This window comes from Sander lucioperca, chromosome 19 (assembly GCF_008315115.2).
Source record: "Sander lucioperca isolate FBNREF2018 chromosome 19, SLUC_FBN_1.2, whole genome shotgun sequence".
Lineage (NCBI taxonomy): Eukaryota > Metazoa > Chordata > Actinopteri > Perciformes > Percidae > Sander > Sander lucioperca.
The window spans coordinates 24,367,588-24,508,696 of record NC_050191.1 but is presented as its reverse complement, the minus strand read 5'-3'; the positions used below and the strand labels follow the sequence as shown (position 1 = coordinate 24,508,696).

The 141,109-nt window shown below is 41.3% G+C and overlaps 10 protein-coding genes across 20 annotated transcripts; 6 read left to right on the top strand and 4 right to left on the bottom strand.

Moving 5' to 3' along the window:
- Positions 1–13,614: 13,614 nt before the first annotated feature.
- On the bottom strand, positions 13,615–18,921 carry LOC116057954 (homeobox protein OTX2-like). 2 transcript variants are annotated; one of them, XM_031310553.2, is made up of 4 exons: positions 18,798–18,921; positions 15,971–16,175; positions 15,540–15,691; positions 13,615–14,970 (listed from the first exon to the last, which is right to left on the bottom strand). In XM_031310553.2, the coding sequence occupies exons 2-4, from the start codon at positions 16,062–16,064 to the stop codon at positions 14,332–14,334; spliced, it is 885 nt and encodes a 294-aa protein (XP_031166413.1). In that variant the 5' UTR covers positions 16,065–16,175; positions 18,798–18,921; the 3' UTR covers positions 13,615–14,331. The 2 variants fall into 2 exon arrangements, with proteins under 2 accessions (XP_031166413.1, XP_035851624.1); XM_035995731.1 differs by lacking the exon at positions 18,798–18,921 and adding an exon at positions 17,683–17,917.
- A 14,330-nt stretch (positions 18,922–33,251) lies between these two features.
- On the top strand, positions 33,252–46,549 carry naa30 (N-alpha-acetyltransferase 30, NatC catalytic subunit). Of its 2 annotated transcripts, none has more exons than XM_031310507.2 (4): positions 33,252–34,330; positions 35,171–35,294; positions 35,640–35,695; positions 46,420–46,549. In XM_031310507.2, exons 1-4 carry the CDS (start codon positions 33,485–33,487, stop codon positions 46,489–46,491), a joined length of 1,098 nt encoding a protein of 365 aa, XP_031166367.1. In that variant the 5' UTR covers positions 33,252–33,484; the 3' UTR covers positions 46,492–46,549. The 2 variants fall into 2 exon arrangements, with proteins under 2 accessions (XP_031166367.1, XP_031166366.1); XM_031310506.2 differs by lacking the exon at positions 46,420–46,549 and adding an exon at positions 39,897–43,727 and having other exon boundaries at positions 33,257–34,330.
- Positions 43,821–51,263, bottom strand: LOC116057920 (armadillo-like helical domain-containing protein 4). 4 transcript variants are annotated; one of them, XM_035995723.1, is made up of 8 exons: positions 50,869–51,263; positions 48,857–49,776; positions 47,299–47,697; positions 46,442–46,591; positions 46,161–46,319; positions 45,970–46,001; positions 45,452–45,586; positions 43,821–45,339 (listed from the first exon to the last, which is right to left on the bottom strand). In XM_035995723.1, exons 2-8 carry the CDS (start codon positions 49,752–49,754, stop codon positions 45,265–45,267), a joined length of 1,848 nt encoding a protein of 615 aa, XP_035851616.1. In that variant the 5' UTR covers positions 49,755–49,776; positions 50,869–51,263; the 3' UTR covers positions 43,821–45,264. The 4 variants fall into 4 exon arrangements, with proteins under 4 accessions (XP_035851616.1, XP_035851615.1, XP_035851614.1 ...); XM_035995722.1 differs by having other exon boundaries at positions 45,437–45,586; positions 48,857–49,773; XM_035995721.1 differs by having other exon boundaries at positions 45,437–45,586; positions 50,869–51,261.
- Positions 51,264–52,625: 1,362 nt separating this feature from the next.
- On the top strand, positions 52,626–60,609 carry actr10 (actin related protein 10). The gene is made up of 13 exons (XM_031310504.2): positions 52,626–52,839; positions 54,045–54,117; positions 54,209–54,291; positions 54,428–54,536; positions 54,874–54,981; positions 55,314–55,381; positions 55,592–55,671; positions 56,296–56,331; positions 57,051–57,130; positions 57,245–57,318; positions 57,662–57,743; positions 59,322–59,523; positions 59,753–60,609. The coding sequence occupies exons 1-13, from the start codon at positions 52,763–52,765 to the stop codon at positions 59,932–59,934; spliced, it is 1,254 nt and encodes a 417-aa protein (XP_031166364.1). The 5' UTR covers positions 52,626–52,762; the 3' UTR covers positions 59,935–60,609.
- Positions 60,610–65,366: 4,757 nt separating this feature from the next.
- On the top strand, positions 65,367–72,392 carry LOC116057929 (vascular endothelial growth factor A-like). Of its 2 annotated transcripts, none has more exons than XM_031310510.2 (7): positions 65,367–65,600; positions 68,051–68,084; positions 68,163–68,359; positions 68,470–68,546; positions 68,645–68,674; positions 68,753–68,818; positions 71,785–72,392. In XM_031310510.2, the coding sequence occupies exons 1-7, from the start codon at positions 65,535–65,537 to the stop codon at positions 71,819–71,821; spliced, it is 507 nt and encodes a 168-aa protein (XP_031166370.1). In that variant the 5' UTR covers positions 65,367–65,534; the 3' UTR covers positions 71,822–72,392. The 2 variants fall into 2 exon arrangements, with proteins under 2 accessions (XP_031166370.1, XP_031166369.1); XM_031310509.2 differs by having other exon boundaries at positions 65,368–65,600; positions 68,750–68,818.
- Positions 72,393–73,280: 888 nt separating this feature from the next.
- cipcb (CLOCK-interacting pacemaker b) lies at positions 73,281–80,554 on the top strand. Of its 2 annotated transcripts, none has more exons than XM_035995726.1 (5): positions 73,281–73,698; positions 76,851–77,012; positions 77,103–77,287; positions 79,122–80,110; positions 80,164–80,554. In XM_035995726.1, exons 2-4 carry the CDS (start codon positions 76,904–76,906, stop codon positions 80,052–80,054), a joined length of 1,227 nt encoding a protein of 408 aa, XP_035851619.1. In that variant the 5' UTR covers positions 73,281–73,698; positions 76,851–76,903; the 3' UTR covers positions 80,055–80,110; positions 80,164–80,554. The 2 variants fall into 2 exon arrangements, with proteins under 2 accessions (XP_035851619.1, XP_031166365.2); XM_031310505.2 differs by having other exon boundaries at positions 73,283–73,690.
- A 3,379-nt stretch (positions 80,555–83,933) lies between these two features.
- On the top strand, positions 83,934–96,503 carry znf410 (zinc finger protein 410). Of its 2 annotated transcripts, XM_031310500.2 has the most exons (13): positions 83,934–84,064; positions 84,433–84,519; positions 84,600–84,651; positions 84,759–84,915; positions 87,304–87,489; positions 88,226–88,447; positions 90,127–90,286; positions 91,057–91,238; positions 91,711–91,800; positions 91,931–92,050; positions 92,777–92,933; positions 93,103–93,222; positions 95,415–96,503. In XM_031310500.2, the coding sequence occupies exons 3-12, from the start codon at positions 84,619–84,621 to the stop codon at positions 93,182–93,184; spliced, it is 1,389 nt and encodes a 462-aa protein (XP_031166360.1). In that variant the 5' UTR covers positions 83,934–84,064; positions 84,433–84,519; positions 84,600–84,618; the 3' UTR covers positions 93,185–93,222; positions 95,415–96,503. The 2 variants fall into 2 exon arrangements, with proteins under 2 accessions (XP_031166360.1, XP_031166361.1); XM_031310501.2 differs by lacking the exon at positions 92,777–92,933 and having other exon boundaries at positions 83,938–84,064.
- Positions 95,906–107,213, bottom strand: LOC116057924 (ectonucleoside triphosphate diphosphohydrolase 5-like). The gene is made up of 14 exons (XM_031310503.2): positions 107,094–107,213; positions 101,301–101,533; positions 100,852–100,928; positions 100,442–100,585; positions 99,882–99,957; positions 99,358–99,393; positions 98,987–99,075; positions 98,822–98,904; positions 98,431–98,492; positions 98,002–98,103; positions 97,537–97,680; positions 97,194–97,250; positions 96,891–97,006; positions 95,906–96,424 (listed from the first exon to the last, which is right to left on the bottom strand). The coding sequence occupies exons 2-14, from the start codon at positions 101,530–101,532 to the stop codon at positions 96,341–96,343; spliced, it is 1,302 nt and encodes a 433-aa protein (XP_031166363.1). The 5' UTR covers position 101,533; positions 107,094–107,213; the 3' UTR covers positions 95,906–96,340.
- Positions 107,214–113,506: 6,293 nt separating this feature from the next.
- Positions 113,507–123,751, bottom strand: LOC116057921 (methylmalonate-semialdehyde dehydrogenase [acylating], mitochondrial-like). The gene is made up of 12 exons (XM_031310499.2): positions 123,485–123,751; positions 122,955–122,996; positions 120,378–120,452; positions 119,802–119,963; positions 119,562–119,640; positions 117,248–117,550; positions 116,843–116,964; positions 116,328–116,517; positions 115,993–116,174; positions 115,502–115,681; positions 114,454–114,552; positions 113,507–114,337 (listed from the first exon to the last, which is right to left on the bottom strand). The coding sequence occupies exons 1-12, from the start codon at positions 123,521–123,523 to the stop codon at positions 114,233–114,235; spliced, it is 1,578 nt and encodes a 525-aa protein (XP_031166359.1). The 5' UTR covers positions 123,524–123,751; the 3' UTR covers positions 113,507–114,232.
- Positions 123,752–123,823: 72 nt separating this feature from the next.
- Positions 123,824–140,182, top strand: lrfn5b (leucine rich repeat and fibronectin type III domain containing 5b). Of its 3 annotated transcripts, none has more exons than XM_035995719.1 (8): positions 123,824–124,120; positions 124,255–124,353; positions 125,292–127,187; positions 132,454–133,370; positions 134,192–134,366; positions 136,461–136,794; positions 138,043–138,343; positions 138,471–140,182. In XM_035995719.1, the coding sequence occupies exons 4-8, from the start codon at positions 132,480–132,482 to the stop codon at positions 139,164–139,166; spliced, it is 2,397 nt and encodes a 798-aa protein (XP_035851612.1). In that variant the 5' UTR covers positions 123,824–124,120; positions 124,255–124,353; positions 125,292–127,187; positions 132,454–132,479; the 3' UTR covers positions 139,167–140,182. The 3 variants fall into 3 exon arrangements, with proteins under 3 accessions (XP_035851612.1, XP_035851613.1, XP_031166355.1); XM_035995720.1 differs by having other exon boundaries at positions 124,255–124,507; XM_031310495.2 differs by lacking the exon at positions 124,255–124,353.
- The last annotated feature ends 927 nt before the right edge of the window (positions 140,183–141,109 follow it).

Here is a 141,109-nt window from a genome sequence, read left to right as displayed (position 1 = left end):
AGGAAAAAAAGGCAAATCATTATCTTCCAGAGAGAGAGAGGAAGAATCAGAGGTTGAAGGCGGCAGGCTGTGATACTGAGGAAGAAAGGCGTCACGTTGAGAGGAAGACAGACTGATAAAAGAAGGAAGCCATCGGCGGAGGAGGAGAGAAAGGGCCCCACAAATTGGCAAAGGGAAGTCAGGGTCTCTGTGCTTTGCATTTCATTTACATGGCTGGCCGTATCGACCAATCGGATTGGGAGCGGAGCCCGTGGCTTAGGAAGGCGAATAAAGGCTCCAAATGCCTTCACTGCTCTCATCCTTCTCTCTCATAATACCCTGTCTGCCCTTCTTTTCTCTCGCTCCCTCTCTTTTCTCTCCTCACTGTCATAATACCCTTTCTCTCCCCATTCTCTGCTCTCTGGCGCGGTACTATAAGTAGACCCTGTCCGATGTGATAGTGGGATGAGGAGAGGGGAGAGAGGGAGAGGAGAGGTGAGGAAGAGGAGGAGGAGGGGAGCTTGCAGGGATGACTTTTGCTGCCACCCAAAAAAAGCAAAATTGTGCATTTGTGGGTGCATGTGCACTTTTTTTATTTATTTTTTTGTAGGTATAAACCCGACGCAAGCAAAAGCACTTTCATCCCATGTTTTTTGTTGTTTTGTTGTTGTTGCTTGGAGGCATCCTGTGGTGCTTTCCTGCATGACACTCGCAATGTAACAGCAGAACGTTTTGTTAAATCCATTGCCGCAGAGCACATGCAAACACACACACACACATAGCAGGCATAATACATGCTAATTCGTTTATAAATGCTCTATAATTAATGGTAATAATGTCTCTGTAATTACACATTACACAAAGTAGAAGATAATTAACACCGATAGCTATCATGCGACTTTTTTGATGTACAATCGATTGGTGAATTTCCTCAGTGGAATGTATTAGTACACACACACACACACACAATGATACGAAGACCCTTGAATTAATTTGAATAATGGCATGTAGTAAGACACATTAGAAAAACCCATGAATGACCCCGGGCATTTCTCACAGAAGACATGCAACCACTTAACGCTTAAGCACACACACACACACACACACACACACACACACACACACACACTCACACTCACACTCACACTCACACTCACACCTCACACACACACACAGCTTGAGGATATAATGTTGTGCCGTATTACAAGTCTAATAGTTTACCTTCCCTCCATGCAAGAGAGGCCTCCATCTGCGAGTCAAATAATAGTTTTGGAAAAAGAGGTTGAGACAGGAACTTATTCACGTCTGTCATAGATAATAACTATATCCACCACATTAGTGCAGCAGATTTAGATGTTCTCTTTTATTTGTGCAGCGTTAGTATTGTGTTATTTTACTTTATTTTAAATAGCACTATCTCAAATGTAGAAATCCTGTATTCCTAGTTTCAAGTACAGAAGTATTTTCATCAAAATGTACTAAGTGTTATATCCCTATATATATTTTGGAGCTAAAATATGCTTATGGTCTATGCATGTTCAGAAGATCTGTAGTGCATCCTTGATGCATTTGTTTAAGCATGTAAGCTCCTGGGACTGGCCCTGAACCGAAGGAAGACAAATGTTTTCCACCAGAAATTACTGCTCTTCCACCTGCAATACCAATCTCAAAAGTGCGGACCGCTTTCCCTACCTCAACCAAGAAATACATCATCATATCAGCTGTGCCAGTGGGGTCTTTTGTAAAACTCAGGAGTTTGTGGACCAAACTGCTTGGTTACAAGACAGTTGTTCTCCCCACTCTACTGTATGGAACAGCATTTTTTTGCATTAGCTGGAGAGGCAAACACAGAAACATCAGTGTAAACACCAACTACTCACCTTTTAACTCCAACTCAGATGGACTGGCCGTGTAAGAAGACCGCCTGACTCACATTTACATACCTATACTGTATCCTCAGATCCAGCGTGGACCTGGAGGTCAGAAAAAGAGGGATAACGTCAAGATCAACCTCAAAAAGTTTGATCAATCGCACCAAATGGGAGGATTTTGCTTAAAACAGACAAACGTGAAGAAATAAAGTCCTTGCAGGAGCTGCAGATTATGAAGAGGATCTCGATGAGGCTACAAAAGACAAATGGCAGCAAGAAAAGGAGAGACTCCCCACCAAGAAGGGCCATTCACCTTCAACCACCAGCAGCACCATGCATCCAAGCCCACACCGCAGGTTTGTGGTGTATATATATGTGACATATGTGTCTGCGAAGTAACACTAACTACAGATGACAAAATATGGAGTAAAAAAAGTAAAATATTTCCCTCTGAAATGTAGTGAAGTAGAAATATAAAGGAGTAGAAAATAGAAATACTCAAGTGAAGTACAAGTACCTCAAAACCACTGACTTTCTAATAATAATATAAACCAGGGGTCTTCAATGTTTTTTAAACCAAGGAACCCTAAACTGAAAAAGAGATAGAGCAGGGACCCCCTACTACATACTGTATGTTGTATAAAATTAAGTTGCATATTAAATTGGGCCTACAATAAAGTGTAGGGCAGCCTAAAGCCTTTATACATACATTTTTAGTGCATAGAATACTAAGCTATTAAAATAATTATTGTGGGCATGATTTTATAAATCATCTTTAAATGTTGCACATACTGTACATGTGGCACATTGAATCCTTAGGATTAACTGTATCTGTGGATGGCTACCTTAGTGACTACCTTACCTATAGGTCAGTAAACCTATCATCAGTGATTAATATTTGCTAATAATATATTGGATTCATGTTAAGACATTTTAATTTGGAAAACCCCTGAAAAAATTTACTATAATTTGGTGGCCCTCCTGCAGTGACTCTGAGGACCCCCTAGGGGTCCCGGACCCCCTGTTGAAGATCTCTGATATAAACCAAAAATAATCTCCTCAAACATACTGTATATATCTTGTTCTACAATCCATCCACATTCCATCAATCCACATTATGCAATGTTTAAAAACAAAAAAGATGTTGGTACAAAACAGATTTCCTCAAAAATGAGACTCATTCAAACAAGGAACCTGTGCAGTAAGAAACACTGATCCCTAGTCCTACACTGCTCAGGACTCTGTGCCTTGCTCAATGGCATTTTAGCAACTGAAGGTGTGAAGAGTATCGTCATCATTAACGGAGCACAAAATGTAGCTACTGTCATCATTAGTTATCTTCATTACTGCCACTTCCCTCCATGCTGAGGTTAATCTGTGCTAACACCTCACTTGTCATCATCATTCATCACCTACATCATCCTCATTATCCTTTTCCCTGCCCACACACACATACACACACACACACACACACACACACACACACACACACACACACACACACAGAGAGTACCCATCATTGTTGTTAATCATCAATAACAATACCTTATTTGTCAGGGAGGAATGTTTACAATGGGATCCACCCAATCCCCAAGCGTGTGAGCCCCTCCCCCGACACCGCGGTGTGTCAGTGTGCCACCAATTACTGAGCGCAAACTGAATGAGGTCATAACGGGATGGGGTCATTAGCAAAACAAACCCGCCAACCCCGTGGGGCAAAAGGAGGTGAGGAAGATCTTCACCCCCCTCAACATCCCACCATGACTGTATTTAAACACCCAAGCACACCCAAAGGCCTCTTACTCAACAAGTGTAGGAGTTTCAAAATGTCCCTGAACACACAGGGCCCTGGTAGTTTATTTTTGGGCTGTATATCAGGACCTTGGCATTCTTTTACTATTCACCTTACTGTAGTTTCTGCTCAAACATGTCATTAAAATATATTTTGGTGACACTGAAGCACTGCATAACATCACGCATACAAAAGCAAATATTACATTTACTTGCAAGAAACTGATGGCTATTCTCAAGCCAGTGCTTGTGATATTGCTCATGCCATTTTTCATTAATGTCCTGGTTTTACATGGGAGAGTTTTCCTTGCTATTGACTTCATACCAAAAACACAAAGGTTTTATTTTTTTTTTTATGAAGCTAAAATTGCCCATATACATGTTCCATTTTATGCATTTAAATCTACTAACTGACTTCTGTACTTTACCTTTATTAATATGTTCATTTATTTTCTTTTTATTTCCATTGCGTTCCTTGAGTTGGATTTTTAAGAGGGCACTTTATTGATTTAATTAATTGCATTGTCTGCGTGGCTTGTAAGACACAGATGTGAAACGAGTGGTTAAAGCTGATGCTGCAGAGTCTTTTGGTCCCTAAAAGCAAAAGAAGACATCAAAGAAGTGCTTTTACAGTCTGCAGTGCTCCTCATGACTAGCAAATCAATGTAAAATGGACAGAATGCTCCTTTAAATTATTGTGGGGAACTGAGTCAAAGCTTTCAACAGGTTTCCCTGTACACAAGAATGACAGAGTTATGTAGTTAGCATGCAAGTGTTATACTATTAATATTAATGATCTCTAAGTTTCTGCTTTCTAATCATGCTTCACCGAATCCCACTGCTCAATATTCTTCACAGGACAATGTGCAGAGAAAGGCCTATTGAGTCATCTTTGAGTGGACCCTTTTTGTTGTAACTCGGAGCATGTGGCCTTAAAATAACACACAAGAATTGCCAATAGTTGTTGTGAACGACTTATTGTTTGTGTTTATATTGTCCATGCTATTGCTGTTAATGGTGATGTTCTGTTTTGATGACCTTGAGGATGAGGATCGCCTGTTGGTTTCTCCGTGTTGACGTCACAGTGTTTTTATGGTTAAAAAGTAGGACAGCAGATCTGTTGTGGGTCACACGCACGCACACACGCACGCACGCAGTGTGTTAAGACCTATTGAAACAACAAGTCCAGTGAATGATGTAACAAGCAATAATAATCCTCAATGAAAACATACAATAATGAATCCACAGAAAATATCCACAGTTTCAATCTCTCCTCCTGTACCTAAAAGCATCAGTCAACACAAACGTAAATATAATCTGCTGTGTCGTGCACTGCATCCAGAGTCGTTGTTTCCCAAACTACGGAAATATTGAAGATGCTATAAGCGATTAGCGACGAGGCTGTCCGGTGTGTGTCTGTATCCTTTTGTTGGCCGAGGGCATATTTGTGTTTGTGTATCTCCATTGTGACGCGTGTAATCCGCATGCTCTCTAATCCCAGAGCAGGTGGCCAGGCGTGTGGCGGCTGTGGGGGTGCAGAGTGGGCACACTCCTCCTGCTCCCCTAAACACACACACTCTAATACGCTAGCACACATATGATTGATCAACAAACCCGTAAGCACATCAATGCTTGCACCACACTCTGTGTTTTATATTACCGCAAGAGAGAGGAAACACGGACACCTGTGTTTATTCACACACCTAATGCAGCACGCACGCACGCACACGCGCACACACACACACACACACACACACACACACACACACACACACACACACACACACACACCCACACACACACACACACACACACCCACACCCACCCACACCCTGTTACAAGATTTGTAACTGGAGAAAGATCTCTGCAGGGGAGCACGTGCCAGCATTTCCAGTCCACCCCTCCCCGGCCACCTCCTCCCGCCGTGTGTCCACAACAGACACGCTCGCCTCCAGGCGCTCACTGCTGCCCTTAACAGGTGGGCCGAGATGGGGCGTGGCAGCGAGAGAGGCATCTGTCAACAAACTCTGCATCCATCCATCCTACTGTACTACCTCTCCATCTGTCCAGAGTGAGGAGGAAGGTCAATGATGCAATGGAAATGTGGGAACTGCAATCACCAGGCCTGGCCTCAAGCTCACACACGTGTTTTTGAGTTATCTTTGAGAATCATATCTTACTTTTCTCGTCTGTAATTGCATTAAGAAGGAGTTGCATGTTGTTTCGTGAGATTTTCTACACTGTACGTGTTTCTGACAAGCAAAGGGAGGCCCCTTGACCTTTGACCTCTGTATTGTAACTGCAGTAGAAGAAAGGTTTGGCAGTTGATGTGTCTGATAAGTTGTCCACTTAGTGAGCTGTTGGCCCTGAGGGGACCTTATTTTAAGGTATTCTCGCTGTTATATATATTTGTGTGTGTGTGTGTGTGTGTGTGTGTGTGTGTGTGTGTGTTTTACTGGGTTTTGGCCAGTTTGGGGTTAAAGTAAATGGAAATTATTTCACATTATTTAAGTGTGAACGTCTGTAATTGTAGCTTGACAACTGAGCAAACTCCATAGATGCAGAAAGCTCCTTAGTGAACCTTAAATTAAGATATTTTCTGTCAAATGTCATCTTTTTTGTATCAAACACTCATGTGTGTTCATAAAGTACAGCAACCTATCAGCTTGAATTCATTGAAGTTACAAAAACAAAATGTCCAGCGAAACATCCCAAACCAATCCTGAAGCATAATCATATTCTCTGCAGTCTATTTTTATGCTGATAGATAGTATTGATAAATGTATTGCTTCCATTAGTAGTTCACATGTTTAGCTAATGTGACCAACATAAGCTATCCAGTCCAGCTCAAGTCCTGTTTGTACATATCATATAAATGATGGCCTTCCTTTTTGGATTAATATGTACAATGTTTTCATGTAAACAGGCTCAAATGTGAGGTTTGAGATTGATCCTCTTGCCGTGTTGCATCAGGAACAGTGTGTTGGATATTTCGAGTGTAATGATTTCAGCAACAAGCTCCAGTCACGCTGTAGCCCAGTGTTTGAATGGACAATGAAACACAGTAACATTCTTAGTGCTTGTGTTATAGTATCACTCCTGAGCCAACCAACACAGTTTGAGATTGCCAGTTCCGATCAAACTTTGTGGAATAAACTGGCAACAATCACCGGCAGGTGCGTTTTTGAATTCATTATTCGTTTAGCTGCCCACGCTGCCTCCTCCTCGTGGTCCTATAGCTTCCTCGACGAAGTCATTTGTTTTCATCAAATGCTTTTAGCTTCAGCTTATGGCTGTAAATTTGGCCAGTAAATGCATGTAATCGGTTATTACAACATTTCTCTTTTGCTCTTATAAGGAGATTTATGATCCCCCCCGCTAATGGTCTGTTCTCATGAGGGCAGGAGTGCTTTGTTGGCTGTGTGTCCACTGTCCACATAATCCAGCGTTGTAAGGTCCTGATGCTAAATGGATGCTTCGGAAAAAAAGAGAGAAAGAAACATTAACTAGGCATTAACTTTATGTGAAGCACTAATTCTCTGATGGCAATTCATTTTTTCACATATGCTGGATTTTCGTTAAACCTGTAATCAGCTTTCTGCTTCATTTCTGCCTCTGTGTGTGTGTGTGTGTGTGTGTGTGTGTGTGTGTGTGTGTGTGTGTGCGCACACACGCGCGCAACATGTGTGTTTTAACAGTGCTGTATTTCCTCAAATGACAATATCTCAGCATTATTATTTTTCTGGCTCACATCAGCTCACATCCTAGCACCATTCAGAAGTCCTTTAAACATTTCACTAATGTTGTCTTTATAAGAGGTTTGCATACGTTCATAACAGGCTCAAGTCTTGAAAATCTGTTAATTCTGCATAAATTGAGTTATTATTGGGTGAGATTAATGTACAGATTATGATACAAATCAGATACAGTTATATGATTTCAGAGGACCGTGCTCATCCTGGAATCTTTGAAGGGTTTCCCTAGCCTGCATGGTTGTTCTACTCAAAAAAGATGACTAAGAGAAAACAAACAGCATTTAATTGATTTAAAATGGACATTTCATCCTTTATCAGTGCACAGTGCACTGATCATCAGACGCTCTTACAGAAAAGCTATAAATCTATGTTCCTGATCATTTTTTATTGTAACTGCTTTTATGTTTTGCGGAGTCCTTCTCCTCACAAGAAAATGAACAGCATGCATGCAGTGCACCTTGATTGTAATACGAAAATAGCAGCAACGGAAGGCGAAGGCAGCTATTATTATGGGGGAGAAGCACTCAGGAGGTCCAGTTAGTGGGCATTTTCTGCAGCTATTTCCATCGTAAATTGGAAAAGAGCCGAACCAACCTTGTAATAAACATGCTCCACGGCGCTGTGATCCTAATTTAGTGGACGGTAACAGCAAACTCTCCATGGGCACCTGACAAAATCTGGCACAGTCAGTGTTGTCCAACAGTGTTTTATATGCAATATACCTGAGATTAACATCAATGTTATGTTCATTGTGTTAAACAAAGAACATCGTGGCTTCATACAGTATCACATATAGTATAACACTGATTATCAAAATGACACATTAATTATTTGGTATTGACTGAGCTTCAGCGGTGGAATGTAACGAAATACATTGACTCAAGAACCATTTGAAGTTATTGTACTTGCAGTATTTGCATTGTATGCTGCTTATAGTCTACTACTCCACTCCATGTCAGGGAGAAATATTGTACTTTTTACTCCACTGTCTATTTACTGGTTAATTTTTAAGGTTTTAATTTTACATTAAAAACCTATGATAAGTTATACAATGCACTGTTAAGATTAAACCAGTGGTTCCCAATGTCTCTGGTTTGTGGCCGCTTATTAAAAAGCAGTGTCTTGCTGGGGCCCCTTGTCACATTTCAGATTAGCAGAGACAATACAGAGGTGAAAAGTATCCAATATTTTACAAAATAAAGCAAAGATTACAGAAAAATTCCAAATGTGGCCGGGTTGGCCCAGTGGTAGAGCAGGCGCACATGTACTGAGAGGCTTATGCCTCAACGCAGAGGTCCAGCGTTCGAATCTGACCTGTGACAATTTCCTGCATGTCTTACCCCTCTCTCTCCCCTTTCTCACCTAACTGTCCTGTCAAAAAATTAAAAAGGCGGAAAAGCCCAAAAAATAATCTTTAGAAAAATTCCAAACAATGAATACAAATGTGTGCAGCAGAACTTCTTCTCACATCATCTCACAACCCTTCAGATTTATCTGAGCCTTTGGAGGGGACCAGCTCCTTATGTTGGGTATCACTGGAATAAACAAACTCTTCAAGTTTAAATTAGCTTCACGTTGAGACCGTAAAATGCTACTTAAGTATTGATGCAACAGTATTGGCAATCTCATAATGTAATACGTATAATATATCAATTACAGGGGCTATTTCTCTGCACAAGTGCTTTCACTTATGATACTTGGAGTACATTTATACTGATAACACTTTAGTAGAATGTTCAATGCAGGGATTTTGTCTATCAATACAGTACTTTTGCATTGTTGTATACTTTTACTTAAGTGCAGGATCTAAATACTTCTTCCACCACTGCTGAGCTGTTAAAGCAACAGTGACTTTTACAGTTTAAACAGCTCCAGAAACACTTTCCCCTAGAGCTCTGCTTCCCTTTCTGTGCCTCTTTTTCAAGAAACAATTTCCAAATGTGCAACACAATGTTTTACATTAGAGCCAAATGAGTTCTCTTTGAGCAAATGCCGCCTTCATCAACAGCCCCGTGGCATTCCTAGATTCCAATTAAAAGAACATTTTGCGCTGCTTTAAGTACCATTAAAACATCACATGGCAACATGTACTGTGTGCATCTGATAGAATTGAGTTTAATCTCATCAAATTGTGTAATCCATCAGATGAAATCACTCTTAACATGACATGGCTTAACACAGATAGAGAAGGTCATAAAGAGTTAAGGCTGTGCACTTTTAACCATTTACCATATTCTTCAACCGCCAGTCTGACAGGAGTACAGAAACACTATTGTTTCATTCATTTAAATGAGATGTTGTTGTTGCGGATGAATTATGTATGTGTTGGTATGTGATAGACATCGTCTCTCTGGGAATGTAGGACACATGCTTATGCATAACAATAGTCTTCAGTTCATTTCTCACCAACAAAATTATCCCTTCATTTCTTTTATAAAAGAACCTACATTTGTTCATCTTGTGCTTATTTAATGCAACTGCTGTCCATATCCCACTTTACCAAATAGCGGTTACTGTATTCAAATATGCAGGATTGTTGCCCTGCTGCCCCGGTAATTTCACTAATTCTTTATTTAAAAACAAAAACAAAGTTGTATGCCTGTCAGGCCTGCTGTCAGTGACATTGTACAGCTGATAATAGCATAGCCTATTTAAAATTACCTCTGATAGGCTTGTTTAAATCATGAATTGTTCATCATAAACGTTTCTTGATGTTTTATGTCATGCCTTCCCTCTCTCCAGACAATAACTGACATATTGGTTTGTTCCCAATAGGCCCATTTATATTGGTCTGATGAAAAAACAATCAGTCCGTGTACTAAAAGAGCAGCAAAAACAGGATGTGTGATGTGGTTTTTCAAAGCTGATACAAAGCCAATCTGAAATATTGTTACATCTAAATCAGCCATTACTAATGTGGATTTAGTTGGATTCAGATGCAAAACAGATAGAACTTTTGAGACATGCCTGTGGTTTTAAAAAAGGCTTTCGCAATTCTATTCAATTGGTAATTTGACATATAAGTGATGTAATAGTGATAGGGCCTAAAAAGATCACAAAAATCCCAATTCTATATTGGCAGAAAAAATAATGTGGGGTAATGCTAATGCAATACTTTATTGGCTGCACCTGTACTGATCGATACTACTGATTTGTAGTATTTGATACTGTACGATCAAATCATGCATCTTTCCAAGCAAAAATGATCATATAATAATAATAATAATAATAATAATAATAATAATAATAATAATATAGCCTATAGTACATAAATAGCCTGCAATAGTATATTAAATATTGCCAAATGCAAATATTAAATGATAGCCTCTTTATGCCTCCTTACAATGCAAATCTTGATATATCTTTAAGAATCATGTTCTTTGATCTTTATTACCACCTGTGTGAAAATGCAGTGTTGAAACTGTCAAATAAATTATGAAGCAAATGAGGAAAAGAAAGCAAAATGCAATAAAAAAGTCATAAATAAGAAATATTTAATAACTCAAAAGCTGACTATAGAGACTAAACTAAAACTAAGACCTTATCTCTAGCCTTATTGTGTAGAAAAGTACACTGGTGTGACCAGTAGCCCATTATATAGTAGGCCAACAATATACTGTACAGTAGCCTATATTATTGGGCCATTAAAAAATAAAACCTATACGGCTGTCAATGTCTCACAGAAACTCCCAAGGCCATTTGAGAATGCTATTTGAATATTTTGCCATGAGAGATAAGTTGGTTAAACACATGGCACTATGGCTAGATATAGGCTCCATCACTGCATGCTTCATGCAGCTAAATTGTTGGGTCGGAGAGAAACGTATTTTCAGTTGCTCTGTATGTCTGGCACATATTGCAGAATTGACAATAACGTTGACTTGACTTGTTTTGGCATCCCACAGTAAAGAAAGAAACAAGTGTCACTAATAGTAGGATGCTATTTCAAATTATAAGTATCTTCATCTCTATTTATCTGCTTGTGTTACATGTTTTGTCACCAGTAAAACCGGAGTAGCCTAAAGAGTGTATGTAGTTTTGAGGCCCATCGCTGCTGTGGAGCCAGATCGAGACGCCCCTCCAGCGTCGGTCGGACCCCCTCTCCCCCAGCGGGGAAACCTGGAAATCCCCGGCCGAGGTGAAGTGGTGCCGCTTTGGGAAAGCCCTGCCTCAGGGCGACGATCGACAAAATGTGCGGTCGCTTCAGCCAAGAAGAGGCTTCTGAGGCTCTTTTTTTATTGTTTAACATCCTCAAATGCGATGAGAGGATTAATGCAGCGCGTCTGCCGGACCCATATGTCCCCTTCAGTGCCGCTTGTGCTTAATTAAAACCGAATGGATACTCGGGGGCCCTGGGGCCCCTGGTCCTCCTGCTGCTGGAAGACTGACTGACTTACTGCTCTCCGCTGACATTTAATGAACCTGTTGAAACTTTGAATAGGACATATAAAAAAAAATCATATTTCTACCACTGTAGCAAGCAAAAAAAATGTGACAAAAAATACGTAGTTCAGTTTGTTTACTGCAAGTTGTATTTGACTGTAATGTTTTATCACAGCACGAATAAAATGCAAGAGCTCTAATCTTTATGGACATGGATTAGATGGTTTTATTAATCTGGAACCACTAGATGGGACTGGAAGGCTTCCCCACTTTAAATTAGCCTATAGCCATATGGCTCAGATTATATATATATATATATATATATATATATATATATATATATATATATATATTTCATATGGATTATTGTTTTCTTCCTCAACTATACACATGACATTTGCAGCTGTTTTGTTGTTGTTGTTTTGTTTTTTTTTTGTTTTTTTATAGATGTATTTGTCATAATTAATCTTGTCTTTTTTTAGGTCAAGATTTTAGGTTTTTAACGTTATCTAACATGTTAATGCTTGTGCCAACTTCAAATTATTTGTGATTACAAATGTAACCGATAAAAAACATATTATCCAGTGTCTTCCATTAAAAAAAAACCTCAAAAATAATGTAATAGGCACGCTGTCGCTCTGTAATTGTGTGTGTCATTCGGTAATTGGGGGTCAAATAGACAACAAAGCACTTCAACGGCAGCAAAAAGTCACGCCAGAGTTATTAGAAGCCTCTCCTGTCACATCCTAATTAGACCGATAGCACGAGCCTTCTTCGTCTTCTTTAATCCATGCACGAGCCCCTGGACCTGCTCGCTCACATGCTCTCTCTCCCTAAAACCCCAAACAGGCTGCCTGCTTTATGCCCACACTAATCCATATGATGCAGGACCATCCCTGCAGCAGATACATTGATTTTGACCAAAGGCTAAAAAGCAGAAACTTAAACATTTGAAGTTGATGATTTTGATATTAGCCAAGTATATACAAGATAATATCCGAGAACTCAAGTTTTAGCTCAATCACCCATCTGCAAATTAAATCTGTGATGTCTTTTTTCTGAAAATGTACTGCAGGTTTAATTAGCCTACATTTTACCCAGTTTACTGTTATTAGCGTCACATATTGAGTTATTGTTTGGAGCCGTAACCTCCACGTTTTCTGCTGTTTTCTTTGATGTATAACTTGTCTTTAAACGCATGTTTGCCCCTGGACTGAGCAGCAGAACTCATTTTCACATTTTCTCCGTGTGAACTGGCCAGCGGTGCGCCCTGAACCAAAGAGCAGCCGTCAATAAAAATGTTGGATTATCCTCTTTATGAGACGGGATTAACATAGCTCTCACATAATTCACATTCCTCCCAGCCTGGACAGAAATCACAGACTCTAGTGATGTAGTAGAAATATCAAAAGTGGAGGATGAAATTGGGCACTACTAACATATATATTATACTTTATATACTCTAATATATGTAGGCTATGCCATACCAAAAAGTGTAATAGCCTGATTAAACATGTGGGTAAAATGAGATGTTCCCTCCTCAGGCTTGTTGGCATGTTGTGATGTGTGTTGTGTGCAGAAACAGGTGATACAAACAGGAAGAAACACAGAAGATGGATTTACACATGCAGCCACAGTGTTGGGTCAGGTCAAGTGGTCTTTATTGGTGTTTAGTGTGTTTGTGGCCTTCTCGCATCACTTTACAGCTCAAGTGGACCTTGCTGGCTGCTGGCTTGATTGACTCTGCAGTCCCTATTTAATTCACCTAATATGTCCTAATAATAATTTATCATTTAACACTCGAGACATGGAAATAAATCTATCAAATTCACAGCTGGGTTTGTGGCGCATTTATGGCGCAAAGCAAAACTGCATACAGGTAGTACAAAGAATCACATTTAAAAAAAAAAAAAAGAAATCTAACACATGGGGGGAAATAATAATTCAAAAACACATAAGGGACATTTATGAGCACACGCAAACGGATTGATTGTCTCTTAAAACTAGTTTTAAACATTTCTTATAAATTAATAGTGCATCCAGGTTCATGTCAGAGCCTCTCTCTCTCTCACACACACACACACTCACTCTCTACAACACACACACACACACACACACACACACACACACACACACACACATGCACAACGCTTTGATCAAAGGGGCCCTTCAGCGTGCCAACAAAATAAAAAGAAAAGACAAGAGAGGGGAGTCTTTAAGGAGCTTAGAAAAAAAAACCGGTAGCCTACTATTCCTCAAACTCAACCAACTTAGGCTTGGATCTTTCGCTCTTTTGATCCTTTTTTTTCCTTTTGGTCAACACATTTGTTCCATGTCCTTGATCAAAGTTGAGGAGAAATCAGTCTGAATGTTCAATAAATTAACCCAACATGTGAGACAACCGGCTGGCACTCCTGTTCTGCTCTGCCCGAGGTAGAAGTTGGGGCCTGTGGTGGTGGAAACACGCCGCACTTTCTGCTCCCAAGCTTGGGTTTATAATTTGCCTGTATAGTCTGCAGTTTGTGAAAAGTGTCCCTTTTAATTCTCTCCTCTCACAATACTTGAAATTTCCACGCTGCTTGGTCTTTGTAATCCAAACAGTCCGCGTTGAAATTGAGCTTCCATGAGGAGGCCGTTTGGTCCTTATAGTCCAGGCAGTCTGCGGCGCCGCTGAAGCCCAGCCCCGCCGCGCCGTACGCCGACGAGGACAGGGAAGACGCGTTGCTCAGGTGGCTGGATACCCCGTTGCTGCCCATGGGACTCATGGTGGAGCCCGCGACGGGTAGCTGATGGTGCATAGGCGAAAGGTAGGAGCCGCAGTCCATCCCGGTGAAGTAGGACGAGGAGCCCGTGTAGCCCTGGTTGTAGCCCGTGGCCTGGGTGTAGGCCATGGGATAGGAGCGCTGCATGCAGGAGGAGGAGGAGGTAGACAGCGGGTCGGACAGCGGGGAGATGGAGGCCGGGCTCCAGATAGATACCGGTGGTGCCGCGCTGCTGCTGCTGCTGCTCACAGCCGGGAGGGAGGTGGTCGAGGGCGGCGTGAATTGCCCGCTGGCTCCGCTCTCTGAGCTGGCCTCTCTGACCGGAGAGCTTTTCTTTTTCACCGGCTTGCTGACTGCCTTGTTCTGCACTCCACCTTGGGTTTGCTGGGCCTGTTGGCGATGTTTGGCTCGTCGATTCTTGAACCATACCTGGAAGATAAATGCGTTTAAATTAATTTAATGTAGCTATAACAACACCTATGTTCTTTTTAGGATACTGTTTCCAGGATTTAAGATTCCTCAAACCCTGGCAATGGCAGTGTAGACTAATGTGAAATTGGAATTGAAATTTTAAGTTCCATTTAAAGTGATCGCAAAGCCACATAAAACAATAATTGTAGTATAGGCTAGCCTACATCTCAGAAAACGATGTGTTATTTTTCCAAACTTTTCATTTATATTTTTCAGTACGTTTTCAATACTTAGTTTTACAGGCTTCACATTGTGTCAATCTATATCAACTTTATTCTACAAATAAGGGTTTAACTACTTATAAAGGGATTTTATATATTAGAAATTCACAATATGAGTCAAATAGGCCTACAGAAAACGACAAAATATCGCATCAAGAAGTGACTGTTATCAAACACTTCAACAATGAAGAGCACACTTGGATGAAGTGGCGCGTCTCGCCTCTCACTCAGACCATGTCCAGTTATCGAGCTGCCATGAATAGACGAATATGTGTTTGGTTTGAGGTGTTTGTGTTGGAGACTCACCTGCACTCGGGACTCTGGCAGGTTGATCTTTAGGGCCATCTCCTCTCTCATGAAGATGTCCGGGTACCGAGTCTTGTTAAACAGACTCTCCAGCAGGTCGAGCTGGGCCCGGGTGAAGGTCGTCCTCTCTCTCCTCTGTTTGCGAGGGGTTCCTGGGAAGAAGAGGGGGAAACACAGTGGAAATAAGAAACGAAATAACACAGCCTGACTTCAGAGACGGTGTAATTTCAAATATACAAACTTCTGTAGCTTGATTATTTGATTTATTTCATTCATCACTCAGTTGTTAATATAAATAAAAAGGCCTATAATATAGGCTAATCTATGTTGATCATTACATTTGGACATGTAATAGGCCTACATAACGCGGAATGGAAGGCTATCGTATTTTCTTTATTTCTAAGCGGTTGCACCCTGTCTGAGTATATTACCTTGGTATCCCACTGAAGGATGCAGCAGGTCCACTCCTGAGGATAAACTCAGTCCGTTCACCGTGTACGGCGGCTGCTTCAAATAGGACATCATGCTGGCGGCCGGACGAGGGGCACCAATGAGAAGAAATAAGAAAAAAATAGGGTGCAAAAGAGTGTTCTAATCCTCTCGCGTCTCCGTTTGGTCTTTCACGTCTTCCAGAACCTGAAGCAGGACACAAAACGGGAAGGTTTTAAGGTTGTTGAGATTGGTCTGTGTCCGCGGAGTTTTACGCGCAGCCTTTACGCACCGCTGTGGGTTTAAAGAAGTGGGCGTCCTCGGACTCGCAGGGCTCTTAAAAGGCGAGTGGAGACCCCCAGCTGTCCCTGCTGGACTGAGGATGCTCTGTCTGGCTGACATGCGTTTACGCAATCACCCCCACCACACACACACACACACACACACACACACACACACACACTAACTGCTACTATAACCCCGCCTCTTACCACCCCCCTCCAAACACACTCCTCTCCTCCTCTTCTAGTACCACCAAAACAAAACATTGTCGTTAAAATGCGCACACTCGTTGGGCCCCAACCGGGCTCTCAATTAGCATATACCCACAGGTTAGGCGAAGCTAAATAGACAGCTGATTGGGGGGCCATTTGCAGAAACAAAGCCCACTGTTGACCGATAAGTAATGCTGATAACAAAAGACTTTAAGGAACAAACAAAGAAGGCAATACTGCAAACTGAGCGCTCATTCAAATACAACCGAGCATCTTCATTTCTATATCTCGGGCCCATTGTTTGTTTCCACTAAAACCCTTGTACATTTAAATGTGACGAAATTAAAATACGAAGGACAACTTTAGCAAATAATTGGAAACATGGAGGCATTCCCCAAAGTGAATTCTGACATATAGCCTATTATTGACACTCCTCGCGGCGATTCCCCCTCCTTTCCTAATGAATTGCTCCCGGTAATTAGATTTGGAAGGTGAGACTATCGAGAAGTGTTGATTAGAGAGGAGCACTTAATCTTAATCTAAACAAACAAGGAGATGTCCCTAAATGGGTCTCAGGTACTGTGGAAATACAGTTTTACAGTGAAAACGTTAATTTCAGTCTCATATTTTAATAAAAAAAAATACTATACCCTATTGGTGAAAGGACCACTTTATTCAAATGAGGTATATTGACATCTTATTCAAATAATCGAGCAACAATTCTTTAAAAATGATTAAATCTTTTACAATGGCAAAAAAGAGAAACAATGTAGCCTAGGTTAATATTTACAAGGATACTCCGCAATATTCTGACTTTATAGGAATGTTAGCCAAATAAATTAATAAATCAAGTATAATAGGGTTACTACAAGCATGAAACATTTATGTTTATTTTTTATAGAAATATTATAGCCTACGTCTAGCAAAGGAGATTATGTGTAATTAATTTGACTATTAGAGATACAACCTAGTACCTATGAATTATAATGCAATATTAAATCTATTATATATCATACAATAGATGTATATATATTATATACATTTCCCATGCATGGGTACTAAGGCCGTTATTTGGCCTAAAGGAGAAAACCCCCAAAATCGTGTTTAAAAAAAATGTTTAATAGGCCTTCATATTTTCTTTTTTTTTAGTAAAAGCTAATTAGTCTATATTCGACCCGCTGCTGTCTGAGGCCTCTCGTAACGCTTCCAGTGACACCTACCTGTAGAATAAAGTTCCCAGGACCCCAGGGTGCTGCTCTCTAACCGGACCCCTCGTTTTTATAGAGCCAATAACGGCCACTCCTATACCCAATCTGTCACTTCTTTCACCCCCGGCTACCGGTTGCTCCACATCCGTTCAATAATAAATACACTGCCCAGCCATTAATTATTATTGGCTACAAGACTTTTTTTTTTTTTTCCTTCATCTTCTTCTTTCTGTAAGAAATTAACGAGATAATCCGGACGGCACGCGCTGGCCTGATTACAGGACGCCAGCCACGACTCCGCATTCAGGCCTCCTTAATTTTCTGCGTCACGAAAATAAAACAAAGACTGGCATTGTATTTATCAAACCAGCTGACTGCCAGACAACCGACCCCCCCCCCCAACCCCAGCACAACCAACCCTACAACTCACTTTCCCAAACTGACACATGGACGTTCATATGGACCTTTTAAACTGGTATGATTATTATTATTATTATTATTATTATTATTATTATTATTATTATTATTATTATTATTGCTTCGGTCCATGGACCTCCTGTATTTTTTCATTGCATTATGTAAACATTTGTCATATTGTTCAGCAACATTCAGCAAAAAAAAAAGTAATTGTGCAAATGTGCACATTCAACATTGACCTTTATTGTCTAAATGAACGCATTTTCCGTTTAAAGACTGTTTATAGTTGATGTTATAGACAACAGTTTGGTTATAAAGTGAAACATTTGTATGAATTGAATACTGTATGTTATTTATGATTAATCACATTCTGTCCGCCTACAACTTGACTGTAAGGTGTTCACCCTCCTGAATAGCCTATACATCCACAGTCTATAGTCAAACATCCAGCAGTTGGAGTGTATTATCTGAAGTCGCGGCCTGCATTAATCGGTTGAATGCCCCTTTGCTCCGAGCATGCAGCCCACAGAGGCGAGAGGGAGAAAAGTTTCCTTAAAAAACACGCCTACCCAATTATCTCCCTGTAGGCTATCTGCATTTCCATCGCACTCACCGGAGACTAACAGAAAAAAAATCTTCTCACTTAAATACATTGGAACTAAAATATTACTTAGCCTGCTTTAACAGCGAAAGTGAAATAAGTCACTTACTTCAGTTGTTTTTTAAGAGATCTTTTTCTAAACGCCTCTCCCGGCAGAGTGGTTATATCAAGCGGCTTGGATTAGTTTCCTCCCGGGTAAGCTTGTTGGATGCGGATGATACTACGAGATGCTCAGTATTTATTGAGGGAGAGAGAGACTGCGAGGATTTTTGCAGCCAATGGAAATGATAGAAAATATGATGTGCAGAGGTGTGAAAGGATGCAGCAGCTGGAGTAAAGTGGCCAGCTGATGGTGGCAACGTCAACTCCAAAGCACTATTTTGTGCTGCCATTTCTTTCTCATTTGAAAACAAATTAAAACATTACAGATTAATAATCAAGCTCTACGTCTACATTTTATTTCCAGCAGGAGACCCAGTATGTAGCCTACAGCTCTAGAGGTGCCAATAGCCTATAGGTGTGGTGCATTGACCGAGAGCAACCAATCAGAGCCGACCACCTGCAATGGAGCTGAAATGCCGATCACATAAATAAATAAAAAATAATAGGCTATATAACCTAGCCCCGCGCTCATAGTTAGAATTGGACGTTTTAAGCTGCAGCTTGCAGACTTAATTGTCAAAATAAGCTGAGTAAGAAAAACGGAAGCACTGTTTTGTAGCGAGAGGTGAAAATAACTTCCCGGGGATCTGTCACGGTTAGATTCTGTGTAACGAGATTTAAAGGGGAAAAAATGGTGGCCCGTAAAGCTGTAGCTACACCACCACCACCACCACCACCAATTCTATGTTCTTCTTCTTTTTCTCTTTTACAAAAAACAGCAGCCTAAATGATGTGTTGCTTATCACATTTTCTGGGTTAAACCATGAACCAAAAATAATGTGAGGCTTACTGTGTATACCACTCTCTGTCACCCCCACCTTAAACACCCCTTCAGTTTGGGTCCATGTGAGCTCCAGGTGGATGTGCGTGATTTTTTAAAAATGTTTTTGGTATATATGTCACTGGTTTCCTTCCGTTTTGACAAAACTTTGTCCCCAGCAGCCCTGGCTGAAGGTTTTGATTGATGCTCCCAAACAAGTAAGCAGGTTAGAGAACTAATTAGGAGTGTACATGCCAGATGAACAGACTGTGAGGCTATACTGGCTTGTTAGACAAGACTAAAATCAATACTTTTTAAACTAAAGACTAGCTGGACTCAATTGTACAGAGAGCTTCTGACAGAATGACTCATTGTTTGTGATTTAGTGCAATTACATAAAGTCAGTGTCGATAAAGATTATTAAGATAACATTGGTATTTTGTTAATATCGTGACTTGATTTTGGTCATTTGTGGTCTAAAAGTGTTTTACTGTAAGTGGAGTTTTCCCATTTTCCCTAAGCGATCATACTAAAACAAACAGCCTAACCGGGCCTAAGTAGCCTATCTGGTCCGCTTGTTGTCCCGCAGCTATGTTCTTGGCTCACACAGAGTCCTTTCATCTTCAGCTCTGATATATAATTCATCGGAAAATATCTAATAGCCCTGGGGAGCGTTTCAGCTAAACGGTGCCGTGGTTGTAAAAAGGTGAAGTCGCTTGTTAATGTCTGTGGCAATATGCCCTCCCCCTGTCTCCGGGCAAATTGACGAAGTCACGGTTTCTCCTGCTGTTAGGGAGACGAATTGAAGGCTAAGAATCGTGGGACTGAGATAGGCCTACTCTCTCTCACACAGTGTGCTGGATAATATGGCTGGCATGAGGAGAAGTCTCCTCTCTCCAGCCTTTTGTTTGCTTATAGTTACATACCATAAATGACAACATAACTCATAGAATCATTTGTAGCTCTGTGATTTTATCTCTTAAATAGTCTTATATAGTCTAAATTGATATTTGGAATACAATACTTATGCCGTATTTAGGCCTATTGATTACGTTTACCTTCATTATTATATAGCCTAGGTCTTTGATTTGTCCATAACCCGTTTCCATAACCCTTTTATATTCAACATTTTAAAGGGGCATTTCGGTCGTTTAGTTTCGTACTTTGCATAAAGTTGGGGTCTTGCAAGACGCAAACGTTTTAATTGTATCTATTCATCCATCTTTTAATATTAGTGCTCAATATTATTGTTATTTAATAATTCATTTTTTTTTTTTTTTTCACCAACCATTTCAGTTCACTTCAGCTGTCCATCTAAAGGTCAAATCAATGACTTGGCCCACTCAACCAACCCCATCTGTTACACACACACGCACACACGCAGGCACACACTCACACACACACACACACACACACACACACACACACACACACACACACATATACACACACACACACACACGCACACACACAGTGAACTATATTGGACATTATGACTGCTTGCTTTTTGCCATCTGCACTGTAGAACTCACAGTGATAGATTTATTGATATGCATAGCAAGGGAAGCGATATGTAGCCTATTGATGATTCTACAACAAACCAAAGCGAGCGTCCTTGGATATTGAACTACTGACGAGTCTACAGACAGCAGGTGTTTCTGACGAAAACAACACAGACATAGCTGGCTGGCATTTTTTCAAAATGTCAGTTTGAAGGCCTGCTCACACCAGAAAGTGGCACTGCGAAATAAGATGATGCTAGAGACTTGTTGGCGTGGAGACTAGTTGCAGGGCACACGCTAGCATGGCGGGAACATGCTAGTCGAGATTGTCCTCCCCCCGAAAAACGCTCCTATAGGTTATTTGTTTAAGCAGCAATTATGACTCATATCAACGTTTATTGTTGCAGCGCCCTCTAGTGGCCTTATTCATTGTTACGGGAGTGACAAAGTATAAGAGTTTTAAATTTCTGAAACAAGCAGAGCTTCGTCACGCTTAGCGTTACATGTGTAACCAGAAGTGAAGTAACGCTGATTTCAACCACAATGTTTTTCTGAACTTAACTAAGTATTTTAGGTGCCTAAATATAACTTTGCTACATAATTGTGCGACTCACAATAGCTCTCCAAGCGCTTGCCTATTTTCACTGTACTGGGCTGTTTACTTCCCCTAGCTATTGTGTTCTCAGAGCTGTACATCTTTCTGCAGCAGAAATGCTAGCTAACATGCTAACACTAGTCAGTCACAAAAGCTCTTCAAACCTTTTTCTTTATTTGTCAGTACTGTGCCTTTTACTCCCTCCTGGCATTTGGTTCGCAGAAATCATTTCATTCGGGCGCCTGGATAGCTCAGTTGGTAGAGCGGGCGCCCATATATAGAGGTTTGCTCCTCGACGCAGCGGGCCCGGGTTTGACTCCGATCTGCGGCCCTTTGCTGCATGTCATTCCCCCTCTCTCTCTCCCCACTTTCATGTCTTCAGCTGTCCTGTCAAAATAAAGGCCAAAAATGAATTAAAAAAGAAATCATTTCATTCAAAAACAGGCAAAAGAAAGCTCATGGAGCCATCTAGGACATTCATGAAACAAGAAGTTACTGTAACACTCTTTATTTACTGAGAGCTGTATTTCTTTCTTCAATTTCTGTCTCACAACTGTCTAAAAGCCATGGTTTTTTCGTGTCCGGCAGAGGAAAATTAAATAAAACTTTTGCTGCAAAATGTTCTCATTTTAAATGCTGGTGTGACTGTGCCTAAAGAATTTCATCTGGTCAGCTGAGAGACACTTTGCTAAAAATATTGCACCTGCAGTATCTTTACTATTTAACCCCCTTTGCACCCTCAACCACATGGCCTACATCATATCATATTCATGCCCTTCATTGAGATACATCCACCACTTGTGGTTTGCCCATGGGAGGGTTGAATGTCTTGTCCCTGCTGGTACCTCGTTAACCTCCCGCGGCCTGCGGCTAGTGTTAGCCAAACTGAGAGGCCTCATACCTGGGTATTGGTCAGCAGGGACTGGCCCCGGGAGCCCTGGACCCCCCACCGTGCTAGGGGAGGGAGGCAGGCGGGACAGAGGAGGGCCAAACAAAAACACAACCTGGCATCCCCACGGCAAACAGCCCACCTACTGTCAGCCAGCATCTGGGGCACAGCACACAGCCCCTCTATTCACATTCTGATGACGGCAAATACTTAGGAGCACACACACACACACACACACACACACACACACACACACACACACACACACCGACATACACACACTGGTGCAAGTAGCTGAATTCATCCAGCAAAATGTCACCTACATACAATTTCACTTTTCACAAATCTGCAACAGATTGAAAACTTGTCTGGTTTGAGCTTCTGGCTTTCGCTGAGAAGAACTGAAAAGTATTTTTGAAAGAACTTAGATGTCTGTAGATGCGACCATTCAAGGTTTTGTAAAGAGATTACCCCCAAAACATATATGTAGCTTTTTTTTTTTTATTTTAGCTCCATCTAAATGCTTTGAATGCATTGTTTAACTGTACTTTCAAGAGAATAACGAGCATGTGGAGATTAAAGTTTGGAAATTGCCAGATAGAAATAATGACAGACAGAGATTGGGGGAGAGAGTGACAGAGAGAAATAGGGAGGAGGAGTGTTAAGTTAATCCAGTCTGAATCGATGGGCCCGGCTGCAGGAGTGACACTGAAAACAGTTATTCTTTTCTTTCTTTCTCTGCAAATTTGCTCTCCCCTCTCCCTCTCTCTTTGCTTCCTCCCGTGCCTCTCGCTATTTTTCTGCCTTCTTATCCCTTTTAATTAGAGGGGCTATTCTACTTCACAGAGGACCTTAATCCCCAACTGACCAACAATGCAAAAAGCCAGCCTTTGAACAGCCGACCTGCACCCCTCTTGGCCCCCAAACCTCCCCACCAACCAACCACTGCGCTGCCCAAACACTCCACAGCTCTCATCGTTGGGAAAACCAGGCTCTTTCCCTTCTCCATCTTTTCCAACATCTTGGACAAAGCACTCGGGGGAAGAGAACGTTTCTTAAAAGGGCATTTCAATATCCGCCAAGGTTTTCAAAAAGCTTTGGTTTGGTACTGGGACAAGGCTGAGGTCAAATGGCAGGTGACTCTGAATGAAGAAAAGTTACTAAACTAGCCTGCTAACATCTGAAGTGTAGGAAAAAGAGCTCAAGGTTACAAAGGAGGCATTATAATAGAAAAGAATCAGCAGAGGGGAAAAGATTGCATCTGCTAAGTGTCAGAGATCCCAAATCAGCAAACACATTGTTTTTGTGTGGCTTTCTCTTGACTTTATATGTTGTCTTCTGTCTCTTCTATTGCCCTATTTCCCATCTTTTCTTTCTGTGAAACACTTTGTAACTATATAGAAATGTTCTATAGAAATGAAGTTGCTTGCTATGGTTTGTTTCATTGGTAACAATTTGAAAGTACAGTAAATGCACACTTTTTTGAGAGTTTTTACTTCTTCTCCTGATAAAAGAAGAGAATAAAATCACAGATGGGTTAAGTTAGACATGTCGCCATTAAAACTGAAAAAATATCTTTTGTAAGAGTAGTAATTCTTCAGAAAGCAAGCAGGTTAGAGGGCAGAAGCTAAAGCACATTCCCCCACTGTGTCTCATTTCCATATGTATATGCATCTCAAGATGGAGTCCATTAAGACTAACCCTTGTTGTCTTGTTAGATGATTATGTATTGAGATAATAAGTCAGGGTCAGGGAGGAGAACATAATGAGGCTTTTGGATAAATTAGCCGTCATAGTTAAAAACCCAATACCTGGATAATAAATTCATCAAGCAGTCATGTGCACCAACCTGTTTTGTGCATTTGATCACACTGTTTGTTTTTTCTTTGTTAACTTCGGTTGACAGTTAGTAGTCCAGACTGGTGGTCCACATATTTAAACTATAAGGGGGTAAAATAATTAGTCTGTCAGTGCTAATGATAACAATACACCAACTCTGCCTAAAAGAAACTGAACTAATTTTCCTGTCATTTTGTTCAAGCGGATTTTCTATCAACATTTTGCCAACATAGCAGTCTGACAAATTGCTACTGGAGCACAATGACACTTTCAACCCTGCTCCGCATGTGAATGACAGAAAAATGAATTTCCTTTCACCGCCGACAACCGCAGTTTCCGATTTTTACGCCCGGCGTGCTGGCTCGACACTCCCTCATACAGACAGGAAAAAACACAGGCCAGCCAAACCCTCTGCCTGGCTAATCACAGGCCCAATATTTCCATAGCAGGCAATTAGCATCTTGCTTTTATGTGTGAAATGGCTAAGGCGAGAGAAGGAGCGAGTCGGGGAGAGAGGCACGGCGAAAACAGAGAGAGAATAAAAGAGCAATTAAGATGTTGGGTGAGCGGAGGACAGAGACAGGCAGTCTGCTGCCGTGTGATTTGAGGCTTGCAGACCCAGTAATTAGCCCTTCATTGTGAGATAATGGACTTGGCCGGTCTTCCTGGTTCCCCATGCTGCCCAGGCCGACTCGACCCATGGAAGGTCAAAGGGCACAATGTGCAGTTTGGCTCCTATATTTGTTTGTGTGTGCATCTGTGTATGTATGTGTGTGTGTGTGTGTGTGTGTGTGTGTGTGTGTGTGTGTGTGTGTGTGTATGTGTGTGTGTGTGTGTGTGTGTGTGTGTGTGTTTGTGTGTGCATCTGTGTATGTGTGTATGTGTGTGTGTGTGTGTGTGTGTGTGTGTGTGCGTGTGTGTGTGTGTGTGTGTGTGTGTGTTTGTGTGTGCATCTGTGTATGTGTGTGTGTGTGTGTGTGTGTGTGTGTGTGCGTGTGTGCGCGCGTGTGCGTGCACGTGCGTGCATGTGTGCGTGCATGTGTGTGTGTGTGTGTGTGTGTGTGTGTGTGTGTGAGGGACTGTAAATGTGTAAGCCATCCTTCAAGCATCACCTAATATTAAAGTCAGAAAAGCAAAGGACAATAAAAGAACAGAAGTCTTTGCATTCAGGTGAATTAATAATCTCTCTAAATCTGCAAAGGTTTGTGGGTAAATCTTTGGTTTGCATTAGTCTTTTGGGGGAAGAGTGGGCCAGTGAAAGCAGCGCCCGGCTATAAAGCTTTGGAGTCATCACTCTCCTGGCCTATCACTCCTTTCTCCCGCCATCTTTAGAAGAGCAGTAATCTGTGAACCCTGAATCATAAGCTTTGGGTAAATCTATGTAATACGGGTAATTCGATGAAGCAGTATTTTCCTGGTGAGAGGCAAAATCCTGTTGACTATTCAAGGATTGAATCATCCAACAGTAATGCCATTAGACCAGTGCCACGGATTCATCGGAAAATGCTGTTTAATTGCCAGTAACCAGCCATTGTTTGGTGACGGGTAAACACTAGCTGAGAGGGAGTGGGGGGGAGGGGGGGGGCAAGTGAGGAAGCGTGTGAAAAAGATGGCCCCTTCGCCTTCAGCCAATCGCCATTGAGAGACGGATTTACTCAGGCTGGATGAAGCCCGCGCTGCAGAGTGGCAGAGGCACTGGCTTAACTAAAGTCTTCAGGAGTATAAATGCAGAGTAACTCTTTCCTTTTAATACAGGATTTGCTCAACAATGCGATTTAGGGGGGTGTCTATTCAAGATAGACATTTTTTTTTTTTTGAGTGGCGAGGTTTTTAAGGATCAAGCCTTGTTGCTCACGTTTATTAGCGCGGGACTTCACAGCTCAGGGATTGTTGGTCGTTGTAATCGTCGAGCAGTTTATCCATGTTTGTGTTTGGCTTTACATACATGCACCCTGACACTAAGTCCCATTCTTTCCACCTGCGTTGGAAATCTTTAAGAACAATAACCCATACCTACACCCAGTCGTTGATCCTGAGCCACACTTCTTCACAATAAAAACTGATATTAACTGTCCAAATCAACATGAACTAAGAAAAAAGCTACTTGAGGAGTGTTTTACTTTTACTTGTTAATCCAATTCTCAGCACACAGTGATTTTGTTATGAGAATTTGAACATTTGAGGTGCATTGTTGTCCCTCGCCACAGCCCCCTTCTCTCAGGCCTGCCCTGGAGGATGCAGATTGGAAGTGAGAGGTGTGGCGGCTGAGGCTCGCCTCCATTGTGAGCCGGTGCCTGGGAGACGAGCAGCGCTGCCAGACCAGACACTGATTGGGTTTGACACTGCGTCCGGGAGGCGAGAAGAAGCTTTTCTTCTGCTCTTTTTTTCCCTTCTATAAGTAAAAGAGAGGCTTTTTTGTATGAAAGGCCCCTCCTCTGCTCTCCTCTCTCCTCTAACTCCCCCTGGTTCTGTTGTGCTCGTTGCCCTCCTCTTTGGTTCTCTCTTTCTCTCCTCTCTTTACGTTTTTATATTGACTCGCTCGTTTTTTTCTCTCGCTCAGATTAAAACCAGTGGACTTCTGTTTCTTTTGTCTTCCTCTTTTATTGTCCCTCTCACTTGGATGTTGACCAGTAATTTTGATCCTCAGCATCACGACATCAAAAATGTACTTTTTGTCCTCTTTCCCTATAAGCAACAGTATTTGTTACAGTAATTGTAATTGCAAACATTGAGGGAAACCAAATCCGTCTCCTTCCCTAAGCCTGAAACTCTGCCAAATACTGAGCCCACTAGCATGTTAGGGTGGACACTTCGCCACATAGGGGTCTTTAATCATCATGCCTCAGGCTATGATCTCACACTGCTCAACACTGAGCTTTTACACAGGATTTATCTTTCAATTCACTAAGCTCGGGGCCCAAGTGATACATTGTTGCCGCTAAAATGCAATTTTGAAGGAATAGTTTGGGAAATAGCCTAGGTGATGCTTAGCATAAAGACAAACAGCTAACCTGGCTCTGTCTGATGGTAACAAAGGTAAATATGAAGTTCTGAAGCTACAGCCATCAGCCAGTTAGCTAAACTTAGCATATATGCTGGAAACAGGGGAAATAGCTAGCCGGGCTCTGTCCAAAATCTGCCTACCAGCACCTCAAACTCAAAGCTCACCAAAAGTGAAGTGTAAAAGCGACACAATGTGGTAGTCCAGCTCAAACTCTTCTGTAACACCCAAACATCTCACTTTTACACCTCAAACAAGGTACAAGTCGCCTTTAGACAGAGCCCGCCTAGCTGTTTTGTTTCCAGTCTTTATGCTAAGCTAAGCTACTGACTCCTGGCTGGAGCTTCACATTTACTACAAACATGAGTGAAGTATCAATCTTCTTATCTAAGTCTTGGCAAGAAAGTAAAGAGACATGTTTCCCAAATGTCAAACTATTCCTTTAATGTAAACTACGAATAGAAACCGAGTCATAGTTTCAACCTTGAGGATTATGGGTGAGTGAACTTAAATATTAAAATATGTTAACTACTGTACAAGCACTGGCAAATGGGAGAATGTGGGAAGCTGGCGTTTTATTGGTATTGATTAATCTTCCGTGCAGATCACCAGAGAGCACAACCCTCTAGATCCGCTTAATAGAGGCACTAATGACGAGCTCCATTAGTTTAATATATGCTTTTATCGCTGCGCCCTTAGATGACTGTAGCGTTTCATTAGACATGTCTGCCTCATATCTCACTTTGCACCCAGAGGAAACTGTGAAAGGATTAATTTTATGATGGACCCCCTGCCTCCTCCTGCCTCCCTCCTCCTCCTCTCTACTCCTTCCCTCCTTGCCTCCCTCCTCGGCTCAGCTCAGCTCAGCTCCCAGCCACAGCCAGGGGACCCAGGAGGAATAGTGTCTTTGTCGTCCTGCCGTTTTTCGGAGTTGAGGAACAAGAGGAGTTTAATCCTCATTGTCCAAGAGACTGCAGAGGGTGAGGAGGGGGTCCTCTGGCTGTAAAATGATCCAACCGGCCTCAGCTAATCCCCTCCTAACCCCCACTCCCGGGCCTGACCCCCCTCCCGGCCTTAATTCATGCCCCCGTACTACCACCGTATCACACTATAAACACAAACACACATGATCCAAAAATGTAGAGATGAGATTGGATGTGCTGGATTGAATGTATTGGATCTTAAAAATACAAAATTGGGATGACACAAATCACCCAATATCGAATGTTAAACTTTCTCTCTCTTTCTCTCACACATACAGGATAATAATGTCATTCATAGTTATGCAGTAAGTGGTGAAGAGGGGGATTTAACTTAATCACCTGCACATATAGGCTTAATCAACTAGGAAACCATCTTCCACTCTGGGGATCCTCAACAACAGTACAGGTGTCTAATCAACTGAGACAACCCCCCACACACACTGGTTTTGCCAGTGTGTGTGTGTGTGTGTGTGTGTGTGTGTGTGTGTGTCTTGTGAATTATAGAGTTATTTGAGGAAAATGAAAACAGTAAACGGCCTGATTTTGTACTTATAACCGGTGACGTGCATGAATATGTGTGAGACAGAAAATGAACAACAAACAGACTCATGTCATCAGCAGCATGATTAGGAGTGATGATCTGAGTGGATGTGTGTGTTCGTGCAAGAGTGTGTGTGTATACGTGCGTGTGTGTGTGTGTGTGTGGGGGGGTTGACAGAAATAAAAACCAATAAACAGCCTCATTTTATTGTTCTTCTCATTAGCTGAAGGATTATTTTAAGATTAGGCAGGACAGGGCTGGACGTTGATTTGACGCTAAGTCTTTATTTAACAAGACGGATGCTCTCCAGTCTGCACAAATCTTCTCCTTTGAATTTTCCTACCTTGCGCAGACCCCTCCCTTCATCCCTGCCTCTCGATCGCTCTTCCGTTCCGTCTTTATTTCTCTTCTGTTTCTCTCTCCCCTCCTCTCTTTCTTTTTTTGCGCTCCTCCCTGAGTGACAGCTCAATACCCAGCTCTCCCAGGCTTATCTAGCCTCAGCAGATGGTTGACTTGGATCACTGTTCATACGCCACGATCTGGGCTGGTGATAAAGACTGTTACAGAGGGAATATATGCTATCTCTCTCTAGCTTTCTCCTTCTTCCTTTTACTCCGTCTCCTCTCACCTCTTCTTGATCTACGCTGTGGTTTTCTCCCTCTCTCTCTCTCTCTCTCTCTCTCTCTCTCTCTCTCTCTCTCTCCATCCAATCTCTTTTCAACTCATCTCTTTTATTCGCCAGCTCTTTCCATCTCCACCTGGACATGTCTGCTCTTCTCCTTGTCGTGTCCTCCACCTTTGTCAACTGTGCACTTTGTCCCAGCATCCACCCCCCTCAATCCTCCCATCCACGTCTCCTCATCTCCCTCCATCCATCCATCTCTGTGCATTGAATCTGGTGCTGCGTGATTGTCTCTGCCTCCCTGCTGGGCTGGCGCCTGTCTAAAGGGCCCCAGGACCCTCACACACTGAGGGGCTCCAGCCATGCCAGAGATGCCCTCTCTCTCCTCTCCTCTCCTCTCCCTCCTCCCTCCTCTCCTCTCATATCAGTTCATCTGGTCCCTCTTCATCTCCACAGGACAGAAGAAAAGGTCAAATTGTGTCTCTTTCGGCTCTTCTCTACAAGCAAAGTTACGCATAAGCCTGTCATGTACATCTATTAATAAAACGCTCCAGTTGGCCACTTTAATATCTTTCATAATTGTAAATATATGCCAAAAGTACAACATGTAAACAGGTAACCTTCAATGTGTTGCAGCCTGAAGCTTTTCTACACTCATATCTACTGTTTTCATTCGTTTCATTTACATGATCACTGCATTGAAGCAACTGATGTACACTTCACAGGCTTGAATTACCCATTTTATGTGCACTTCACTTGCCTTGATTGTTCATTTGATGTCCTCCTCACATGTTTCTCATTCTACACAGCCAACCAACAATGCAAAAAGGAAAGTGCCACTCGTAGATGAAAAAAAGGCACTGAGTGCTAGGGGCGATATGAGAGCGAACATACAACACAGCACCTTGTAACAGACTGGCAAAGACATCACTTGCACACACCATACATTAGATCAGCTCTGTGTGATGTGTGCCAGTATAATATGAGAGGGAAACGGACATGAAAGTACGCTGAAATCATATGAATATAAAGCGGTGTCTTGCGAGAAAATCCAAAAGATAGATTTTGAAATGTATCAAATAATATGCACAATGATGCCAGCATGATGCCGTATAAGGAGCTGCCACCCCATATGTGGTGAAAAAACCTCCTCCACTGCGATTCACCAGTGTCTCTCTCTCTCTCTCTCTCTCTCTCCCCAATACTCCAGACAATGTACAGCCATCTTAATCTGAACGGTGGAATCTGGCAACCACACTGGAGCACCTGCATCCGTCCAGCCTGACCCGCTTTTGTTCTGGTTCGACCCCCTAACTTTAGCCCCTAATTAACCCAACAGAAACTAATTAAATACAGCTCTAGTGGACCAGACGCCAGACAGAAAAACCAGAAGGAGGAGGAGGAGGACACAGAGAATTGAGCAGAGTAAGGGGAGCGAGCCAACGTGACAGGCAGGAGTAGGAGAAAGGGGAGAAAAAGCTTGGCCTCCAGCCCCTGAGACCGGTTCAGATGCACAGAAAGACGGAGAGTGTTGTAGGAGAAGGGTGTTTGGGTGTCATTGTCAGCCTGGGTTGCCCTGAGCTGTATACTGACCGTATACTACTTTACATGCTGTTGTTTTATGAGATATTTTGGATTCTTCCTCATAGATGAGTATGGTTGCCAACTGCTGTAATCACAAACACACCAGTCACATGACGCAACTGATGCCCTGGAGATATTTGGAAAAGGGTACAGAGAGGATGGGGAGAACCACGGAGAGACAAGAGCAGCGTAGAATGAAACCAGGAGGAGGAGGGAGAAGAAAAGGAAGGTACGGGACAGGATTGTAAGAAAGAAGATATATAAATATGGGTTCAAACCAGCCAAGTGTCTTTGGCAAGACGCTGCTGCTCCTAGTCCCAGGCACAGCTCGCTAAGTGATAGAGAAAGTAATTAAGAGAAGCCTGTTCAAGTAGATAGGCCTGTAAAGGAGATTTGAAGAGGGGAACTGATTGTGCATGTCTGATTCCAGCTCTTCAGAGAGTTCTCAGCCCCAAGGCTTAGCTTTCAAAGGGCCGTCTCTCTCCCTGTCTGTTTCTCCGTCTCTTTCCTTGTAACATACAAACAAAATATGACTCTCTTTCCACACATCAAGCACACACGTGTTCATAATAGCTGCATGTAGGACATATCTATCTATCTATCTATCTATGGCTCAATAGAAGCATATTATTATCTTACTTTGTATAGGAAATACTGCAGTACTATTGGACTTTTGAAGTTCACACAATGTTATTTTCCACAATGTATTTTCCGAATCCACCTCCACTAGGACACAATAGAGCAACACTGCCACCTAGAAGACGAAGGAAGGTATACTTTGTTAATCCTGCAACGGGAAATTCAAATTTTTCACTCTGTTGTTATATATATATATATACTAGTAGCGTATTGTCTTTGGCTACCATGCTACGAACATTTTTAGTCTGAAATAAATACATTCAGATTGTAATGGACGGTTTAATTTATATCTCGTTCCTAAAATGGATCTTTTGAAGAACAGATATGTTATGATGATTATAGCATTCTAAAATATGATCTTTCAGTAGAAAATCCATTCTTGCTTCAGAGATTATAAACATTTTTAAAACACTAAGCATGTAAATTTGTATTTGTCGTTTTAACTTAATTCAAAATAAAATACGTGCTGTGCCCATAATGTGGGAAAAGAAACTTGGGTTGCTGCAGTGATTTAGTCAGAAACCTTATTAACAGTTGCAGTTATTTCAGTCTCCATTCACTCACTGTCTAGTTGTGCTGAAATTAACAGGAAAATGCAAAGCATGGTTTTAAATGACATGACTATTGTGGTTTGTGTTATATACATAATGTAATTGTCTACATTGAGATACAGAAAGTGGTCAAGTGAAAAGTACAATATTATATTTCCCTCCGGAAAGTAGTGGAGTGAAAGTATTAAGTCTCACAACATGAATATTAGGCCTACTCGTGATAAACGCATAGGCCTATAGGCTACCTCAAAGCAAACTTCTACGTACTACAGTGAAGCAAACAGGTACGAAAAGGCCAACGACATGTATCTACCTATCTACTGGCGACATCTACTGGAGAAACTAGAAAAAGTTAAATCCTCAACTTGGCTTCCTCTGCTGGTAAGAGACAAGTCAACCGCTCTTGGATTTACAAGGTTGTGAACCTTTCAGTACAATTGACTAAATCGCGTTCATACTTTCATTGTTGAGACAATTTCACAATTTATAGTGTTCCAGCATATAGCCTACCAGGCTAGACTACACATTCAAATAGTAGGCTACGGTCCGATTACATAAAGTTCTAATAGGTATACAAGGAAAAGCAAAATAAAATATCTTTCAGAAGAATTGAAATTCATGATGTAGCTCCTTTTGTCAATAATTTAGTTTAATTTAATTTTGCTGAGTGAAATCCTGTAAAGAAGAAAAGAACACTTGGCACTTTTTTCAGGGTTTTAGACTGTGTTAGAGATTGTGTTCTGTTAATACAATACAGTGAAATGCAAATAATAAATAAAAGTCAATAAAACTAAAACGACTAAAGAGAGGAAATTACTTTATGTAAGTGGTAAGCACATTACATTATCTACCGGTAATTTGCTTTGGTGACGGCGTTACACCACTGTCGTAAAACGTCTCTGTCTGCTGTTGCAATGGCGTTTGCTGCGACAGCACTTTCCGGCAGCAGGGAAATCGAGGAGAAAGCAGCGACAAACGTCGCCAGCGGATACGTGATCGCCTCAGAATCCTTGGATTTATGCGATATTCGGTGAACTAACTTGTATATTGATTGTATATCCTTTCGCCTTGTGGATGAGCTTGTGTTCAACGTTTTCCAAGCGTGAATCTCCACCTTAATGCGGTGGGATGGCCACAGTGCCGCCTGGGCCTAGTAGCGCACTGCCTTCATCCCCGGCTGAAATTCCTCCTTTCCCCGGGGCTGGGAGCGCGGAGCCGGCGGTGGAAGACGGAGAGCCGGCTTGTCACAGGGAGGACTGTGTAACCGCCAGTACAGGGAAGACGTCGGAGCCGGTAAGCGAAGTCAATAGGTCGGTTAATAAGAAGCAAAAAAACATGCTAGCGCGAGCTAGCCCGGCGGCGCTGCACCTCAAAATGCAAGCCCGAGAGCAGCAGCTAAACGGCTTGGCCTGCCCCTTAGAGGACGCTGACAGCCACCAACACACAGGAAACCGGCCTGACAATCCGAGACCGTCCGTGGACAACTGTGACAGCAGTAGCAGCAGCAGCGGCAGCAATGAGGAGGCTCCAGCCGCTAGACACAATAGTGAGCATTGCCAACATGAAGGCCACAGCCCCTTCTCCAAAAACGGCAGTCACTCTCCCCTAGTTAACAATAGCATGAACGGGATGCCGGGTTATACAAGAACTGAGGACGGGGACGAAGGGAAAGAGGGGTTTGACCTCACGGAGCCACCGAGACCGCCCAGCATCGAGCCGCCGGATGCCGGGCCCGGCGGAGAGGAGAGCCTCGCTGACCCGCAGCAACCGCCCGCCGCGGAGCTGGCCCGGCTCGACCTCAGCAGCTCTCCCGGCCGAGCGGAAGAGGACAGCCACGGCATTCGCTATGTCCGCTATGAGTCCGAGCTCCAAATGCCGTGGATCATGAGACTGATCACCAAGGACTTGTCTGAGCCTTATTCAATTTACACCTACAGGTACTTCATCCACAACTGGCCGCAGCTCTGCTTTCTGGTGAGTGTGACACTGGAACCATCACAATGTAAAGAAAATACTTGTATTCACTCTTTAACTTTGTTTATCAAGTCAAAATAAAGTGTGAGCTACCCTCCTGGCCCATCGACTTTGGTTACAGATGCATATCATTATTGGGGCAAGGTGTGACTTCATGCTTGTGGCTTTGTGTCCGAAAGGCAGCCAAACATCGTGCTGACACACACACACACACACACACACACACACACACACACACACACACACACACACACACACACACACACACACACACACACACGGAGACAGCCTAATGTGAATTTGTCAATGACAGCACATTGGTTTGGAAATAGTATCCGTTGGTAGCTTCAATGCCCACTTTTCTATCACAAAGCCTTGATCCTTGTTAGTTTATTTAATTTCAGTCGGAATTAATAGCTGTCAAATCAAGAAAAGTTGAACTGACATGGCACTATCCCTTATAGTTCATCACTAATGTAAGGTTCTTTTTGTCCAGTCATATGTACAGGAATGTAGCAGCAAGCAAAGGTTTAAAACCCTTACTTTCCAGTTTAAGTAGAGAGTAATGTGCTGTCGGTAGGTGTTTCCTCTTGCACCTTCAGTGTCCAGTCAGTGATTTCTACTTTGACAAACAACGCTCCTTTCTTTGAATATCCTTTGAGCCTCAAGGTTGTAAACTTCCCAGTTCCTGTTTGTCTGGAACGACGCATATAACATAAGAGGAAGTGCCATGAAATAAAGGTCAGAGGTCAGCTCAGAGATGACAGGAACTGTTGCTAGGCTTTCAGCAACCACCCCAGTAGACACACGGAGGACCTAACTGTTGTGTGTCTGTCACAGGCCATGGTGGAGCAGGAGTGTGTCGGAGCCATCGTATGTAAGCTTGACATGCACAAGAAGATGTTCCGTCGTGGCTACATCGCCATGCTGGCCGTGGACTCAAAACACAGAAGGAAAAGCATCGGTGAGATCTGGACTCTGGGTGTCACAAAAAGAATAAACATGAAAGTCTGTTCTTTCACAATGTGGAGCCGAGACCGAGTTGTGCAACAGCGTTTTTTTTTTATGCATACTTTGGCAACCAAATCTCTTAATGCAAATGCAGTATTTAGATAAGTTATCCACTCTGAGTGGATTTGTAACACTATACTTTAACCTTTAGTGGCATTGTTTACCTTTTGCCTTTCTTATACTACCAGACATCAAGCCAGGCAAATAGAAAGTCAATTGGAATTTTATAAAATTACTATTTTATTAAAAGATTATATTTTTTTGCATGCCATCACTGACTGATACTCTTTTGTCATAGGTACTAATCTGGTGAAGAAGGCCATCTATGCCATGGTGGAGGGTGACTGTGATGAGGTAAGATACATACATCATTTTTCCAACCAGGCTTTAGTACATTCAGAGAATATTGAAGTTTCTGAGAAAAGGGTTAAACACACGTATGGAATGGTGCAAACATGCACAGGCTTTGAGCCTGGCATTGGCACATATTCATAAGCTGTGTTCTAGTGTATTCACTCACAATGCTAAAGTATGCAGTAGACTTGAGGACAGTCTTGCATTTGCCTAACCAAATTGTACAGAAAAAGAGGAATAAACCAAAACTCCCTCGTAAATACGGTTAATACATTACAACACACAGAGAAATGATTGAAATGAACCATTTGTGTACATTTGGTTCTTGGTTTTAGTTTGGTGTTGGCCCAATACCAAAGCTTTTGTGTGAGCACGAACCAAAATAAAATAAATTGCTAGTAGGATTTCAAGGACCAGTTTTCTTTGCCAGCCTTCACTTATCAAAGTTTGCTGGCAACCTTGGTTAGAATTTCAGCTGCTCTGAGCCTTTCAGTATCTTCCCTCTATTACAGACTACTTGGCAGATGTTTGAAGTGGAAATGAGATTCTATATTAAACTTTTAACACTGTAACTGTGTTGCAAGCTGCATTGTTTTTTTTTCAGCTCCGGTGCCTGTGTATCAGGCAGCATGCATTGTTTTGTATGTATCCCAACATTTGACATGTCAATTATCAAGTTATAACTTGACATACAGGTACTGATGGTTTTACAGGTTTCCTTAGCCCTGGAAAAAAATGCATTACTTACTTACACACTCCTGCCAGCATGCCATACATTGTGAAAGACTGATGTTCTTATCTTCCAGGCCCCATTAGTTTAAGGCTTTGTTGCTGCTCTCAAACGCTCATAGGCAAATATCCCAGACTACCGGCTTGTGAATGCAATGCCTGTCGACAGCAAACCTTTACAACTTGAATATCAGATACACATCAGCACAAACAAAGCTATTAAAGCTGTGGTGCGCAACTAGTTTATACGTCAATCTATTTTATAACGTCCGTTACATTCAAGCCATTGCCAGATGAGTTAATACAAAGCTTATTAAGACTACCAGCTCCACAAAACTCTCCGTATTTCTCAGTATGGCTGCGTTTACAAAATGGTGTAGACTTTCGCGCGCAGAAGCTCAAGTGATGCGTTTTACGTCGCCGCTGAGAAAGGACAACAGCAACATTCAGCTTTGGAGACAAAGAGGACATTTCAAATGCAAGATAATTACCTCCTCTGTTGTTGCTTTTTACCTCTGTGTCCTCCTTGATTTGAGGGGTTAAACGCTACTAGCATCTGCATGGAGGAGGGGTGGGCTTGGTGCGTGATAGGCTTGGGCGATCTCTAATATTTTCAAATCATCCAATCGTGGTTACTAGAGATCGCTGAGAGTAGGGCTGTTGAAATTAATCATTGCATCCATGCATCGCGATGCGGACCTGAATCGATTCGAATCGTTAACAGGATAATCGTAATCGAATCGTGACCCCAGTGAAGATTCACACCCCTAACCGTTAGGCGATCTGATAGCCAGTAGGGTTGGGTACCGAAACCCGGTTCCACTATGGAACCGGTTCCTACGCAAACGGTAGTATTCGGACCGGATTAGAAGACAAATTTTTGTTTCTCATTTTGGTTCCGACTGAAATATTTTCCCTCTGTCGCTCCGAACAGCGGCAGACTCTTTTCTGCCGAGTGGCGCACGTGCCCGCTCGCAGTATGAAGCGCGTGTCCGTGCTATTCTCGGACATGCACTCTACAATCACTGCCGATAGACGGTTTTTTGTACACGCTCCGAAACGGATGTAAAAATATCACACTTTCTCTGTAGTCTACCGTTAGCTAGCTACCGTTAATGTAGGCTACTTTTAAAATGCCATATTTTCCTTCTGGGCTCACCAAAACGGACGTAAAGGCATATTAACCATTCACTGACTGCACGTGATCGCTAGTAAACATATTACACTTATTTGTTAAATTATTGTAGTTATGTGTTAGGTGACTTAGGTTTACTTATTATATATTTAAGTACTTTAAAAAGTTTAATATTTAAGTTAAATTTAAATAATTTTCAATTTAAAAAAAAAAAACTCCTTTCTTTTATGTCATTTTTCAGTTTTTCAAGAATCTGTTTAGGAATCGGAATCGTTTTAAAAGTACCGGTTCGGCATCGGAATCGTAAAAATTCAAACGGTACCCAACCCTAATAGCCAGTCTGGATACATTGAACCCGTAATTGGACATAAATTGGACGTAACATTATGCATATGCGAAGCATCTTTCAATTTCAATTTTCAATTTCAATTTAATTTTATTTATAGTATCAAATCATAACAAGAGTTATCTCGAGACACTTTACAGATAGAGTAGGTCTAGACCACACTCTATAATTTACAAAGCCCCAACAATTCCAATAGTTCCCCCAAGAGCAAGCATTAGCAGTGGCTATTGCGACAGCTATAGCTTTCACTTTCTTTAGTGAAACTGGCAACACCGGCTCGGCTGTCCTGCCTCCTGCTCGGCTGACGTGGTGATGACATGCGTCTGTGTTGATAGCGTCTTGCTTCGGTAGCTCGACGCAGTTATCTTCTTGTCATATTCTTCATTACAGCGGCTAGTTATCCGCTTTCCATTTAAACCTAACGACTTTCTCGGTAATCCAACGGTTGTTTACACGAGTGTTAGCTCCGTTAGCTACTTTAGTTTAGCAGTTAGCGGTGGCTTCTATCACTCTCTGCTTCTTCTGCCTCCTAATGTGATAATTATGTAATAACTGTAGTCGATTTGTCGTGTTGGAGGTGCAGCTCCGCACCAGGGAAATTAGCTGGTTAATGGTTGCGGGCTGACCTAATGTAATGTTAGCTCCCGTCCCCTCGCAGCAGCCAGGAAGCCAGGGAGGCTGGGTGACTGTCCGAAAGAAGCACAGCCCATCAGATGTCAGATGCGTGGAAAAGGGACGGCAAACTCCTTTTGTAATTAACGTTAGGGATTTAAAATTCACTCGTGCTGATTAGCGTGGCTCAGCCGGTGGACTTTCCGCTCCACCAGAAAATAAACAGTGGGACGCAGATTCTAGATATTATAGTTCTGATAGTAAGTTAGTTAAAATCGCTTTAATATATGCGTAGGAAAACCCAATCGCCGATCAATCGTTGATATACAATCTGATCGGCAAGCAAAGACCTACTGCGCGATCACCGAAGGCTTGCGTCATGTGGACGCGCCGACAGCGTTGTTATCATTACTTAGAAATCCTCATAGAGGCGACAGAAACTACACACTATAGCTTTAACTAGCCCTTCTTGCAACTGCAATATGTAATAACATTTCTTTGACAATATATGTAACTGAAGGTCACTGTATTAGTACAATGACTAGAAACTAATAGCTGCTGATAAAGGAGCAACTTGTGTACACTTATGACATATAATATATATTTATGAAAAATACCCAACCCCTCTTGATGCTATCATGTTTTTCCACTGCACAGTATTGAATCACAGTAAATTACATTAGACTCTTTTTTTTTTTTTTTTACACTATTTGTTTTATTATGCCCACTAGATAATAGATATTGACTAGTATATGCTATTCTAGTTGTATAGTATTGAATACTAGTACTTGTAATTGTGCATCCTGGCTCACTGTCACACTGTCATGACTTACTGGGACGGAGCCCCCGTTAATGTTATTGTGCTGTGTACTGTGCTTTTCAGTCTAAATGTCTTCTCCATGACATGTTTTTGCTCCTGGAAGCAGTGGGAAATAGCTAGCTTAGCTCAGACAAAGATGTATTTAAACAACTTCAAAACTCTCTTGTTTGCACTTTGTATGTCTGTATTCAACACACATAGAACTAGAACATGATACATTACGGTTTAATCAGCTGCTAGCTTACTCATTGAAGCAATTCTTGACCATCAACAGCATCTAAGACATCTCGTGCCTTAAAGCTAATTTACTGGCTTTGCGTACTTTTTGTAACCATGTACTAAAACAATTTGCAAAACTAATTTGCAAGCCGGTTCATTTCCAATGATGTTTACATTTTCCTCTTAATAGGCTAAACATGCAAAACTGCTGTTCGGGTCCACAAACATTCCACAACCACCAAATATAATGCAACTATATCTTTATACCATGCTACAAGGATCAGTCAGCACACTCATGTAATGAAACAGCGCACTGACATGGCCATCTGTGTGTCCCCAGGTTGTATTGGAGACTGAAATCACCAACAAATCAGCCCTGAAGCTGTACGAGAACTTGGGTTTTGTCAGAGACAAGCGGCTGTTCAGATACTACCTAAACGGAGTGGACGCGCTGCGGCTCAAACTGTGGCTCCGCTAGAGGAAAGAAGAGGGGACGAGGGAAGACGGACAGCGGGTGCTGTTCACTTTGTACACTATCGGCTTGACAGTCTCAGCTCTGCCCTGGTCATTTCACTCTTATATATACGCACACACACACACTCACACACACACACACACCTGTGTACAAACATAAGGAGTATGCATATAGGGATGCATAGACACGCAAACACACCCTCTTTTTGTCCTTGGCCTCTAAACAACTGTTGTTTAGGCAGAAACGAACTGACATCCCACCTGATGTTTTCATGAAGGTGCCCCTGATACTGTCTGTGATGAGGAGTGGGGCGAGTGAGGGTGGACCCACATTGAACCGGGACGTTAGGTGTGAGGCAGCTTAAGTGATAACGTGCGTCCGAAACCCCAGAGGACACGGCACCACACCAAATCCTCCTGCAGAACACGGGGGAAAAAACGACTTAATGAAAACCAACAAGACGTGAAACAAGGAAGCGGGGCAGTAAAAAAAAAAAAAAAAAAAAAAAAACAGACTGGGAAGATAAATATTTGTTTATTTTTGTGTTTCTTTTTTTAACCTTGTGAGTTGGACGTGGGGACGGAAAAAGCTATAGTATGACTGTGTGTTTGGAACGCCTCATGTTCTTATCATTTGTTTTTGTTTTTGGCTTGTTTTTGTGTGCATGTGTACGTGGCGTGGGTGGTTTCACTGTGAGCAAGTGACCGTGCGAGGTCATGCTTGGTTGGAATTGTGCGTACTGTTTGTATGTTTGTGTTTCCAATCCTGTCGAGTGGCGCGGCAGCTCCCCTGCTGCTGTTTCCATCACCTGCCTCAGCCTCCAGGACTGAAAGCCTGTAAAGATATGCATGCATTTATTTTAATGTGAGTGCGGGGGAAAAGAGTGAAGAGTGTGTGTTGATTAACCCAGTCTGAGGCTAACCCCTCCGAAAACCCTTCCTGTGTTTGGTGTAAGCATGTTGGTGCAGAGCAGGTGATTGAAAACACATCACTCCATTAGCACCTGAACTATGCCCAGCTGGTGGATCTGCCACCTTTTTTGCTTCAGTGTCCTTCACTAAATCTCTCACCATAAAACCCTGACAGTATGGGCGAGGACTTGAATTTCTTTTCTTCCTATTATTGCAGATCAGAACTTGTTTCCCCCCTCCCCCCCGAGTGCACTGCCAGCTGCTGCAAAATTCCCCAAAAAAGGAGAACATTGACTCTTTTAAAGAAACTCCTTGCCAATGATGGTATGGTCAAATGTGTCCTAGCCGTCTGTTTACTCCTTTTTTTTTTTTTTTTTTTTTTTTTAGATTATTCGTCTGTTTCTCCTTGTTGCAAGTGCCACTCAATCCATCAGCGCTCTCAGCCACAACTGCAGTGACGAGCCCGCTAACGGGTGTCACACGGCATCCTCGGCACCAGACCAGAGGCAAAGTGTTATATATGCTGGAATGCTGTGTGTGTGTGTGTGTGTGTGTGTGTGTGTGTGTGTGTGTTTATCTGTTGATTAAAAAAAAAAAAGGAAAATAGACAAGTATTCTTAGCATATTATATTTTATTCTTTTGTTCGCTTTCAGTTTGTTTAGGTCTTCTAATATACACCTGTATAACCTCACGCTGATAAGCCGGCTGAGTCCACAATGCACTTCCCAGGTGCCCTAACTCGATGCACAACCAACCTCGCTAATGTTTTAAGATCTCCAACATGTTCCAGTCCACACTTATTATGGCAAAGAATGTTTGCTTCAACCGTTTTTTTTTTTTTTTCTTCTTCAAAGTAACATGAACAAAGGTCAGATGCAGTGTGTGTGTGTTTACGTATGAATGTGCCCGTGTGTGTCCTGTTATTTTGACAATGGTGTAGATCTGTTAGACTTCTATTTCTCTATTTAGAGGCACCCGCACAGGAAAATCATAGCCTTTGAGGTGCTGTGTTTTGTTCCAGCCTTAATGAGGACAACAGGGAGGAACAAATCACACACTTTTCTCAAAGCTCTCCAGGATTCGAGTTAGTGCTGTGATAGAAAAAGGCAGGAGACAGTTTGGTTGATAGTTGAGTTGGAAAATAACCCCTAACTCCAGCTTTGCACTTTCAAAGTCAAACTGGGAAAACAACCGAGATCACAGGTTGCTAATGCAATTTTAACTGAACTTCAAATTATGCAATTGGACTTCTGCGTGCTCATATCCTGCCTCCAGTATTCAGAGTAGAAAGCACTGCAAGACACTGCCATGTGGCACAAGCTGAGTAAATTCTGCTACAAAATATTGACCACAGAACAAACAAAAGTCTCCAGCAAACATTCATGGAAGTCAAACGTTTTAATGATTTAAGGACTGATGAGCGAGTCTCCATTAATAACACCACAGGACCTCGTTCATGTTTTGGGTTTATTTCCCCCGTACAGCTGTCCAGCTGAGAGCTTTCATCCCAGGAGCCCAGGACGGAAGGGGAGAATAGAGGTTTACAGAGTTGCCACCCTCATAACAGCCTGTGTATGTACGTCTGTGTCTGTGTGCATTTAGAACAATGGTGATCAGATGACCTTTTTTTCAGATTTGTATACGAGTGCTGTTCTATTCCTCGGATATATTGAGAGAATGTTTTTTTTTTTTTGTTTTTTTTTGTGTGAATCATTGTTGGGAAAGGGGCAGTTTGGGTTGATTTATCAGATTTGGTTTTAATTTTAATTTCTGTGCTACTTAAGCCCATCCGGAGGTGTAACGAGAAATATGAGCGCTTCATAGTGGGCATACGAACGCTCTAGACCCTGAACACCCAACTATTGTCTTTACTGCTCATCTGACACTGTTTAGATTTCAGTTATCACCCCGTGATAAGGTTTAAAAACGTCTGTCCTCTTGTGTCCCCTCACTCTCTGCGCCTTTTTATTTTTATTTTTTTTATACAGTGACTACTGATGGATGAAAGGACAGGATAGGCAACCCCTTACAAAATGAACATTACTCGTTCTTTCAAACCAGCTGTCGGTATAAAGAGGTGTTTTAGATTTTGAAGGAAAAGTGTCTGTTATTTTCTGTCTTTTTTGTTTTGTTTTTAGTCCTGTGAAACTCTGGCAGTTCCATACGGGCATTACAGCCTGTCACAAAGAGCTAAAGGGCTCCGTTTAGCTCATGATCACAGACTGAAGGGCTTCGTCATCGATATCAGTTCATAGCCATGGCCTGTGGTCTTGTTTTACCCAGCTCTCTATCTCTCTGACAATGCATTTGTAATAGGTTCTGACTTGACATGCCAGTTCAGTGTTCACAGATGTCAGATGCAGTTTCATTCCTCCCCCCCCCCCCACCCTCTCCTCCTGAACGTCCCGCTGTGCTATCCAGGTAACAATTGCACTCCCCGCTTCTCTCTCGTCACCTGGGGTGACATCTGCCATCCCACATTTCTAGTGTTAACCATTATAAATTCCCCCAGAAACCAGTTTGCTGGTCAAATAAACAGCGTTTGTCTTGGCTGTCGTGCTGCACCACAAAAAGCTGTGGTCCCTACAACCAACCACAGGCCAGCACCGCCTCCACCGCCATCCACAAAGTGTGCAAAGGGGAGAGCAAAAGGTTTTTCTGCATGTCAGATTTCTGTTTTCCCTGTCCCCTCTCTTGATTTTGATCTGGAAATGTCCGAAAGCTTTTATTTAATGTGGAAAAAGAACACAGAAATAAATTATTTGATTTTTTTAATGTTGTAAACTGGGTTATCTTGTCTGCTGTCTGGAGTGGTTTTCATTTCGAACATAATGCACACTTAAGCTGTAATATAAGAGAGAGTCACAATCAGACATCTTAAAGAATTGTTTATTAGATCACATGTTTCATATCTACATAAAGAGACAAAAGTGTCCTATTTTTACATTACACTTAACCATAAAACAGTATTATTGCATACAAACAGGCAGTACATTTCTTTATCAGATGGCGATGAACTTACAGAAAATATATTTTCTTTAAACAAAAGACAATACTTTGCGTGGTGTTACAGACATGGCTCAAATGAGTAGTGTTCAAATATTTCTTGCATCTTATTTGTCTCAACTACAGCCGATTTTATGAAATGACTTTTCCTCAAAACGTAAGGACTTGATTGGACTACATATTACATCTCAGCAATGTGACGCTGGGCCGGACGTGTTGGCCAAAACGGTTGCTTTATCTGCCCTTGTTTGAACCAGATTAACACAAAAGACACTGTTGTGTAAAAATGAGAAATTTGAACTTGTGAAAATATGAACTTGTTTTCAATGTTTGTGCTTTTTCAGCCAACATAAACCCTGCATTCATCCGAAAGAAGTCTCTGCAGCGGGCCTGTGTATAGTCTTAGTAGTGGGAATAGACTTAGTAGTCATGCACTTAAAGTGGCAAAAGAATGAATTCGTATTAAGAGTTATATTGTACATCAAAATCTGTTTTATGCTACATACTTTTGTAGGATTATGGTATTTTGTATGTGCGTCTCACAGTAACTTTTATGAACAAATGCCTTTGAATAAAACATTTACATTTCCACAAAATTCACATTTAAACGAAGCATTAGTTGAAATGATTTGTATGTGAAGGTTTCTGAAATGGGAGGAAATCTTGCTTTAAGGAAATGGTTCAGCATTTTTGGGAAACACGCTTTTCCAATTTCTTGTAGAGAAAGAAAGCGAATAAGCGTATTTCCCAAAATGTTGAACAATTCCTTTAAATATCCTAAATGTATAGCAAGAAATACAACTTTATATACATTAAAATGAAATGACTGACCCCAAGCCAGCTACATATACAGTACATACTGTATATTTACATTGATGTAACTCTTCTACAGCCCTTTTTTTTATTATTAACACCCGCTGGTCCACATTTTCCCCCTCAACTCCAACAGTTTACCAGCAACACTCTCATCCTGCCAATACCCTGCTAATGCTTTTTTATTTATTTATTTTTTTTACAAGCATTAATATAAATTTTTATGTCAAAGTTTATCACGCCAGCCCTGCCAAGCCATTAGTCACCTGACGACATTCAGAAAAGTGCTCCCATTGGTACTTTTAGATACAAAGCTGACCTTTGTGCAGCCTGTGCAAATTGTGCCCTATTTTCAGTCGCACTCTGTGGATCAGATGAGTCATAGCCAAACAGCCCAGGGTGATTGGAGATGTGGTAGTCATAGCGATGGGAGTGTTTTCCGACCCTCCTTTACAGCAGCATCAGCCGTTGGTCACTGACAAAAGGAGCCCAAAAGGGTCTATCAGAACTCATCCTCGGAGCTGTCAGCCAACAGCATGGCCTGGTCCTGACGGCTGGTCCCGGGCTCTCGAGGTTGCTGGGGAGGAAGTATAAACTTACTGTAATACTCAATGCAAGATCCTCAAGAACAAGTGCAATAAGTAGTAAGTGATAAATACAACTGGGTTATTGACCTCTGGCTGCCTGACCTTCCTCCTCTGGTGTTTGAAGCTGTTCCTCCTCTTGCGGTGAATCATCCTGATGCTGTAGAGGGCGCCAACGATCAGCAGGGCCCCAGTGATGCCAATGCCCACAGGGGCCAACATCCCAGACACATAACCTGCCTGCCGAGGGGGAAAACACAGAGGTCTGAACGGAGCAGTGTCGTAAAAAACAATTTAATCCAAGTAATCTTTTTTATACTCCATACTATAGGAGAAGAGATTATTGCCAGTTTTATTTTTGACAGGACAGCTTAGACATGAAAGGGGAGAGAGAGAGGGGGAATGACATGCAGCAAAGGGCTGCAGGTCAGAACCGAACCCGCGGCCGCTGCGTCGAGGACTGGGCCTCTGTACATTGGCGCGCGCTCTACCAGGTGAGCTACCCAGGCACCCTGATTATTGCCAGTTTTATCTATAACATTACTTAGTAAGGGTGTGAAGGAAACTGACATTTTTTTGATGGACAACCAAGACTTTTTAAGGGCAGCAGGGGGCAGTCTTACCTTTTCTCTGATCAGCTCCACCCAGCTCCGCACTGGAAGAAAAGAGCCACAGATTGAACTATTTCTCTTTCATACTGGTAGTGGTTTAAATATTTCTGGTTTCTTTCATGATGACAGCAAGTGATGGTATGAGCATTAAATTCACTACATTAAATTCCAAGGCTTATAAAAAGATGATTGAGTCCTCATACTCAGCCCCTGGTTGCGTTGAACCCAGACAGGAGGTGGAGGGATGGGGCTGTACGGAGGCTGCGTTGAGAATGTTTTAGGTGTTTCTGTCAGGTCCTCCTCGCTCTCATCCTCCACCGATTCCTCCGAGTTCTCATCCTCCTCATCTTCATCTGGCTCCTCTGTGGGGAACCAAATCAAACTGATACTCAGCAGCCAAGAAGGAAAGGTCGCATTTATGAATACATTTTTTAAATTAAAATGAAATCGTTTTTTTTGCAGTTGGCGATAAAATTCGTCTCACCCTCAGACTCCATCTCCTCCAACCCTGATCTGGATCTGTGCGCCGGGTGATGGGTTGCCATGGTTACCGTTGTCATAGAATGCTGGAAGGATGAGAAGGAGGGGCCAATGGTGGGCAAGTTCTCTTCACGGTTTGGCGTCTTAGCAGCACCTGCACGTAGCAAATCGCATGGCCCAAGGAGACAGCAAGAGCAGTGGAGGTTTTTACACACTGTGTGCACAACTGCAGCTGCAACTCACAGCTCATTTTAACATCTAATAATGTGTCTCCAAGGACAAGATGGCTAATTAGACTTTGGGTGAACTTGTGTTGCATGTAGGCTATTTGTTGTGTTTCAGTGATTTAAGAAACATAAAACATAAATGTCAGATGGATTCATTCTCAAGCAACCTTCAAGTCTCTATAAGTTCACATTAATGCTGAAGTGACATTAAATCCAACCAGAGGCTGCCTGGAGGGAAAACATCTTTTATCAAACTATGACTAAAAAGCTGTGCGGTACTTTTCTTAATAGAAGAATGTTGCCACACCATCATGATGTACTGTGACACCATAATTCTACTTTCAAACTAGAGTTTTAAATGTGTCTTCTCATACAAATTTAGCATACAGTAAACTAATTATCTTCCTGAAATTGGTAGCTCCATCACATTTATTAATTATAAAATTGAATAAATTATAACAAACCCCTATGCTTTGAAAAATGGCTGGCAGTAATGTGAAATAGGACATGTGACTTGTAGAAAAAATGCTTAGTCATGCCAAAACAGCATTATGGTACATGAAGTCATTGGTCCACAGAGCATTATGTTGACATTGAGAATCATTGACTGACTCTGGTCCTGCTGCCACTTCACCTCTCTCAGAGTGATCCTCCGGCTCAGTTGCCGCCTGCTGCTGTGAAACCGATGGACCTAAGGAGCTGATTGGCTCCAGGAGCTCCCCGCCAGACGTCTGCCAAGGTAGCGTCCAGTCTGGCATCAGCAGGGGTGGGGCATGCGAGGGGCCGTCGCTGTCTGTCTCCACCGTGACCAGCTGGTCCAAATCCACTTCTGACTGAGGCATTTCTCGGGTCACCATGGCAGCAGGAGGCTGAGCGCTGCCGGGCACCAGCGTGACCTCTGCCACTGCTTCTGCTGCTGCCCCCTCCGGTGTGACATCTTCGAAAGGCTCAAAGATGAGAGGGAGAGCCTCAGACGACATGGTGCCCTCTGTGGCTTCATCCTGAGATGGCGGGACCACAGTGTCCACTGTAATTGTGTCAACGCAAGCACAGAGACAGAATGATGGGTCAGGGTATGTAGCATGGTATTCAATTTGCAAAAGGCAGAATTGTTTGGACCTTGTGGTAAAAGTCATTAAAATACTGCAGTCTAAAAATGATGTTTTTCTGATGGTGCTCAGTTCAGTGAGTAGACTAGGGCAAATTAATCTCTGCTGAAACTGTATTCAGGATATATAATAGCATTGAAGTATTTATGACAGAATGCAGCTTTTTGAAGGAGGCACCTCTTTGGACATGCCGTTTTTTTTCATTTGAAGCACTTGCACTCTCTCAGAGCCGAGTTCACAGTGCAGCTAAGACACATGAAAGAAGGAATGTTTGAAAAATGGTTCTTTCTTAGATAAGAGGCGATCACAGAGGTGGCTGTCACAGGAGGAGCTGCCACTGCATATCTCTCAGGCATTTCCTTTAGTCCAAAGCATTTCTAAAATAGGCTGAAAAATGCTTATAAAGACCGCAATCCTTTTACATAATACTGTTTTGGGAATTGAGTTTTTTTTTCAACTTTCTTTCTGTTGGGAGGAAGCTTCCTCAAACAGACAATCCCCAAATTGACGGCATTAACACATATTGGCTCAGACAGACTCCTTTAATCTATTTCCCTCTCCTGCTTCACTGAATAATAACCTGCCTGTTTCTTCACAATAGTCTGGATGGGGAGTGTGGAGGGTGGGAAAGAAAGAGAGGAGGTTTGAGGGGGTATATAGATAGAGAGAAAAAGGGGTTGAATCCTCTGAAGACTTGTATAACACACCCTGCCACCAGACCTTTCCTAGCAGTTGTGTGTGTTCTCTCTTTTTTTTTTTTTTTTCCAGGCTCGAGTCAAGAATAGAAAGTAATTAGACTGCCACGGGTCCCAGCTGGGGTTCAAAGTGGAGTGTGGAAAAGCGGGCGCCTTTCTTTGCCAATCATCAAAGGCAATCTCTGCCGCTAGACGTGTCGTTTTCATTTCCGCTTCACTTTTTAATGAAGCCTCTTGAAACCCTGCAAACTCTAGCAAGCCAGAAAATAAAGCTTGTTGTGGAAGGAAGTCTTACAGGGTGACAATGACTGCAGAGCTACCTCACACCAGGGATTTTGTGTGTCTTAAGTTTGAATAAGGCAATACAGAAAGTTTCTTTCTGACTTACCACCACCGGGCCTCGCCGCCTCAGTCCACAGGCTTTCTGGTCCATCCTCTCTGGGCATCAGGTTTAGTCCGATTTCAGGTAACAAAGGGTCTGTGAGGGAGAATATTGTAGCTCCATCATGGCCCCAAATTGGCAAATGTGTGGAGGTCAGAGGGGAGACAAAGACCGAGGGAAGGGTGGGACTGTGGGAGGTCAGTTTCTGGATCCGTTCTTCAGTATTTGGAGGTTCTGTAGAGGATGGCAAGCTTGTTTCTGGATCTTTGTCCTGGAGAGAATCACCATAACCAGGCAGGTTTGCTCGGTCTTCCTCACCTTGGTCTTTGTCCTCCCTGGCGGTGATGCTCAGCTGTGGTGGCACTCTTGAGGAGGCTAAAAATCCATCTGGAGTAAAACCTGTGGTACTCACGGCTGTGTCCAACTGCTTTCTCCCACGTGTGGGACTTAACGCAGGCTTGATGACAGGTATGTCCTCCTTATCTTCTGGATCAACAGACAGCACTGAAGCGTCTCCCATCTCTGATAAGCTCCCGACCTTCTTTACCCCGCTCCTTTGGCTCCATGCCTCTCCGCCAGCATCACTCGACCCAGATCTTCTATCAAGACTGTCCCCATTTTCGGTCTGCGTCACTGGAGCTATCCCCTCAGGATGTCCAAGTGGGCCAGCCCCTCCTTCTGAACCTGCATTCAATAGCAGGCCAGTCACATGTTCTGTATCTGAGGGTTCAGACTTTACATCTGTAGTGTGCGTTGACCCAACAGTTGTCACTGAGCTGGCACACTGCCCATCACAGTCGCTGTCCTGTGTGGGGGTGAAGTTTGGGAGGTGGACAGGGGCTCCATAGACACAGAGACAGGTCCCAGCCAGGAGGAGGCGATGGAGCATCCCAGACATCAGCATCTCTGTCTCGTCTCAGTGCCTGCTGAGAGTGGACACAAATGATAAATGCTAATAGGCTTAACTGAGGTGTGAACAGTCCCTGCCTGCAACTTCAACGCTTTGCCACCAAGCAGCAGACATGTGGACAGAGAGAAAAAGCAGCAGAGGTGGCGTTGTGTGGGGAGGAAGATAGGTGACAGGGCACATTACAAAAGTGTGAACCTGCAGATGAAAGGGTCGGAATGCAAAGTGTATTTCATTTTTAGAAAATCATATAGCCTGTGATAACCACAGAGAACAGGATTAACTGGGCATGTCTGCCTGCCTTTGCTTTGATGCTGTTAGTAGCACCGTTTTTGAATTATTCGGATGAAATTCCTTTTCATCTCTTCTGTTCATTGTGTATTTGAAAGCAATGCTGGGCACGCACGCACGCACACACACACACACACACACACACACACACACACAGACAGAGGGAGAGTGACAAACAGAGAGAGAGAGAGGGAGGGAATCTGACACAGCAATCCTTAGCACCCCTCCGCACTTCACCTATAAATAGCACCAGTTTTTTCCATCCTCTATAGGGTCCTCTACAGATTGATCCATGTAAAATGAAACAGACCTGATTCTCTCTGAAAAGAGGGCAATTGTCAAACGCACATTATAAAATGCTACATCGGATTAAAAACAAAGCAAACAACTATGCACGCATGTGTTGCTTTACATGACTTGACAGCAACAATCAACCTAATAATCAATCACTGCTGACACGTCTGGTGGTTACAGGGTGACACCCTTTCATATTGCCTGAGTCAGACAACCGTCTGAGAGAAATCATCATCCAGCCCTGATGATGTCCAACAATGTCACAATACAACCCTCTTCTCTGTCAGCGCACCTCCCCTGTGATCAACACAGTGAGCAGCCGGAATGCTCGCGCAATCCACACCTGACAACATAATGGCTCGAGCATTTTGGACTGTAAACACATTCACGCTGCGGTGTTGAATACTTGAGCTAATCATAGCCTCACAGAGACTACAATGCATTCCCTTAAAATCGCATCACCCATCATATTCTGGCAATGAGAGCGAAATGCACATAACAATTAAAGTCGCGTAAAAATAAATACCTTCCAGAGTTCATGACGGATCGCTGTACCTGGGATGCAGAGTTCTCTTTGCAGTGTGCAAAAAAAACAAACAAAATCAGGATAGTCAAGTGTGGAAAGCAGGCTGAAGGAGAGGCTTGTTGTTGTGCAGCTCGGCGTCACTGACTGAAAGTCTCAGTCTTCTCTACGTATGTGAGCCTGCTGCTTCAGAAGTGCTGCCACCAAATGCTTCAAATCTGCAGGATTTGTGCAAACAGACGGCGTTGACATCTGCTTTATGATAACCGCGCTATTGCCATCGAGTGCATCTATTTCCTGTTGTATAATCTACATTTAATTTGTTTATTGTCTTTCCCATAAGGGTTATATGAGGCTCCTGGTGGTGCTGAATGGACAGCTCCTTACCCCCAATATAAAGGTCGCCCGCTACTTAAAGAGAACAGCGGAGACCAAGAAGACAACTTTCTTATGCTCCAACCTTAAGATAAATATTAGGCCTATATTAAGTTGTTTTTTACATAGGTTACCTAGTTGTGTTTGCTAGGTTTAAAATAAGCTTAATGCCTAATGCAAACATATTCTTAATGCATAAATTAGATTAAAAGCAGTGAGTTGTTGGTAAATCAATACTAGCTTATACAGTATAGGCTATATGGCTGTTTACAATAATCACATGATAGGCCCTACCTTTACTCACACTTAAAGGGTGGCTTGCAACTGCACATGCAAACGTTGATTTCAATCACATATCTCATATTTTCAGATCTGAAAAATACACGGTTCATTATAATTAAAGTGAACTTTAACAGAAGGAGTCTACATGGGATATGGTTAAGATATTGTGGTTTGTGTGGTGTAAAAGAGCTCTGTTAGAAAACAAGGAGTGAACACAAAAGGTATCAGTGGTTATGCACATGTTCTTACATCGATTATAATGCACTCCCTGCTTCTACATTCCATTAAATTTTGAGCAAATATATCATATAATATAAAATATCATTTTTTGTAAACCGCAGATTTATTTCTGTATGACTACCCTGGCCCTTTCCATTAGCACAGTTAATCCAAAATAGCACAGCATATAGCAGGTGCATGTATGAGCATAAAGTAGGCTACTAGGGAGAAATTGAGTGAAACACCGAATACAGTTAATGATATGGGAATGTGTTATGGTAATTGTATTAAAAATGGTATGATGATTTGCTTGTATTTCCACCAGAGAATCCTGTGGGGACAGAGATACAGTATTACTAAATATGGAGTAGGCTTAGAGTTTGGCCACGCAGAAAAAGTTCCAGTGACCCCCTGTGGTGGTCCAGTGGGGTTACATCATCATCATCATCCATGGGTTACATCATAGACAGTATATAAACGGGTTACATCTGTGTATTGTCAATAGTTAGAGGGACAATCGTTAGAACTTTTTAAGAAACTTTTTTTAACCATTTATTATTACAGCTTTGACAACAGTCCGGCCCCCCCTAAAATACAGGTTTTTTTTCAATGCTTTAAAGAAGACATAGGCCTATACAATAGCTACACAACATAACACAACACATCACAATATCTGCAATATATTGATGGAAATAGTACAATTTTAAATGTAAGCTGATAGAAAATGTACTTTAAACTTGTCTGTACTTTAAGGCTATTTCTAAAGTTTGTTAATGTTTTACTTTTTGTATCTGTAAAGTCTGCATTTGATTGATTCATCTGAAACGTATTTGGTGAAAACTAAGTTTTCATCATTTTGAGCATATTTTGATCAGGCAATCGGTGTGACGTCATCGCGTTTCTGAAGACCCAACCCAACCCAACCGGAAGACAACAGTTTTTTTTTCATCCTTTTGATCGATACGATGCAAATTTGCGACTGTCAACGCTAAGCACTGACATTCTTCATTTAAATAATAAAATGCCCTTATTTGATGGGTTGGGAAGTGGAGGAGAGAAGACTGCGATCGTTATTGACTTAGGAGCAGCATACACAAAGTGAGTAACGTTACCAGTCGTTGGCACGCCTTGTTAACATGGCCGTTCGGTTAGCATCATAAGCTAATGTATATATTTGTTTTCTGAAGTAACTTTACGTTAACCTCCCGTGTCTTGGCACTTTAGCTCGGTCTAATAAAAAACACATGATACATAATTGTATACCGGTAGTAAATTCTGTAGCGTTAGCTAGAAAGCCGGCCAGACAATGCTAACTGACGTTAGACATGTCAGTGTTTAGCTCGTGTTAGCTAATGCCAAATTAAAGCTAAGATAAAATCCAATAAGTAAAGAAAGACAACTGTACTGGACGCCAATAGCCTCGTATAGTCCGCTGCATTGCCAATTATAGTTTTTCAACACCCTACATGTTCGTATTTGGGTCAACTTCCGACAATGAGCCCATTTAATGCTGAAGCTAAACTTTGTCAAAATAATGTAGCTAGCTAGACATGCAGGTATTGAGAAGCTGTTTATTATATTGGTGGAAATTGGATTACATTAGATATAGCTAACTGAACAACACGTCTAAATTTGGCTTCATCAGTCCAGACAAGCTTCTTGTCATTTGTCCGTTGTGAGCCAAATACTAACCCCATGTTGACTCTTATTTAAGTGACCTAAATAGTTTTGTCTGATCTGATAGCTGTCTGATACTAAAAGTTACTTCACCAACCATTATATTTTACACATCTCCCAGCATTTAGGGTATTTACAATAAGCTTGTTACTGGAGATTTACCAAAAATGCTACAATACAATTCTCATTATATTTCGTTGGCAGTGTATATGGCTCCAGTGCTACATAATCCATGTCATCTTGCTGGAGTATTAGGCAAATGTATTATGTTATAAAGATGAGAAACTGTCCTGAGGCAAGTCACATGCAGATCAAGAGGACTGTTCTCTTTTAATAATGATTTCTTTGTCTACAGTTACTGTCTAAACACAGTTGACACAGAGCTGCACTGTTATTTTATTTATATGCAACTCACTAAAAGGATTTTTGCTATTTCATAAAATGATTATATAGCCCTTTGAGCCAAGTCTTCGTATGCAGTTTTGCTTGTGTTCTACAATGTGTAGGAGCCTAAAAAAGGTTACTGATGGCATTATTCTTGCTAGTTACATTATTAAACAGTTATCAGTCTTAATCTTTTCTGCACGGCCTCTTGCAACTCAGCTGACAGTTTCCGTTTCTTACAGATGCGGCTTTGCAGGGGAAACGGGGCCCAGGTTCATAATTCCGAGCGAGATCCGGAAACCGGGACAGCAGCAGGTGAGACACTGCTGTGCTTTGCTGAGTGTAATCATTTGGAAGGATGTTTGGAAGTTGCTAAATATATGTTAATGTGGTGTCTCACTTTCAGGCCATCAAAGTGGTTCAGTACAACATCAATACAGAAGAGCTTTATGTCATCCTCAAAGAGTTTATCCACTTACTATACTTCAGGTGAGACTCTGCTGCATTAGTTATTCATTTTAAGTGTTAAACAGCCTTTATAAATAACATATACCGCTTTTAGATGAAAAATGGAGTGGTCCAGCCTCATCAAATCAAAGTTTGTCTTCCCATTTGTCTCAATCAGGCACCTGCTGGTGAATCCTCGCGACAGAAGGGTGGTCATCATCGAGTCCATCCTCTGCCCGTCTCACTTCAGGGAGACACTCACCAAGGTTTTCTTTAAACAGTTTGAGGTATGGAAACCAACCAGAGAGGTGTTTTATAACTGCAGAAACATGCATATCACAGATGATAGTTATTTAAATATACTTATTTTGTGCTCCAAAATGGGATCAATTTGAAAAGTATAGGGACTTCAGTAAAGAAAGTCCTACAGTAACTTCTTTTTAACTTTACTGACAACCTTGATAGTTTGTGTAAGCTAGTGTGTGTGTGTGTGTATTTGTTTTGTTTGTTTTTTTGGGGGGGGGGGGGTTCCCTTTATTTCAGAGTGACAGTGGATAGACAGGAAAGGTGGGAGATAGAGGCCGCCCCATGTTTTAAGTGTTATTCTTTGATGGTGTTTTCCAGGTGCCCTCTGTGTTGTTTGCTCCAAGCCACCTCATGGCCATCATGACTTTGGGAATCAACTCGGCTCTGGTGATGGACTGTGGCCACACAGAGACGCTGGTGCTACCTGTATCCTTTTTTCCTGTCATCTTGGAGTCGTTGACCATTAAAGGTACACTCCAACTGGTTAGGTAATGGATTTGTTTGCTTTCTTACCCAGAATCAGGAGAGAAGATTGGTATGAGTTTAATCTCTGTTTGTTCAGTCGAGAGAGTGGTCCAGGATACATTTAGCCTAGTCCAGTACAAAGACTGGAAGCAGGGGGCGACTGTCTCACTTTTGATGGATTGCTGATGTGTTCTTTTATTGTTATATGATATTTCTGAATGTGTACATGCAAAAAGAAGCTTTATTGTATTGTGTATAACCTTTATATGCTAATACCTTAACTGTAAAACCAGGTGTATGAGTGCACTCCTATTCTTCCAGCTTGGGAGGCTTTGCCTTTGGGAGGGAAAGCCATTCATAAGTAAGTAGCTCTAACATATTCCAGAGGAGTGTGTGACTTTGCATGTTGTTGTGCTATTTTGTGCACACTTGTCTGTGGAAAGAACACTTCTATATTTACACTTTGCTCCGTGTTGATTGCAAATCTTGTGACTGTAAAATGGAACCTTTTTTTATATTTTCAGATGTGCTTGTTTCCTACCGTAACAGCATGTGTCTGTATTTATTCTAGAGAACTGGATGGACTTCTTGTGGAACAGTGCACTGTGGACACCGACACCACCACTGGGCAGAGTGTACCAGCTGCCATTGGTAATTACCGGAAAATACGTTTTGTCTTTTTTGAAAGGATAAACTGACATGGCCTGCTGATTTGTTTTACAATGCAGAAAAACACAATGGCTTTGACCTGTTATGCATCATTTACTATGCATAAGAGGAACTTGTTTCTGTGTGACATTCGAGTGAAACCCATTCTCAATTTGTGAATTATGCATATGCGTACAGTCTATTTTAGAGTTTTCTCTCCACACTTTTTCTTGATGGAGGAAACTGAAGCGTCGTGTTGAGCTGCGAGAACCACAGCGGCAGCAGAGTTAGAGAAGCTACACTTCTACATCAATAATTAAGACAGCCAGCCGCTTGACTGTTGAATGAACTGCACTTCTGCAGTAAGCACAGAGGGGCTGAGGTCTCTGTACCCAGCCCACAAATCTGAAGTCCATACAGGATTTGTTAATTAACAGTAGTGACAAAATACCAGAAAACCACTGGAACCTGTGTTTGTTCTACATCCTATTTGACACTCGTCCTTTGCTGCAGTGTCAGCTCACACATTCCCCCAAACGCTGATTCCGCCTCATTATAAGTCTAATTTGGAAGTGAAATAAGAGAAATGGCTGATTCGTTTATGTGTGTTTTTCATCTTTTTTTCAGGGACCATCCCAGAGGAGACTGTGGAGGATATCAAGGGTAGGTTTGATGGAGTTTGAAGGATTTAATTATTCCCTTCAAAAGGCAGCATTCCCCAAAGAAAACAACACAAAACTGTGTTTGCTTCCTTCATTACCATCCGTCCACTGGAATATTATCCTAGCTGAAAACTGATGTGTGTTTCATAATGCTGCAGTGGTGGCCTAAAGGTTAAAAGAAACGAGCTTGTGACCGGGTGGTCGTCGGTTCAATCCACAGACCGACAGGATAAAATCTGGGTGGGGAAAGTAAAAGAGCAGCGCTTGTCCCTCCCTCATCACCACCACTGAGGTGCCCTTGAGCAAGGCCCTTAACCCCAACTGCTCCAGTGGAGCTGCTCAGTGGCCAGCAGATCAGACTGCGGTTGTACTGGGCAGCTTCCAGGTATGAATGTGTAACTGTGTGAATGTGACAGGTCGTCGTTGCAAATGAGACTTTGTTCTCAATTGACTTACCTGGATAAATAAAGTAAATATTTATAAAGTAAAATAAAAATAATATTTGCTCGGTTTGTGCTGCAAAATAGCCCATGTCAATTAAGTCATTAAAGTGGTCATTGAGTGCTAATGTGCATTTTCTACCTTTTATAACTTAAAAAAAGAAATACTCATCGGGTAACATTGCCGACAGTCGTTAAGGACATTGGTTAAAATGTTCATCCTTAGTTATAAATGTGTCTTTTAGTTTGGACGTCTGCTCATTAGTTTTGTTTCCTGCAGTCAGAACATGCTTTGTCAGTGACCTGCAGAGAGGCCTCCAGATCCAAGAAGCCAAATTTAACCTGGACGGTGCAGCTGAAGTAAGCGCCATGTTGTTTGTATACTGGTTTTTATATGTAAACAAATGTTTGCATTGAAGATTGCGTTGCTGTAGGTGCATTTACAATTCTCCCTTCTTGTGAATGCGTTTGCAGCGTCCAGCCCCGCCTCCAGATGTTGATTACCCTCTGGATGGTGAGAAAATCTTGCACGTCAAAGGATCAATCAGGTAGTTCATCGAATGATGCTTTTTGTATCTGCCTTTGCCTTTTAAGTGAGACAAGCCCAGATATTTGGTTCTTGATTGTTGTTGTTGTAAACTCCAATGTCTTTCAACTTGAGGCATTTCCACGGGTTTTTGTATTCTTATTTTTAGTTAGGTTTCCCTTTGTCGCGGTAGAAGGTCCTTCTGTAAAATGAGAAGCTTGGAATCTTGGTGTGTCTCATTGCTGTACCGCCTATCTGTGGGACAATACATACATTTGTCTTTTTAAACTGCTTGTTGTCCGCTCTTTGTCTTTAAATGTCTGTCACATAGTCACTCGTTAGATTTTCTCTCTTTTTTTCTCCAGGGACTCTGTGATGGAGATCCTGTTTGAACAGGACAATGAAGAGAAGAGTGTGGCCTCTCTGATACTTGATGCTCTGGTCAAGGTAGAGAAAAGTTATTCATTCTAGATGTCTTGGCAAGTTTGAGGGCAAGATGTTGTGTTTATGAGCAATCACTTACTTGATGCGGTATAAAAGTAACAAAACTGGAAGATTTAAAAAAAAAAAAAAAAAAAAAAAAAGTTTGTTCCTGACCTCGACAGGAAATGAGCGTTGGAAAGTAGAGCAGGGAAACTTCATTTGAAGCTTAACACCTTTTAATCTGAGGGTGTAATATATCTGTCTGCCCTGAATCTTATTTCTTTTACACAAATACCACACAATCCAAGGTCTTAATTACGTTATTGATGTTATTAGAATACATTGACACCTCTTAAATCTACGGAAATTAAACTTTATTTAAAAGTTTCCCCTGTTTTAGAGTATGCATGTTGCAGCAATATCGTATGATCTTGCCTGGCTCTCTTTACCATCTTTTGTGCCTTGGTGTTGACATTATTTCATTTGGATATATCTTCCCTTGTGGTGGATAGCCGTTGGAAACAGTTTGGGCCAATTTCCCTTCTGTTAGTCTCGTTTTGCCAGACCCTCCTCCAAAGCGCGCTGGACGAGGGTCTGGCTACTCCACACATAGCATTCGGGAGTGGGAAGAAAACGTGCTCTGGTTTATTGCCATTTCTTTAAACCAATCACAATCGTCTTGGGCAGTGCTAAGCGCCGGAGAAAAGCCGCTGCAAAATAGGCTCGGAAGGAACTTGTTTTGGTGAAACGTGTACGTTTAAAAGTTGTTTTAGTCGTACAACAGAAAACTCAGATTGGACAGATAGTCTAGCTAGCTGTCTGGATTTACCCTGTAGAGATCTGAGAAAAGGTTAACCGTAGTCCTCATAAATCCACCGGAATTTAAAATGCAAACACAAAGGAAGCCCAAGGTAACGGATATCCGGCCTAATTGAGTGAAATCCAGTGGCTTTTCTGGCGGCAACAGAATGATCCCAGAAGTGGAACGTCGAGGATATAGACTACCCTTCTGTAAACATTCAGTATCTTTGGCAGATGGAAAGCAGCAACCCAGTTTTGTTCGCCGTGGAGTTGAGTGTACAGTTTGACTCAGTGCGGTTGCTATGGCAACACTCAACTGAGGCCATTCCATGTAACTAAGACCAGTTCTGTTGTCAATGTGGGGCTCCAGTCAGCACCGGACAGCCTCATTAATCTCAGTGGGTACAGCAGCAACAGACATTACACAGCCTCAGGCTTGAACTGCTACAGCAATACGTTTAAACCCCGAGCTGTGCACTACTCTACTCATTATATATTGATATATCACCAGAGAAGGCACTGCAGTAATGCCCACTTCAGCTACTTTCATCCATCACAATTTCTTTTAGTCCGCACCTGTCCTGAAAACCAGAAAGTGCAGTCCTGTAGTGGTGGAACTGCTGCTTCCTGCTGCCTCATGGTTTTCTCCTACTGCACTGGCTGTGGACATAGATGACCTATTGAAAACATGTTTTCATTGTAATCTATCTCTAATCGGTCATGTCAGGGTGGAGCGAACAGATGAAAGCATGAAATGTAAATGATCTAATTTGGAAAATGTGCGATTGTGTTTCCCTGTAGTGCCCCATTGACACACGTAAGGTGCTCTCAGAGAACCTGGTGGTGATCGGAGGCACGGCCATGCTGCCGGGTTTCCTGCACCGTCTGCTGGCCGAGCTACGCCTCCTTGTGGAGAAACCCAAGTACAGCAACGTGCTGGCTAGCAAGAGCTTGCGTTTACACGCTCCACCTGCCAAGCCCAACTGCACCGCCTGGCTCGGAGGTCAGATAATGAGTTTTTATTTGAATATTTATTATTATCTGCTGAACTGAAGGCTTTCCCAGAATGCAAATAATAACTAAAATAAAAACACTGCAGCATCGGTATATTGCAGAAACCATAATGTCTTTTTTTATGCAAGAAGAATTTGGAAAAATATTTCTTCATGCCCTCTTGTATCATTTGGAAAGCTCTCCCTGTGTTCATACTGTCCTCTGCTGTCCTCAAACAGGTGCTATCTTCGGGGCACTGCAGGACATCCTGGGCAGCAGGTCAGTGTCACGAGACTACTACAACCAGACAGGCCGCATCCCAGACTGGTGCTGCTTGAGCTCCCCTCCTCCCGAGTCCATCTACGAAGCAGGGAAGACGCCTCCTCCCCTCATGAAGAAAGCCTTCTCCACAGAGAAGTAGAGTGATCTGTAACATAATTCTAACGATGTACTCTCCTTTACTCCACGTGATAGACCAGTTCAGTAATCTTAAACGTAACAGCGCAACTCAAGTCTTGTTAATGTGTTAACTACATCAAACAAACAGCTCTAGATGTTTTTAATGTCTAGTAGTCACACGCGCGTTTTTGTATGCAGATGATTGTGGACTGTTTGATGATCGGGCGAGCTGGTTTCTGACCTCCCCAGTAAGAACAGATGTTGGGATTTTAGACGTTTACATTGATATTCTACAAGTGTTAGAATTTCAAATAGGTCTTGTGCTACACGCAGCCGTGTCTTCGGTTTCATTTTACATCTCATTGAGGAAGACTGAACCTGTACGTGCTCACTCTCACTTCACCTATTTCTGCATTTTGTTAGCATTAAGACTGAAAAAACACATCATGTTCAGCAGAAATGTTTCCAACGATTACGAAATTGTGCTTTAGTAATCCCTTTTCCAGCAAAAAAATGTTGCTCAACTCTGCTGACGTTTTTCCAGTGTGATGTATGATAAAGTGTGGAGAACTGACTGCGTTTTTGACGGTAATGTCCCATGGAAGTCTTTCCAAAAAGAAAGAAAGTTGAACTTATTTATTGTTTGGATCTCGCAGTGTAAAGTCATTGTTGAACTCAATAAAGGCCCTGCACACTCCCAAAGGTGTTCTCAGTTATTTCATGTTAAAATGGGGTGGAGGTATCCTGGGAGATACTAAGTCGTCCCAACTTTAAGAAGTGGTAGCACATGTAACAGGACGGTCAGGGAGATGTGAATTAGTCAAGATCTGAAACACATCCACTCTGAGCAGTGGTCTAATCAAGCTAAATAATTTAAATCACCTGTGTGTGTGTGTGTGTGTGTGTGTGTGTGTGTGTGTGTGTGGACTGTTGTTGTTGTTTACAGGCTTTAAACCATCTTCCAAACTGTCAGACTTGCTTTTTTTTTGCCCTTTTTATTCTAGAATGGCATATGTTTAAAAAGAAAAATGAGTAACTCAAATATTTTATAAAGAAATCGCCGATTGGAGTGCTATTTTTGTGTTAAGACAGCTTATAGACACCATCCTAAACTATGAACAACATTCCCATTGCAGAAGTCTTGAAACAGTCCACATACCTACTTCCAATAGATAGAAATCAAGTAGACTAATTTGTGCAACACAGCTCACTGCAGTGTCTTTATAGATTATGAAAACACTTTTTTCCAGAGTACTGCCACGGTTGCTGCCAAAATGATTGTTGTCTATGATGTTTTCTGTTTTTTTACCCCGACTTAAATATCTGAGCTACAAATTTGCACAGTATCGTAAGGAAATGTCATGTTTTTTCAGGCCTCATATCATCTCTGAATGTCTTACCAAAAATGTTGGAGGAAACACTGGAATGGTTGCCAGCGATCATTCTAGCTGTAAATACAGTAACAACAAGGAAATGCAAACATCTCTCACTTCCAAACCAAAAGAATGCAGTGTTAATTTATCCATGTGAGCTTTACCTGATAAATCAATGCAGAGTAAGTTGCAGCCACCTTGAGTGTACTCCATGGAGTAAACTATAGATAGTTAGGCCAGTATGTAGCAGGAAAACATTAACTGGATCTACATAAGCCAACAGAATACAATCCATCTATGGAGTTTTGGCAAGGGGGTAAGCTTCTCCTCGGAACGCGTAGCTCCTATGGCGCCATTTTGATGCTAACATGCCATCACCTCCCGTTGGCATTCCATTGACTGCCATTCATTTTGGCGCCACTTTGACAGCGAATAACTTTACATCTGAAGCGTTTAAAGACTCTATTTGTCCATTGTTTATTTCTAAAGAAACACGACAATGTATAAAAGGCTCCATTACCTTGTACCTCACGTTATGGCTCCGTAGCAGACGTTTTTATAAAAATAGGCTAATGATTGTGTCATAACCACGCGACTTACTGTCAGTAGAGAAATTACCGTACAGTACACGAGAAGCTCGCAGACAGTTTCGACTTACATTAGCTGTTTAAATTTAATTACTAATGTTAACTAGCAATAATTAGCCTGTGTCCATGTTATCTCCTTACATATACCTACGCTCTCCGTCTCTGCAAGAATGGGAATGATTGAGATTTGTCTTGGCACAGCTACCAGAAGACTTACAACTTTCAGACACGTTGCTCACGGCACATCTACGTTGTCTCTCTCAGTTGGAGGCTGCGCAGTAACTCTCAGCGCTCATCGGAAAAGTGCTTCTAATATCCTTCACTGGTCTCGTCCAGAGCAACGGGATCTGTTGGTCCATTTTGTAAATGTCAATGAGTTTTGGCCATTTGCTGTTTTCTCGCTTTTTGCTGGCAGGTTTCTCTATAGAGCTCCCCCTACAGCTTCGGAATAGATATTTGGCAGCTCCTATGTTTACTTGTGTCTGAGTCCTCTCTCGGTCAGTCTGACGTTTCCTCTTTCTCTGTTCCTCCGACAATGCTTTCCTAGCTTTCTGCTTCTTTTTTGCCGGCTCAGCCATGACGATAGTGTGAAAAACTCCATTGCTACCTTGTTAGCCAGTTCCTGAATGGGCATATGTGTGCAGTGCTGTGAAGCAATTCAATACATCGCCAGACCTGATATCACGCGATACTTCCTGACGCTGAGGCCGGCGGCTCGCCGGCCAAAAGTTGCAAGGGTGGTTTTTCCGCTCACAGGCGCTAGGGGGAAGAGAGACGACCACCATTCAACTCGAAAAAAGTCATATAACCATTCCAATGACTCCGAAGCTGTTCAGTAAAGTAAATTAAGCCAAAAAAAACTGCATAGTTCCCCTTTAAGTCTCTTCCCAATCGGCTTTGTGATTATGCTGACATTCAAATCTTGTTGCACTAAGTTTAAGTTGGCTTTGAAACAAAATGTCAGTTTTTTACATTGTGTAATTGAATTTGATCAGAAGTCTCATTTATTGCACTTTTAAATATAACCCTTAAAGGGAATACATTTTCCTCATCTACTCTCTGTTTACTGAGCTGTATCCGCTCTGCTAAACTTATCAAGAAACGCCCAACACTGTTAATGCAGAATGGAGTTGCATCAGTTTGGCCTTATGGGTCACATTCATCACTCAGTGATGGTCTGTCTGGTCACTGTGGGCTTGGGAACCAGTCTGATTACCCACAACGCACATGCAGTCCAAGACTGGTAAAAAACAACAACTGGGAAATCAGATAAGAGTTTGGAGAAAAAAATAGACTAAAAATTGAGCGGAGGAGAAGCCAAGATCAGGCTGTAGGTGAATATTAGGAGGTGTGTATCTGTTTGTCTGTTTTTTTTGTCTTCTTCAGTGACAGCATTAAAGGTCACACAACCTCCCCAGAGCATTAATGTGCTTGTTAGAAACATTGTCTCAGTGCACATGCTTTTGTGACTTGTAGGTTAATAATTGTGGCTTCCAGCTAAAATCTGTTTAAGCTTCATCTGTTTCCATGTGATGTAGGATAAATAAACAGACACATCGAATCAACCTCTTACAACTCCAGAGGGATTTTGGGGAAGAAAATAAGCACTTTGTTACTCACATGATAGTTGATATTATAAGCTTTGAAGCAGAAAGAGTGCAGACCTCCTACCTGTGGATGCAGGCCAATGTTTGTAGTTACCATGATGATCCTTTCCTGACCATCTAGCTAAAGACAAGCGCAGCCTTGCCCATATCTGGAGGTATAGAGCTATAAAGTCCCACCTGCTGCTGCTCCAGGCTCCAGCTGAGGGAAACCCCATCCTCCCTCGATGGAGACTGGGACCGGAGCATCAGTGTGGTTCCCAGAGACAGGAAGCAGCAGCTGTCCGTCTGACCTCTGGCTATCAGACTGGGAGTCTGAGCAGGAAGGGGAAACCCCCGGTAGTGAGTGGGTGAGCCCTGCCTTTAAGGAGTGTTGGCGAACCGCTCATCGGAAGACCAGAAAAGTTCAAAAGCAGTTAACACGCGCAGGATGTTCCCACAGTGTTCATGGTGGGTTTTTAAATGATTATTATATCTGTATTCTGCACTGGATTAAGATATCACTCTGATAGATTTGTGTACACACTCTTCTTGAACTTTTTTTTTGTCTTTTGTTTTTGCTATGACACCAGGGGTATTGCAAGGAGTGAGAGGCAAATGTTGTGAGAGGAGAGGCATCATCCATCTTGGTTATCTCTTCCACAGAGGCTGTTTTTCAAAACACAGCAGCCCAATTATCCCGTAAATCACACTGGCTGTGAAAGCACACCTGAGCCTAGTCCTAGTAAATGTTGAGGCACCTCTGTGCTTGTCATTCGCGCCCTGCAGAACGAGCAAACAGGAATCGTGATATGGCTGCTATCACTGCACCTGTAAGTCATGTTGGGAAGTGAACACAGTCAGGAATCGGCATTAATTTTACCACGAGAAGCCAGGTGTTGTGTAACAGGAAGGCTGCGTTTACACAGCAGTTGTTTATAGCATTAGTACCAGACATAAACTGTTGATAACAGACATGTTGCAGTATATGCAGTAAACACATTACTGTGCATAAATACACATGCCAAAATCAGAAATGAAGGGGGGTATATCTGAGATATTTTGCTTGTTCTTGCAGCATCAATGATAACCCTCAGGTCCGCTGTGTTTGGAACCAGATTTAGAAGTAGATCCAGAGTTGTTGTGTTTTGGCAGTTAGCATTGAGATACAGGGAGCTCCTCATACTGTGGTCTGACCTTGGCAGACATTATGTCATCATAATCAGGCCACAAAAGAACGAGGCGACGTAAAATGACTGTGTTTGTGTGTTTTAGCTTTTATACTTGTATACAATGTTGTTTTTTCACACATATACTATACAGTTTTAGATTTTTTTGAAGTATTTTTTTTCGACCGCTCCTGGCAACCATTGGTTTTTATTCATTTCTGTGTACATGTTGTTGTCCTGTGAATGTATGTATCTCCAAAACGAACATGAGCCATGTTTTCAGCTTTGTGACAGTTCTTTTTTTTTTTTTGCGATAATCCTATTGTTTTTTAATCATTTATTAAGCTTAAGACGTAGGATCATTTTCTCAACACATCAAGAAAAAAACATAATATAAAGACAATAATATGCAAATCAATTAGCAGAGTTTGCAATCACAGTTAACTGCACTCGATTTACTCAGTGTTACATTGTTGTTGTGTGGTAATGCAGTGAAAAGTTACTGTGTTAACCCTTATTACCTCATATGCATGTCCTAATATGCTTGATTCCTGGACATAAATAAATCTGCTTGTGTGTGTGTGTGTGTGTGTGTGTGTGTGTGTGTGTGTGTGTGTGTGTGTGTGTGTGTGTGTGTGTGTGTGTGAGAGAGACAGAGAGAGACAGAGGGAGAGAGAGAGAGAGACAGAGAGAGAGACAGAGAGAGAGAGAGACTGTGGAAACTCATCTTTGCTTCCCTTTCCATTTTTGATAATCAGCTGTATGTGTTCAATGGTTTGGCGCGCGCTCTCCATCCCAGCTCGCGCACACCGGGACAGCGCGCCAATCAAAAGACCGACGCTGCTATTTTGAACGTTTCAGTTCTTACTGAGCGACCGGAGACGAGGAGAGGTAACTTGTCGTTGCCACTATGCAAAGTTTCATCGGAATCTCGCACCTCTTATCGGTTCTTCTGCTGCAGCTGGTACCTGCGCAGGTAATGCAAACAATTTCAAAGCATGCCTTTTTTTTTTGCCATGTTAGCTAAAAGTAAGCGTTTATTTTCTTGTTAAGATTGGAAATTGCAATTTTCTAAGTTTCTAAGTTTCTGGTGTTTTGGAAACGGTTCTGCCATTTATTAGTGAACTATTTTATATTTATTATTAATCAAAGTGAAAATGTATTTGAAATTGAATTATCCCGTGATATTTTGCACTTTAAAGACAGCATTAAGGTTTTCTGATTTTAGGACAAGGCTGCCTTTTCTCCTTGACTCCAAATGGGACTCCTGTTAGCACCTCACGTGGAACAGGGAAGCTAACAGGAGTCACACTTTTTTCACTGTGAGAGGACACATCTGTTCCACACTTGTCCAGTCTTTTTACACATTATCTGTATTTTGACTGGCTGTGTGCCCCACCATGAAGATAACATCTGCATTTAGGGGTTCGGGAATGGCCATATTTCCAGTCATGTGCACAGATACCAGCCTCAGATGCAGCAGCTGCTGCATGTTACTGATCTAGGTTGAGATAGAGAGGTGCACAGCTACATAATGTACCTGAGAGCTCATGCTGCCTGACATGAGCCAGTTGTTGTGGTTTGGAGACTCTGTTGCTCCAGGTCCTGCTTGTGATGAGGGTGTAGTCCTCCACTTCTCTTCTGGTTGGTTCTCGGTGCAACATCTGACCCCATGGCGAGACAGATACATTCAGTATAACCCAGCAGGGAGCTGACTGCGCAGTGAATATCTGTTGCAGTTTATGTGGGGAGATTAGAAATGGGTATTGAGTAGCAAGCTAAAATCTATAAAGGTGGCTCTCATAATATTATTACGGAAGATGAGATGATTAGGGCCACATATGAGAAATGTATTTGAGTTCTGAGTTTCTCAGTTCTCTGAGTTCTGTTTAAGGTCAGAATTTTGAGTTTAAAGTCAGATTTCTGAGAATTCTGACTCCGAATTCTGACTTTAAACTCAGAACTCAAATACATGTTTTACCATGTGGCCCTAAGCCTCCTCTGCATATTATGGATGTTTGAAGAAACACAGCAACTGATAATGAGTGAAAATCTTAGTAATAGTGTTAAGACTGGAAATAACTTCCACTGTGACAGTTTAAATGCAACAGTTTAGAATTGAATTCATGTAAAAAAAGATCCATGGTTTGTAATATAACATGAATGGCCAGCATGTAGGGCACAATGTCAGTGATAAAACCATTAAAGAAGAGTGTGACAACCTGACAACATCTTTGTAACTCTGAACTTTTTACACACAGAAATAATGGAGCTGGAATCCCCAGCCACTTCTTTTTGATGTGATGTTGGCTATGATTACTGTTCACAAGCACTAATTCATATATTCAAAAATGACCACCACATTAATAACTGGGAAAATTACAACATCTGTTTCCCAACTGGTTGTTCTATGTAGTTTCCAAAACATGTGTTTGCAAATCTTTTCAATTTAATACTAACCACTATGTATTTGCTTGGAAGCTTTATGTAAGTTACAAAATTAGAGGGTAAGAATGAAAAATGAGAGAAGGGAAAAGAAAATATTGTTCTTACTTTTTTTTTAACAAACCAACAGTTTTATTTATTAGCTCATCATGACCAACATTGAGCAACTTCAATCACACTGAAATGTTTTATGCTAATTACAGCTGTTGTAATGCATCTGGTTCTATTGTTGGATGAAGCAATACAGACTCCTTGGCACAACTCACTTACAGCGAACAGAAGAAAAAAAGCCCACAGTAAAAACCCACTGTTGTCTCAGCTACGAAGCATTCCCTGGGTGTGACATTTAGAAAACAATGTTCCCATCGATGTTCACAGAGTGAGAGGGAAGCAGGAGAGAGGAGAGGTGAGGAGTCAGAAAGAGATTGTTGATACTGAAAAGAAAAAGAGAGCCAAGATCAACTTTGCACTTGTGTTTCTGCTCAATTTGGCGTTCAAAAATCCGGAACATTGCCATTGTGAGAACTTAGAAAAATTCAAGCTGTGTCATGACACTTTTCAGTGCTGCCTTTGTTTTTACCGTGATTATTGTGTGTGTAAAACTCCCTTGAGTAAAGGCAGCAACTATTCTTTGCTGTTATTCTTTGCATTCTTCGAAGGTTTTTGCTTCTTGTGATAATAAGCCTTCTAGTGTTACATGAGATTGAGAAATAAAGAGTGCTTTTTGTCGTTGGCTGACTCATTTTACTGCTTTAACAGCGGCACAGTCAGTGGTATGCTCCTGAGACCATGCTGCATCATTGTTTGCACTGGATCATTGTGTGTGCACTCCTTTTTCTCTGCCACAAGAGGGCGATCTGCAACTGTACAACGAACCCACTGCTACTGAAACCATTTATTTTAGATCATGCTCATTTCTCACTTGTATCAGTTTCCTGATTGTCTGCGGGTTCTGTATCATTCTTTTTATACATTTTGCAGATTTCACACCCTCCAGAAAAAGGCCACTCAAGAGGTAAGGGCTGTCCCACTGAATAGGCATTTCCACCTCTGGCAAATGATTTGAATACTAAAAATTCGACTTGTCTTGTAGTAATGCCGTTCCAGGAGGTGTGGGCAAAGAGCGTGTGTCGCCCCATGGAGCAGTTAGTGGATGTTGAGCAGGAGTACCCTGGAGAAGTGGAGTACATCTACATGCCTGCTTGTGTCCCACTTTCCCGCTGCTCTGGTTGCTGTGGGGATGAGAACCTGGAGTGCCAGGCTACCCTTGAACGCAACATCACTCTGCAGGTGTAGCAAGATCTCTAATCAGACATGATTTATCAGAAATACCTAAAGGGAGATGTTAAAAATGCACTTCCCGGTTATCTTAAATATATGGCATTTCTTTTGTTTCTAAGGTGATGAGGATTCATCCCATGATATCTATGCACCACGTGGAACTCACATTTGTGGAGCATCAGACATGTGAATGCAGGTACTGGCCTAAATTCTTTCTAATAAACACCAGATGCAAATTGAGATTTTTATAGCACGGCTGCCAGTTGTTGGTGTTTTTGTTTCTTCCTGTTTTAGAGCCCGTCAGAAACTTCTGAATGACAAAAGGTCAGTCGATGAACATTTTATCTATCGGGCTTAAACACATCAATGAATTCACTGCACTTGACCCTTTTTCCACAGTAGCGGTGAGTCTGTCAGGAACAGACCTCGGAGAAGGAAACACAAGAAGACGGCAAACGGCTGTGGAAAGTAAGAGATGCATTGCCCTCCTGCGGCGCACACACACACACACACACACACACACACACACACACAGAGTTTCATTATGTTTGGACATTTATGGCTACATTCATCACTGTTTCCTCCACACTGTCAGACTACCAAGGACAGATGAGATTAAACAATATCACAATATACTATCTAATGCACACGTGTCAAACTCAAGGCCCGCGGGCCAAATCCGGCCCCTTGCTAATTTTGATCCGGCCCCTATATACATTTAGGTTCACAATACATATTGGCTGAAATACTTTTTGTCACTTTTCACAACGTTTTTTTCAACATTTTTGACACTTTTTCCAAACGTTTTTGCCATTTTCTTCGTCATTTTTGTCGACCAAACTGTAAGTGAGAAGACCATATAAAACATGCAATAATACAGTCAGAGATATTTGACTTTTCCCATGACATAAAAGCAATAAACTATATGTCTGGCCCTTGATGTGATTCTCATTTTCTAGTGTGGCCCTTAGGGAAGTTGAGTTTGACACCCCTGATCTACTGTGTTGGTCTTCTCTTTGGCAGGCCTGTTAATACACCTGTCATTTATGATGAGTTTGCTTCTGTGTAATGCCACAGAGCAATTTGTAGCAGAATAATCCAAGGCTGTGCCAACTAAGGACTGCCAGTGTAAAGGTTGATTCAGAAAATCATATTCTCATACCAGGAAAAATAACAAAAAGAAAGAAGAAAATACAGAATTGTTTAGGATTGGTGGTGGGACTTTATATAGCAGTAAACCTCCTAATCACCCCAATTTGTTCATGTATTTTCAATGTCACGTTCTTGTCAGCAGCAGGCACAATGTGTATTGACCAAGGGATAAATTCAAAAAGCAGCCAAATCTACCTTGTGCACACGTGAAAATGTGTGCTCACTCTTTTCAAAAACTGTAAAGGTCAAAAAGGCAGCATGTGTCATAGGTAAACTCTCTGTGCCCCCTCCGCTTTCTTTCTTTTTTATTTGACAATAGACATTTTTACATAACCAATCTTGAGGTAGTGCACAATGAAGGCATTGCCATAAAAGAATCACTTTGAAGCTGCCACCAGGTTTGTAGAGTGTTACAAAGTGGTTCTGTTAAAGGGGCCACTCCACGGGTTCCATGAAAGATGACATAGGAATCGTAGGGTCCTTGGGACTGTAGGGTCACACAAAGTACTGAAAATCAATTTGTCGCATTGTGTCTTTAACCTTACTATAGGTTCACATTTCTTTAAGTCTATCTTAAAGGTCTAGTGTGTAGGATTTAGGGTGATCTATTGGCAGGAATGGAATATAATATCAATACCTATATTTTCATTAGTATATAATCACCTGAAAATAAGACTAGTTGGGTTTTCGTTACCTTAGAATGAGCCATTTATATCTATGTACGGAGCGAGTCCTCTTCCACGGAGTCCACCATGTTGGAACGAACAAACCAAACACTGGCTCTAGAGAGCGTAAGGTAAAGGACAATCGGTCGAAAAGAGTGACATCCGCCAGAATTTTCGGCAGCACCAAAGCAATCCCGTAAGTGAAACGTTGTGGATATAGACTAGGTCAAGCACAATGCTAATTTTACACCATGCCTTTTCTTGGCTACCATTCCTTTTGTAAACCATAGCTTAGCATAACCCTTCCACCCCATCTTTAATGGTCAAGAGACCACACAGTTGCAGAGTTTTTAATTCCTTCCATTCAGAGGGCCCCCAATTGTGCCAATACTGAACATTAACTGAACTGGAAACTTCCAACATTAAACCTTAAGGAATAAACATTCCCTTTGATGGTTTCATAATGGCTTCATTCTTGTGACGACCCCAAAGTGATTGTTTTAGGGCAGGGGTGTCAAACTCAACTTCTCTAAGGGCCACACTAGAAAATGAGAATCACATCAAGGGCCAGACATATAGTTTATTGCTTTTATGTCATGGGAAAAGTCAAATATCTCTGACTGTATTATTGCATGTTTCATATGGTCTTCTCACTTACAGTTTGGTCGACAAAAATGACGAAGAAAATGCCAAAAACGTTTGGAAAAAGTGTCAAAAATGTTGATAAAAACGTTGTGAAAAGTGACAAAAAGTATTTGAGCCAAAATGTATTGTGAACCTAAATGTATATAGGGGCCGGATTTGGCCCGCGGGCCTTGAGTTTGACAGGTGTGTTTTAGGGTATTTACTTTGGTTGTTCAGAAGGACATTTTGCCTTTTCAATCTGCAATGAGATATGTCACTTCTTAGGCCCCTGGGCCTGTGTCCTATAGGCCTGTTCTGTAATCCATCCATGTAAGTGTCAAACTGATCATTTAAGTGGTGATTTGTAGTTCTGAGATTGCATTTTAGTACATTAGTGGGTCTCATAATAACCTGAGTACCTTTGCAATTTGGAAATAGTTGAGACTTAACTCACAATGTAGATAGCATTCAACCCAAAAACATCTATATAAAAGATAAAAAGAGGTTAATGGAGCCTCAAGCCAGATTCAATTAATACATCTCTGCTTAAAAAGGGGAGTATTATGGAAACCAAGATTTTGTAGTTTTGTATGGTTTCTGCTTAAAAAATGTTATGTAAGAGCTTAAGAGCTAAAAAAAAACAGGTAATTTTTGTTTGTTCTCCAATGTTTTGATCTGACTGAATGATGCATTTGAATAATTTCCCCTTGGCATGATGTCCCACTGAGAGCATAATAATGATATTTAACAACCAATTATTCCAATTTTGTCGCAATTCTGTTGATGGAGGGCAAATCCAGCAATAAGACTAGCAGAATGGAATAGCATATCATAAATAATGTAGTTAATTAACACCAAACGCTCTGCTGCTTGCTGGGTTCGAAGATTTGAAATTTAAACGACATTTGGTAAAGTCAAACTTGGGCACAGATGTATTTCATAGACATACCGTAGTACCAATTTGAAAAAATTGTTTATTTTTTGTCTTTTCAGGTGCCAGTTCCCTCAAAACAAGATAAATCTTCACTGATTCACGACTCTGTCCATAGTTTAATTTGGAGGAGTGACTTTGGAGTGGCAAATAACAGCTCATCTGTGAATTGATCAACTCTGATTACTAATCTTCTGTCAATATATCTTTCCTCATCCAGTGCATCCATCAGATATCCTACCTTGTCCATGACATTATTTTCTTTTTTGATTAATTACCAAAGCAAACAACCATATCTGCAAACTCCTTTGCCTCTAACTGCTGTTTTCTTTTTTTTTTGTGGATTAAAAAAATATATATATAAACAGGATACAACAGATTCCTAATGGGTGGAATGCTGCAAACTTATCAGTTGCCAGAGAGGGATTAAGGTCTCCATCAACCCTCAAGTGTTCACTGATTAACATTTAGATTAATGGCGTTCACAGAGAGGCCAGAAACCTTCTCCATGACTTCATGTTCATTGTAATTGTGCAGAGTGACTCCTGTTATAATTGTTGTGAAACTGAAAAATACATCATGTATGTTGACTTTCTATAAAGTGTTATTTACTAATTATGAGACATAATGTGTTTATGAGTTTATTAAATAAAATCCAGTTCAAATACAAGGGGCCTCTGTGATGCATTTTGTAAACCATAGAATGTGTAACATATTAGGACACTGAGAGGGCTTTCTCTGACTGTTAACAAAGTACATACCGTTAACTACTGATTTGTATTGCATTCACAGCCTTTCAGAGACATGAGATGATAGAGGTGCAGTTGAATTTAACAAAGCTTCCTAAATTGGTTTTTCACATAAGGAGGATCAGGCTTGCTAGTGACAAAAAGTCAGCAACCATTAAATAATATGACTAAATCACAGAAAGAACCCTGTATAGGTATAGTTGGCTTTATAGATTTCAAATGAGTATCACCAGGTAATGTAGCCTAATGTTTTCAGTTTTTTGGACAATTATGTAACCCTACTTTGTGGAAACATTCTCTTGCAGTTAATGAAAGGCCTATGTGCTGCTTTTACTGTTTAGTAGCATTTATTTCTTGTCTTCCTAGGCGTGTGTGCACACTTTAATTAGAAACCTTGTAACCTCATTTACATGTAATTCCATTTTGTCATTGCAAGCATGGAAACGAGCTGCAAAGTTAATGTAGTAAAGAGCAGCATGAATGCATGTGAAAACATTTTGGTGAGGGGCAGTAACAGCATTTTGTTTACTTTTTCAAACATGCCCAGAGAAGACCTGCTCGCTTAGGTAAACTAGCTAAGACAACCAGGCTCTTATGTAATACAGCAGTACATTACGCTCCAAACCTCACGTCACTGGATTCCCCGAGATTACCCTGTACACCTAAGTGCACAGCGAACACAATGTCCTCCTTAAACACAACACATTTAGCAGGGGTCACGTTTTCCTACTGCTGGCTGCGTCGGCCAATCAGAGGCCTGGAAGTCTACTAGGTGGGCGGGCGTAGCAACCTAAAGAATGTGACCGTGACGTGATGTCCGATACTCCAGACAAGGCCACGCCCTTAACGACCAAATATGGCAGAGTAAAACTAATACTGTCCCTTGTATTTTTCGCTGGCCAGGAACAATTGTTGGAAGGCGAGTGTAAGCCCACGCGGGCCGTCGGTAGGCTACTTTTCATTTTGATGCTGCAACGGTTAATATCAACGGTCGCTGCCACCATGCTCCGCATGTGACCGAACGGACAGGGGAGGGGATGTGTGTCTCGTGTATTGTAACGTGGAACACCGAGTTCTAAGTTAACGCAACGTTAGCTGGGAGTGAGCAGCATCAGCAGCGACCACACCGAGGAAAGAAGTCGCAGACACCTCGACCCTGTTGTAAGATCGAATCGCTCAGCTTTGAAGTCAGCCTCGGTGGAACAGCGCCAAGAACAAAGTAGCTATGCATATTCTTTTGTGTTTCATGTTGTGGAGTTTGTACTTAACGTTAACGTTACCGTTTAACGCTCTAACGTTAGCCTTGCATGTAACCGTTAAGTTAGCCTTGTTAAGTTGGGCCGTCATTATATCAAATGTTATAACGTTACTCCAATTAACTAGCTAGCTAGCTACCTTTCCATGTCATGCAAAATTAACGTTTGTGGTTAACGTTAGACTATAACGTTAGCCCAATAATAATACAGTGTAGCAAACGTCAGTAACTTTATTATTTATTTATTTTTTTAAATATTGTAGCTAACGTTAACTCAGTACTTTAATATCGGTAACGTACTTTTACGCTAAAATATTTTGAGTATGACAGCTGACGTTATGACTTTGGTGTTTTTAGTACAAAACTAGAGGAACTTCGGGAAGGTAATACAAATGTTTGTGGAAGGCACTTATTTTTGGAGTTGTTAGGCAAAAAAACCTTTAAGCCCAAAACAATTTATAATAATCTTTAAGCATATTGTAATTCAAGTGGTCTGAGAGGAAACTAGACTTCTAGATCTCCTCCTTGCTTTAACTTTACATCCATGGGGCATAGGTGTAGTCAAAGATCCTTTCTGATATACTGTCTATGGATGTAGTGTGGTCAGAGGAGACTCTCTTCTTTGAGGTTTATTGGCGGTTGGAAAACAACTATTTGGTGATTTCCGCCACCAACTGGTGTGGATCAGAATATCTAGCTAATATGTACAAAATTAAAGTGGCTATATCTAACTTTCAGTTTGTGTTGATTCTAGCGGCCACTTTGGACAAAAGCGGTAGTGTTTTTACCACACCTGCTGCCGTAAAGGTCTTTTCTTTACAGTGCTTTATTGCCCACTGTAGATTTACTGAGTTAGTGTTACCAGGAGGTCATACAGTTGCGAAGAATGTTTTGCTCAGACAGAAAATCATTCATTTACAATAAAATAATAAGTTGCAGATGCATGGTTGCATTCCAAGTGTTGCATATATGGTAACTTAGCCTAAACCGGTATCCCTGTCACTTAGAAACGAGCCAAAGCAATAAGAGATTGTTGTAGCAACCAACTTAATAACTTGGATTAATATAGCGCATTTCATGAAAGCCATGGACGCTTTACACAAGTTAACGTTACAATGGGGACAAGGGAAAAGAAAATAGTAGGCCAGCACAAACACGCACTAAAAGGAATAACACGTCCGCGCTAAATGGAAGGAGGACGTAATTGAATTTTGGCTGTACAACCACATTGCGCATTGTAAAGTTATTTTATGAATGAAATAGAAATATTACAAACCGGAGGGACAATTTGGGGTGGGTTTTACATCATTTACAAACCCGTAATTGTCTCCATCTGTTAAAAGCCAGACCGAAGTTGACTATCTTTTAGTTCTTCGTTTAAAGGTGCTCTAAGCGATGTTGGGTGATGTCACTTCTTGTTGACGTTCGAAGTGTTGTCCCTTCTCCCTCCTCCTCATCCTGTCCCCTCCCCCTCCCTTCTGCGCACTAACCCCCCAACCCCCACCCCAAATCATTCTTGTCGGTTATTGGCTGGAACACTGTTTGTTATGTTTGATGGTGCAGGTTGGCACAGTTTGTTTTTGTTGGCGTTTGTGGAGCCTGGGCTGTCTACAGAGACTGCGTTTTTTTACAGTGTGTTCAGGGGACAGGCATCTCGTGGATAGTGAGGAGATGTTTGCTGTATGTGACAAAAAATGGTGTAGCCTAAAAAACGCGTGACATCGCTTAGAGCACCTTTTTAATTTAATTTTTTTTCTGTGATGGTCCTGCCCCAGTATCAGCCATAACAGATAACTTCTAAAATAACATTAAAATACAATTAGGCCTATATAAAGAAATATCCTGCTACCCTTTACCTGACTGGATACAATAACACAGGCTTTTCCGGTGTTACTTAGAAATCTGTGACCCATCAGAATGTGTGACTGTAGCGCCATCTACCTGCTGCGAATCATTCTGTGACTTCGCGGGAAAAACGGAGCCCAGCAGGGGCTTTACTAAAAACTGTATTAAAAACAGCTTTCTTTTTAGTGTTAGTCTCGTTTGTTATTACAGGACATTTAGGATCATCAGATGAAAAATTACTTCAGCTTCAGAAACATAAAAAAGTTACATATAGTCAGTCTCTTTAAAAATAAATACAACTAAAGTTCTCTTCTCAGTCATATTCATTCAAGATACTGAAATGACTTTCATTAACACTCATTTCCTAAGTTTCTTGTAGAATATATATTTGGTCACACTGTACTTTTATCTTTGAGGTTTTTAATCAAAGGTCTTCTTTCTTCCTCATACATGGAAGACTTTGGTCAATCAAAGGCATAGACAGTATATAAGAATGGACCAACAGATCCCGTTGCTCTGGGCGGAGACCAGTGAAGGCCAATAGAACCACTTTTCTGGTGATGGCTAGCCTCCAACTGAGAGAGACAACGTAGATGTGCCGTGAGCAACGTGTCTGAAAGTTGTAAGTCTTCTGGTAGCTGTGCCAAGACAAATCTCAATCATTCCCATTCTTGCAGAGACGGAGAGCGTAGGTATATGTAAGGAGATAACATAGGCACAGGCTAATTATTGCTAACTAAAATGCTAGTTAACATTAGTAATTACACTTAAACAACTACTACTTTGCGACAGTAAGTCGCGTATTTATTTTTATAAAAACGTCTGCTACGGAGCCATAACGTGAGATACAAGGTAATGGAGCCTTTTCTACATTGTCGTGTTTCTTTAGAAATAAACAATGGACAAATAGAGTCTTTAAACTCTTCAGATGTAAAGTTATTCGCTGTCAAAGTGGCGCCAAAATGAATGGCAGTCAATGGGATGCAAACGGGAGGTGATGGCTTTGTAGCATTAAAATGGCGCCATAGGAGGTTCGCGGTCCGAGGAGAGGCTTACCCCCTTGATCAAAGGTAATTTAAGAGAGAGATAGCGTTCCTATTGGCTGTTGGGCCAATGATTTGCCCTGACAAAGAGGGGAGAGGGAGAGCTGCAGGAAGAGATTGCACTATACTTCAAATTATTGTATTTTTTGCATACTACCCACTGCAGCTTTAATGCAGAGCTTTTTGTGTTTATTTACATAAGTACCCAACTCCATATTTTGTCATTGCTGGTGTAGTTGCTGTGAGAGCTTGTCAAGCCAAGGACATTGTCAGAACAGCAGGAAAGAAGATGAGCACCAAGAGGAAGGCTGAGAGTCACTCAAGGGCAGCGAACAGACCACGCATCATGAAGTCTGGCGTCTCCCAGGCTGATTCAGAGAGAGACTCCGGCTTCTCAGGTTCGACCTTGCTCTCGCCACAGTTTTATGTGCTTAGATTGTGAGGTATCACTTAATTGAATCCCAGTTACACATCTCCCTGGTCCATAGATGCATGCTCGGAGCACATGAGCACAATGGACAACACAGACTCTGAGGATTCACCCCGTCATGTTGTACAGCAGGGAGCGCAGGCTACTGGATCGGGGCCCCAGTCCTCCCAGCTGGCTGTGGTGGGAGGCTCCTACTCGAGTCTTTCTCCCATGATCATCATGAACAACGTCCTCCTCAAGCAGGTACACTGCGGCTACACAGCAAAACCATAACTATATAACATTCTGTGTGGATGAATTCTCTGCTTCCTCTCGGGTTTCAGCCCTCGCTCTTATAACTTCAGGCAGTGATTAAAAACAGGTTTAAACAGGAAAGTTGTAGTCCAGTTTTGTTGCCGACGTAGTTTGCCCGCACCTCTGCTCGTGCGTTCGTGCGTGCGTGCGTATGTGTGTTGGAGCTCCGCTCTCTGTCAATATGCAGAGAGGACAGATAAGGTTGCGCTCAGATGCTTTTGGAACCAAATTTTTTTTTTTTGACGACGTAGTTAAGGCGGCAGGCGTGTCTTGCTTAGGTGGCTGCCTTAACTGCAAAGTGCTGCAGGAAACTCTATGTAGGCAATAAAAATGTTGCTTTTTCCGAAAATTAAACCAAGCTATTGTATATTATTGCTCTTCAATAAAACAAAAGTATTTCTTATCCGATTAATTGGTGGAATAATCGGTAGAATACTCGATTACTAAAATAATTGATAGCTGCAGCCCTAATAGTCAGCTAAAAGTATGGTTGAAATAGATAGGTAAACAGTAATAGATAGATTTTGGGGCTGCTAAACAAGTACCGTGGTCTCTGCTGTGATGTGTCAGGCTGACGATAACACATCTATGAGCTGAAGTGGAGATGAAGATGGGGCAGTTGAACAGGTGGCTGTCGCAGGGCTGTGGCTCTCTGCCTTGTCATGCTATGCTCAGGTCCTGGATGATGCTAGGCTGGTTAAAGTCGTCGAGTGGGACAGCTGAACTAGTAAGTTAGTGGCTGCTCGTTTACTGTCCTCTTCGCTAGTATCTAACGGTAACGTTATCAATATTCCCCGCCGTCGCCAGGCTCTTTGCTAGTGAGCCGACTTTTGGAAAAAAGTCTAACGTTATATAGTCGGTATGTTTTTTCTGAAGTACAATGTCTCTGCTATCCTTTTCTTTTAATCCTTTGGCTTTGCTGCTCCACCGTTTTTAAACAATGTTTGTGGTCTATTCTGTTGGTTAGTCAGCGATAACGCGTCGCTTTTGCATTCGGCCCTCCGCCATGTTTAGCCCCAATGCGACGAATGACACAAAAAAATGCTGCAAAAGGAAAATCAACAAGCAACATCAGTAGGCTATTAATAATCGATTATGATCTGTCACTGCATCGATGCAGAATCGTCCGCATCGCGATGCATCGTAAAAACGATTAATTTCAACACCCCTACTAGAGACAAGAGAGAAATGGAAAGGGTTAGCAAGAGAGAATGAGCAAGACACAGATGTGAAGAGAAGTAAAAAGCCAAACTTTATCTGGTGATTATGTAATGTAATTCTATGGTTTTGGTTATGGTAAAGTGTAGAGAACTCCACAGCAGACTAAAGTCTCTTCTAATGGTAATAACCAGAGGTTGATGTGACAGCTGTCTCGTGATTGGTGAATGGGTCAGTAGATCAGTGATCAGTAGATCAGCGTCATGTCAGTCCCTGAAAGGAGGATTAGCTATCTGAGAACAACTGATTGTTAGAAATGATTAGAATTCTTATAAACATTGACACTTGGAGTTATTGCTGAAGTACAACTACCAAATGTGTGCACAAAGTTTATGGGTTCATTGGCCGCAAAAAATAATCGGTCTTAGCAGGAATCTCTGCTACTGTATGTGGAAATGGGTGAATGTCAGTATTTATCATTGCATAGACTAAATGATAACTTTAAAAACAATATATTTTTTATTGTGTCTCAAACAAACAATGGAAAAGAAATGCTGTTAAATAGGCAGGTGCTTGTGGGACCTTGCCTTGTGCCATGCTCCTAATTTTGACTTTGTTTTTGCAGCCTACAGATAATCCTCCTGCTCTAAAGACCTGGGGGTTTAGTCCCACGGTGGAGGTGGTCCAGCCTGTGGTCCAGCAGCCTCAGGTGGTCTTCCTTCAGCCTGTGGTCTCTCGTCAAGCTTCCCCTGCCTCCAAAGAGGCCTCCTCTAGACACAGACGTACTAAGAAGTATCTTCCAATCCTGAAATCCTACCCCAAGATTGCTCCACATCCTGGAGACAGCTCCAGTTCCTCAGGGAGAGGAACTGCCTCCTCATCTTCTTCCTCCAGCATCTCCTCTTCTTCTTCTTCTTCTTCTTCTTCTTACTCCTCCTCTTCTTTGGGGTCAAAGAGGGGTAGCAGTTTGACCTCCAACCACCGGGAACGCTGTCAGCGAGAGAAGCAGAAGAGAAAGCTGTGTGGTGGTGCTAGGAACTCTGGTTCAACCACTCCCAGTCTTCCTGCTTCCCCCAGCACCACGTCTCCTCTGCTCCAGAGCCGACTCTCTCTGCCCACAACAGAAACCAGTGCCAGCAGCAGTCCTGCCAAGGAGAGGCCTTCATCAGCTGTCAGCCAGGCAGAGTTTTCCACCTCTCTGTCTGTTATTCACACCACTGGCCCTCCTGCACTGACGGTCACCCAGGAGAACAGCTCATCAGGAGAATGTAACCACGGTGAGAGTGATGCTGATACAAAGCGGAAGCGCTTCTGCAACACTTACAACATCCTTAGCCAATCTGGCCTGCTGCACATCGCACTCCGCACCAAGGAGCTCCTCAGGCAGAACCGGCGCACTCAGAGCGACCTAGACCGCCTAAAAGAACACACAGACCTCTTCCTTCAGGCTCTGTGTAGTGGTGACACCAGCATCTGTGTTAGGCTGCAGGCCAGCCTTCAGGAGGAAGACCAAAAGAGTGAGAGAGAGAGCTGCTCAGACCTTCTAAAGGCAGATTAGACCTAGACTAGTGCTAGGCAGTAATCCTTTAGACTGAGCTGGGGAAAGGAAGGCCAGCGTTGGGAGGGGGGGGGTTTGAGTGTATAGAGACAGATGGACTGAAAATAATGTGCTCCACAATACACCACCACCCCCAGAATCTGTGCTGTGGCCTACATTTTGGCTGCCTCGGGGCCCTGACGCACCAAGCCGACCTCAAAGACTTTTCATTGCCTCATGTCTTCTAAAAGTAGCACTTGGAACTCATCGTAAGGCTGTATCTGGTGGCCAGTTGTCCGCCAAGTGCACACATATGTTCTGCACCTGTGTGAGAGGTAATAGTTTAGTCAGCAGTCAGTATTCTGTAATCTAGGAAACATCGTGGAAAGAGAAGCAAAGCAAACTACACTACCATTTCTTTGCCACAGCATTTGTGAAAATAGCTCAGCATTCATAATGCTCAGATTGTGAATTGAGAAAATCAGTAGAGCCCCTTTTTAAAAAGTTTCAAAGGACACTTTGTACCCTGGGGTTATCTGCCAGTGGTCTTCATCTTGTGTTAAAATAAAAAAAATGAGGTGAAAACAGGATGAAACTACACTAAATCATTGAAATCATAGATTTGGTCACTCAGCCCTCTCTCTAATTGCCTTTGTCAATGATTCAACAAGCTAATCATCCAAACAGCCTAGTGCTACACTAGTGCCATTAGTGAAGGACACACTGCAAAAACTGTGTGCGGTGGTCGTTCACACACTTTTAAGCGCTGCACAGTCACCAGCTGTGGCTTGGTGTGTTAGGGACCTACAGTCAAACGGAAGGCCCGAACCACAGCTCCCTGTTCTGCCATACTGAGCCTGACTACAACTATTCCACTGGAACTGCCTCTCTGCAGAGAAATCTTTTGCTCATTGGCAATCAAGACCCTGAAAGATTTGGATCCACTGCATGAAGCGGTAAACATATACAAAACATTTTTTTAAACTGAAAGCACAATACAGGCTCAGAATCTGAAAAAATGTATTTCAACCCAAAAACTGGATATTTAAACTTTTAACAGTGCATGACGAGGTGTCCTCATCTAAAACTGAAAGACATCAGCATAATGCTCATTGCTTTTATTTAATTAAACAGTTTTGCATCATTCATGGTAGTCCTCTAAGCTGTGTGTTGATACTCATCATTAATAATCATTGATACTGATGTGTAGCTTAACAGACATCCAGTTTGTCTAAATTATTTCATGCAGCTGTTACAATAATGTAAACACAGGCTTATGTCACATATATAGAATGTGTCCAGGGCCTTTTGCCAGTCAGCATTTTGTAAATAAACAAACATGTGCCTGAAGTTGTTTTCTTTTTTAGTTCCTGCTTCATTTTTAAACATGATTGTCAAAGATTTAGAACGCAGCGTTGACTGTTTTAATTTCAGCTTTCCTTTCATGTTGACGGAAGATGTAATACAGTGCAAACTAGCTGGAAGTAAAGCTCTGAACAGCCATTTTGGTATGTTCCCCATAACATCCCAGTGTAAAGGCTGCTTCCTATAGTTCAACCATATTCATTAGTTACTTGTGTACGAGTTCCATCATTTGTTTTTGTGTGTTTTTCTATGTACTCGTGGATGTAATTTAATGTGGCATTAATGTCTTAACTGAAGTGCAGACTTTTTTCTGTTTTAAGTTCCTGTCTGTTTTCACCTGTGTGAAATATTCATTATGTAACTATTGCATCATCCAAATTCGGTTGTGGAGTTTTGTGATGGTTAATATAAACTTTTTGTATACTTATAAGTTATGGCCTTAATATCCATCCCAATGTATGTCACAGAACTTTGCATTTGCACTAAAATAATCTGAGAGCAGCTCTGAAGCATTTTCTAGGCAGAATCTAACGGCAGCTATGGTAGCTCCTTTGAGGCAGACTGCATGTCTTTTTAAATGACTTGAATTGCATTGTGAGGCATCATAAGCCACTACCAGTGTATGAATACTATTCCTAAAGGACAACCATGCATTTACATTGTTTCATATCTCCGCTTTTATTTGGAAGGAGAGGAGCATACTGATTAACTTTCAAGCTTTTAGTTTGTAAATGGACTGATATGTCAACAGTTATGCCTTCATCAGACAGAATCAGTGGACATTTTGACAGAAGAGGACTCAGTAGCAGGTGATACGATGTGTTTCAACAATATCCACTGTAAATTAATCATTACGTTTTAGTCTCCCAAACCAGATTTGATGCATGTTTAGGGTCACTGTCCTACTGGAAAACAATGCTGTGTCTAAACACTCTACCCTCTGGCTCATAGTTTGATGTTGCATTGAAGAAATTTGAGGTCATCTTACTCTGCAGTGCACCAGTTCCACTGTCTGCCCCAGATGCACTGTGCAATCTTTTTGTGGTTGACTGGCTCAGTATCTCCCCTCTAAACACTACTATAGTTATTGTGGTAGCTGACCACAAAACTCTCCAAATGTCTTAAAAAAAAAAATTCCATTTTGGAACATTTTAGTTTTCCTGACCGGTTCCAAGTATTTTGTGTCTTCCCACTAAAATGGATGTGGTTCAAGCTAATAAGAGCAGCCAAACTGGCTCTTTTTGCGCAGACACAGTTAAGCTTCTAGCAACCAATGTTGACATTATAGACTTTTCTACATTACCAATAAATAAATAAAAGCTCAATGTATGAGTTTTTAATCCAACAGATCTTCCAGAAGACCCACAAATCATTTATGAAGTAACCTAAATGATTTGTGTGCTACAGTAATGATGTATGTTTCCCAAATGTGATAATAAAGTTGTAGAAACAACTGAAATTCTTACATGCCATGACATGCATCTCTTAAAAGTGTGAAAACCGAACAGCATCAGATGTTAGGATTTTTTTTCTTTTGTTTTTTTGAGAAAGGGTTTGATGTAACATGCTTTGGGTTTATTTTTGTACATTTTTAGTTTGAGGCTCATTGCTGGTGTAATAAATGTTATTCCAAAGAAACCTTGTTTGTTGGGTATGATTTATGTCTCATTTTTACAGCGATATTTGGCCAAATGATAGTACTGCTTCTTGATTACATAAGGAGGAGCATCATGTCTTGAATCTTGGATAGAGGTGAGAAAGAGGAAGACTGAGATGTTTATTTTTTTTTTTAGAGTTTTCCACATACTCATAGAAAGTGAGAAGTGTCTGCACTTAACAGCAAAAATGGACAACACAAACAGAATAATGTGTGGATTTTGCAAACACAAGAGATTACACTTCAGGAGCCACAAAGCCTATATTGCAAATAAGTTCATTTTTTGTGTGACATTTTTGGAACTCAATCTGAATCTCAATATTTTGAACTCAACATTTTTGAAATCTCAATCGTGTATTTTTATGTCTGTACTTTAAGAACAACGAAAAGCCGGAGTCGTCCTTGTTTTTACACTTACTTGGAAAGCTTTAAAATAAGGATAGGCTACTTAAAAGTGAATGCTAAACGAGAAAGGGGTGAATATCGCCTTGGCTATAGCCCATATGCCTGTATACCACTGCTCCAGTGAAGAAATAACCCAACAAACAAACAATGAATGAATATATTTAAAAAAAAGTCTTCAAGACCTTTTGATAAGAATACACAGAGTGCTTGTATCATTTAAGATGAACATATAATATTGTCAATTACAGTTGCCTAAGAGACCTCAACATTTAAATACAATAAAAAGACCAAGACATGTCTCAGGTCACTTACTGACAGTATATTTTATTTTTAAATAAATATTATTTTATTTATTTATTTATGGTTTACAATAAGCAATACTGCCTCAATCATTTTCTGATTGTAGTTTACAGTTTAGACCACTGGGTGGCGTCGACGATCATGGATCCTTGTGTGGAAAATGCATACTGTAGGGCAGGCGGTTGCTAACTCCAGTAGATGGCAGTAATGCAACACTAAGGATGCAAGCATCCCGTTCATACTCAAAGAAGAAGAAGATGAATAGTACACTCACTGTTTAGCTCAGCTATACAACTATAACAAGGTAAAAATAATTAGTTTCATGTCACTTAAGATTTAATTACATTAAATATACGTACAGTGTGTCGCCAGCGGGCGGGCTCTGGCACCGGGCAGCAGCTAACATCTGTCTGTTAGCCCCGGTAGCTAGTTTGGTAACTGCTAACCCTGCTAGCTAACTTAACAAGACAGTCTGTCATCTGCATGTTTTATCCACCACAGTTTAGACTGACGCGGTGCAGTCAATGTCAACCTTTAGCTACATTTAGCCGCATTGTTTGATTGCCTTGTTTTTGGCATTTAATTGTCAAGTTGTAGCGATTCGCTGTCAGCTAGCAAAAGCCTCAACGTTCACTTGCTCATTTGACGTTTTGTCCTGTTGTTTGACCGCAGATTGTGCGATGGTTTTGACTCAAAGACGACCTGCACCCACCCCGTATGACCGACACAGAATCCAACATTTAGCAGGTGAAATTTGAGGTAAGAATTAGTTTTATTAGACGTGTGCCAATCATTGCAAAATTGGGTGCCTTTGATGGATCAGTGTTATCCTTCTGCAGGTTCCACACAGGGTGACCCATGCTTTCTGATGAGCTTGACTCCAAACCAGAGGTATTGGCATCATTTCCATGAGCCATGTTAATTTGCAGATGCAGGAGACTTTGGAATAATGCATTAAATAAGACACGAGCTTGGCTCCTCTCTTTTTCTCTTCTCAGCTGCTGGTGCAGTTTGTGCAAAACGCATCCATCCCGTTGGTGCAGGGTCTGGAGGACTCAGAGTCCAAACACCCCTGCCTGCCCCTGCCCCTGCCCCTGCCTCTGCCTCTGCTGCCTCCAGCTGAGAGCTCGCTGTGCAGCCCACTGGAGCTCACAGGTCAGCAGCCTCTGCTATGGTTTTGTCCACCACAATACTAGCAGTACTATTCCGAGCTTACTCATTTTCAGTGTCACCTAGGGCTGGGTACTGAATTCTGTACTTTTTAGACACCGACCGAATTGCCTCTAAAGTATCAAGTATCGAAAAATGCCTAGTCATTCAATACCAAATTTAAATACCTAAATGAGTAAATCTCATCAGCTTCAGTGAGCCAATCAGCATGCAGCATGCTTCTAGATCTAGATCTAATAAAGCTGACTGTCTAACATCACACATCGTAAAAGTCATAGTTATAGTAAAAACATTGATTATAGCCACTTTAATATTTAGAGATTAAAAGGATTCACACACAAATCACTTGTGGTATTGTGTAACATGTGGTAACTGGTAACACTAGGGCTTGGTATCGTTAAAAAATGTTCAATACCATTTCAGATACCGCTATCGGGACTTCGATACCGATTCCTGAACGTAACTTTTTTCGATATTCATTTTATAAAATAAAAATAAATTACAACATTGCACAAATCTTTTTATTTATTTTTCAGCTCCTACGATGTGAGCCCTGTCTCTCTGTATCAAATGACAATGTGAAAGGGGTGGCTTGTAGTGATGAAGCTACAGAGAAGTATCACCTGAATCTGCAGCTCCCCTCCGCTATACAGAGATTTAAAGTACCAGCTCATCGTTTAGCTGTTGGTTCACTGTCACTGCTGTTGTTTTCAGATGCTGCAGGCAGCTGTTTTCAGCGAAAAAGCTCTTAAAATGAACTGTACACTACCTGCTCACCACCAAACAGCAGACAGACACAGTTAGTGACTAGCTGGTGAACATAGTGAAGCATTTAGCAGCTAAAAAGTCAGATATTTCCCTCAGGAGTTGGTAGAGACCAAAACAGAGCTAAAAGGTGGCCAGAAACACGAATGAATGAAAATGTTGCTCCGTAACTATTGGATAAGTTAATAAGCAACTGTTTGCTATGCTAACAAGTTTGTCATGTTGTTTGCCAACTTGTTTCTGCTCCCTCTCCCCCCAGTTCTGCATCAAAGTGTACAAGTCATGGAATGTATATACCACATTTTTTAATTCAACTGCAGCAGTCCATGACAAAGTAGAGAAGGCAATTTCTGAAATTGCAGTGTGAATGCTTGATGTTAAAAAGCTGACATTAAACTGGTTTACTGGCTTTAAAAGTTGAATAATGCCCATAATGTATGAAAGATGTAAACATTGTAAGTATGGAGTTTCTAGATAATAGTATGAATATGTAGAGAAGACTTAGAAAATGCTTGGAAAGTGTGTGTGTGTGTGTGTGTGTGTGTGTGTGTGTGGGGACCTTGGAAGACCTGCATTTACTTTTACAGGCTGTTATGTCACTAAGACTATTGCACAATCACACACACTAAGAAATGTTAAGACATTTTTTTTAAATGTTTCAGAGGTTCCCTGGCTGGAGTACCTGTACTTTGTGTAGTGTTTTTCACAGTGTTTGAGGTTTGGGGATATTCTTCTTTCACAACATCTCCATGTCCTTCAGATGATCAAGATTCCCTTTTAGATCTGACAAGCTCCATCTGACTCCGCTATAGAAAATAGGATTATCATTTGCTTAAAATACTTCATCATCAGTAGCTTTTCCGTTTGGATGGACAAATGCCCCTCATGACACATTGTGTCTATGATCATTTGGCTGTGTGTGTATGATTCCCTGTAAAGCTACTTTGAAAAAAAGTGCACCTTTGACAGTGCAGATAGAACTAATCATAGATATTGTATGTATTTATATATTCAAGGTGCCCTGCGGGGTTTTCTTGTAAGCAAACACAGATGTGTTTATATTCAGCGTTTCCTACGAATTTCATTATGTGTATCCTTGAAGCCTTATAAATGTTAGGGGTGTGCAAAAAAATCGATTCATATTCGAATCGCGATTCAAGCTCTACCGATTTCAAAATCGATATATAGAATTCGAAAAATCGATTCATATTTAATTTTTCAATTTAAATTTTTTTTTTATAAATTGTATGTCTACTGCAATCACATGGGAAAAGTAACTACATTTAGATACTGTGAATCGTTTTTTTCTTTTAATCGAGAATCGTTTTTTGAATCGAAAATTGATTTTGAATCCAATCGTGACATTTTCTGAATCGTGCACCCCTAATAGACGTGGGTAAATACATTTGCCCATTACATAATTGAAAAGGTTATTTTCATATCTATATTTTTGCTAGTCTACACTCATGTCACTAAATCAATCAATTACCATGCACTTATTTGACAGTGTAAACATAGTTTGATTATTTGTGATATTAATTTGCAGATAACGGTGCAGTGTTTAATTCAGGACTAAAACAAACAAACAAACAATGGTTTTCTCCTCAGATGGAGGCCTGAGCCATGGGCCTGAGACTTCTCCCTCCCTGTCAGAGTTCGGAGGCGTGTCAGAGCGAGGCCCGTTAGTGGTCCAGACACACACTCATCCACGGGCCTCACCCAGCCCCCCACCCATCCTCCATGACCTCCAACAGTCAGACAGCCCTTCCTACGTACTACTGAACCTTGCAAAAGGTAAAGAAACACTAAACCAACCCTTAACTACTGACAGAGTCCAAAGCTGCTTCCTGTAAGATGAGTCACTTCCTGATGGATTTCAAACACCATTTTAAAAGAGTGAGAAGTTTAAAGTTAAAACTCACTAAATCTGATCTTGTGTCAGCACTTTGTGTCTCGCACGGCTCCCGATTCTACACACAGCGCTAAAAAGAAATGGAGTGATACATTTTCATGAAGAACTGTGAATTATTTTGGCTGGAAGAAATGAACCTTGGCAGGCCCATTCTCTTGGTTCATCAGACCATGGCAGGGGAGCCAAATAAATTAACTTACACCTTTTGTGCAGTGTGCTGTGTTCCAATGTGAAGGATAGAAAAGGCTTTTAAGCAGACAGAATCACTTTCTGTCTATTGTTACATTAAATTCAAATCCTAAATAAGGGATTGTTGTTGTTTTTTTAGCGTGTTTGTGCTTTTTCAATGTGTGTTAGATAGATAGATAGAAGATACTTTATTCATCCATGTGGGGAAATTCGAGAGTTGTCCAGCATACTCATAGCCTTTCAGAATAAAGCTCTAACATCAAACCCAAAACTGCCGAGCGTGATGGGAGGACAATAATGAATTCATAAATGTGTCCCAGAGGGACTGAGGCCATTGATGATCGGACTGAGGCCATTGATGATCGTGCAGTGTGTTGCATTTGGCTTTGAATTTAATTGTTTCACAGTGGTTCTTTTCTTCCCTCTCAGGCATCACAGCCTCCTCAGAGTCCCTGATCTTCGCCGCAGATGGCGCCGGGGAGGATGACGATGAGGGGGTCTCATCAGGGGACTATGGGATCGATGGCAGTGCTCCCTGGTATCTGCGGGTACAAGAGCTGGCACACGACAGCCTGATTGCCGCCACGCGGGCACAGCTTGCCAGAGATGCCAAGGCCAGCCAAGACGCCAGAGCTGCAAGTGTCAGTAACGGTAAATGTCACTTTGTCTTAGAGGTCCTTTACAGTAAAGTCAAACAGGCGCTTCATAATAAAATACTACCACGTTGCTGTTTATAGATGTGCGCAGTGCCAGTGGCATGTGCAATACAGCCTGTCTGTGATGTCATGTAAAATGAAAAGAGAGAAAATAAAGACGAAATGAAGGCTGTGTACAGGAAGCTGCACATGTTTATGGTAAGACAACATCGTTGGCTGTTCTACTTATTATAGCAGGTATCAAAGACAGAAAGAAGAGAAATGAGGTCAGCGCCGAGATGAAAATGAAGGGTAATCAGCACCGACTGAAACTGTGTTCAACACTTCTCATCATAAGTCTCTAAATCAAAATGAATTAGTAACTTCGTCTAAACGGATTTGCAAGTCTGACTGCAAATATCAAGTGACGGTCTAAATGGCCCATTATGGTGAAACATTGATCATGCTTCAGCACATATTGTCTGTGAGGATTTAATGTGCATTTAGTAGTATGACTAATGCAGGCTTCAGAGGGTACAAGTGTGCAGTGATCAGAAAGACAGACACAGGTTAGACAACAGGAAAAAACAGAGCAGTAACCACAAAGACATGACAGGGGAGAGGACACACAGGTGATCAGAAAGAGCACCTCTAAAACTAACTTATTAACATGTTATATCGTGTTTGCGCCCAGGGACTGTTTTGTTTTTTGGCCGGGTCCTGCAGTTTTCCCTGGTTGCATAGCAACTGCTCCCAGCCAAGAAAAAGTCTGATAGCTGTTAACCAAAATGTTGACCCTGTAGTCAAATAGGCAAATAGATTCCAAAAGTTTCCAAATCAAGTATGATAGAAAATGTGTTTGACAGAATTAGTTTCCAAACTCTGCTTTGATTGTCGAGAGTTGTTTACTGCAGCTTCTCCGTTTGCCAACATTATATCTTAACCTGTTGCTCACTCCCTTCTGACCCAAGACAAATGTTCATTTCCTGCAGCGCACGCACAGTGCCGTAGCAAGCTGTTGACCCACACCAGGAGTCAGGACTTCATCACAGCCACTTTTAACTTCCCTCCACAGGCTGCATGAGAGATAAAGAATTTGCCCATGACATTCAAGACAACCCTGCCTCCTAGCTACAGCTCTGATCTTTGAACTCCTTCTGAGCCGAATTGCAGCCAGAGGTCCTGTTTAGAAAATTGATAGGAGAGTGAAGTTTATTTTCATCTTTGTCGGCTCCTAGTTGATCTCCTCCCATCGAAACCTGGGTCTGTTTACCGTGGTTTATGATGTCTTATTCTGAGCTAGTGCACCAGTTAAGAAAGGGCTTAAAATACTTTGTACATTGTTGAATAAAATGTCTGCAGCAGACTAAGTGGTTTCAGTGCGGGATTAAAGCCAGTGTAATGGCTGCCCTCCTACTAACTTGCTGTAGATTAGCAGTGGGGTATCAGTTTTAGGTGCATTACTGCTGGCACGCCGTATGCAAAATTGGACCTGTTAAAGGCATTCAAAGCAGGTGAAAAGCGAGTGATTGCATTCAGCTTCGGGTGGTTTTCTTTTGGCTGCAGTTGTTGGGCAGGTCTCAGTCAGTTCCCGATGATTAGCTTTTATACAGCCAGGCTCCAGAGGCCGGCCGCCTGGCACTCCTGTATTGTTTTCTGCACAACCCCGCTCACTTTCCTCTTCTGGTTGCCTAGGTGACCACACACACAGTTTGACAGCAGACGGGGACAAGCGAGAGCTGCCGTCTCGGACCAGCCGCCCCCTCTCCAAGCAGATCCTCCGCTGCTCCTTTGAGGGCTGCTGCAGGACGTTCACCTGGCCGGCTCATCTCAAATACCACCTCAAAACACACAGGTGACACAATACACACACGGCCAGGGAAGATAATGGATTCAGACAACAGTTCCAACATGCCATTGCCACAAGTATGAATATTTAACTCTGTGCAAATCCTGGCTTATGTGAAAACATATCACATTTAAAAACAATAATAAAGGCTTGCAGTCTAATACAGTTTCCAGCCTTTTTATACAAGTTATTACACACAGTAGCTTTTAAGTATCGTATTATTAGTAAAACCAAAATGCAAAACAGATGTTTGAAGTCTTAAACACAAGGTATTACTGTAAAGTGCGTCTGTTCCCCACCCATTAAAAGTGTGCAGGCAAAGAAAATCAATTTGAATCATCTTCATAGATTTCGTCAGACCTTTTATTGTCTACAGCAAAATTCATAATATTCCTGACAATAGGATTTATTTTATGTAAACATCAGAGTAAATACTACTTGCATCTTGCCTTGTTTTGCCCAGCTTTTGAGACTAAGTTAGTTTATGAAAGTGGTACATTTAGTGTCGGCTTTACTGTTCATCAATCACAAAGACAGCTGTGTTATGATAAGCTGTTCATATTATTTGTTGGAGTTAAGTCAAAGCAGTGATCGAACGGAGAGCAGCCTAACAGGAGAAACACAGCGGAGGCTTAGAAAGAAGTGTGTATTTGTAGTGCAGGAGCAGGAGGAATCTATTTGTGGTTGCCCTGTCTGACATTGTGGTGGGCTGTTGCAAATGAAACGTGTGCACAGGAGACACCGAGGCTTGTGTGTTTGGTTATCTCGGCTCCCAGGAATGACCGAATGTTCAGGTGCGGCGCAGAGGGCTGCGGGAAGAGTTTCTACGTGCTGCAGAGGCTGCAGGTTCACATGAGAACTCACAACGGTGAGAAGCCCTTCATCTGCAAGGAGAAGAACTGTGGCAAGAAGTTCACCACAGCTGGAAACCTGAAGAACCACAGACGCATACACACAGGTGGGGAGCAGGAGATACTTGTGTATAAAGGCCCAAACACGCTGGAAGCAATAACTGACTCAGGCCATTTGGCTCTGCTCATTTAATGCTTCCTTGGTGCAGTCATGGCCAGAGATTTGAAGAGTCAGCAGCACCGGCGCCTCCATTTCACTGCTGCAATAAGTAACAGTACTCTGTCATATTTTATTTAGGGTGACATTAAGATTATTTCTGATGGCCTGTTCCACAGTCTGCTTCGACTACTAGACTACTGCTACACTATACAGTGTTTATATTTTGCCCATATGTCTGGAAGAACAGCTTTCTATGCACTATAATATCCACTTAGTTGGATGAAATGATATTCAACTTTTTGCGTTCTTGTGCGTCAAAATAGGTCAGCTGTCAGCATGAGTTCTGTAAGTTTACTACATTAATTCTTACTATAGTAGAGATCAACTGTGTGTGTGTGTGTGTGTGTGTGTGTTTCCAGGAGAGAAGCCTTTTCTATGCGAAGCAGATGGCTGTGGGCGATCCTTTGCAGAGTATTCCAGTCTACGAAAACACATGCTAGTACATTCTGGTGAGTGGGACAGAGTTAACAGCTGTATAGCTGAGCACTTTTTTGTGATTGGTGTGCTACAGACATAGTATATCATCATTTACTTTGAAGAGATGCAGATGGGATCACAGGATCTCTTTGTGTTTCTCAGGTGAGAAGCCTCATCACTGTGGGATCTGTGGGAAGACTTTCTCTCAGTCCGGCAGCAGAAACGTCCACATGAGGAAGAGACACGGAGAGGACGCGCTCAGCAGTGAAAGCAGAGAAACAGGTCTTTCTTTCACGCACGCACACAGTGCAGTGGATGGTTATGCTAATCCTTGGATTATGTAGCTTCAAGCAGCCCATACATTTTTAAATGTGCATAGAGATAGGGTTGGTTTGTTACATTTAGAAACATTTCTTGAAATAATTAATGACTTTTGGCGCTTAAAAATGTATCATTCAAATTATATTTCAGGGCCAGTATTCTTCAGGGCCAGTAGCTGAATTGTTTTAGACTGCACATATCTCTGGAAAAGTAGAGACAGCACAGCTCTACTGCAGAAATAGGCCTGTTGGGTGTCTTGTGATGGGGTCAGATTTGTCTGAAAAGTATGTATTTACCAAGTTAAAATGGCACAGCAACTCAAATTTATGTCTTCCAGCTTCTCATGCCTCACTCAAATGTCTTTTTGCCGTCACCTTACAAATTTCCCACTGCAGTTGTGGGAAAATTACCCAAGTTCACTCCTGCCTCTATTCTTAGTATCAGTTTCAGAACCTCTTCAGATTAATTAATTAAGCGTCTCTCATTGAGCTCTTTTACATTCCAATATATGGTCTAATTGTACAAGATCAGCTTAAATGAGTTTTTTGTGGCGTGAAACATTGAAAGCAGACAGCGCATTTGCCTACTTGTCACATTTGCGTAGCAGTGGGGAAGCACCACAGAGGAAGCGCTGCCGAAGCTCTAATTATAAGCAGCAGATCTATTCGGGTCAGTCTCCCCAAATAGGCTGGTCTTTTGTAAAAGCAGAGCAAAGGAAGATGCTGCTTCACAACAGAGGGGTACTTTCTGAGTTACTGGATGAATTATTGACTCGACTGTGTTGGAATAACTACAGTCCTGAAAAACAACAACAAAAAAAAACATTTTCACACAAGCGTCAAAGGTAATTTAAATTTAGTAATAATGAGCAGATTTCAGCTTTGAACATTGACTTCTCAGAATGACTAAGTTGTTTGCTGTAAATCCTATAAAGATGGTGGATTGAGTACAGTGTGTGTTGCTACTTTTGTAGGAAAAGCTAAAGTTGGTTGTCTGTTGTCTGTGACTGACAGGAGAGGCTCTGACACAAAGCAGCCTGCTGGAGGCAGACGGCGAAAATGGAGATGGTATGGTCACCATGACAACAACTGTTGAACCCATGAATCTTCACCATGCCATGCTGAGATCACCAGGTATGCCTTTTACACACGATGGCAGGGAAAACCCAATACATACAGGGTGGACTGAATAACATGTCCCAACAATAATATAGTGAAGCTTACACTGTTCTGTCAGTGTCAGAGGTGTTGAGTCAACTTGTGGTGTTGCTAATGTCCTGCGAAGTGTTTTTGAATCATTGCTTGTGTCAGTCTTTTGGTAACAACTGTCACTCTTTGACAGTCCACGTTTCTCGTGTTTGCTCAAGCTGTCACGACTTTGAGAGGTTTCCTTTTTGGACCATGAACGAACAATTCCGACAGCAGCTATCAGGCCTCTTTGCTTTTCTTGCCTTGAAACCCCATGTTAGAATAGTGATTGTCCAAGTTGAAACACACAGCTTGTTGGTAGCTTGCTTAACAAACCTCTTTCTGTCAGTCCTGCCTTGTTTTGTCTTGGTTTTAGTCCTTGCTAAAATTGTTATTCTGAAAAGTTGGTCCCAACCCATTTATGATTTATTCATTCAACTCTTGGATCATTCCTTACGAAAATATTTTAGTGGAGATTTTATAACTGGAGCGTTGCATGGTGCGGATTCTACGTCGCCTGATTATTGGTCCAATGCTGTCAAATTTACTAGATCTTCAATGTAAATGTTTTATGATGAATGTTGATGCATGTGACGCTGACGTGTTAATATAAGGTTGTAATATTGAACTGTATGTGTGCAGTGCTTATACATCATCTTCTAGGCTGTTTCTCCAATTTACATTGGTGGTATTATTAGAAGTTGTTGTTGTTGTAGTAGTAGTGTTTCTCATATACTTTTTGTTTTTATTTCTTTTCTTAATTTATTATCTTTATTTTTTTTGACTGATCGTCTGACTGGGGTTTCTGTGACTTAATTGGGTATTTTTGTAACAACACTTCAAAAGAGAGTTCAGTCAACACCTCTGGCCGTCTCAACAAAACAGCAAACACAGATCTTTACTTAATTGTTATTTACTCTGTGTGTAATTTTGTCCACCCATGTACTAGAATAGTTATTTAATGAGTAGTATAGTTTTTAGGGCTGTCCTCGACTAAAGAAATTCTTAGTCGACTAACACTTATATGATTTTGTCGATTAATCGATTAGTTGATGTAATCGACAGAGCTGTGCTCTTTGAGAGGTGGTTAAGACTAGAAAAGCACAATATAAATGTAGTTAATGAACCATCTGTAAAACTGAGTTTCTCCACAATTAATCCTGCAAAAGCACCACTTTAAATCTTGTGCTTACCAGAAATTTGCTCATAAGTTTCTTGGAAATGAGTAATTAAGCATGAATAAGCATAAAAAATGACTCATTAACTAAAGAAATCTTAGTCGACTAAGACCAAAACGACCGATTAGTCGACTAATCGACTAAGAGGTGGCAGCCCTAATAGTTTTGTACATTATATTGTGGTAACATACATTTTGGGATATATAGCATATATAGATTTCAACACACTTGTTTGAAATTGTTCCCATTTGTCAGAGCTTAAAGGACAATTCCGGCACAAAATGAACCTAGGGGTTAATAACATATGTATACAGAGTCGACCGTTCTCTGGGATATGTTTTCATGCTAATCGAATGTGTCTCTAGCTGAAACAAGCTAGCGCAAACCGGTGATTATCTTCTAACGCTAGCCTTCGGGGCAGAGGGTAAATCACTATTTCTACACCACTAACAAGGCTCAAAATAGCACCACACTTCAACGGTAGCATAATGAGGGAGGGTCCCTAAATTGCGATTTACTCTCTGCCCTGAAGGCTAGCGTAAGAAGCTAATTAGCGGTTTGCGGTACCTTGTTTCTAGAGATGCATTCGATTAGCATGAAAACACATCCCAGAGAACGGTTGATTCGGTACACATTAACACCTAGGTTCATTTTGCGCCGGAATTGTGCTTTAAAGTCCATATGTAATGCCTGAAAATAAGTATTGACCCCCTTGGACTGAATACTTTATAGGCTCAGTATTACATGGGTCTGTACATGTCCTTCAGCTTCCTAAATTGGCCTGTCAGCATTAAAATCAAAACGGCATAACCAGGTGAAAGCTTGCAGAAACTCAAGGACAAATGTTCTAGTAGAGTTTTGGCCCTGAAAGGTGCTTTGTCTCCTAATGACTGACAGCATTCATGTTCCCAGGTAGTTTCTCTTGGAACTTTGAAGGATCTTTGTGTCCCCTCCCTCCAGGCTCTTCAGACTCAGTGGTTGTTCTCTCTCAGCCACATGAACTGGTGACCATGACGACAGAAGACCATGCATATGGAGAAGATGTGGTGGCGCTGCTGTAGTCTGCCATTATGAAAAATGTCACACACTGCCTAACGCTAGACTGACAGTCACATTGGACTAAACGTAGACATCTCATTTGTAAATAGATGAATTGCTGACTTTCACCCCTGTAGATATTTGTAATTAGCAACCGATGATGGTTTTATTTTGACAAGTGTCAAATGGCAACGTTTGTACAAACGACCTTTTTTTCTCTAGTTTTTGAAAACAAATACTCCCAAAGAAATACTGAGACGGGTTCAAAGTTTATGAAAATATAATGTCCATGTGTTATGTGCATTAACATTGTAAACAGCAGTCTGGGGTTGAAATGCAGTGATGCTATTCTCCAACGGAAAATGAGTGCCACTTATTTTTTATAACTTCAATGGCTGATATGATCGACTGTCAAATTTAAATGTACCAGACATGTGTATACCCCATTATCCTTATTACTAACTACCAAACACTTGATATAGAAACTACCGGAGCACAGTATATCACATTGCTGCATGTAAACACTGGTCACAGCACAACCAGCTTAACAACTAATTGTGTATCCAGTAATGGCCCAAAGCTGCACTAACTGAGTGTCATTGGTAACATCTTTCACTCTAATGTCAACCTCCAGTGCTTGACTTGTTCTCCGAGTAGGAAACACATTGCTCATTTACATCAACACTTGAGAATAATTGCTTCATGAGAAATTAAGAACTACTCATGAGGTTGGCTCCCTCCTTATGAAACACTGCAGATGTCTGGGGCCGTTAGATAAGGTAGTGCACGACGTTACCCGTGTTTGTTATTGAGCACCACCTAAATCAGCAGTGGCTGTTCCTCCCTTCTCAGTGGATGTTCAGGTTGTGAAAGTGGTCCAACGTGGCGCCCAATGCCCAGCTTGCCTCCACGTTGTTCACTTTTTTGGTCAACTAGGAGGGAAAAAAAACAACCCAACACCAAATCACTCAAATGCCTTTTATATTTATTGAAATAAAAAAGTTAACAGTTTTTGTGTACAATCTTTCCTTTAGCATGAATTGTGCCCCCATTTTAGATATGGGGCATCACTTCTTTAGTGAAATATATCATACAATTTGTTTTTTGCAAATGTCAGGTGACAGAAAAGGATAACTCATAGCCATCAATGCCATGGTCTCCTTATCTAATGGTACTAACAAATGCTAAATTGAGGCTATTTTAAACGTAACCATGCTCATGTCTTTTTATGTAAGTTTATGAGTCATACAACTCTTAAGTCTGAGCTACACAACTTCTGACACAAGTAGTTGATTTTATAATGCCTTGCAAGTTTACAAGCTTTTGAAAACTATTCCATCTGTTGCCTCCATAAAAGCAATGCCACAAACCCTGTAGGTTGGGTTGTGTAATGCTCACCTGCAGCACAGTGCTCTCCTTGAAGCCAAATCCATCCTTGAGCAGACAAGTGATGTAGGTCAGGTCCATACACAGGAAAGAACTAATCGGAGGGTACTTGGTCATCTTATTGCACACTGAGCAGAAAAAAGGGGAATCCATGTGTCTGTTAGGTTGTCATCTGTATTCTGCTGATAGCATGAGGGCAGGATTTCAGATAGCAGCGAGGACACAAGTCCAGACTATTGAGATGCACACTGTGTGTCATGTACAGGGAAGCTGCAGATCTGTCATAGTGAGGATGCATTGCTTTTCCCATCTCACCCTCTTTAGCTCTCTTCTTAAAGTCTCTGACCTCCAGCATCCCTCCTCGGACCCCATCTGCAACAGGAAGTGATTGGGGTCACATTTTTAATGCTATACCATTTATTAATCATCTACCTGCCCACTTCCATGATGCTAATAATAGAGCTTGTGCCCGTTCAGCTTGGACTGGCAGAGGAAAGCAATTTCTCTAATAACTACACACCTATAGTTCGACAAATCCACTGAGACAAGTGCAGATGACTCACATTTCCCTGCCTCCGTCTTGCATTCGCATGGGTAATGACATCCTGCTGGGTCTGTATAATTATGTAAGGTGTGTACAGAGGGTGTGTGTACTAACCGATAAGGCCTGCATCCACAGCTCTGTCAAAGTAATAGGAGAATGCATAGAATACGTTGCTGTCTTTGAGCTCATACGGCTGATGAATTATCCCCTTCACCACTTTAAGTACTTCCTGATAACAAAGCTTGTACCCTGCATAACCTGGAAAAGAAAAAAACAGCAATGTAAATTATGCAATATATGCTGGAACAACATGAAATTATGCTAAATTCACCTAAGTCCATTCTAATGGGCTTCAGAACCATAACTGCAGATGTTTGCTTGCAGTCACAGAATGTTCAGTTTTGTATTCGCTCAAATCTGTCACATACTCTGATTTACTCTGGATGTTTGTAGTCTGAAAATCCCTCATCACAATAAAATTCACAGGGATGTTTAAAAATGTTGATTCCCACATACAGTATCTTTGGTTTTACTCGACTCAACAGGCTGATTATACTTCAAGTATAAATAGGATCTTACCATCAGGGTCCCCGCTCACTTGATAGGTCAGCCCTCCAAATCTCCATTCATCCCTGAACTTCTTTGGCAGGCAGGAACTTTTAAAAACCCGCCACTCCAACCCTGTTAGAGCACAGACGTGACCTGTTTAATCTTCTAACAGGCTCAACGGCTTCACGCCAGGTCACCATGGTCTGAGACTGACTCAGTCACTAACACAATTTTCTCCAAAGTCCTTCGGTGTTTAATCTCAGGAACTCACTTGAAATTGCATCCCAGAAAAAAACATCTCTCGTTACATTCTTTGCTCAGTATTTGGAGAAATAGGCCGGAAGGTAACAACACCAGAGAGAGCACTAAGAGAAGAGAACTGACTCACTGTTATGTCTCAGTATCCTTCAGAGACCCACACACACACAGCTAATGGCAACTCTTGCTCGTGTACAGTACCTTCTGCACCTACAGCACCCAGTGTGGCCAGTCGCGCTGCCATCAGTCCATTTCCAAGGTAGCTGGATGAAGTCAAAGGATTGTGATGCAGTTACAAAACCAACCAGGAACAGACAGTGTATGTAACAAGTAAGTCATTCTGAAAGTAGGCCAAACAAATGGTGTCTGCCTGTTGTTCCCATCCTAATGACTAAGCAGATAATAGAGGTTTTCCTAATTAAAAACAGATCAGACTGAAGTTACAACAACAAAGGCACTAGCATTAACACAGTTAGTCAATACCAAAAGCCAATTTAAAAACATATGGAAATGACCTCGAAAAGAGATTAAATCAGGAAGTGATTTGATGCAGTCAGATATAATTCAAATGTAGGATTATCGAATCGGTTACCTGTAAGTGTACAATTCAAATGTTGAGTTAAAGATGTCGAATCTGGCAACGTAATCAGCAACCGGAACACTTTCAATGGTTTTCTACAGTGAAATATAAAAGGATATATAGTGGGCTGCTAATCACTTAAGAGTTTATCTCTAGGAATGCCATCAAATGACTGACCCTCAGTTTTGGCAGGAAGGTGATCTGCGTGGATCCTCCTCCCAGATCCAAGATTCCCACTGTCTTCTTGGTTTGTGCATTCAGGTGACCTGAAAACATTTCTGTCTTTAATCCAGCAGCCACATCAGAGAGGCGCTGATCAGTTATACCTTAGATGCAATCTTCAAAAGGCCTATTTGACACAGAATGTGCAACCCATAAGTAGAAAAAATTCCAACGCAGAGCCTGATAATGATCAGAGCTATCCCCTTGAGGCAATGGAATCATAGTTGTAAACATTCACCCTGTATTTGTGAAGCAGGGTCTATAATAAGACACCATGATAGTTTCAGACATTAAGTTAAATTTGGACGCGAGTTTACAGTACTCACCTGTCAGATAGTTCAAAGATATCCAAGCCAGGATTCCTACATTAAAGAGATAAACACACCAAGAAACAGAAAACGGACATTTCAGGTGGAACGCACAAGGTAATTTTAGAAAAGGTGACGACAAATTTTCACAGAAATTACAATGGTTACAGCATATACAAACGTGCAAACACAGGAGTAAGAACTATAATTCTGTAAACAAGGTTGAAATGCTGACAAATCAGTTACACTGTGGCACAACAGACAATAACAACTTTTCACCATATAATTACAGACTTTTAAGGTCACAACAACTTTGTGGCGAAGGGCAATTTAATTTTCTTAAATATCATCATAAAAGACAGCAATAATCTGCTGCAAGTCTGCAGTCAACAAAAGACGCCTCATGGAAATTGCACAGCACACATAAAGTAGGGCAGAAGGATCACTGATGCCACCTACAAAGTGCTACAGGAATAACATGAGTGGCTGCGATAACCTGACGAATGTGTTGCTTGTCAGGGCAGGGGGTGGGCAGACGTTACCTTCATTTGTGCCATTCATTACGCTGACGCTGTTGTCTGGGACCAAAAACGGAGATTCATCAAACACATGTTGAACCTGTGGAAGAAGAGGAAGAGAGGCAGAATGAGAGAGAGAGAGAAAGGGAGAGAGGGAGAATGAGAGCATGAGGGCACCAAGAAAAGCAGCAGAGAAATGGCCTTAATGGTATCTACTGTAATGGTAGCTCATACAGAGATGCCCTCCGCTTGAAGGGATTAATTAATTCCCTCAGGGGGATTAATAAAGTATCATTTATCTTCCAAGGTGCCCCAGGGCCATCCATTGCCATCTTATCCCCTCCACAAGAGCCTTCCAGACTAAGCTCACACCACTCTGATAACAATATGTACCACCTGCCATAACGCTGAAAATGTTCTTTCCTCTTCTGCCTGCTCCTTCCCTGGATAAGAGGTTGAACTTTCCCTAGAAAGTGACAGATAACGTAGCACCAAACAACTCCCTTATGATAAAAAAAAACTGCACTCTATGTTACAGAGGTCTTAACAGTATGTCATGTCTCAGTACCAATGCACTTTTTTACCTGCTTCAAAAGAAGCTGGGCTTTCTCTGCAGCCAGCAGCCGAAGTCCAGCTGTGGCTCGGAGAACCAGTGGAGTTCTCTTCCACTCCAGACGAGGCACAGTCTTCTTGGCCACCTTCAACAACATCCTCACTGTGTGTCCAGCCTTTAAAAACAGACACAAATGCTCGCTACAAAACAGCACCGCTCAGAACTGTCTTTTGACAACAGGGTGAGTTGAGAAAACTGAAGTGTTAATCAGGCTGCTGAATATTCACTTGTTTGTCATTTTGCTTTTCTCACTTCCTACTTACTTTCATTAGCAATGTGATTTTCTGCAGAGGGAGACTACTGGCAATGTTTCTGAATACAATGTAGAGCCAGCTGACCTTTTCCTTCGACTTAAACAATTAGATTTGGCAATGAACTCACCATTTCAGGGGAGTCAGCATATGCTGACAAACCAGGCTTTATGGAATGGAACATCTCATTGTCCAAAACAGGCAGCTCTAAAAAAAGACAGAGAATAGAAGATCAGCCCACATCAAATATGCAGCAGCTATTAAAAGCATTAAGAGGCCTAAATCTGCTTAGCATACATTTGCTGAATATCTGACAAAATAGGATTATTTCTGAAGTGAAGTTGGGTATAACCTATGTCCCCGGAGGTGAAAATGTACAGGTTTACAGAACTGAGAGGCTGTGAGGATGCTGTTTGCATTGTAAATCAATTGATCTCAGGCCACGTAAATACATGACATGATGCACTTAGTGAAGTAAATACACATATGATTTAACCTGCCTCTCACCCTGGATGCTGGTATGATAACATCAGTAAAAGAGCAGAGGAAAGCCAGTCAGAGTAATCTGTCCAGTATTACCTGAGTCACTCTGGATGAAGGTGTAGATGTGGATGCGTGTCCCTGTGCTCCCTGCATCAAACATCACTGCATAGAAGATGCGACTGTGGTTTGCTGGGCGGCTGAGACTGGGAAGGATGCCCCACATGTTGTCGGTCAAATCCAGGAGAGAGGTCTTGACCTGGGCTCGGCTCAGCCCTGTGACAGAGAGCAGGACCAGGAGTAGAAGTGGCACGGTGAGCTTCATCTTCATTCTGGAGAATCAACCAAAGAACAATATTATTCTTTCTACAGCACTTGTAAAGATACTATTTTTATTAAATGGGTTTGAACTGCTAAAAAGAAGCAGCTCAAACTGCTGCTGACTAGTTAAATGACAGCATGACAAGCAACAGAGTAAGAAGTAATAGAGACCACGCCCCGTCAGACTTGCTAACCAACCAGAGACATGCCCCAAAATCAACCTCTCTACCTGCTGAGTCAACTCCTGTAGAGAAGTTAGAAAACATTACACCACCACCATGTTGGACTTAAACTCAGATATTTAATGCGAGCCATCATGATTTCAGTGAGGCACTGCTCTGTGGGAAACCCCTGCTGAGACACTGTGACTCTGCTTACATAGAAAATGAAGAGACTGAAGACGTTTTACATGAGAAATTCTACTGCATGTGAAATCCAATTTAAGTTTTCAATGTTGGGCATTTAACTTGCGCTGTTGCCTAGAGCAAGTTACAAAAATGAATAGAAATGCTACAACTGGACAGTGGACATACCATAGGGATTACTTTATAGTCGGCCCCTATTATTTATCACTGAAATGTTTCAGCAGCTAAGCGGGAATTTGTAACGAGGAGTAATGACTAAAGATACACTCCTGAAGGTTTTATTTGCCTACTGCAAAGGGTGCATGCTCCTCTGTGCGACTTTAAAATGAAGCATGAGATCATTGTGGCCTGGATTTTTGCTCATTTGTAGCTACTTAGTGCTAGAAAAGATAGAAATACTAAACATCAAAATTAGGGCTGTCCTCGACTAAAGAAATTCACGTTTCTCGTGTTTGCTCAAGCTGTCACGACTTTGAGAGGTTTCCTTTTTGGACCATGAACGAACAATTCCGACAGCAGCTATCAGGCCTCTTTGCTTTTCTTGCCTTGAAACCCCATGTTAGAATAGTGATTGTCCAAGTTGAAACACACAGCTTGTTGGTAGCTTGCTTAACAAACCTCTTTCTGTCAGTCCTGCCTTGTTTCGTCTTGGTTTTAGTCCTTGCTAAAATTGTTATTCTGAAAAGTTGGTCCCAACCCATTTATGATTTATTCATTCAACTCTTGGATCATTCCTTACGAAAATATTTTAGTGGAGATTTTATAACTGGAGCGTTGCATGGTGCGGATTCTACATCGCCTGATTATTGGTCCAATGCTGTCAAATTTACTAGATCCTCAATGTAAATGTTTTATGATGAATGTTGATGCATGTGACGCTGACGTGTTAATATAAGGTTGTAATATTGAACTGTATGTGTGCAGTGCTTATACATCATCTTCTAGGCTGTTTCTCCAATTTACATTGGTGGTATTATTAGAAGTTGTTGTTGTTGTAGTAGTAGTGTTTCTCATATACTTTTTGTTTTTATTTCTTTTCTTAATTTATTATCTTTATTTTTTTTGACTGATCGTCTGACTGGGGTTTCTGTGACTTAATTGGGTATTTTTGTAACAACACTTCAAAAGAGAGTTCAGTCAACACCTCTGGCCGTCTCAACAAAACAGCAAACACAGATCTTTACTTAATTGTTATTCACTCTGTGTGTAATTTTGTCCACCCATGTACTAGAATATGCCTACAGCTAAATGGTTATTTAATGAGTGTATAGTTTTTAGGGCTGTCCTCGACTAAAGAAATTCTTAGTCGACTAACACTTATATGATTTTGTCGATTAATCGATTAGTTGATGTAATCGACAGAGCTGTGCTCTTTGAGAGGTGGTTAAGACTAGAAAAGCACAATATAAATGTAGTTAATGAACCATCTGTAAAACTGAGTTTCTCTACAATTAATCCTGCAAAAGCACTACTTTAAATCTTGTGCTTACCAGAAATGTGCTCATAAGTTTCTTGGAAATGAGTAATTAAGCATAAAAAATTACTCATCAACTAAAGAAATCTGAGGCAAAGCAAAACAAGGAACTGTATCAGCTTTGGAGAAGAAAGCCTTGAATGATTCACTCAAAATCACCTTATAATCCTGATCAATTCTTGCAACATTTTTTGAAAACTTGCTTGTAGTAATTCTTGCTCTTGGGGGAACTACCGGAATTGTTGGGTCTTTGTAAATTATAGAGTGTGGTCTAGACCTGTAGGCGTACACTATCTTCTGAATAATAGTTATTTACACTCCTGTTAGTGACTCTTTGGGCTAAGAGGGCTAACGAAAACAAACTTAAATACGCGTGGCTTGACAAACACATGGAAACAAACAGGCATGGACATAGACAAACACGGAGACACATACACAGTCATAGACATATGCAGCCAAACGCGTGCACACACTGCTGGAGGGGCCACAGAAACCTCAGTTGACACTCAACAGTCAGTAAGCTGAGTGCAGCCCAAATGTGGATCAATTAAAATGAGCAAAAAGGGAATTTTAGTAGTGATTAGTGGTTGGTCTCACCATTCAGCTTTTCCACTCCAGTCCTGCAGCTCTCCACACTCAAATTGTTTAGAAATTGTTCCCTGCATGCCAGGTTTTGTGTACTAGTCTCGCATTGTCAGACCTTCCTCCACAGCGCTGCGGAGGAGGGTCTGGCTAGTCCACACAGCATTCCAGGATGGGAGAAAAACATGCTCTGGTTTATTGGCATTTCTTTAAACCAATCACAATTGTCTTGGGTAGCGCTAGGCGCTGGAGGCAATAACTGTGCATCTGCAAAATAGCCTCGGGAAGGAACTTGTTTTGGTGAAAAGTGCTCGTTCAAAGTTGTTTTAGTTGTGCAACAGAAAACTCAGATTGGACAGTCTACCTAGCTGTCTGGATTTACCCTGTAGAGATCTGAGGAGCAGTTAACCATAGTCCTCATAAATCTACCGGAGTTTAAATCTACCGGAGTTTAGAATGCCAACACAAAGAAAGCTGAAGGTGAGGGACATTTGGCCAAAAATGAGGGACATCCGGCAAATCTTCCGGCGGCACCGGAGCAATCCCCTACATGAATCGTCGTTGATGATAAATTATTGTGTACTAACACATAGCCCATAAGTTGGCATGCTACATTAGGCTTCAGATGAGTTGAGGTGTGAAAGCCAATGAAATCCGAGATCTTACACAGGTCACACATGCACACAGGATCTCCATCCTTGTTTAGGGGAAGTACATGTTTACTTAGCGATCACTGTGGCCTCTTACACCACCTTGCTATTTAATGACTACATGAAATGTAAAAACAGATGCAGACAGTAAGATAGTAACATTGATTTCATATGTGCTGTTTGCTCAGAGAACAGAGGTCTTTCTGGTGTAATAAAAACACTGTATTCATTGCTAAGGGCTCTCATTGATTTAAAGACTGCATGTATCCAGTGTAAACGGTAGCAGTTTTATGGTTTTGCTTGGTTTCTCACGGCATGAGCAGTGTGTGACCGGCGTGTGCAGCAAAGTATGCTCAAACATGAACCCTTCTGCTAACTGGGTTCTATCTGATAGGGAGTTTAATCTAATTCATGGTAATGCAATTGAACAAACCTGCCACCACCAGAATGTTGTAGTCCGTCTACGATGTTGAATCAATGTCACCTCAGAACCTGTTGGTTTGCTTCCTGGATATTGTGTGCGCGTGTCCTGTAGAGAAGTTAGAAAACATTACACCACCACCATGTTGGACTTAAACTCAGATATTTAATGCGAGCCATCATGATTTCAGTGAGGCACTGCTCTGTGGGAAACCCCTGCTGAGACACTGTGACTCTGCTTACATAGAAAATGAAGAGACTGAAGACGTTTTACATGAGAAATTCTACTGCATGTGAAATCCAATTTAAGTTTTCAATGTTGAGCATTTTAACTAATAGAAATGCTACAACTGGACAGTGGACATACCATAGGGATTACTTTATAGTCGGCCCCTATTATTTATCACTGAAATGTTTCAGCAGCTAAGCGGGAATTTGTAACGAGGAGTAATGACTAAAGATACACTCCTGAAGGTTTTATTTGCCTACTGCAAAGGGTGCATGCTCCTCTGTGCGACTTTAAAATGAAGCATGAGATCATTGTGGCCTGGATTTTTGCTCATTTGTAGCTACTCACTGCTAGAAAAAGATAGAAATACTAAACATCAAAATTAGGGCTGTCCTCGACTAAAGAAATTCTTAGTCGACTAACACTTATATGATTTTGTCGATTAATTGATTAGTTGATGTAATCGACAGAGCTGTGCTCTTTGAGAGGTGGTTAAGACTAGAAAAGCACAATATAAATGTAGTTAATGAACCATCTGTAAAACTGAGTTTCTCTACAATTAATCCTGCAAAAGCACTACTTTAAATCTTGTGCTTACCAGAAATGTGCTCATAAGTTTCTTGGAAATGAGTAATTAAGCATAAAAAATTACTCATCTTTGGAGAAGAAAGCCTTGAATGATTCACTCAAAATCACCTTATAATCCTGATCAATTCTTGCAACATTTTTTGAAAACTTGCTTGTAGTAATTCTTGCTCTTGGGGGAACTACCGGAATTGTTGGGTCTTTGTAAATTATAGAGTGTGGTCTAGACCTACTCTATCTGTAAAGTGTCTTGAGATAACTCTTGTTATGATTTGATACTATAAATAAAATTGAATTGAATGTGTAGTTCTTAAATAGCTTAAAAGGCAGTAGACACATGCAACCGAGACTCTAAACTCTCAAAATGACATTGTAAACTAGTTCCTGATTTAAAACAATGTTCTGACTGCAGCACTGGTTACATAGTAGTGTTTATCAGTATTACCAAACTATGCAAACCATACTGTCTGAGAGCAATGTATACTGCAAACAAAAACAGAAGAGTATTTTGTGATTATTGCTAGGAATATAAGCCATACATTTCCACATAACCTTGTAGAAATTTCAAAAGAAATGTTGAGGAGTTTCTTGAACCTTTGTTTTTATAAAGTTATATAAAGGTATTTGAGTTGTAATGTTTTTAATTCATTATATAGTAGTTTAGGATGCTTCTACTGAATCTTTCTTGGGCTGCCTCACTTGATATGGAATTTAAAAAGAGGCATGCCGGCGGACAATGGCAATTTTATAACTAAAATGAACGTACTTTTACTGTAGCATTAACAGAAATTAACCATAAAAATATACTTCTGCAGTGTTCATAAAGGTTATAATCAACTGTCGGTTTTGCATTTGTAAGGTGGTGTCGGTGAACAGGTGGTTTTATAAGCCAATGTCCTCCGGCTGGATGTGAATTCAGCAGATGGAAATAAGTAGGTTCGTTAGTCATGCATTCAATTCACAGGTTAGCTAGATACACACAGCACTACTGTATTTCTAGAAAACAAACTGAGTTCTAAAGGTTATCATTAACGTTATTTCTCACGTTAGTTATGATAACGTTAGCTAGCGTGAATGCTACGTTAAAGAAAGCTAGCTAGGCGGTGAAGTTTGTTAAAAAGCTAGCTACGTTAGTTAACCGCATGTTACAGCGTGTTCTTCGAAGAACCTAAAACTTGTCCAAAAAACAATAAAACACGCAAGTAAAAACATCTGTAGCTAACTTTGGGGAGTGTTTTCTGAACGCTAAACACAGTCCGAGCTCACCATGATGTCTGTCCGTCTGGTAACACGACTTGTCTCGCAGCTGAGTCGTCGTGACGTCACCCGTGTTGTGATGAAGTTGTTTTCAGACTCACGCAGGGCTCGTCAGTGGATGACTGAATAAAACATAGCCCACAAAGAACAAAACAGCCTGTTGTGTCAAAGGATCTCTTAATACATCCATGGTGTCAAATGATCTGCCAGCATGAGCATAATTGTGTGAATGCTAATTGACCACTTTCTTTTGACATATTGTACTATACATTTTTTAACATTCAACATACTATACTGTGACTTTGTTGTCACTTTTTTCGACATGCTATACTATGATTTTTCTCGACCTTCTATACTATGGCGTTTAAATCACTTTTTTCGACGTACTATACTATGGCTTTTTTCGACACACTGTACTATAACTTTTTTCATAACTTTTTATGACATAATATACTATGACTTTTTAATCACTTTTTTCGACATACGATACTATGACTTTTTTCATCACTTTTTTCGACATACTATACTGTGGCTTTTAAATCACTTTTTTCGACATACTTTACTATGACTTTTTTCATAACTTTTTACTACTATGTCTGTTTTATCACTTTTTTCAACATGCTATACTATGACTTTTTTCGACATGCTATACTATGGTGCTTAAATCACTTTTTCACATACAATACTATAGCTTTCATAATCACTTTTTTCAACATACTACACTGAGTTCACGTTTTATGCACCACATATCTGGAACATATAACTATTGCCCTCGCTGTGATTTATTTCCACATACTATACTATGACATTTATTATCACTTTTTTTGACGCACTATAGTATGGCTTTATTCGACATACTATACTATTACTTTTTTATCACTTTTTTTCGATATACTATAATATAGCTTTTATCGGCATACTATACTATGACTTTTTGATTGCTTTTTTCGACAAACTATATATTATGGCTTTTTTCGACATACTATACCTTATCATGGTCATTGCATTTCTGTGTGTGATTTTTATTTTTATTTTTATTCTTATGTATGTGTGATATATGGTGTATATGTGTTTGTTGTGTTAAGGTTGTCTAAGCTACTGGATCCTAAAATTTCCTTCGGGATGAATAAAGTATCTATCTATCTATCTATACTATGACGTTTTTATCACTGTTTTTAACATACTATACTATGACATTTTGCATCACTTTTTTCGACATACTATACTATGACTTTTTATCACTTTTTTCGACATACAAAGTAAAAAAGTGATAAAATAGTATACTATGGCATTTATCACTTTTTTTTTAAACATACTATACTATGACTTTTTTCATCACTTTTTTCGACATACTATACTATGACTTTATTCAACATACTATAATATTACTTTTTTATCACTTTTTTTATATACTATAATATGCCTTTTATTGGCATACTATACCATGACATTTGTATCACTTTTTTCGACATACAATAGTCATACTATACTATTACTTCTTTATCACTTTTTTCGACAAACTATATAGTATGGCTTTTTTCGACATATTATACTATGACATTTTTTATCACTTTTTTCGACATACAAAAATAAAAAAGTGATAAAATTGTATACTATATTTATCACTTTTTTTGACATACTATACTATTACTATTTTTGACATACTATATACTATGGCTTTTTTTGACATACTATACTATACTATACTGACTTTTTATCTCTTTTTCTGATATACTATACTATGACTTTTTGCATCACTTTTTTCCACATACTATACTATGACTTTTTGCATCACTTTTTTCCACATACTATACTATGACTTTTTGCATCACTTTTTTCAACATACTATACTATGACTTTTTTCAACACTCTTTTCGACATACCACTATGACTTTTTATCGCGATTTTCGACGTACTATACATATACGTATATATACTATATTATGACTTTTTTATCACTTTTTTTGACAAAATATATACTATGACTTTTTTCGACATACCATACTATGTCGTTTTTATCACTTTTTTTTAACATACTATACTATGACTTTTTGCATCACTTTTTTCGACATACTATACTATGACTTTTTAATCACTTTTTTCAACATGCAAAGTAAAAAAGTGATAAAATAGTATACTATGGCATTTATCACTTTTTTTGACATACTATACTATGGCTTTATTCAACATACTATACTATTACTTTTTTATCACTTTTTTCGATATACTATAATATGGCTTTTATCGGAATGCTATACTATGACTTTTTGCATCACTTTTTTCGACATACTATACTATGACTTTTTTCACCATTCTTTTCGACATACCACTATGACTTTTTATCTCTTTTTCCGACATACTATACTATTACTTTTATCATCACTTTTTTTGACATACTATAAAATGGCTCTTTTTGACATACTATACTATGACTTTTTTCACTTTATTCACCATACTATACTATGACTTTGTTCGACATACTATACTATGACTTTTTATCTCTTTTTCCGATATACTATACTATGACTTTTTTAGACATACTATACATTGCTTCTTTTAACATATTATAATTTGACTATTTTCGACATACTTTTAATATGGCTTTTTTCGACATACTATACTATGACTTTTTTCGACTTACTATACTATGGCTTTTTTATCACTTTTTGGCATAGTATGCTATGAATCTTTTATCCCTTTTTTCAACATATGATACTATGGCTTTTAAAACACTTTTTTTGACATACTATACTATGATTTATTTTTATAAATGTTTGACATACTATACTATGGCTTTCATAATTTCTTTCGACAAACTTTACTATGACTTTTTTAACACTTTTTTCAACATACGTTCACGTTTTTGCAGCACATATCTGGAACTGGATCCCAGAAAACTGCAAGTCCACTGCAACTCTCAGTACTTTTAAATGAAGGATGAAGATTTTTATTTTTGATGCTGCCTTTTTGAGTAAATGTTCATTTCTTACACTGCACTGTAACCTTATTCTTATATTTCATACATGTCTTATTCTATTTAAGCTGTTTTCATATTGTCTTTACTTAATGTTTTTTAATTGTTTTGAACTGCTCTTTAATGTTTTATGTAAAGCACTTTATATTTCTTTGTTGCTAATATGTGCTATATAAATAAAGCTGCTTTGCCTTGCCTTCGCTGTGTTTTATTTCCACATACTATACTATGACATTTATGATCACTTTTTTCAACATACTATACTATGGCTTTATTCAACATACTATACTATTACTTTTTTATCACTTTTTTCGATATACTATAATATAGCTTTTATCGGCATATTATACTATTACTTCTTTATCACTTTTTTCGACAAACTATATAGTATGGCTTTTTTCGACATTCTATACTATGACATTTTAATCATTTTTTTCGATACAATATACTATGACTTTTTTCATCACTTTTTTCGACATAAAAATAAAATAGTGATAAAATAGTATACTATGGCATTCATCACTTTTTTTGACATACTATACTATGACTATTTTCGACATACTATATACTATGGCTTTTTTCGACATACTATACCATGACTTTTTATCACTTTTCCACATACTTTACTATGACTATTTTTGACATACTATACTATGACTTTTTAAACACTTTTAGACAAACTATAATATGGCTTCCATCACTTTTTCGACATAGTATACTATGACTATTTTCGACATACCATACTATGGCTTTTTTCAACATATTATACTATGGCTTTTAAATCACTTTGTTCGACATACTATACTATGACTTATTTATCACTTCTTCCAACATACTATACTATGATTTTTTAATCAATTTTTTCGACATACTATACTATGACTTTTTTCAACATAACTATACTATGGCTTTTAAATCACTTTTTTTGACATACTATACCATGGCTTTTTTATTACTTTTTTCGACATACTATACTATGACTTTCACTTCTTCCGACGTATTATACTCTGATTTTTTTCATCAATTTTTTCGACATACTACACTATGACTTTTTTATCACTTTTCTCGACACACTATACTATGACTTTTTTCGACATACTATACTATGAGTTTCTTTCCCTTTTTTATGATAAACTATACTATGACTTTTTCATCACTTTTTTCGACATACTATAATATGATTTTTTGACACGCTATCTATTATGACTTCTTTTCAAAAAAATTGATGATTCCAATAAGGAAATCCCATATTCGAAAAGGAGTAGGAAGAAAGACATTTTTTTCTATTTTTATACTTAGTTAGTTAAATACAAAACAATTTGAAGCTTCACTTATTTATATATGTATACATACAAATACTTGTACAGTATATTTACCTACCTACACACACATATACACATGCATACACATAGACACACATGCACACATACATGCATACACACATACATATTTTTTTCTTTTCCATCTATCTTACTTCTTTTCTTTCTATCTACATCAAACCGAATAATAACCCATCCAAACTAGGCATAGTATATAAGCCCAGTAACCTTACATGTCAGTACATAATACAATCAACTCATGTTCTTTTCATATCCATTCAATACATTCCTTTTAAATAGTCTCTTAAAATTGCTCTGTGTTAGACATGATTAAATCTTTACACTGCAGCTGTTCCAAAATGTAACTCCTTTGGTTGTGATGCAGTGATATTTAGCATTTGTTCTTATAAGTTTCTTTTCAAATACACAAGAAGTGGTTTTATTTACAATTCTTAAGGCTCTCTTTGGAAGGATGAATATACGTTCACTGTTTGTTTTGTAAGTGTTTTCCCACACTTCCAAACAGTAAGTAATGTATGGCAGTATGAAGGAACAACACAACGTGTACAATGAGTGTTGAATTAATAGATATTTGGTTTTATATAGTATTGCAATTGTTTTGGATATTTTGGCCTTAACATGATTTATATGTGCACCGTAAACATACATTTATTTTATTTATTATTACTCCCAGAAATTTAAGTTCTTTCATTTGTTCTACTTCGATGTCATTTATCATACATTTTTTCTGTAAATTTGTTGCACGATTCCCAACAATTACACATTTTGTTTTACTTAAGTTCAGTGTTAGTTAGTCCATTTCCATTTTATCTAGAAAAACTCCAGCTTTCAGAGATTGATTAAAAACATGCGTAAGAGGTTTCACCACACAATTGTGTTTAATATAAATATAGTTTATCGGTGTTTTAAGCCCCCCCCAACGTCTCCTTCCAGGCAGCGCTGCCTGGAAGGCACTAGGATTAGGCAATGGTTATGGTTATGGTTATGGTGAGGGATAAGGTTAGGGTTAGGTGCCTTGAAGTCAACGGTTGCAGGGCTGCCTGGAAGGAGACGTTGGGGGATTAAAACACCATCGAGCCAACCAATAATACTTTTGACCATAGACATGTAAATACTATTCCAGTCTTTGGACTTTCTACTACTACTACTAAATATTTTAACAATTTCGGAAATTTCTTTTTCATCAGAATCCTTTACAAACATAGATTCATTAATATTTACATTCTTGCTTACCACATCATTTATACTGCCAGTTTTTGCAAGCTCCTTAGCTAAACCTGGACCAACTCCAATTAATTTATCAATTAATTAATTTGCAGCTAAGGTCATATCCTTAACCGCTGTATTGTTTTTAGTCAGAAAATAGTAAGGGTCTCCTGTTTTGCCTATTTCATTCAACACCTTCCAGGTGTTTCTTATATTGCTTCTGTTGTCCTCCAGTAGTGTACTATCGTAATCCCTTTTGTTGCTGCTTTTGTTCTGTTCAGTTTGTTTTTGCATATCTACATTTGTTTTCTGCTTTTTTGTTCTCTTTTTTAAAAGCTCTTTATAGAATACTTTTTTATTTAACATGCATTTAATATTCCGTTAGTTATCCATGATTTTTCATCAGATTTCTTCCGTTTTATTTCTTTCTTTACCAGAGGACAGTTTTTTTTCTATAAAGTGATGTTTTAACAGTCAAAAATGAGTCATAGGCTTCATTCACATTTCCTATGTACACTTTGCCCCAGTCTTGTTTCATTAAATCCTCTTTGAATGAATTGATGTCTTCTTGAGTTCTGTGTCTGGTTATTGTGTATATTTTGTTGTCTTTCCTGGTCTTAGTGCAGCTATGTATGTTTGCAAAAACTGGCAGATGATCACTGAAGTCATTTATTATTAGTCCACAAATTACAGGCTGTGTATTCATGTTGAACCAGAATAAGTTCAAACATTACCAACTTCTTTTCATTTGTGGTGTTCACATTAGGCATCATTTAAATCTGCACCTTCTGCATACATAGACTTGCAACAGAACCAGAGGACCATTTCAACACAAATCAGAATTAAATTAAGTCAAATTACAGTTTATTTATTTAAACAGTGAACTACAGACTCAAATACCCTTTTTCATCTTTCATCACAAGACTTTAGAAGATGTCAAGGGGACAAAGTTTGTAGTAGCTCAAATACCATTCATGACCAGAAATGCTGTAGTGTCACTCCGACAATATAGTACAAAATTGTGGACTTCTATCAAACACAGAAAACACACGTTAGTCCCAACACTGGACAGTAGGATTTACATTTAGAGGGGCAAGAACTGCAACCAATATTTCAGTTTTAACAGAGTAACAGAATGGGAGTGTCCTTCTGTTCTAATGTAGCATTTGCTCCATTTATATCTACTTTTCAAGTATCTACACACAAATGTGCTCTGATAAACAGAACAAGCTAAAGAACCACAGAGGAAGATGGTGGAAGACATTTGCGGTCACCGTACACAACGGATCATGAAATTGATTGACCATGATTAAATCCATATTCCACCCGGTCAGGGCAGAACATGAACAGGAGAAAACAAATACAACAAACCCATAAAGAGACTCACAGTATCATTCATTACATCAGTCAGGCTCATCTCCCCCATCTCCAAACAAGGTGTAATTTGCATTTGTGGAACAACATTATCCAGGGTGGTCAAAGGTACAACAATCACCAACTAATAATCCCCAGTGTGACTATATCTCAACAGCAAAAAGGACATGTAGCCTTTTTTCCAATTCCCTCCATGGGCTTCTTTTTAAGGCATGTGAGAAGTCACTGAAGATTATGCTTTATATGCTGTCAATTTAGCGTCCCATGGTTGGCATGGTAACAGCTGGGCTCGTCACAGTGGCATCCTCAGCCTTCCACTGTGATGTCACAGTCTTGATTTGAGTATAGAACTGGATGCCCTGGTGGTAAAGAGACAACTGCCGTGTCAGCCACCCAGTACATGTGCAAGTTTTGCTTTTTTTGATGCAGAATAATTTTATGAATCAACACATGACAAACTGCTATGGTGTTTTACCTGCTTGCCATAGAAGTTGGTGTCTCCTCTGAATGAGCCCCTGGAGCCAGTGAAGGAGAACATGGGGAGGGGGACAGGGATGGGCACGTTCACGCCAATCTATATATACACACACACACACACACACACACACACACACGATTAACAAATCATACATAACTGCTGCAGGGGTTCAAATATACCAAGTATAACTTGTGTCATTAAAAGCCAGGTGCGACAGATCAATACAATGTGTTTTTATCTTTACATATACTAAAAGAGTAAACGTGAGGGAGAAATGCACAAATAATTCTTTTAAAAAGGTGAAGGTTGTGAAAAATGATTCTCAATTATCTGCATGAGAAATGTTGTTATACATTTAAAAAAAAATGGTAGACTCTACTGGACCAAGACTTAATTATCATTAGATTGCCTCATACTTTCTATGTATTGGCAGGGGATATCTGACACAATTTTAGATTGACAAGGTGCCGATTCTTGACTGTTTTTTGTTGTTGTTGTTTTTTAAATCAAATCCCTATCTATCTATCTATCTATCTATCTATCTATCTATCTATCTATCTATCTATCTATCTATCTATCTATAAAAGATACTGAGTACAAAAGACATCTCTGTTTTTGTAAATGATAGTTGATCAAAACAAAAAAAACTCATGACGTTAAAGGAAAGGTTCAAACATTTTCCCCATTACGCAAATGAAACGGAAATTTAAGTCTTGGATGTAGAAGGATTAACTGTTAAAATTACGAGAGAAAGATCCAAGATTGTCCGTTTCACTTTCATGAATACTAAAGCACTACTTCTTTAAACCATCAAGTTGCTCCAATAAATATTCACACGTCACAAGAATTCTAGGTCTATTTTCCGTTTTTGTAACAGGACTCCTCCTGCACCAACTGTACTCATCAAAGTCTCACACAGGTGACTCACTGAGGAGCAAAACAACACCAAAAGGTGACCCGTTTTTATAATACCTGACAGAAAAAGCTATTGTCTGTTCAGGGAATGGTTTTATAAATTGAATAACAATCCCCAAGTGTCTCTCACCTGGCCAACGTCCACCTCATGTGTGTATTTGCGCGCTGTGGCTCCATTGGTGGTGAAGATGGCGGTGCCGTTGCCGTAGGGGTTATTGTTGATTACAGAAATCGCTTCGTCAAGACTGTCAGCCTCCAGGACGACAAGCACTGGTCCAAAGATCTCCTCTTTGTAACACGTCATGCTCGGCTGGAAAGAACAGCAGAATGACCACACCACTTTTCTCCAGGATTTAACATCATCTGCAACAAAAACTCCACAAGGAATTATGACAGTACATAAGGTACCAGCATGCTCAAACTTTAGGTTATATCAATACATGGAGAGGACTGGGAAGAAGTGCTTTAAGTGCATTTAATACTAAAAAAAGCAAACAACTTTATATTTTTTCTAAAATTTTCTAAATTCTTAAAATGTCATACTAGTATTATCATATTAGATTTTTTTAGTAACTGAAAAAAGGCGGCCCTGTTGCACCCTTTGTCTCAGCCAAATCTCACCGAAACATTGCTCAGGATGGTCGGTCCTACAAAGTTGCCATTTTCATATCCTTTGACGTTGACATTTCTTCCGTCCAGCAGCAGCTTGGCACCCTCATCCACCCCACTTTGGATCAGAGACTCCACCCTGGCCTTTGCTTCAGGAGAAATCAGGGGTCCCACATCTGCTCCAGGTTGATCACCTTCAGGATGAATACATGTACAAATGTCCCTTATAAAAAGGGAAGTATCATGCTGCAACACATTATATCAGAATGCATAACTGAAGAACTGATACTATTTGAAATGTTTAGCAAAGACTTTATTTGTGAAGACACAGTTACCAATGAAGTTACCTGCGTTGACGCGCAATGATTTGGAGCGCTCCACCAGCTCTGGGAGCCATTCGCGAGATTCCCCTACAAAAATAGCAGTGGAGAGAGCCATACAGCGCTGGCCAGCTGCTCCGAAGGCAGCACCCACCAGCTGGTTGATGGTGTTCTCTTTGCTGGCATCAGGCATCACCACACCATGGTTCTTGGCACCCTAAAACAAAAATGTAGGACACGGCTCTGTAGGGTTTCTCTCCAGTTAGACTGAAGGACATCAGAGGCAGCACAATGCTAACCACATATGTTACAAACATCAGTGATTGACAGCTCAGCACTGAGCTGTTGTCTTGGAAACAGAATAGTACATTTTTTGCTCCATGTTTTTGTACATGACAATAGGAACAGTGTTTAATATGTGGGTTATCGTGGAAAAAAAACAATTTCAGCCACAGGAGACTGATAATCCCTAATGGAAGAGCAGTATATTTATTCTAAGGATGTTAAAATGAGTCATATGAGTACGGTGAGTTCTGATGTACCATGTTGGATTGCACTCTCTTGCCGTTCTTTGATCCCCGCTCGTAGATGTGCTCTCCAGCCGGATTGGAGCCCACAAAGCTGATGGCTTTGATGGCCGGGTGGTCACAGATGAAGTTCACCGCTACACAAAGATACAAACGGATATTGTTAATCCTCTCTTCTTCATTCATGCTGCACCCCTAAGGCACGATATAAGAGCACAAAGGCCTCGGATACAGAGATCTCTTTAAACAATCGTGAATAACTTACAGATGTAGGCTGCACATAATATGGAAATTTCCTATCTAGAAATTGCCAGGGGGTATATGATTAATGTTTGAAATATCCTTGGACCTTTTCCCATTGGTTATTATTATTATTACACACACATATCGTGTGCTTCTGAATGAGTCACACACACTCACCTGCATGCTGGCCGTGGATGATGTTCAGTGTACCATCTGGTGCCCCAGCATCCTGGAGCATTTTGGCCAGGAGCATGGTGCACCCTGGGACCCGTTCAGAGGGCTTCATCAGGTAGGTGTTGCCACATACCATGCCGATGGGGAACATCCACAGAGGAATCATGGCGGGGAAGTTAAAAGGGGCGATACCAGCACACACTCCGATGGGCAGGCGGTAGGTGTAAGTGTCCATGTCCCTTGTGATGGAAGGCAACGTCTCTCCCAGCATGAGAGATGTAATGCTGCAGGCATGCTCAACAACCTCTGGGGGGGATGAAGATGAGATTATGAAATCAGTCCCTCCAGGATTTCGCGATGTCGCGATCCCGCTAATTCACGCAAATTCAACCAATCACCGCAAATTTGGTGCGACTCGCAATTTTGACCAATCACCGCAACTTTTCCGCAAATTTGACCAATAACCTGAAGTTTCCCGCGACTTCAACCAATCCCAGCAGTCCCACGTGCACTCTGAGAGCCAATGACCAAGCGGGAGTGAGAACGGGTTGATCATTTCCTTGTTTGTGATATGAAGACTCAAACATCTCACATTACCAACAAAACGTACAGCGAAAGACCGTGCAAACATTTTAGACCATCCTGTATTTTAACATAAATGTACGCTGTAACGTTTTTTCACTCTAAAGTTGCTGCCGTTTCAATCCTGTCGGCTATCTGCAGCGGGCGGGGCTGCAGCTCCTTTCCCCCCGCAACTGACGCTTGCACACACACACACACACACACACACACACACAAACAACACACACGGTGGATGCAGGAAAAAAAAAGGAGATGAGATGACACGATGACCTAAATTGAGGACAGCTGTGCTCGTTATTGTAAGTGCAATGATAAGTTAAAGTCCGTACTTTATCAAACCGTATGAATGTGTGTCCCAGGTCAGGCCAGGTTAGGAAATTAACAATGTAAAGATCAACAAGCCACTGACACATATGTTCAAATTTGATTCATTCAATACATTATTATTTTTTTGTCTTAAATCCACCAGCCATTTTCATATTATACCAACATTTGCAGCATCCTGAGCCTTTTTGGTAAGGTTACTAGGAAATCTCAGCCTAGAGTAATTTATTTCCTTTTTATTTATAAAACTATATATATAGCAAGTTTTTTGCAACTTTCACTGTTCACTTCATTGCAACAAACATACAAAAACATCGCAACTTTTATCGCAATTTTTTACAAAAGCTCCCGCGAAATCAGGTATTTTGGGCCGCAACAATCTCAAAAAAAGGCCACGAAATCCTGGAGGGACTGACCAATAGGAAAAAGTGCACAGATCTGAGATACACAACATACTAATGGATGCATCTCTGAAAACTGTAATAGGAATAAGAGTTATTTAAGATGAGATCATCATATTTCTACATTACAATGCATTATGTAGTTTGTACTTTAGCCTCTTAGTCAAGAATACACACTAACTCTAACCGATTTATTTTCCCTGTGAGTGAACTCTAATATAACTATTGTCCCCAGTACTGTAGGAAAACATTAATGCTGGCAGCATACCTGCATAGTTAGTAGCCTGTCTTTCAGCTGATAAGTTTAAAGTTAGCATGCCAGAATTACTCTGGCATCCTGAAACTGGGAGTGGTACCAAGTACAAGAAATACATTGGCAGCACCGTCTTGTAATAACCAAAATATATCTTCCTTTATTTGCCAGTGTGCATGGCTCTTTTAATTTCTCAACAGGATGCTTGTTGATGCAAGTCTGCCAAAGTGAACAAGTGCACCTTAATGAGGGGAACAGCATAATTATCTTTATATGGCATGCCAACTAACAGCAGAGCCTGCAAAGTGCTTTACATAAAAACATTCTAGGTAGCCACACTTTAACATCTGGACTTAACAATGTTATCCCGCAGGGTGCCGTTTCCCCCAACCCTTGTTTTGTTATATTTGGTCACTTTGAAAGCCTCTTGCATCCTTAAAAGCAATTTAAGCTTCTATATGTCAATACGGCCAAAACACTCCTCTTTGTCCATTATTAATTTAAAAGTGAAAGTCGCTTTCGCAAAAAGTGTCTGGTTACACGCAAATAATAGACACCCCGCAGACACTTGGTATCAAACTTCCTACCAAGGCAATGGTATAAAGGGTTGCCAAAGATACAGACTTTTCATCAGGAGATCTAGATACTATAGACAACAGTTTCAACAGGGGAATTTGATCTCCGCTGTATATGCACCAGCAATCTAATCAGGATTTGAAAACCCAATAGCACACTGGGAAGTCTCCGCTTTACTTACGGAGTCCTCTAAATACATCTCCCTCTGCATCAGCAAGAGTTTTACCCTGCTCCAGGGTGATCATCTTAGCCAATTCTTTCTGAAATATTAAAAGGAAAGACAGCCAACAATAAATAAGACATCATTGAGGAAAAAAAAAAAACTATTTAATATTTACTCTAAGTTGTCATCTTAAAATGTAAACACATTAGGAAAAGATGAAAAAGAAAACAATCAACTAGTAAGTGACAATTTGCATACAATGTTATCCTTGATGAGCTGCTGGTAGCGCAGGAAGATCTGCTGCCTGCTGAGGATGGAGGTGTTGGACCAGGACTTATAGGCTCTGGAGCAGGAGTCCACCGCTGCCAGCATCTCGTCCTGGGTAGCTTTGGGAACGCGTCCCACCACCTCATTAGTGGCCTGGGGAGCAGGAGACAGTCAATACAGACAAGTTGACTGAGAGCAGGGGAAGTCTTTACGGCATGTACATTAATTCATCAATATTAATAACAACATGTTTGCTTTCCATCCTTTACAGGTTTGATATATAATGTGATGAAAGTAGATGGCTGGTTTTGCACTGCCTTGCTAGAGGCTTATACTTAACAAGCTAAACTACAGCGGGGCTGGACTTTGAGGAATAAAACATGACTGGCTGGGTAGACTGGGCTTTGAGTTCTTAGAAGTTGGGAAATCAAGACTTATTTCCCCCTCCCCAATGTCCATGCATTACTACTACAAAGTTGCAATGGTTATTTGCAGCCAGCTTTTAGTAGAGATCTTGTTACTGCAGCCTCGTCACAGGTTGTATATAGTTCATCTATGAATACTTACAGGGTTGTGAATGTCGAGCCATTCAGAGCTGTTGGACTCAACAAACTTGCCATCAATGAACAGCTTGGTGGTGGGCTAAAGGATCAGAGAGGCATATGGTCAAATCCCTTCCTGTCTGGTTACATCATTACAAAGTTCATTAAGGGCATCTATCCATCACCACAACATACACAGGGACTTTCTAAAGCATTCTTTTTTTTTTTTTAGATCTCTTTACTTTCTATACACAGAGTTGTGTTAATGGTGTATCACACTTATATAGTAAAATAATGAACTGCTCTCAAATAAGTCAGTATACATACTACTATAAAAACACCTTTTTACTGTGCCGTTGATGTACATTTTTTGTCCCACAATTCAATGAACAAAGGAAAAGAACTTTCTTTGTGAAGTTTTGGCAGTAGCAGTCGGGAGTTTGATTCATGTCTGATGGCATATTAATTCCCTGCTAGTATAAAACAGTATTTTGATTTCTTGTACACTAACTACCAAAACAGTTGAGTATGACGTTTAGTTTCTTTGACTTACTGCCATAATTTTTTCTCTGACATTCTGAAAACCTTACACAGAAAAGTTTACCTTACTATATAATTTCCTGTACAAAAAATGCCACAATCAAAATCTGGAGAATCTTATGTAGAGCCAGACTGATAAATTGACTGGACCCGTAAAATCAGCCAATATTAACTTATTGCACATAAATCGTTCTCAGCTAATACGCTGACCATTAAAGGAGAACTCCGGCCAATTTTTACGTTAATCTTGATCGCTATAAATATGCTAGTACTGTCGATAGAAGAAAAAAACGAGCCGAATCGGTGCTAGTAACACGGAGCTGCTGCAGCTACGTGTAGAGCTACAACCTGGCTAAAACGGTAGTTGTGGGGGCATGATCTAAAGAGTGCCTTTGTGCCTCTTAACAGACACAAAATACAATTAAAATGTCTGTATTCCATTTTGTGTGCAATCGATATGGCGTTGGTGAGTAGGAGTCTTGGCAGTGGCGATCTGTGTGGTAATTCCCTTAGCCAGGCTTGCAGGCCCGACCGGCATCCTTGCTTCTTCCCGCCTTTGTCGCCTGCCGCGGCCTACAACAATCCACCGAGCGCCCGCTGTTCTGGCTATGTCCTCCAGAGGACAGTTATTCTTACTCCAAGCTTCTTCCCCTGTGAACACCTCCGATCTTCACTCTTCACACACTACACTCCGATCTGCACAATACTGTTTACCTTTTCCTGCTACAACTGAATTCCCATGGGACTTCAGCGTGAGACTACAGCTAGCCTTCTCTAATGCTATCGCTGTGCAAGCCACAGACATAATTTGGACCGTTTCCATGTAGTTACATAGTCACTGATATGGTCATAACCACTACAGTGCTCAATTACCTATTTTTGAGGGGGAAATAAACTTAAAGTTTTCGTCACGAAGGCATGACCTGTCCTCTGGAGGACATAGCCAGAACAGCGGGCGCTCGGTGGATTGTTGTCGGCCGCGGCAGGCAACGAAGGCGGGGAGAAGCAAGGATGCCGGTCAGGCCTGCTAGCTAAGCTAGCTAGCTAGCTGCAGCTAAGGGAACTACCACACAGATCGCCACTGCCAAGACTCCTAGTCACCAACACCAGATCGATCGCACACAAAATGGATAAGCTACAACTACACACGGAACTGCTGCGTGATGAATATCACCGAAGCCTGACTGAATACACTCATCCCAGATGGCAGCTAGCAGCTAGCATGGATAGCTAGCTACCGGCAGGATGTCTGAGTTGAAAACGCATCACGTAAGGGCCCTGTTCATGTTGCACATACATTTTAATTGTATTTTGTGTCTGTTAAGAGGCACTCTTTAGATCATGCCCCCACAACTGCTGTTTTAGCTCTACACGTAGCTGCAGCAGCTCCGTGTTACTAGGACCGATTCGGCTCGTTTTTTTTTTCTATCGACAGTATAGCATAAAATAGCATATTTATAGCGATCAAGATTAATGTAAAAATTGGCCGGAGTTCTCCTTTAAGTTACAAGAAATACCAAGATATGTTCAAGGTTATTTTGACACAGTCTCTTCATTACATGGTTTACCCAACAGAAAACATTGAAATGTTTCTTTTTCAAAAATGTAAAAAAAAAAAAAAAAAAAAAAAGTCCTACTCGGTACATATCCTGGTCACAATGCTTATCAAATGTTTATGTTAAATGACGTGCAACCAAAATACTGTTTTGTTAAACATCGAAATATTGATAAAGGAATAAAAAAAATTCAGTGTCATTCTGGCTATTTTCTTAAAGATGATCTATGATCTAAGAAAACAGTTTGTGTCTAAGCTCCATTTTAAGTTTAATGGCACAAAAAGAAGTAAATTATGTTATTTGAAAACAACTTTGCTTTGATATCATGGGGTCATGCGTGTCCAATAATTAAGATATCTATTTTAAGTTAATTGCATAATACAACAAAATGTGGCATGTGGAAAGAAGTGTGTGGTGACTTTTTAATTGAAAATTAAAAGAGCTTGTGATGAACACAATAACATTCATTCAATGCTGACTTGTGAAAGCTGGTGAGTTTATCTTACCGCTGAGGAGGAGTAACAAGTGCGACCCAGCTGGAGGGGCACCTGCAAGAATTAAAATACCAGAGCATTAGTCAACTTCAATTCAGATTAATGTCGACATTGTCCAGGGTCTAATGAATACAAGCCATGTCTGAATGCTCCATTGCTTGTCTTCCCACTTAAAACCCGAATTACGTGCAGTTTAGTGTCCCAAATGATGAGGGTCTTATTTGAGACAGGTTAAGGTTAGGGTTAAGGTTAGGGTTAGGGTTAAGGTAGCACAGGTGGTTTAGCAGGTTCATAATTAATTAAGGACATTGTATGGGGAATTTGTGACACTAAACTGCACGTATACCTTAAAACCCTACCTACCCAACTTAAATTGCACATAAATATGAAATGCTTGCAAAGGAGGAGTGGACTGTGTCACTGTATGTAACGTGTGTTAGCAACGACTTTAGCTAGCAGCTCAGTTTGTTAGCTATGTTGAGTTGCATACGCGTCAAACAAAAGCAACTGTTATGTAAAACATAAGCATGAATTTGTTTTACCTTCTTGTTAAAAAAGGACCGTAGGAGAATTGCTGCCATTGTGGAGAGTCAGGTTTCTCTTATCCTGCTAAGCAGCCCTTCAACCGACCCAAAAGACACCGGAGCGCAAAGAGAACTTCAGCTAGCAGAAATGTTGCAGAGGACAGAGCGGTGCTGCACTTTGATACACGATCTACAAGACGTTATCGGTGTGGATGTCATTAGCTTGCACCAGTGCACATCATTTGTTGATCTGTGGACGCTGTGCATGGCGGCACTGGCTGTTTCCGTACGGTGTGGGCGGGACGGATTTAAAAGCCAATCACTGCGCGCAATTTAACAGCCGCCCTAAATTACAAGAAGATGATTGGCTGTTTCTATAAACACAGACTGGAGTAGTCTCTGTTACTTGATTGAGCATTTAAAAAACCTTCTTCGGAAACTTTGGTGTCAAACATGTTGCCTAGCTGCCTTACAACTTTTTAATATATATTTGTGATTGGACAAAGTCGCTTTTATGTGTGAAGGAAACACTTATCAATACCAGCAGGTAACAGTTTCCATGTAAACATGCTTAGAGGCAACATGGAGTTCCTACGGTGGAGTTGTGATGATGTTGCAAGATGGATTGAGTCTTTAGGATTTCCACAATACAAAGTAGGTTAACATACACCTGACTAAACAGATATAGACTAACTAACGTGTATTATTATAATAACATTAACCGTTACAGTGTGTGCCTGTCATACCAACAAAATATTTATCTAAAGTTAACCTTATTTCTGTCGCAGGCATGTTTTACGGAGAACTGCATCACTGGAAGAAAGCTCATTTATGTAAATTGTATCTACATGCCAAGACTTGGAATCACAAATTTTAAAGACATGAAGGTATTCAGAAGAGGCAGAAACTCGAGATTTTTATTCTAACCTTCAGAAGAGATGTATGTGAATATGGAGACGTTTAAAGTTACACAGCCTATCAAAGCTGGAGGCTCACACAATGTCCAAGGCAGTTTAAACAGGCTGAGATAATGGTGACACTGTAGGCTACTACTGTACTGTATATAACCTCGTGTCAACTGGTGCTGAAACAATTTGATGAGTTCATCTTAATTGATTCAAATTGTGATAAGTGAATCATTAAAGTAAAGGTAAAGTAATAGAATAATAATAATAAAAAAATTAAGAAAATAGATGAACCAAAAGTAGAAAGAATTGTTAGTTGCCTCCTCAGTTGTATTCAAATATTTATTTTGTGGACTGAAACATTGGAAACTCTGTCTGTGCCACAGTTGCACATCCCATTTGGCACTTTAAAGTTCTTTCTTTGAACAACGTGACATCCAATTAAAGTTGTGTGCTGTAACCAAGCATCACTGCCAGCAGACACCTCGATCAACTGAATCACACACACAGTTTACAGTTAAAGCGACTGTTTTTCTTATCTCTCCCTGAAGTCAGAACTAAATTGGCAAAAAGCACCTTTATGTATTCAGCTCTGCTTTACTGTCGAAGCATCAAACCAAAAAAAAAAGAAGAAAGAAGTGGCCTCTCTTGGTGAGTTTAAACTGATAATGAAAAACCTCGACAGATAGACTCAGTAAAGAATTGTCTGTGCTCTATTGAGTCGAGATTTATATTGTAAGACCTTTGATGCATTTGTTTTTGGGAGTGTAACCTTGTAACCTTTCTTCCCATGATGCCACAATCTTGGTGAGATCTCCTTGAAAGACTAGACACTCTCACTCTCAGAGGGTCTAATAAAAAGTGAGATACTGCAGACACACACTTTATCAAAGGACTCAACCCTGCTGTGCACCCTGCAGGTCATCTGTGCTGGTGTGCGTGAGCTGCTGGGGATCACAGAGACCCTGTGGAGTCGCAGCATCGCTGACCCTCCACGGGACAGCATGGGCTTGTTCTTGGAAAAAAAGAGCACGACAGGTGAACGGGCGGACAACCTCACCTACCAGCAGTTCCTGGATGACACGCATCAGTCAGAGAGACATGAATCACAGCAGTAAAGGAGTGCAGCGAAAACCAAGACTTGTCAGTGTCATTTCATATCACAAACTGTCAGCTCATGATGACTCCGATGAGTCACTCACAGACACACACATGCAGGCCTTGACATTAACACTTCCCACCAGCAAAATGCTTGTATTTTGTATTCTACTAGGTTTTTGTGCAAGTATAGCCAACATGAGCGCAACACTTTTTTTTCGTAATATCAGCGACTTTGTGCACACACATACAGTGATACATATATTTAGTTAAAATTGCTCTTGCCATTCCAGCTCTGGATAACCATGCCTAAACCACTTAGGCTATTTGTATTGATCTCCAGTGGTTGTGTTGTAACTGGATGCAGCTATTGATCTGAGTAGAAATCCTCAGGATAAGTCTGTGGATGACAACAGACAGCTATATTTTACACAATGGAGCAGTATAGGTCATTGTTCTTGGGATTAAAAAAAAAAAACACTGAGTCTGCGAACGTCCAAGAAGTATCCTGTGTCGCTGTAGGCTACTGTAATAGACTTATGCATAGGCTACTTTGCCAACTTGCACAAAAGGCCAACGGATCATTGCATCAGATAGTGATGGGTCAAGGGCCAAGCAGACCCACGGGGAGCCAGGGCTTTCAGTTTCAGCCATCTCAACACTTTCTTGCCAATAATGTATGTAATACATGCAGGACTATTCAGCTATGGGCTGCTAAATTTGGCTTTACCCAGACTAGATGTAGCCTACACTGTGCACCAAAGGATTTACCTAAAGGAATGCATTTTCAATTACAGTCTTGTTTATGTCACTGGATATTCCCGGACTCATTTTCCATCTCATGTATGTCTGAATCTGACGAACGTTTCTGTTCTGTTCTTTTTTTAAATTTTATTCATAAAACAAATTTAGAGAATATTATAGACCTACTGCGTTTCGTGCAGTAGAGTCCAATTTACATGAATAAATGATGATGCCTGCCTGTGAGATAGGCTGGGAGGCACCGCATCTGTCTATGCACACAAATGGTCTCTGTGCAACTCGGAGCGCACTGATTACCATTCCGAGCACAGCACCTCTGGTCAGAAATGGAGCCGGGTCGGTGGTTGACAGTAGTCCGGGGGCAGGAGAGGGGAGGGGGGGGCGCATATTATGGCAGCAACCTTTCAGTCAATCTGGATTAAGTCGCACTGAGCCCTGCGTCGTCCAGCAAAAGCCCGTGAAAGCGATCCGAACATCTGGCTGGATTCAGCACAGCAGCAGTCACTCACAGCGCTGTAGATAATAAAGCAGCCTGTCGCTTCAAAGGCGTTTTCTCTTCTGGAGGTGCAAACAGGCGGATGCGCAGTATAGAGGCGATCCCGCACAGCTGCAGCCTCGCAGCCACAACGGGACCCTTCGGCTTGCGTTTTCCAGTATTTTTTTTTTTTCACGAAAGAGGGAAGCGGAGTTATAGGCTACATCTCCGATGTGAGGGGATCGGAGAGGAGTCGTCCTTTGTATGCTGGTCATGGATTCCTTGAAGGGCATCGCTGGTTTCGCAGGCCGTCACATGTTCTAGGAGCTGAGACGCGTGTTTCGGGACACCTGAATTATCTCCAAGAGGCACTGTCGGTCCCATTTTAGACAAGCCGCTCTCAGAATGCTCTCAGCCCTTCTGGGAGAAAAAATGCTCAAACACACCCTCCTCTGACTTGGCTTGATGTTTCATCTACAAGGTAAATTCAATCATTTATAGGCTGCAATTTGGTGTGAATTGTAGGCTCTGAACTCTTTAGGGGGAACTGTCTTTGCAAGAGGCGCAATATTGACTTGAAGTACTTCTCTCAGGACCCATCTGAAAAGGGTTTAGATTTTCCCTTGTGATAAGGGGGTTGAGTGTGTAACCCACCAGCCCAGGACCTGTACCGCAAGGTCAAAAACATCTCCTCAACTGCCTAGGAACGCCGTCAGATATCAATTTTATTTTTAGTATCCACTTGGCTGCATTCTGTGCTGTTTTTCCCCCTCCCTACAGGTGCAACTGAGAATCAGACCTAATGTGGTCGTTATTCAGCCCGCTCTCAGATACGTGCAGGATAAGATTGATTTCAAATGTGCAGTTTTGTGTTTGTTTTGTTGTGTATTTTATCAGCACAGAGGATCCCTGTGATCTGCCTGCTCTGTGCTGTGGTTAAACCCTTGCTGATATGCAAATTACACATCAGTCATAAGGTGTGCTAAAGTCTAAATTAGCCTAAGTAACACAATTGATAATAGGATGAGTGTGTGTTTCCAAGTGACTGATGAAGACAGACGTAAATATGATCATGGTGATTTTTAGAAAAGGGTGTCAATTATTACATATAGGCTATCTTATTATTCATGATTGCCGGAGGCTCCATTGTAACTGCTACACACCAGTAAAATCAGGCCCACGCCTCAGTTTGCTGCTTCTGTTTGCTTTTACTGCTATGTTAATGCATTCAGCGATGTAGTTTATAGTGCTGCTACTTCACTGATAGCAGAGAAGTGATGTGTGGTTCCTCAGCACCGAGGCTGTTCTACAGACCAGCTCTACATTCACTGACCCAAATTTTTGCCCACAACCAAATAAGCTTTTGTTTGTGTGCTTTCATTAAGATTTAAAAAAAAACTTGAGATTATTTGACAGTCGCAAACTTGCATGCACACACACACACACACACACACACACACACACACACACACACACACACACACACACACACACAATAAGGAGAGGGAAGATTATACATTATTTAACCATTTTGTTGCTGTGAGGTAGAAAACACAGGATCCTGAGGGAAGAGAAGAAAATGAGTGAATAGATACAGTGATTATGTATTTCATTTTGGCAGTACTTATGTCCCCACATTTAGACTGCAACATGAAGAGAGCCCATGTAATAGAGCGCATTATTTTCACAAAGAGAGCTAATGTTTTTTTCTTACACTTCCTGCACCTGAAACTGAACTTGGCAGATTTGACAGTCTACAGACGTGCAAGCCCATAGTGGAGAATATTCTCTTGAGAAGCCCATATTGATATTCAGAGGTGGTGTTCACGGATTCTGCGTTGGCTCTTTCCGGAAGAAAATCCCAGGTCATAAGCCCCTCACATCAGGGCGCGTCACAACGGTGCAAGAATTGAGATCCAAAGTCAGTGATCAGCATTTCAATTTGGCCCGTTTAGTCTCCTGCTTGAATACAAGACGGCATCTGAAAAATGAAGAGTGTTTTCTATTTGTTTGTTTGTCTGTTGGACTGTTGCTCCAGTCATGAGATATCCAGCATATCAAGGTACCACTAAATGTCCTGTGATAGTGTGTGAAGGAAAATACTTGGAATTGCATAGGGGGGGAGTTGTAAATGCTGATGAACAGCACTTCTATTGATGCAGCGGGGTCTGCTTAGTATGCTATACCCCTGGCACACACACACACACACACACACACACACACACACACACAAGCTTGTCTGACTGAAAAATAATTTCTACTACATCAGAGTGCTACATCAAGTCATTTAGGTTTTTATTACATGCCAGACTGGGAATCGAAAATGATTCAGTCACTCTCCAAACATTGAAGCCAATGCAGAATTAGCTGAGTGTACAATCTCCTTTCCTTTCATCCCTACAGGGTCATAAATGGCACAATGAGTCCGCTCTGGCCTTCAAACAGAGCCTCAATTGTCGAGGGCTCTTTGTTCTAAATATTATTAGGTGATCTGAAAATGAGCCACTGATTACATCTCACCCAAAACTGACGTTTTCTGCGTTGCCATGGCATCAAGGCTGTCACCCAAGAGCAATCGCATTCTAACATTGGCAGGCTCTGTAGGAAAAGGGTGTCACAGCACATACCCTCATTCACAAACACAGATGTGTTTTTAGTTACGATCCATAACGGCATCAGTGTTTGGTCAGGATGTTTGGACTCGGGCTACACGAGCATTTACCCGACAAAATAAAATTTCTACCATGCTCAGTCAGAATATGATCCTCTTCAGCAGCAGCAGCTTCATTTAGTCTCATAAAGCAGGCAGGCTGAGGACCTATTTCACTGCTTTGTCGATACCATTTTCCCATCATGTTGAAGTATCAGTTTACCTCCTATGACACAACAGAGCTTATTTCTGGCGGTAGCAGACGTCCGGCAGCTCCACTCAGAGTAGCCCAGGTGAGACACTGTTGAAACGCTGCCATGTGCCATTGTGTCAACCTGCGTGAAGGCATACCAAGCAGACATCATCTCATTAACTTCCCCTCGCAGGGCTGCTTTCCCCTGATTTCCTGCCCAGACATGGATTGCAGGGGCTTTTCTCACATGAGCTCCAGCATAAGTTAGACCATCTGAAAACATATCCCCCATTACCTCACCGGACGATTGGCATGCAGAATGCTGCATAAGGCTTTTCTTGGCAAATGCTGCCCCAGGGAGACCATAGATATCCTCTCCTAGAGTATACTGCTGCTGGTGCTGCTGCTGCTGCTGTGCATGAATGTCTGTCTCCATTGCTGGGGGTTGTTGTGTAGCGAGCTACCTCTATTAGGCACAAATCCACCCACTGCGCGTGTGTGGGTGTGTGCTGTCAGTCTGTTCTGCCCTCTGAGGGTGAAAAGACCTGCTCAGAGGTAGTAAACGTACACTTGATTGACTATGAAGGAGATTATGGTGAATGCATCAGTAGATTATCTGTTTTCCTGTTTATTTGTGGCCCTCCCAAGTCGTCTCACTATAATGAACAGCCCAACCTGGAGGATAATGATTTTCTGGGGGGGTGTGACATTTAGAGATGAAGTGCGTGATTGATGAATGCATTGATTGATTATCTACTTATTTGTTCATGTACCTGATGAGTGCAACCTGTTATGCAAATCTCTTTAGAACAACCATAATTAAATGCAAATTAGGGAGACGGCATCAGACATTTCCTGCCCCGTCTCAGCAGCGAGGGGGGGGGGGGCCTGTCCTTTTGTCCTCATAGAACAAATTTTGTAGGGATTACCGTTGCGACCATTCTCTTCACGTTTGGCTGAGTTTTCAGAGGCAAAAAAAGCCCCCATCTCCACAGAGTGAATCAATATCAACTCTTCAGCGCCATTCGAGTCTGGAAGTAGCAGGTCCTCTCCGCCTCATTGCACATCCAGAAGCCGTGCCTTTCAGAGTCAGAGCAGAAGGTGCTTGGCACACCAACATCAACACACTTGCGTACACCTCAGCTTTTTATGCTCTCCTCTGACACACACACACACACACACACACACACACACACACACACACACACACACACACACACACACACATTGAGTAGATATTAAAGTTTCTACTTAGGTACCACTACACATAGCTTTGCAGCACAGCTTGTCACTGAAGTAATCTGCCATCTTTAAGGAGAGCCTTGACAACATTTAATAATGACTCCACAGTCCATTTCTTAGCAGCTCAGATCTCTGCACCACTGCACCTCAGACTGCAATCCACAAAATGGGGCTCTTGTGTGACTTGGTAAAGTTGTCCCCTGTAAAAATGGGTCGAGAAAGACACTGATTCATTGCTGCTCGATCAGCAGTATTCTTGAAAATGTTACACCCAGAATGCTCGCTCCAATGATATCATTCCTACCTTTGCCATATTGAGCCATTTTAAGGCGACCTCTTTCCTTCCTTGTCAGGCCGTGATACATTTTACCCACGTGTCAAAATGCAACTGTTGTCAGTGGATGCCACTGGGCTTCCCTCACTCCCCTCCTCAAGTTAAAAACATGCCCCCACAGGGTAAGCACGTCACAATGTTTTCTTTACTCTATGATATTTTCCTCATACTCGACTTATTATTGTTGTTATTACAATGTGAGTTGTGTGTCACAGTTCCGGTGCAGCAAAGGCTTTTGAAGCATGAAGGTACTCAGTTGGCAGGCTCTTTGCTGAGGCAAGATTTTTATGCACACTCTCCAAGACCCGATGTTGACAATGGAGACATTATCAGTGGACCACAGAAAGCTATAATCATAAATCTCTTCTGTATTTAAAGGTTAGCCTTTGGATTTTTACTACAGTTGTGGGATTGGATCTCTTGTTCCCTGTGTTTGATTAGATTGGTGTTCCTTTCCGTGTGCTGTAATGGGACACCCACCGGGCTGAATATTGCATGTTCTACCAAAATGACACTAAATTTCAGTTCTAAAAATAATCACAGCTAATGTCACTCTTGCTCTGGTACATCGTGTGGTGCACCTGCAGAGCTGTGATCTGATCTCCACTGTCTTAGTTTTATGACATGTTATATCCCTGACAAGGTCCCCGGGATTCATCAAATGGATCCCTCCTTATCCCCCATCTCAGATGTGCGTCATAAGTAAGAGTAGCAGCAGAGAGAAAATCAATAGTAAGGCATAGCAAATCTTCGCTGAGGCGCTAGGGCCAATCATCCCTTCCTTTTGGCGATATGATCCTGGGAGACATCAGTCTAATTCTTATGAGGCTGTGGGCTGCCTGTTACTTTCATCCTTCTGTACACAAACATAAAAGGACTGGCATTATCATATCAAAAAAGTATGATCGGGGGGAGCAGAGGCTAAAAAGGAGAGCTGTCACAAAAATCATACAAGGTTACTGGGGATGTTTCACTCTGAAGTCTGCAGGTGACTAATTACTTTCACGTCTAATTGCACAGCATTTATTGTTTGTTCGGGCATCGACTCTCTTAGCATCCTGCTTAGAATTTGGACTCTCTGTAAATCTCAGCTGTGAGCTGGTAATGATGGTGTTTCAAATCTAGCAGAAAAGGTCTAACTTTTCACAGCAGAATCCCCTAATTCCCTTTCTAAAAGAAGGGAAGAGCTCTTGGTAGATGTGTGATTACCCAACTATAGTTTGATAAGATGATACAAATAATCACAGATTTCATGCTTTGTGTTTTTTAACTGCTCAATGAATAATACGCCCTTCTCTTTCTCTCTTTTTGCTTTGATGTTTTTTTAGGTGTGTTAACCTGACTGAAAAGCCAAATGGAGTCTCTCCTGGTTTACCTGATAGTTCTCGGTGTGGCTGTGAAGGCCCACAAAGTTCAGGTCTGCCCCAAACGCTGCGTCTGCCAAGTGCTTAACCCCAACCTGGCGACTTTGTGCGACAAAAAGGGGCTTCTTTTTGTGCCCCCGAACATCGACAGGCACACGGTGGAGATGCGTCTTGGGGATAACTTTGTAACCAGCATCAAACGCAAAGACTTTGCCAACATGACCAGGCTGGTGGACCTGACCCTCTCTCGGAACACTATCGGCTCCATCGCGCCTCACGCTTTCAAAGACCTGGAGAACTTACGAGCCCTTCACCTTGATAGCAACCGGCTGTCCCGCATCCTCAACGACACCTTCAGCGGCATGTCCAAGCTGCACCACCTCATCCTCAACAACAACCAGCTCACCCACATCCAGATTGGGGCCTTTAATGACCTGACAGCACTGGAAGAGCTGGATTTATCCTACAACAACTTGGAAAGTGCGCCATGGGTGGCCATACAAAGGATGCCCAGTCTCCACACTCTCAATTTGGACCACAACATGCTCAGCTACATCCCAGAGGGCACATTCTCTGGGCTGCAGAAGCTCAAGAGGCTGGACGTAACTTCCAACAAGCTCCAGAAGCTTCCTCCTGACCCTATTTTCCAAAGAGCAGGGGTCCTGGCCACCTCTGGGATAATGGGGCCTATGTCGTTCGCGTTGAGCTTCGGAGGGAACCCGCTTAGGTGTAACTGTGAGCTGCTCTGGCTGCGGAGGTTGCGGAGGGAGGATGATCTGGAAACCTGTGCCTCACCGCAACACCTCGCCGGACGCTATTTCTGGACTGTTTCAGAGGAAGAGTTCCTGTGTGAGCCTCCTCTCATCACCAGGCACTCTCAGGTATAACCTCCAAATTGAGCTGTGCACTGTACGACACAACACTCGCTACAGTTACACTCTCTGAGCAGACAATGGATTCTGCCTTAGTTAATCCTAGGTGACATGTTGTGCTTTCTTTGGCCGTCACACCAAATATTAGCTTTGCGAGCCAGAAGAGTCTAACAAGACTTGTGGGTCTCATCTGGGCCTCCCAGCTTACTAAATATTGTAAAATACATTGAACCTACTTTAAAAATGTAATCAAACTGTGGCCTGTGGAGAGTTTTTAGAGAAGTTCTTTAGCAGGATTTTCAGTTACCGTTTTAATAAAGCTATTTGCAGGTTTATGATGGATCCGCAGTCAAGCCCTTTTACACAGGGAAAGCTTACAGTGATTTAGCCCTTGATTCATGCATCCAAACAACGGTATCTGATCAAATCCTTGCCAAACAACTACAGCTATATCATCTCATTTACATTCTGCAGACTTCATTTGCATAATTGCAGAAGAAAATTATGTTTTACTTGGACTCCATCATATACACTGCAATGTACTGTCACATTGATTATCTTGCCTTCATAAGCATGCAAATTCCATATCTAGATTGATCAATTATTGATTATATTTGCAGGGAATAGGAAGCTTTTTAAAACACAACATGATCAATAAGGGCATTCATTATGATAATATCCAAGCCAAACTTACAGCACAAAGTATAACTGTTAATAATAAGTGTAATAAGTGTTTTTCAATTTTTGGATTTAGTGCATTATCTAATCTCTGTATTTAACATATGAATATGAAGTCCTCTCACTAAGCGCCTTTCCTCCCTCTGCCTCAGGAGCTGCGAGCTTTGGAGGGTCAGAGTGTGACTCTGCGCTGTAAGGCCAGGGGTGACCCCGACCCTATTATCCACTGGATCGCCCCTGACGGACGCCTTATGTCCAATTCCTCCAGGGCCGCGGTCCACACAGACGGCACGCTGGACATCCTCATCAGCACTGTCAAGGACTCTGGTCTGTTTACACCCCGGGAGCTGTGCTTGTGTTGTTGACTGAATGAAATTAGTTGTTTGCTGGTATATGCAGAAGACTGAAGAAGGACTGAAGTATTTGTCTACATCAGACTATAAAGTTTAGAGTGTGAAGGAGTGTTGGCTCGCACACTGATTAAAGTCACATTGGAATGATCCATTTCTTCTTCACTTTGTTGGCTAAGTCATATACATCTATTTTCAAAAATATACTTTTTCACACATTTATGTTTTAGTGGTTAAATCATCAAAAATGCCAACTTATGTGCTTTCTTGCTGAGAGTTAGACAAGAAGATTGATACCACTCTCATGTCGGTCCATCAAATATGAAGCTACACTACAGCCAGCAGCCAGTTAGCTTGGCTTAGCGGACTGTAAACGGGGGCGAATAGCTAGCCTGACTCCATCCAAACCAAACACAACACATTCCACCTTCCAGCACCTCTTAAACTCACTAAACCATATCATGTTTGTTTTATCTGTACAAAATGTAAGTGTAAAAACGACCTCATGGTGATGAGAAAACTCCAGTAATACCACCATTTGTTGTTTTTACACTTAGCATTATATTTATAGATATGAAAATGGTATCGATCTTATTGTAACCGCCTAATCATAGGTCATGGGTTTAATAAGAAAATGCTTTATTTATCACTCCTCTCTCTCTCTCTCTCTCTCTCTCTCTCTTCCTCCCCGGGGTCGTGTCTAAATAGTAACCCTAAATTTGCGAAACTCTCGCGAGATGGTTGAGGATAGGCATTGACCTCAAGGCAGTGACGTGCGAGAGTTTTTGCAACTGTAGGGTTACCATCCAGACACAACCCCTCCCCGGAACTCTTCGTCCCACCCCTTTATCCTACGGCAACCTTGTGCGATACAATCAACAGAGGCTAACATAAAATCTATCACACACTTCCCTCCCTTCAACTAGAAACATCCCTGTTTCCTAACTGCCCAGTCACAGAGCTTAGGCCCACAAAGTTCAAGGTTAAAACATCCATTAAAATAGGACCCATTATACATTCCCACAAGACTCAGTACGGCCAGACGGGGCAACATTTCCCACAGCACAATGAACACAACATTTCCTACTACATAACCACCAAAACAGCAACTTCTGGAATATCCTGATCTTATATAAAGGCACCCAACACATTTATATATACCCCTATATATACACCCCTACTGCGCAAAAGGGTAATTTAATGCATTTCAAAGTAAAGGGGCCAGCATTTAGTCCATTGTCCAATATTTTTCAGCTCTTGGCCCTCCCCTGGCCCCTGTCACAGGAGACAAAGGCACAGACATGGCAACGGAGAAAGGCCAGGCCAGGGGAGAAGTGGGGAGGAGTTGGACAACCACGCTGTGAGGGCAAGGCAGACTAACGTTTTACATTGGTTGCACTGGTGTGCCTAACTTTTTAATTCCAGTGCACCCAAACATTTTCTCTGCACCTTTTGGCGCTGCAATAATACATTTAAAGTGTTTCCTTTTTTGTCAGTTCCCATCCAGTTCCAAGGACCATGATCCTAACACATTGAATGTAAACTGGAATAAAGGTCAGGGTTTCCCTAGGTTTCTGGAGGGCTTTGGTGTTGTGCTGGGGGTGTGGAGGTCGTGTGGCTGTGGGGTTTGGGGCTCTCCCCCAATGATTGTATATAATAATTGAATCTTATGTGACTAGAAACTGTGCATTTACTCATCATTTTAGACTATTATCATAACAATATTTATTAAAAAAACACACAGGTTGTAGTTTTTCACATTACACTCAGACGTTAGCAAAAGAAAAAGTGAAACAAATATGCTCACTGATGAAGTAAGTGTGATGTCCTGAAGTAATCCTTCACATTTTTGTGAGAATCAACAGGGACCTACATAAAATCATTAGTTACATTATCATTCAACTCAGGACTATTGGGACTCCGGAAAGTTTCCAAAAATGTCAAACCATTTCTTTAAATATGAATAGATATTCTTGTATTGCAACTTGAATGCATGTGTGGCCAGCAACATATATCCGTATATCACAATAAATATCACGAAGGACCATAATCGATTTAGTTTGTGTTCCAGGTTCCTTCACCTGCGTGGCCTCCAACCCGGCAGGTGAGGCCCAGCAGACGGTGGATCTGGTCATCACTAAACTCCCTCATATCACCAACAACACAGTCGCAGAGCAGGAGCCCGACCCCGGATCATCAGATATCGCCACAGTGACCAAGACTGGGGCAGAGGTGGGAGGGTTGCCTCTGGGGAACGCCAAGACGAGCCAGGAGAAGAAAGTAGTGATTGCTGAGGCCACGTCCACCTCGGCCCTGGTCAAGTTTAACTTCCAGACGAGTATTCCTGGAATACGCATGTTTCAGATCCAATATAATGGCACCTATGACGATTCACTGGTTTACAGGTAAACAAAAACACCTGGCCTGCTGGGTTAATACAGACCATAAAATCACAAGTTTTGGTAACACTTTACTTGAAGGTATCTACATAAGAGTGACATGACACTGTCATGAACACATGACACTGTCATGACATAGTCATGACACATGAACCCTAACCCTAACTCTAACCCTAAACCTAAACATAACTTGTCATGACAAAAATGGAATGACACTTACTAAAAGAAGCGTTATGTCATAAACGTTTATGACTTGTTTGTGATGTCTATGACACGCTCATGACAGTGTCATGTCACTCTTATGTAGATACCTCCAAGTAAAGTGTAACCCATGGTTTTCTTAAAATACTGGCCAAATAATGAAATTTAATCTAGTAAACAAACCTTAAATCTGAACCCTAACCCTTTCCAATAAACTTAAGCTGATTGAAATCATATTATTAAAAATCTCCTGACCCTTGTTTTACCTTTAAAGTCCGCTTTGATTGCTTAAATCCCTTTGGGTTTTTAGTCATTAAGAACTTGACTTGGCTGTCGACATGATTATTTGTGGTGTCTATTTAATCCTACGAGGAAGACACATTAACGCACTGTATCTGACTCCTTATTCTTCGATTTATAATCTCTCCCTCGCCAGAGTGTATCATTTACTATGTGCAAAACCTTGATAATGCTTTATCAACAAAATCAAAAGAGAAAGTCAGCATTAAGCTGTGGACTAATAGGAAGATGAAAGAGTAGTGTTTTATAAAAAGCATCAGAGGCTTCACACATGCCCATCTGAGAAACTGGCATTATACACAACATTCTTTCATCTCTGCCCTCTTTCTCTCCATATTTAGTGCTAATCACTGGGATATGGCGGGATCATCGCACAGACCCCCTTTTTTTTTCTCCAAAGAAACTTCGAAGTCAATGGCACATATATGGCGTTTGGCAGTGGTTACGGAAAGCAGGAGACATTAGAGAATTGGCTCTGTAATCCTGATGTTGTGAACAAAAGGAGGCATCCTGCGTCCCCAGCGACTGAAAGCAGCCTTTTATCACTAAAGATGCTGGAGAAAAAAAAAAAGCAAAAGTCACAAAAGATTATGCCTCGACAGATCGTAAATAGCCCCTGAGAGATAAATGATTGTCATTTCATTTTATCCCTACAAAACAATAAGCTGGATAATCTGATTTGTTTCTGTCTCCTTTCATTTAACCCTCCCTAATCTATGTCAGAACTCACACAGCTTTTTTTTCTCTCCATAGAATGATACCTCCGACTAGTAAGAGCATCCTGGTAAACAACCTGGCGGCTGGTACGCACTATGACTTGTGTGTGCTGGCCATCTACGATGACCAGGTGACCTCGCTGACCGCCACCAGGGTGATAGGATGCATCCACTTCACCACAGAGCCGCAGTACCTGAGATGCCATTTCATGCAGTCCCAGTTTCTTGGCGGCACCATTGTGGTTATCATTGGAGGGATTATTGTGGCCTCAGTGCTCGCTTTTATCATCTTCCTCATTGTGCGCTACCGGGTGTGTAACCAAGGAGATGCAGATAAGGTCAGTTTGGCATGATTCCCTCGGTTCTTTTTCTGTTCATTATTTCTGTTGATATTGAGTCGAGGGAGTCTAATAGAATCACTTTCATTCTTCTTTCTCTTCCCATACTTCTATCCTGTCATGTCAGGCTCTAGAGATGGGGGATATTCGGTCGCTGAGCAGTGATGGACAGCTACAGGGCTGTGGGATTCCCAAGTCCCTCTCTAAGCAGGTCCTGCGTCCAGAGAAGAATGATAAGGAGTGCCTCAGAATTGCCCTGCCGCCCACGGAGCCAGCCAAGCAGCGACCACCAGTCGCCGTAGCCACCACCAAACCCTCCGTCCCTGACTGCACTGTCTCTACCTCTGCAGCCAGCCACAGCTGGCACCCGGCCTCCCCGGGCGCTCCGAGGCCCAAACGTTTCAGTGCTCCGTCAAAACCCTTAGAGGCTCGCCGAGCTGAAGCTCAGGTGGATGTCGAGCTCGATAACATGAACCGGAATAACTCGTCAGAGGTTAAAATGACCACCGCCGTCGCTCTGGCTGTGCCCGGCCAGCCCACCAAATGGACTGCTGTTCCCAGGGTTCAGCGCCCCCAACAGGCCGCTCGACATTACATGACTGTGCCCGCAGGGGGAGTGAGAGTGAACCGCAGGCACTCCCTTAACGCAGACTCATATATGGAACGCTGCTACGTGGCCTACCCCAAACCTGGGGCCAGTCTGCGCTCCAAGCGGAGCCTGTCGATGAGCGGAGAGCTGCCGCAGCTGGAGAGCACAACAAACATGCACCGGGCCAGGGACAAGCTCTCCAGGTCTGAGTGGCTTCTGGAGAGCACTTTATGATTTGGGGTTTATGACCCGCGTTCTCTTGTTTTCTTGGATTGGATTTGTAGCCCGTTGTGGAGCAGACAGGGATTTTATGCCTTGTTTTGAGCTTTTGTGTGCTCTATTGAGGGACCTGTAAGCTTCTCTCATATATATGGGGGCCAGGCAGGCATACAGGGTTACGGGAAACTTTTCACATTTGTTTTGTACCTTATAACCTTTCAAAGTTGTCTTTATAACGACATTTGATCAAACTTTGACAAAAGGCACAACAATGTATAAAACATCTTCATGTACAAAAATGTTTAGTTGTGTGAGATGCTGTATATCTAAATACAGCCATAAGTGTTCATGTGGTATTGAATGCAGTAACCTGGACATACTGTATAATAACAAAGAAAGAGACATGCAGAGGTATGGCTTATTATACCCACAGTCTCATTGCCTGTAACTTAAAGTGATACAATCTCTGTAGACTTTCAACATGATTCTTGTCTCCAGCTACAGACAGACGGTGACATGTCTTAATTACCTTGGCTTGAGATTACGAATGTGCTTTACATCCCAGAGGTGTTGGAACAGAATGTAACAGAACAGACAGCGCTCCATCTTTTCATCGCGACACCCCCAGACACAGCACAATGCAGTATTTTTGTGGCACAAATCGACTCAGCCTAATACTGCCCTCCGGTTTGAATCGATACATTTTTATCACATAATTACATAAAGACTCAACTCTGATAGGATTCCTGTCGTGACTGATTTGAGCAACAATTGAACCAACACCAACAGCATGACAGGTGCAGGAAGTAATCTGATATTATGCGTAGACGGGATCCAGAGGAATGGTTCATTTCCATATTTTTTACTGACATTATCATGTCACGCCGATGACAACCGTTGTAAATTTACTTGTCGATGTAAGAGAAATGATAATCACAAGTATGGGAGGACGTCAGCTCTTGATTTTGCTGTTGTTTCTGTTTGATGTTTACCAGTATAAATAAACCAGTGATAAAAGGGACAAACTCAGACTTATCTCATTTTCAGCTTGCCTTGTGAATTCTCCCAACTTCTCCCACTTCACAATTAGAGAGCAGCAGAACAAAGCAATAGATGCATCCCCTTGTTCGGCAAGCTCTGCCAGCCAAAGTGCTAATGAATTTGGGGTTTCAGTAGTCTTGCAACAACATAATTCCCCTCTCTCTGCGAGTGGTGGACCTCTGACAGATCCCTGAGCCCTTGTGTTTGTTCAAAGAGAGGAGGGAAAAAGATGATGAAAAGAGGCCACGCTAGTCACCAGGGACGCCTCTCGCCTGCGCATATCCGCGCTCGTCTGACAGCGCCGTTCCTGTGCCCTCGGACGGCAGCCACTGCAGAAACCTGCTGCAGGAGAGGTTAAACACAACCTCCGCAGTGGGAACCCGTGCATGACTATTCCTACAGTTACAGTAATGTCTCCATGGCAGCAGGACTGACATGATACACATTATCTGCAGGAATACGAGCTCTGATTCACTGTGTATTTTGGTGGTCGGATGCTGCCTGATTGATTTTTATATACATGCACGGGTATGCCCCTTTATGCATGTGTCTCAAAGGATACAGCACCTGCAAATATCATCTGCACATACTGTATGTAAAACATACATTAATTGCTGTGACTCAAACGGACAGGATTCATGTGCTTTTATTCATTATTTCTCGCTCATTATGGGTGATTGAAATGCTGAGGAGCTTGGCCTGAACCTTGGTTCAGTCTTTGGCGACAGCCAGAGGTGTATGTTAATAATAGATGCATTTCTGGGCAGAGAGAGACAGTGAGACAGAGAGCGAGGGGAGGAGAGGAGGCGAAGCAGAGAGGAGTTAGATGGAAGGTTTTGTGAAACAAATACGGCAAAGAGGGTGGGAGGCAGAGCGGCAGTGGTGAGGACGAAGAAATAGAGAGGGAGCGAGAGGTG

What these genes read in the sequence shown, in the direction of transcription:
- LOC116057920 (XM_035995722.1), bottom strand. Translation starts at nt 49,754, where the DNA reads ATGCTGATGTCTGGGATGCTCCATCGCCTCCTCCTGGCTGGGACCTGT. An exon ending in TGGAGCTGATCAGAGAAAAG is followed by an intron (nt 45,587 to 45,969) that starts GTAAGACTGCCC and finishes CCCCCTCGGCAG; the next exon opens with GCAGGTTATGTGTCTGGGAT. An exon ending in GGAAGGTCAGGCAGCCAGAG is followed by an intron (nt 45,340 to 45,436) that starts GTCAATAACCCA and finishes CTTCCTCCCCAG; the next exon opens with CAACCTCGAGAGCCCGGGAC.
- cipcb (XM_035995726.1), top strand. Translation starts at nt 76,904, where the DNA reads ATGAGCACCAAGAGGAAGGCTGAGAGTCACTCAAGGGCAGCGAACAGA. An exon ending in GAGAGACTCCGGCTTCTCAG is followed by an intron (nt 77,013 to 77,102) that starts GTTCGACCTTGC and finishes CCTGGTCCATAG; the next exon opens with ATGCATGCTCGGAGCACATG. An exon ending in ACAACGTCCTCCTCAAGCAG is followed by an intron (nt 77,288 to 79,121) that starts GTACACTGCGGC and finishes TTGTTTTTGCAG; the next exon opens with CCTACAGATAATCCTCCTGC.
- LOC116057924 (XM_031310503.2), bottom strand. Translation starts at nt 101,532, where the DNA reads ATGAAGATGAAGCTCACCGTGCCACTTCTACTCCTGGTCCTGCTCTCT. An exon ending in CCTTCCTGCCAAAACTGAGG is followed by an intron (nt 98,905 to 98,986) that starts GTCAGTCATTTG and finishes ATTTCACTGTAG; the next exon opens with AAAACCATTGAAAGTGTTCC. An exon ending in TAAGAAGAGAGCTAAAGAGG is followed by an intron (nt 97,007 to 97,193) that starts GTGAGATGGGAA and finishes TTTTCTGCTCAG; the next exon opens with TGTGCAATAAGATGACCAAG.
- lrfn5b (XM_031310495.2), top strand. Translation starts at nt 132,480, where the DNA reads ATGGAGTCTCTCCTGGTTTACCTGATAGTTCTCGGTGTGGCTGTGAAG. An exon ending in TCATCACCAGGCACTCTCAG is followed by an intron (nt 133,371 to 134,191) that starts GTATAACCTCCA and finishes CCTCTGCCTCAG; the next exon opens with GAGCTGCGAGCTTTGGAGGG. An exon ending in ACCAAGGAGATGCAGATAAG is followed by an intron (nt 138,344 to 138,470) that starts GTCAGTTTGGCA and finishes CTGTCATGTCAG; the next exon opens with GCTCTAGAGATGGGGGATAT.
- LOC116057954 (XM_031310553.2), bottom strand. Translation starts at nt 16,064, where the DNA reads ATGATGTCCTATTTGAAGCAGCCGCCGTACACGGTGAACGGACTGAGT. An exon ending in TCCTTCAGTGGGATACCAAG is followed by an intron (nt 15,692 to 15,970) that starts GTAATATACTCA and finishes TCTTCTTCCCAG; the next exon opens with GAACCCCTCGCAAACAGAGG. An exon ending in TGCCAGAGTCCCGAGTGCAG is followed by an intron (nt 14,971 to 15,539) that starts GTGAGTCTCCAA and finishes TTTATCTTCCAG; the next exon opens with GTATGGTTCAAGAATCGACG.
- LOC116057921 (XM_031310499.2), bottom strand. Translation starts at nt 123,523, where the DNA reads ATGGCAGCAATTCTCCTACGGTCCTTTTTTAACAAGAAG. An exon ending in AGATGTATTTAGAGGACTCC is followed by an intron (nt 117,551 to 119,561) that starts GTAAGTAAAGCG and finishes CATCCCCCCCAG; the next exon opens with AGGTTGTTGAGCATGCCTGC. An exon ending in AGAGAGTGCAATCCAACATG is followed by an intron (nt 116,518 to 116,842) that starts GTACATCAGAAC and finishes TTTTTGTTTTAG; the next exon opens with GGTGCCAAGAACCATGGTGT.
- naa30 (XM_031310506.2), top strand. Translation starts at nt 33,485, where the DNA reads ATGGCCACAGTGCCGCCTGGGCCTAGTAGCGCACTGCCTTCATCCCCG. An exon ending in GGCCGCAGCTCTGCTTTCTG is followed by an intron (nt 34,331 to 35,170) that starts GTGAGTGTGACA and finishes TGTCTGTCACAG; the next exon opens with GCCATGGTGGAGCAGGAGTG. An exon ending in TGGAGGGTGACTGTGATGAG is followed by an intron (nt 35,696 to 39,896) that starts GTAAGATACATA and finishes GTGTGTCCCCAG; the next exon opens with GTTGTATTGGAGACTGAAAT.
- LOC116057929 (XM_031310509.2), top strand. Translation starts at nt 65,535, where the DNA reads ATGCAAAGTTTCATCGGAATCTCGCACCTCTTATCGGTTCTTCTGCTG. An exon ending in TGCAGCTGGTACCTGCGCAG is followed by an intron (nt 65,601 to 68,050) that starts GTAATGCAAACA and finishes TACATTTTGCAG; the next exon opens with ATTTCACACCCTCCAGAAAA. An exon ending in AGAAAAAGGCCACTCAAGAG is followed by an intron (nt 68,085 to 68,162) that starts GTAAGGGCTGTC and finishes CTTGTCTTGTAG; the next exon opens with TAATGCCGTTCCAGGAGGTG.
- znf410 (XM_031310500.2), top strand. Translation starts at nt 84,619, where the DNA reads ATGCTTTCTGATGAGCTTGACTCCAAACCAGAG. An exon ending in AGCTTGACTCCAAACCAGAG is followed by an intron (nt 84,652 to 84,758) that starts GTATTGGCATCA and finishes TTCTCTTCTCAG; the next exon opens with CTGCTGGTGCAGTTTGTGCA. An exon ending in TTTTCACACAAGCGTCAAAG is followed by an intron (nt 92,934 to 93,102) that starts GTAATTTAAATT and finishes TGTGACTGACAG; the next exon opens with GAGAGGCTCTGACACAAAGC.
- actr10 (XM_031310504.2), top strand. Translation starts at nt 52,763, where the DNA reads ATGCCCTTATTTGATGGGTTGGGAAGTGGAGGAGAGAAGACTGCGATC. An exon ending in GGAGGGAAAGCCATTCATAA is followed by an intron (nt 55,382 to 55,591) that starts GTAAGTAGCTCT and finishes TATTTATTCTAG; the next exon opens with AGAACTGGATGGACTTCTTG. An exon ending in CACGTCAAAGGATCAATCAG is followed by an intron (nt 57,319 to 57,661) that starts GTAGTTCATCGA and finishes TTTTTTCTCCAG; the next exon opens with GGACTCTGTGATGGAGATCC.